General features: G+C 44.0%; 5 protein-coding genes, 1 long non-coding RNA gene and 2 pseudogenes across 11 annotated transcripts; 2 read left to right on the top strand and 6 right to left on the bottom strand.

Moving 5' to 3' along the window:
• Window positions 1-17575: 17575 nt before the first annotated feature.
• On the top strand, window positions 17576-20973 carry LOC120662413. The gene is made up of 5 exons (XM_039941564.1): window positions 17576-17616; window positions 18055-18136; window positions 19574-19741; window positions 20401-20481; window positions 20514-20973. Exons 1-5 carry the CDS (start codon window positions 17576-17578, stop codon window positions 20685-20687), a joined length of 546 nt encoding a protein of 181 aa, XP_039797498.1. The 3' UTR covers window positions 20688-20973.
• Window positions 20974-22156: 1183 nt separating this feature from the next.
• Window positions 22157-29074, bottom strand: LOC120659807 (protein CHROMATIN REMODELING 35-like). Of its 5 annotated transcripts, none has more exons than XR_005669187.1 (7): window positions 28887-29074; window positions 26666-27279; window positions 26228-26530; window positions 25450-25620; window positions 22650-24418; window positions 22512-22572; window positions 22157-22418 (listed from the first exon to the last, which is right to left on the bottom strand). XR_005669187.1 is itself a non-coding variant. In XM_039938047.1 (6 exons), the coding sequence occupies exons 1-6, from the start codon at window positions 28924-28926 to the stop codon at window positions 22569-22571; spliced, it is 2901 nt and encodes a 966-aa protein (XP_039793981.1). In that variant the 5' UTR covers window positions 28927-29074; the 3' UTR covers window positions 22157-22568. The 5 variants fall into 5 exon arrangements, 3 of the variants coding, with proteins under 3 accessions (XP_039793981.1, XP_039793980.1, XP_039793983.1); XR_005669186.1 differs by having other exon boundaries at window positions 22512-22576; XM_039938047.1 differs by having other exon boundaries at window positions 22157-22572.
• A 25512-nt stretch (window positions 29075-54586) lies between these two features.
• LOC120662414 lies at window positions 54587-57525 on the bottom strand (annotated as a pseudogene).
• An 18664-nt stretch (window positions 57526-76189) lies between these two features.
• LOC120662415 lies at window positions 76190-87261 on the top strand (annotated as a pseudogene).
• A 2032-nt stretch (window positions 87262-89293) lies between these two features.
• On the bottom strand, window positions 89294-93884 carry LOC120659808 (ras-related protein RABA2a-like). The gene is made up of 2 exons (XM_039938050.1): window positions 93515-93884; window positions 89294-90097 (listed from the first exon to the last, which is right to left on the bottom strand). The coding sequence occupies exons 1-2, from the start codon at window positions 93695-93697 to the stop codon at window positions 89609-89611; spliced, it is 672 nt and encodes a 223-aa protein (XP_039793984.1). The 5' UTR covers window positions 93698-93884; the 3' UTR covers window positions 89294-89608.
• A 1406-nt stretch (window positions 93885-95290) lies between these two features.
• LOC120659809 (phosphatidylinositol N-acetylglucosaminyltransferase subunit A-like) lies at window positions 95291-100366 on the bottom strand. 2 transcript variants are annotated; one of them, XM_039938051.1, is made up of 9 exons: window positions 99995-100366; window positions 98816-98944; window positions 97989-98561; window positions 97473-97627; window positions 96920-97010; window positions 96703-96819; window positions 96452-96555; window positions 96025-96191; window positions 95291-95951 (listed from the first exon to the last, which is right to left on the bottom strand). In XM_039938051.1, the coding sequence occupies exons 2-8, from the start codon at window positions 98930-98932 to the stop codon at window positions 96116-96118; spliced, it is 1233 nt and encodes a 410-aa protein (XP_039793985.1). In that variant the 5' UTR covers window positions 98933-98944; window positions 99995-100366; the 3' UTR covers window positions 95291-95951; window positions 96025-96115. The 2 variants fall into 2 exon arrangements, with proteins under 2 accessions (XP_039793985.1, XP_039793986.1); XM_039938052.1 differs by having other exon boundaries at window positions 96025-96115; window positions 99995-100365.
• Window positions 100367-101585: 1219 nt separating this feature from the next.
• LOC120659810 (guanosine nucleotide diphosphate dissociation inhibitor 2-like) lies at window positions 101586-107331 on the bottom strand. The gene is made up of 13 exons (XM_039938053.1): window positions 107083-107331; window positions 106755-106817; window positions 106383-106466; window positions 105686-105793; window positions 105418-105590; window positions 104679-104790; window positions 103672-103752; window positions 103525-103587; window positions 102934-103035; window positions 102547-102671; window positions 102218-102428; window positions 102074-102148; window positions 101586-101907 (listed from the first exon to the last, which is right to left on the bottom strand). The coding sequence occupies exons 1-13, from the start codon at window positions 107167-107169 to the stop codon at window positions 101851-101853; spliced, it is 1341 nt and encodes a 446-aa protein (XP_039793987.1). The 5' UTR covers window positions 107170-107331; the 3' UTR covers window positions 101586-101850.
• A 7160-nt stretch (window positions 107332-114491) lies between these two features.
• On the bottom strand, window positions 114492-115968 carry LOC120659811. Its single transcript, XR_005669188.1, has 2 exons — window positions 115322-115968; window positions 114492-115203 (listed from the first exon to the last, which is right to left on the bottom strand). It is a non-coding gene; the product is annotated as an uncharacterized LOC120659811 (long non-coding RNA).
• Window positions 115969-144179: the final 28211 nt, after the last annotated feature.

The raw sequence follows: 144179 nt of genomic DNA on the forward strand, positions 1-144179 counted from the left end.
GAGGCTTCCCGGCCATTAATTCGCCTCGCGCTAGCACCCACGCGTCGCGCCACTCCTCCTCCACCGCCCTCCTTCCTCGCACTGGAGCTCCCTCCCTTCGCCACGCCGCCCAGAACCATCTCGCGGCCGCCACCGCGACGCCGCCGTGGCGAGTCCGCTGCACCACCCCAGAACGTCAACTCGCGCGCGCCCCAGCCTCTGGAGAACCCCTGCACTCTATTCCGCACGCTCTCTCTCCGATTCCCCACTCCGACGCCCTAGAACACCGCCGCCGCTCCGCAGAACGCCGGCGAGCTCACCCTCGCCGTCGAACCCACTCCTCCGCCCTTCCCCGCCCCAAATTAACCCCGTTAGTAACTCCTACTTGGTCCCGCGCGGCTCACCCACCCTTTTCCCCCTCCAATCCTTCACCGGAGCGTCGTCTCCACTGGCGCCGACCGCCGCCGACCGCCGGGTTACGCGGAGCCGCCGCCACAAGCCGCCACGAGCCGCCCCGAAGCCACCTAGAGGTGCTCCTGGACCCCCTCTTGCTTTCCCATCCGATCCCCTCGCCGCCGATGACCCGCTAGCCGGGAAACGTCCGGTCAAACCCCGCCTCCCCTCTCTGACCCGGCCGAGGACCTCGGGTTGGAATTTGAAGAAGCCTAGGGGGCTGTTTGCAAACCCAAGACACATATGAATAGTGCCTTCAGGGACTTGTTGGTTAGGATTTGCTGTAAACTTTGAAATTCAGTATAAATTCATAGGAAATTCATAAAATAGCAAATCTTGATGTTTTGGAATCCTCTTGAAGAGATCTATGCAGTAGAACCATAATATGTTAGGCTTTAGTTGCAAGTTTTTGCTGTAGATTTTGGTTTGTGTTTCTAGTGCATAAATATTAGTTGATTTCATCTTTTTCTTAACTACTGTATAAAGCCATGTCTTGCAGTGAAACTTTTATGTTAGTTTAATCATGTAACACTTGTTTTGCTATAAATATTTCATGATCAGTTCTATGTTGTAGCTATTTAATTGATTTAATCCTTGTTTAGTAGACTTTAATTATGGTAAATAGTTCCTGTTCGTAATAAATCATGAAAATATTTCTACATGTTACTATTGAGTAGCTTAGTTTGTCCAGGAAGTTTGAGCCTCAGTTCGTCACTAGAACAGGAGCTAAAATTGAATCTTTCTAAACTAATGTCTGTTTTGTTTATTTTATCAGAATTAGTTCTTTGTAGATAAAATCATGAACAATTCACAGTAGCTATATCATCCCTGTGTAGACCTACTGTTAAATTTTTAGCTCATGTTTTGTTTTAGTTTGACCAGTATAATTCAAACTTGTTCTAGGTGTTATCTGAATGAATGAATTGTTGTGATTAAATGGCTACATGTCTTGGCATGATTTTTACAGGATAGCTTAATCTGTTCATTTTCTGTTTAGGATAATTTTTGCTAAATTTATTGCTAATTGCAATCTGAGTTGTTTATTTATTAGCAAACCTTGATTTATTTGTTATAGAAAGTCACCCCCACTTGTTTGTGAAGTCAGTATAACTTGCTTGTGCTGTTGATCATGATGCCTTGCGTAGTTAAATTTGTTATTTAACTACTCTATAAACGATTGCCCATGTGTGTTTTTAATGTGGTTCTTGCATTACATATAGATACGACTACTTTGTCGGACGGGGCGTACGAGCTGATTCCGGAATCTGACGGAGGTGATCTCGAAGCTCAAGTAAACACTGCTGAACTAACTGAAGCCCCGGACCAAAGTTTGGAAGAGCCTAGAGCTGAAATAGTTAGCGACTACCGAGAAAGCAAGCCCCGGACATAACCTATATTTCAAATTATTATCATTTACTGTTATTATTTGCTTATGCATTTACAGTTCTTAGGAAATGAATTGAAACCCTAGATGCATGATCCTAGGAACATATGTACTGAACACTAGACTTGAGTTCGACTACTTGTTAAGCTTATAGGACCGGTAAAAGTCGAGTGATTGCCGGTCACTCGCGAGCTTTATAGGAATTGCGTGTTTACTTTCTGTTATCAATATAAGGACGACGGACGGGGTTGTGTTCGATATCATGACCTTATGTGAGACCCCGTCTGTGTTGATGAACTTGCTAAGGTCGCGGTGTGTGGTAGTGCTGGTTAAGTTTTTGAACGTACTAGCCACATGCCGTAAATATGGTACGCGGTAAGCCTAGTAACCGATTGGACCGGGGAGTGGATATACCTGACACTCTCTCTTAGAGATAGGTTTTATTTTATGTTGTGCAACACTACAACTTCTAGGGACAAGGGTGGACCGGGCACGGGTGGACCTTGGAGCCCTGTAGTCGGGGAGAGTGTTCCTATCCACGAGCCAGAAAGAAAGGCAAACGGTTGTTTGGAAACGACCCGACGGTGTTCCAAACGTGTGTGTTAGGTTTTCCTTGCAAGGTTGAATTTCGATTCAGAATCGTCCGCCTCTCACAATGAAATGAGACTGCTTAATCTCTTTGCCACACAGAGTAAGAAGAGCAACAATACTTTAATCAATCTTGATGTTTGCTTAGATTTCTACCATGATTGGATAGTAGTTGCTTACATAGAATGGTTAATCAACTAGAATCTTGAAAGCTAAAACTTGAAAGTAAGGACATACTCTTTATTGCTTTTCAGCAAAAGAAAACCAGAGCCTCACAAAGCCTTGCATAGTCTAGCTAAGGTGGACTACTTATACCCGTTGGCGGTTAAGTCTTGCTGAGTATTAGAATACTCAGCCTTGCTGTTGAAACCCTTTTTCAGGTATGAGTTTTGAGGATCAGATCGCTAGCTTGACCTATCCTTGCTCGTTGCCTCCTGGCTGGTCCGTAGAGTGGGATACGTCTTCGGCCGGCAATGACTATGACGAGTGATACCATGCTTGGGCTAGCCTGGTATCCTTTTTGCGACGTGTTGTAGCCGTCGTGTTTTATCTTCCGTTGTTTAAACTCTGAAGCTTTACACTTATGGCTTGTATAACTATTTTACTTAAGTTGGCTTTGTAATAATAATTTTTAACTGGTTTGTAATCATTACTATGCCTGTGTTGTAAAATTGTGGTTGTAATATCTCTGGACTCGCCTTCGTGCGGGGTATGCTTGTTCGATCCGAGAACCGGTGGTTGTATCGGGACGTTACCCGACCGACCCAGAATTATTCCGTTTGAAGTGCGTTTGAGCTAATGTTGCCTTTATGGTGATGGCCTGCGCACTTGAGCCGGGATAATTTAGGCGGTTCTGCCACAACTGGTATCAGAGCTGCAAGCATACACCGGAGATGTTGGAACCTTAAAAATTGGTTTTCTTATAAAATTGGAAGAACAAAGTATTTCGGAGAACTACGTTGGAATCGTTAAGGATTGTGCATAGAACGTAAAGTCCTAGGGAATTTACGGGAATTACTAGGTGGCTATTTATGTATGGTTTATATTATCTGACTTCCAGCATTTTACATTTTGTTAAACAATACTCACAAGCAACACTTAATTCCTGTAACAACGCACCTACGTTGAGGTAAGAAGGTAAGGATCCTCAGTCAGCTGAGGGAGTCTGACCTTCCCGTCGGTGATGCGAGCCGAACGCTGCCCTCAAGCAGTGGCTTACTTGAGGTGCTTTCAATATACCGACTATTAGTTGACTATATTGGAAGTAAAGTGTGCTCAGTCAGCTGAGGGAGTCTGACCTTCCTGTCGGCGATGCGAACCGAACGCTGCGCTCAAGCAGTGGCCTACTTGAGCTGCTGCCAATATATCGATCTCGGTCGATTATATTGGGAGTAAAGGAACTTGTGAATACGCCACTGAGTAGCGTATGTTAACGTTGGCCATACGGCGGAAATTGTATGGCTGCCGCTTCTATAGTGAGCGGTAATGTTTGGGGACGCTTTCATGAGTGCTGGCATGAAAGGTTCATTGGATATATATATGTTCTGTCAATCTTATGCAGGTACACTAACCACGATTCGATAAGATAAGAACCGTTAGAATGTATCGACTAGCTATATAGGGAGAGCCGTATTTATGTATGCCACCGTGCTAACCACGTAAGCCCAACGATAGTTGGCAATTGTTTATCTTGTGAGGACGGTCAGGACGTGCATGCATATCTGATTGATGTTTGATTGGTTCCTAGTGTTTGAAGTTGTTACATGAGCTTTGTAAGGAATTTCTTGTATGAATCCTCATAGATAAGTTTTAGTGTGCTTAAGCCATGAGTGAGTTAAATTTTGATTTTAGGAGCATGCTTGTTAAAATGCTTAGACTTTCTTGGATGAAAAAGATGGTTTTGAGTCATGCCTTCATTCTAAGCCCCATCTTGTTGTTATAAGGATCTTTTCATTCCTTAGAATCTCAAATGATGAACCAGTACCACTTGGACTACCAGTTTGGAAGATCATAATCCTTCCTACTTGCCAAATCTCTTCATTTGTGCATTTCTAGGCTGTTTGAGGAATACTAAAAATGTTGCAAATTTTGTGACATGGGTGCTCATCAAATTTTAGCCTATTGAATCTGTGAGACTATATTTTTAGTCCAATCACTACTATGATCGCTGTTGATTAGCAGCGTAGCACAAAAACCCTGTCTATTCGATCGCCTAAGATCTATCTAGAAATCTGCCTTTCTATTGTATCTGGGAAAGTTTGTGACCTGATCTATGGTTGATCTATGGTATCTGGGAAACCCTGCCTTTCTACAAAAACCCTAGTTTGTGACCTGATCTATGGTTGATCATGTGGAAAGTTTTAATCAAAAATGTGTTCTCTGGCTGCTACTAAATTTTCCCTAGTTAATGAAAGAATTACGCATTGCAGATGGTGCAAGGGTCACACAATGCTCCTGCAGGGTTGGGAAGTGCTTGTGTTAGCGGACAGCCACTACTGTCCAACCTGGCTGAACTCGTGGCTACTCAGACCAAACTACTCCAGCAACTTGCTCAGAGACAGCAAGAGATTTATCAACTCCTACAGCAGCAACACCAGCTAGGGGGTGGCTATAATGTTCCCCAACCTCTGGTTGCGGAATATCCAGAGCTCAATGAAGGAATAAAGGAGATGAGGGATGTTTACTTAGACTCCCTAACGCCACCATCGCGACCTCCGATGGAACTTAAGGCTCGCCAAGCAAAGCGTCGGACTCTCAAGCATGATCCATGCGACATAGACTTGACTGGGTGGGAAATTACCTGCACGGATTTCATCCCACATGGTGGTTCAGGCAAAATAAAACGTTGCTTCAATTGTGGGAATCCTAACCACTTCGCTCGACACTGCTCCCAGCCTAGACGACCAAAACGGGGTCAAGATTCTATGCAGAACAACAAAAATAAGGGCAAGAGACAGGCTAGTTTACAAGGAAGGGTTGGAGGCACCCCACCTGCCGATCTTCTTGAAGGTGCACCGGGTATGACGGGTATATTCTCTATTCTCAAACCGTCTAGCCCATACTTTGCATTTCAAAAGGGAAATCTCATTACCCTCCTTGCTCGTGTAACTCTCCTTGAAAACTAAAAAGAGTGGCAATCAAGAATACTAGAATAACACACAGGATCATTACTAGCATGGTTGTTGCATAGCCATTACTTAAACATGTGCATCATGGGGCTCAATTACAATTAACATCATATGCATCTGGGAAGGGTTTTGCGTTTATCACCTAACCCTCCGTCTTTCTTTCTAGCCATGCACATTATTTAGGTAGCTATATTTTTACCTTGTCGTGTTGTCTGTCACTGACCAATGGTGCCGCGACGGGATCTAGGGCCTCGTGTGTGCTGCAGCCATATGTTTGTGCCACTAGAAGCGCGCTGGTATCTTGGTACGTGTAAGCAATACCCCGACAATCCATTTTTCGCGACCTGAATATTGTGTTAACTTGGGGTTTTGATTCGGCCAACAAAAACCGTGAGTTTTTGGTATATCCTTCTGGGTCACTAACCAGCATTGCAATCATACATCTCGAGGATGCATCATTCTCATGGTCATCGAGCATATGCATCTCGCATCATATTGTTTAAATTAATCAACAGTTTGAGCAAGAATGTCCTTGAGCAAAAACTCACTTTGTTATCTTTTCAATTAGATTCACCACCAAATTGAGACCTTGATTCTACCAGAACTTAGGTCCTCTCTTCTTTGCAAAATCCTACTGTATGTTAGTACTAGAATAATCCACCGGTCTTTTCCAGCCAACTTTGATAGTGATTGTGATCTCATGTTATATCCACCGACTCTTGCTGCAAAGAATGAAATCCCAGAGCCTTTAGTGTGGAAAAACAATTGATTAGTTCACACAATCGCACAGTAATTCCTCTCGCTCATAAATTCATACCTGTTTCCTGAAATTTCTCTAAGTTCTCAATCCTTATCTACAAAAGATCATATCGTCAACATCAACCTTCTCTGTTGTGACTTAGTCCTGTTGGCTTTGATGGTTAGTCTACTCCTCTTCCCTTGAGAGTTTTTCGTTCGGAATCTCGGGACGAGATTCTTTTTAAGAGGGGTAGGCTGTAACGGCCCAGGTTTTTAAATAGCCAATTTAGGGTAATTAGAACCAAATCATGCATCATGTGCTTGAATTGCTTGAAAAGGATCTTTTTGTAATTATAAAAGGTTATTTGTGTAATTATAATTTTATGCAAGGTCCTTTCTATAGTTATGTTGAATAGGTTGTGTAATTATAGCTTTTGTGGAGGGTGTTTTTGCAAAATTCAGTGCATTTATTGCATGGCAGCAAATTTTGCTTTTAAATCTAAATTTGAAGTGAAATTGCATTGAAAAAGACAAAATTCCTGGAATTCAAAATCCCTCTTATGTTTTAAAAATTAGATCTTGAATCTTTGATCAAATAAATTTTTGCACAACATCAAAGTTGTAGATCTTGAAAAATTGAACAACTTTCATGTTGGGCACTTTTCATTTGAGCCCTATTTTAAAAGTTATCGCTGTTTTACAGTGGGGTCCCTGGAATTTTTGGTGATTACAAAATGACCCTTATCTCCATCTCCCACCTCCCTGCTCTGTTCTCGCCGCCGTCCACCGACAGCGCTGCCGCCGGCGTCATGGAGAGGCTTCCCGGCCATTAATTCGCCTCGCGCTGGCACCCACGCGTCGCGCCGCTCCTCCTCCACCGCCCTCCTTCCTCGCGCTGGAGCTCCCTCCCTTCGCCACACCGCCCAGAACCATCTCGCGGCCGCCACCGCGACGCCGCCGTGGCGAGCCCGCTGCACCACCCCAGAACGTCAACTCGCGCGCGCCCCAGCCTCTGGAGAACCCCTGCACTCTATTCCGCACGCTCTCTCTCCGATTCCCCACTCCGACGCCCTAGAACACCGCCGCCGCTCCGCAGAACGCCGGCGAGCTCACCCTCGCCGTCGAACCCACTCCTCCGCCCTTCCCCGCCCCAAATTAACCCCGTCAGTAGCTCCTACTTGGTCCCGCGCGGCTCACCCACCCTTTTCCCCCTCCAATCCTTCACCGGAGCATCGTCTCCATTGACGCCGACCGCCGCCGACCGCCGGGTTACGCGGAGCCGCCGCCACAAGCCACCACGAGCCGCCCCGAAGCCACCTAGAGGTGCTCCTGGACCCCCTCTTGCTTTCCCACCCGATCCCCTCGCCGCCGATGACCCGCTCGCCGGGAAACGTCCGGTCAAACCCCGCCTCCCCTCTCTGACCCGGCCGAGGACCTCGGGTTGGAATTCGAAGAAGCCTAGGGGGCTGTCTGCAAACCCAAGACACATATGAATAGTGCCTTCAGGGACTTGTTGGTTAGGATTTGCTGTAAACTTTGAAATTCAGTATAAATTCATAGGAAATTCATAAAATAGCAAATCTTGATGTTTTGGAATCCTCTTGAAGAGATCTATGCAGTAGAACCATAATATGTTAGGCTTTAGTTGCAAGTTTTTGCTGTAGATTTTGGTTTGTGTTTCTAGTGCATAAATATTAGTTGATTTCATCTTTTTCTTAACTACTGTATAAAGCCATGTCTTGCAGTGAAACTTTTATGTTAGTTTAATCATGTAACACTTGTTTTGCTATAAATATTTCATGATCAGTTCTATGTTGTAGCTATTTAATTGATTTAATCCTTGTTTAGTAGACTTTAATTATGGTAAATAGTTCCTGTTCGTAATAAATCATGAAAATATTTCTACATGTTATTATTGAGTAGCTTAGTTTGTCCACGAAGCTTGAGCCTCAGTTCGTCAATAGAACAGGAGATAAAATTGAATCTTTCTAAACTAATGTCTGTTTTGTTTATTTTATCAGAATTAATTCTGTGTAGATAAAATCATGAAAAATTCACAGTAGCTATATCATCCCTGTGTAGACCTACTGTTAAATTTTTAGCTCATGTTTTGTTTTAGTTTGACCAGTATAATTCAAACTTGTTCTAGGTGTTATCTGAATGAATGAATTGTTGTGATTAAATGGCTACATGTCTTGGCATGATTTTTACAGGGTAGCTTAATCTGTTCATTTTCTGTTTAGGATAATTTTTGTTAAATTTATTGCTAATTGCAATCTGAGTTGTTTATTTATTAGCAAACCTTGATTTATTTGTTATAGAAAGTCACCCCACTTGTTTGTGAAGTCAGTATAACTTGCTTGTGCTGTTGATCATGATGCCTTGCGTAGTTAAATTTGTTATTTAACTACTCTATAAACGATTGCCCATGTGTGTTTTTAATGTGGTTCTTGCATTACATATAGATACGACTACTTTGTCGGACGGGGCGTACGAGCTGATCCCGGAATCTGACGGAGGTGATCTCGAAGCTCAAGTAAACACTGCTGAACTAACTGAAGCCCCGGACCAAAGTTTGGAAGAGCCTAGAGCTGAAATAGTTAGCGACTACCGAGAAGGCAAGCCCCGGACATAACCTATATTTCAAATTATTATCATTTACTGTTATTATTTGCTTATGCATTTACAGTTCTTAGGAAATGAATTGAAACCCTAGATGCATGATCCTAGGAACATATGTACTGAACACTAGACTTGAGTTCGACTACTTGTTAAGCTTATAGGACCGGTAAAGGTCGAGTGATTGCCGGTCACTCGCGAGCTTTATAGGAATTGCTTGTTTACTTTCTGTTATCAATATAAGGACGACGGACGGGGTTGTGTTCGATATCATGACCTTATGTGAGACCCCGTCTGTGTTGATGAACTTGCTAAGGTCGCGGTGTGTGGTAGTGCTGGTTAAGTTTTTGAACGTACTAGCCACATGCCGTAAATATGGTACGCGGTAAGCCTAGTAACCGATTGGACCGGGGAGTGGATATACCTGACACTCTCTCTTAGAGATAGGTTTTATTTTATGTTGCGCAACACTACGACTTCTAGGGACAAGGGTGGACCGGGCACGGGTGGACCTTGGAGCCCTGTAGTCGGGGAGAGTGTTCCTATCCACGAGCCAGAAAGAAAGGCAAACGGTTGTTTGGAAACGACCCGACGGTGTTCCAAACGTGTGTGTTAGGTTTTCCTTGCAAGGTTGAATTTCGATTCAGAATCGTCCGCCTCTCACAATGAAATGAGACTGCTTAATCTCTTTGCCACACAGAGTAAGAAGAGCAACAATACTTTAATCAATCTTGATGTTTGCTTAGATTTCTACCATGATTGGATAGTAGTTGCTTACATAGAATGGTTAATCAACTAGAATATTGAAAGCTAAAACTTGAAAGTAAGGACATACTCTTTATTGCTTTTTAGCAAAAGAAAACCAGAGCCTCACAAAGCCTTGCATAGTCTAGCTAAGGTGGACTACTTATACCCGTTGGCGGTTAAGTCTTGCTGAGTATTAGAATACTCAGCCTTGCTGTTGAAACCCTTTTTCAGGTATGAGTTTTGAGGATCAGATCGCTAGCTTGACCTATCCTTGCTCGTTGCCTCCTGGCTGGTCCGTAGAGTGGGATACGTCTTCGGCCGGCAATGACTATGACGAGTGATACCATGCTTGGGCTAGCCTGGTATCCTTTTTGCGACGTGTTGTAGCCGTCGTGTTTTATCTTCCGTTGTTTAAACTCTGAAGCTTTACACTTATGGCTTGTATAACTATTTTACTTAAGTTGGCTTTGTAATAATAATTTTTAACTGGTTTGTAATCATTACTATGCCTGTGTTGTAAAATTGTGGTTGTAATATCTCTGGACTCGCCTTCGTGCGGGGTATGCTTGTTCGATCCGAGAACCGGTGGTTGTATCGGGACGTTACCCTACAGACCCAGAATTATTCCGTTTGAAGTGCGTTTGAGCTAATGTTGCCTTTATGGTGATAGCCTGCGCACTTGAGCCGGGATAATTTAGGCGGTTCTGCCACAGATGTCTTCATACTGTACACGGCTTCCCAAGTTGTGCAGTACTGAACGCAACTGGTCACGCTGCCTCAACCATGCCTTTGTCTGCTCAAACTGGGTCATTGGGGATCCGGCACGTACCCTCATCAGGTAAGTCGAGCAGTCCATCTCCATCATGTTGCAAAGGCGAAACTGCATCCATTGAGTAAAGGAACAGTTAGTAACACATGAATTATCTTATGAATATTAATACATATGCAAATATGATCAAGAGACTCACCGCGCCAGCTTGTGCCTCCACGTGGTGCCGGGCATAGCCATCCTGAGACCTCGCCTGGTGTGGCTGCGGGTGAGTGTCAACATAAACCAAACAAGCCCGAGTCCGGGGTAAGTACCACATGAGGTAAGCCCTAAAGGAGCTGTATGTGTGTGGTCCTGTTGGATGGACCAAGTGCTCGTCTGCCTGTTCTCATTGGTCCACCCACGGCTGAATCATGGTGAGCCAATCAGCTGAGCACGGCAAGCCTCTCCTTGACAACCTACAAAAGTGGACGACGAAGAATCGTTAGATTCGACTCGAATGTATGAGCCAAGTTCATTCATAATTACCTGTGGTCCTGACGACTGACACGCTCCAACGCGGTGGGCACGGGAAACTCCTGGCGCTGCCCAAACTGTCTCCTGACTCTCCAGGGGCAATATGCCTCAACCGTGATGTCGTAAACTAGGACGACTATAGTAAGCCACAGGCTCGCATTCGCGGAGCAGTGCGAAGACAAGCCTGCTGGTGCACGGGTAGCCACAGCCTCTGGGCTGTAATGCTCCCAGACAATGTCCTCGGGCGTCAGCATGTCGAGCTCCGAAACAAACTCAGGATATGCGCGTCTAACCTGCGCATGCGCCCAGGACCTCTGCAGTCTGAATAAGTAAAATTAAAACTGCGCTAATGCATCGTGTAATAATGAATAATAAAATTAGATTTGTTGTGAATGTACCTGACGCTAGTTCCAGAGAGCTCCCATAGTGGGTCTGTCGTCGTCCTCGTCGCCGTGCATGGCCTCGTGGTAAGGCTCGTGTCTGACGATGGGCCGACCAATGGCTAGCCTCTCGTACGACCAAAGTTGCAGTAGTAGTGGGCACCCCGCCAGGATAGCGTTCCCATGTGTCTTCGTGCAACCGTCGTAGAGTCCACGGTAAGTGACTGCAAGTACCGCCTCACCCCAGCTGTAGGGCGGTACGTCCTCGTCCCCATCCGCAATCTCCCGTGCATATGAAAGGAGAATCCTATCGACCGAGTTGCCATGAGTGTTGTTGAACATGATGTAACCAAACAACCAAAGCAGGTACGCCTCCAGCGATCTGGTCACACTTTACTCGTCGGCATCCGCATGCAACAGGGTAGGCTGCATAAACAATTAAGATTAATGGTTTCAACTGACAATGCAACATGTGAATTATAACAATTAAACTTAAATATGCAATGAATACGTACTGTAAACTATAGGAACCAGGTCTTCGAAGGACCTGCAGCTCGCGGGTGCGGGTTGATTGGACCTGCTTCTTCCACGCGGTCAACCAGGGCAAAACGGGCCTCCAGGTCATCCTTCCACGAGGCCGCCACCACACGTGGACCTACAGCCTCCCCGACGATAGGGAGGCCGAGGAGGTAGGCCATGTCCTACAGCGTAGGAGTCATCTCCCTACACGGGAGGTGGAACGTGTGTGTCTCCGGCCTCCATCTGTCAACGAGCGCCGTCAGGAGGGATCGGTCGAGCTGAACAAGCCCACCCTCAACAAGACGGCCCAAAGTCAGTAGACCGGACTCACGTAACCTGAAATAAACAAAATTATCGAAATAAAGGAATACCAACGAATACATAAGTGATAAACAATAATATTTCATTACATACCTGTCAACCCAATTGTGGTGTATAGAGATATGCTCCCCAGGTGGACGAGGACGTAGCACCTCTAGGGCTCGGTGCTCAACTGCTGCAAAGAAAGACCTGTGGCTCGAGTCGATAACTGGGTCTAGCAAGGAGTCCATCTCCATACCTACATTCAAAAATATATGAGAACACATTGGTACATATATGTTCCATACAAATTGGACGCACGATATTTATATATTACAGATAGCTTCGATACAAAATGGACGCATGATTGATACATAGGTACGTATATGTTCCATACAAATTGGACGCATGATTGATACATAGGTACATATATGTTCCATACAAACTGGACGCACGATTACTACATATTATAGATAGGTTCGATACAAACTCCACGCATGATTAGTATATAGGTACAAACTGCACACTGGTAGATCATGACACCGAGTGCCTTCCATGAGCAATTCTTGCCGATGGTCGTCTGAACGTAGGAGGTGCTCCATCTCTGGGATTTCCGGAAGGACCGGCGTCAGCAGCATCGTGAAGTGCATTCTGAGGACACTTCTTGTAGTTGTGACCCAATGCTCCACATTGGCTGCAACGCTTTTGTGCCTTACTTGCCTCGGACTCGTCCATACCATTCCGAATACGACGTGTCTGACGGCGGCCTTTGCCTTTCTCAGTGGCTGGATCAGGAATAAACATCTTATTCTCATTATCCTGAATGAAAGGTCCCACTATTCCAATCCCGTATACCTCATGTCCCCAGGTGGATACAGCTGCTTCCTTGCTGAAGTAAGGTGAAACAAATACTCCTGGCTGCAACCCAGACTCTGCACATGCCGCAATGAGATGCGAGCATGTCAAATGCAATAACTTAGGCTTCATGCAGGAGCAGAAGGCTTTGCCATCTACTGTAATCAAACTCTCCTGTACCACCCTATCTCAACGGATACCACGACCAGTTCTATCCTTGCATAGAACCTCAAATCTATGCTCCATTGTACCTGTCGATATGACGTGATGTAGTTTGGCTTTTACTATCTTCTGTTGCATATATTGTGTCACTCTTGTGCAAAACTGAATTTGGGTGTTGCTGATGTTTATGCTTGCAGCCATGTAACGCTCTCTGAAATACTTCATGCACCCATACATGATGAACTCAACAATTCCCACAAGAGGAAAGGCACGACAACGCTGCATAACCATATTGAAATACTCTGCATGGTTTGTTGTCTGAATACCATACCACATTCCGTTAGTATCATAAAGAAATGACCATTTCTCCTTAGGTGCACCTCGAATCCAGTGTGAAAATGTCTTCTCAATTGAATTCCTAGCCTCTGCAGCCTGACTCGTGCTGGTTCCTAATGCCCTTACCTTCACTTACTCTGCAGTCAACTAATCAAGCATCTGCCATAAAACATTGAATTTTCTCTGTTGATTTTGGATGCACAACCTCTTAAACTTGTTCTTAAGATCATTGTTCTTGAAGTGGTCATAGAAGTTTGCACCCATATGCCTAATGCACCAACTGTTGTGGATATCGGGCCATAATGGAGGCGTTGTCGCAGTTCCGCGTTGCAATTTCATTATTGATTGTAGCAGACCTGCATGCCTATCACTAATAAGGCACACATCTGGACGTGCAGCAACAACATGAACATTCACTCGTTCAAGGAACCAATATCAACTATCTAAGTTCTCATTCTCAACAAATGCAAATGCAAGCGGAACTATTTGGTTGTTGCAATCTACCCCGATTGCTGTGAGTATCTGACCTTTATACCTTCCAGTCAGAAATGTGCCATCAATGCAGATCACCGGAAGACAACACTGAAATGCCCTAACACAGGCACCTAGGCAAAAGAAAGCTCGTTGCAGAATGCTTTGCCCCCTAGTCACGGCTGGTACGAGGTATGTGTCATAAAAGCTTCCAGGATTTCTAGCAGCAACCTGGGATAACATACGAGGTAGGTTATCATATGATGCCTCGTATGTGCTGAACCGCATCTCGAACACCTTTTGTTTAGCCCGCCATGCCTTCAAATAACTAATGGTGTACTGATAAGTCTGCTCAATGTGTCGAACAATCATTTTTGGCTCATAATTTAGGTTGTCCATAATCAACCCAATATTTGCTTTGCAACAAAGTCGCATGATATATTGCGATGTGAGGGCTGAACTTCTGACAGCAAATAAGTGTGCTCTGTCACAATGGAACATTTCCAGTTCGACTACCATTTTCTCTTGAATGCATGTACTCGCCATGGACATTCATCATTCACACACTTCACCTCATATTCTTTACTGCCAGACTTCATGACTCTAAATTCTCGCTTCAATGATATTGCACATACTCTCACAGCTTCTTTTACGGCTTCAATGTTTGGATATGTTGCACCTTGCACTACCTCATTCCCTCTGTACTCCCACTCCTGATTTCGTATGTCTTCTACGATATGATTGCCAAAATCATACTCCTTCCACTCTTTTGGCAATGAGTACTGCTCGTCATCAGATGAGCCCTCATATTCTTCCATCTCCATTGCGGCTTGGTCTTCTGCCTTCATCTCGTCCACGATGCTATGTATCATCTCTCCCTCATCAGCAAGGCCCTGTGGTCCGATGTTTTGGTTCTCTATCTCTTCTAACTCATCTTGCTCAACATAGTTGGTCTCTCTTCGAATACTCGGAGTTGCTTGATCTGCACCATGTTGGATTTCATTTTGTGTCTTCTCCCGAGTTTGAACAAGAATGGCCAGAGGCCACCCACGCTCTAGAGCTGCTTGCATGTACTTCTTCCAGTCATCAGTGCTGTGTATCATTATCAACTCCCATAAATCACTTTCTACTTCCCAATTAACAAGAGAATGGACAATCATCACATGTGTCTCCGGATCAACATGGAACCCACGCTGCAGCCACTTATATATGGAACCAAAACTCCTCTCCAGAGGTTTATCTATAGCGCTAGATGTGCACTTAAAGGCAGAAAGGTCTACTACATTTTGCCCATATAAAACATTGTAGTCACAAAAAAATACTTGAAACTGCATCTTGCTCGACATATCTGTATATCACAGAATACTTATCGAGTTATACTCTTTACTTCACTACCTTATTCAATAATCCATAAAAACTAAGTATGGATTTCAACTACAACATTTAAGTATTCATAACTACGTGATGACACTCAAATTCTATACTGCATATGTGAAATTCTATTCTAAATCGTAATTAATTTATAAATACGTCTCTAATAGTACTACAATTATAATAATAAATGCGTAGTCTTAATTTCCTTAACTAATCATAAACGCGTATCCTTGAACTCCTACTTAAATTGGTTCTACTATAGCGCTAATTAAATTTAATTACTCTACAATATCAATGGAAAAATACATAAGTTAAATATAAATACCTGCAGATCACAAGTGCGGAATCCGGCAGGGCTTCGCCGCTTCCCTTGTCCTCACCCCTCTTTTTTTTCTGGATTTTTGGTGGAATTTTTGGGCTCAAATGAGGAGAAAATGGGGGTGGAGGGCTTATATAGAGGGGGGACCCTGTCGCCCGAGGGGGGTGACGCCCCCCCAGCCTCCGCGCCGCATTGACCGAGGACCGGTTTGTAAATTGTTTTTTTTACACAAAAGGCCTATCGCTGCCTGGGCGACAAGGGGCCTGTCGCCCTCTCTATGGGCGACAGGGGCCCATTTTTGAAATTTCTTGGAACAGCCATATATTTTTGAAATTTATTTTTTTTAAATATAAAAATGAAAAAAAGGCGAAGCAAGGATTGAGTGAAACAAGGGGATTCACTCGGAATGGTTCCTTTCCAGAGCTGCCTAAAAAGGCCTTACTCTTTCCCCTTTGATTTGTTGCTCGGTTGGATTCATTCGTCCTGCTGTGGTACAGAAATGGAAAAAAACACTTCCGTTAAATCCGTGTGTACATGTTCCTTTTGGTTTCATAGTGTGCATCTGATTGGTGATTTTGTTTTCTTCTTACTGCGTATTCTAGATGCCACTGATGCTGTGTGAACAAACCAAGCTTATGTCTTCTATAGATGGCTTTCGAAGTAAATATTTTCTTCACGTCTATAGATGTTTTCTGAAAAATCTGAGCAAACTGATGCTGGTAGAGTGGAGTTTTCTCCCGTTGGGAAGAGTGCCATGCACAAGTGAGCGGTTTCAATGGAGTTTGCAACCAACATGAAGGTACAAAAAGAGATGACAAGTTTGAAGCCAAGCAAAAGGTGTAGAATAAATCTGATTTCACGTTCAAGGAGTTCCTGTTTGGTTGCAAGCACCGGAGTAGCCTGGCTCTCTGGAGATTGTTTGGTTACTAGTTGCCTACAAAGTACAAAATCAGCTTGATTAAAGACCACTACCGTTTGCCCTTCTTCCCGCGTTCCACGACAAAAATAGGACGTGTGTCGATCCTCATCGAATTCTGAAAATTTCAAAAACACCCTCCATTTTATTGAGAATCGCAACTAGACCCAGCATGTCCAAAATAAACAGTTACCACGTTCAAATATTTTCCATATAGGTCCTTGTATTAAAATTTAATTCATCATTAAAAAGAGAAGATTCGATATTACTGTCATTTTTACAGAAACCTCCAAAACCCCCCGCACCCAAACCCTACGTGCGTTCTCTCTCCCGCCTCTTCCCTCTCGCCGCCCTCTCGCTCCCAGCTCTCTGACTCTCCGCCGCCGCCTTCCCGCCCCTTCTCCCTCTCCGCCTGCCTTCGCTGCCTCACCCGCTCCCGCGGGATCCAGATCCGGCGCGAGGGTCAGCGGCGCCTCGTTCCTTCGTTCGAATCTGCCCCGGAGTCCACCATGCCGCCCCTCATCGGCCGTCGCCTGCGGCTGCAGCATAATCGGCGCCATCATCCTGAAGCGGGCGGAGCTCAGAGGATAGGCGCGCATGGTGGCGCGGGACAAGGCGGGGGCGCGACCGCGGGCGCGGGCGCTGACTGCCGGTGCGCTGCCGCGGCTGGCCCCTCGCGCCGCCGCCCGCCGCGCAGCAGGAGGGGGTAGGGGAGGGAAGAGGCGGCCTTGAAGAAGGGAGGGACCCTGTGAGTCTGTGACCACGGCCCCAAGCCGGCTCCGGCGAGAAACACCGGCGGCGGAGCGGCCACCAAGCTCCTAAATGCCGCGTACCTGGCGGCCGCATCCGCTCCCTCAAGCTCTCCGACCCCGCGCCCCGTCCCCGTCCGTAGCAACGACGCCGATGCCGCTGCCACCGCCGTCCTGTTCCACCTCCCGACCGAGCCGCAGGAGCAGGCCCGAGAAGCGGTGGAGAAGGGAGCATTCTCCCGTGTGCTCCCCATTGCCAGCATAGACGCTTCCATGGACAATGCCTTCAATGTGTTCGATGAAATGGGCACAAGGTATACATTTTTTCCTTTCAGTTTTGCTTGCTGATTTTGCACGGGGCCCCATTTTGCACAGCCACCATGTATATCAGTTGTGCTTGGCATGTGTAGTTCAAAGTTCAATGTAGATATGCTGGTCCTACACATACACTAGATAAGCTCAGTGCAACTGCAATTTTTCACTGCAACTGATTGTAATTGATGACCACCGACACCGTATCCTTATCCTAGACATACGTTTTTCTTACGAATTGATGTGTTGGTTCTTTACCATTGGTTATAACCAGGCTACATGTGTTGATGCATATTTATTTAGCTACTAAAAAAATCCACACTACAATCAGATTATGTGTACCTTATTGCTAAAATTATTATTTTCTAACCTCGCCTTCTAGGTTTCCAATAGGAAGAGATACAGAAAAATAATGATTGTTTACGATTTTTCCCTGTCAGCTACAGAAAAATTAGAAGAGCAAGGATGGTTGCAAGTTTGCAATATGGTGGCAGTGGGTGCTTCACGGCAACAGGCAACATGGTGAAATTGTTGTGGGCTTTTTGATGAATTTTCTGGTTCAGATAGATAGATAAAGGTGAGATGGTTTTATATCTCATTTCTCATGATATTTAGTCACTAATGCTTTTAGTGAGTCAGTATCATCGAGTTATGTACTTTTAAGTTTGCTTATAAGAGCGGCATTCCATGAATTTAAAGCTGATTTTGGTTGGATCAGACTTTCGAACTTGACTACATGAGATTCATATCTTTTTACATTATGGATAGCTTCAGTGGTGAGATCATGGCAATTGCAGTCAGCTATCCATTATTCCATTTGCATATTTTATTTAATTTTGTAGGTTGAATAAAGTGATAAGGTGCTCCCATATGTAATAGCTTGCATACTGCACTGCTTGATCATTTCTTTCTGCTTGAGTGCCATAATGTGTTTTTTTTTACCTTTTTGCCCAGTGTAACAGACTTTCGGATAAACTCCACACACCACTGGTGGTGTCCCTCTTTGGTTCTTCATTGGAATGCTTGGAGAGAATTTATTGAGGTGCAATAACTTGTCCCCTTGGAACTGCTCACCCCTAAATAATTTCATGCCAATCAGGCAGAACAAATTTGATTGTGCCATCCCTAAGATGAATATTGTGCAGAATATTGTGTCCTTCACTGATAAGAAAAAGGGAGAACCGATACTTCTTTTCTTTACACAGTTATGTTGTTCGATTTTAGAGCAGTGTGCTTGTTTTTTTGTTTGTTTGCACAATCACAAGTTGCTGCTATGGTATTTGGTTGCTCAATCGCAGGTTGCTGCTATGGTAGGGTTTATCATGCATAGCTATTTCATCTTGCTTGCTGTGTAGAACATGGTTAGAGTTGCTTGCTTGTAGCGTGGTTATTTAATTTAGAGCAGTGTGCTTAGGAGTTTTTTTTATGTTTCCACTGGTTACTGGCTTACTGCCATGGTTAGCAACTTAGCATGATTATTGCTATCGTCTTTTGGTCTACCAGCAAGGATGATGTGTCTTGACATGGAAACCTTGTATGTTGTATGCTCACATGTTTTCTTCTGGTTTTGTACTACTCAATGTTATCTTGAGATTTAAATTCTTTTCTCTGAAACTATAAGCTTCTGTTTCTGAAGGTTAACTAATGCATAGACATAATCTGAAATCTGTGCATCAAGGTCTTAGCACATTTCATCAATCATACACTAATGTTATCTTGGGTGGGCATGATGTTTCTGGATGATATCTTGCTGAAATATGTGTATGATTGATGCAATGTGCTAAGATCTTGAATCAAATCTGCAGGCCCCGAAGTGAGGTGGCAAGGCGCCGGTGCCAGCCAAGAAGAAAAAAGTATGTGCTGCGCCCCATCACATTCCTCCTTTCTTCCTTGAGACATGTAAGGTGCCATGGCTTGATTTGACATTGATTTGGTTGTGTTTGGCTGGTGCTGGAGAAGGTTACCGACCTGCTCTTCGAGAAGAGGCTGAAGCAGTTCGGTATTGGTAGTGCCTTTCCACCCAAGAAGGACCTGCACCGGTTTGTCAAGTGGCCCAAGGTCGTGCGCATCCAGCGGCAGTGCCGCATCCTTAGGCAACACCTTGAGGTGCTGCCGCCGCTCAATCAGGTTTTCGGTACCCTCGACTAGAACCTTGGTATACACATCACTACCCCTTTGTTTACCGAGTCTGAACTGGACATAGGAAATTCAATGTCTGAATTCGCTAGAAGTATATCCCCTTCTTGCTTGCTACAGTAGTCGCGAATAGATGTAGGACCAAGTACTATGTCATGTGAACAACTGACTGGTAACGAACTGAGTTGATCTGTGCACTAGCCATTTGAATAATCTTATCCACATGATGGCAATACAGTTGTAGTATTTGTGTAATACTGTTTATTATGCTTCAGTGTCTCGATTTCTTGATTAGCACAGAGTCTTGACTACTTGATGTGCCTGCCATTGGTGTTTGTTTAGGCCTTTGGCACCACTGTACATATATGTACTTTTCCATCTTAGGGATGTGTGGTAGCATGTCTAATCTTGCCTGTGAAAATGATTGAACACCATATTTTGTTCGTATAAGCTACCGAAAAACTACAAAACAGGAATGTGCTTACTGTTTTAGCTGGCCATTGCTGCTATGCATGAACAACATCTGGTCCTGGAATTACATCTTATCAACTTGCTTTTGTTGTTTGATGTTTTCTTTATCTGTTCTGTTTTAGCTATCTTTTTATTTTTCACTGAAAATATGTACTTGATAATATATGTATGTTCTGCAGCACTGTTTGGCCGACGCCAGTGCTTGGGCAGGCACGACAGCCCAGCTCGGACATAGCACGAGCTGCTACGGCCTGGAGCGCTGGGCAGGCAGGGCCATGGAGGCGTGTCACGGTGGGGTCGGTCACGGTGGTGGCGAGAGGGCAGCGCGGCAACAGGCTCCTGGTCGAGCTCGAGCTCAAGCTCAAGCATAGTGACGAGCGCCGGCCAGCACGCCAAATATGCTCATGAACCTGTTACCCATTTCGTCATTCCGATCCCCTATATGGGTGGTGACATGAGCAACTAGCACTAGAAAATTTTGCCAGACCATGAAAACAACTACCTTTTACTTTGCTATCAGGGAAGCAAATAGTAGGCAGTGATCTAAAAACAGAGTACAGATTGTGATGGCATTACTTGTATTCGTCTTCTGCCGCACTATGTCATGAACCCATGGATTGTTCCTGCAATTCAACATGATGTGATATGTAAAACTTGTATTTGAGTAAAGCAGTGGACAAGATGTATTTCTTACCATATGTTGTGATTTTGTGTTGAATTATTATTATATACCATGCATGCCATTTGTTGCATTTCATTACTACTTATATTTATTTGTATATTTTATTATCTCAATTTACTAATATTTGGTTTTTTAAACGGTAGGGCACACATCACGCGGCTAATGTTTTAGTGAGATGTAAAAGAGGACTGATTGGTTGCCTGCACAACTAAGGTTCAATTACCACTTGCATGAGGTGGTTAGGTTACCCAAGGGTTTCTATCAAGGTTTACACCATGCTCCAAAGCAACATGACAATGACAAACATAATGCTAATGAAAACTGCCTAAACTAAAATTATGACATCTTGGGCCTGGCTCTACGATACGGGCCAAGCTGGCCAGATACGTGAACCAAGCATGCCCTAAGAACCGCTAAGCAAACAGGCTTGCTACTTCACCGCAGAACTTGGGTGCAATAATTAATTTCAAATTCAACAATACAAAAAAAACTGCATTAGCATGATTTTCTTATGCACACTTCTAACTTTTTTAAGCACAGCTATTCTAAAAACAATAGGCAATCAAACAAAAGAAATCAAATTTAGAATTTTATTTGAAATAAAATAATCACACATGCAATTCTACATGGCTAGGAATTTAATTTGCGGCATGCCACTATCACTGTCGTACTGGTTTAAGTTTCTTATCAACTTTTTTTAAAAAAAATTCTCAGCATGTTAGGATCATCATATTTTTCCACACTCCATAATACATTATGTTCAAAATTGTTTAGCTCTCGTATCAACACATGGGCAAGAATTAGTTAGGAGAAAAATTAGTTGCTTCAGACCTAAAGAACATACTGTGTAGTGGGGCGCTGCCCATTCTTCCGTACGAAGAAAATGGCACTACTTCAGATCTGGGTTCTTGGCACTCAGACTGATCCCCAGTCGTGTTGGAGAGTGCCCCATCTAGGCCTCTACAATTTCTATAAGCTCGGTGGCTTGGTGCCCATACTCACCTACACTCCGAGATCCACAAGAACACAAGCGAACGGAACATCATGTTCCAAAACAAAAGAAGACGAAAACAAAAGGAGCTTTTCCATATGATGTTCTAAAAGGCAGATATCTTAAACATCTCAAGCACACAGTACCTTTGAGCTTTCCAATGGCCTCTGCTCGCTTCTGCCTGCATTGCATTGGGCACAAAAAGAAGGGCACTGCATATTTCCAACACCCAAGAACAAAACAGCAGCATAACCTCCAATGCTGGAGAACAAAACAAACTGAGCGCACATTCACGAAAGGGTTTATTGAGCTGTTTACTGTTGCACACAGAAACTTTATGAGAAAACGATGACTGTTAATCCTCAGAAACTTGACCTAAGAGTCGCGAGGATCAACCTGATTGCTGTCACAAGTTGGCACATACTACAAAAGAGCCATACCATAAACATAGTTTGAAAATGACTAAACATAAAGCCCTAAGATCAAACTGAGGTCTGTCACCACAATGAAGCCACTGTATCACCCTGCAGATAAACAGTACCCGTCAAAGCATTGGTTTCATGATGTAATGTAAGGCATGATTCTAGAGGAAAATCTGCATGCATAAGATCATGTACCAGCTCAGAAGATCAGCATTGCAATATTTACATGGCATCCAGTGGCCACAAAGCTTCTTACCTACCTACAAAGACAAATTCTGGATGAGACTACTAGCATGCAAAACAATATCGAGACATTGAGAGGCAGGTGTTCACCTTCTATACAGTGCCTTGACATCTTGATGCATTGCTTTAGTATCCAGTAATTCATCCCCACAGTCATCAATATCAACTTGACCAAGTTTGAAGTCTTCTGATGTGCAGTGCTCATTCCATTCGAACCACAGCTTCTGTATAACTTCCTTCTTAAATGCGGACTCATGGTGCTTCTCCTCAGCAGAATCAGCAGCTACAAGCCTGTATACAAACACTTTCTTCTGCTGTCCAGGCCTGAATGCACGTCCGATTGCTTGACGGGTGACAGATGGGTTCAGGTGAACATCTAAAATAACAACTCTCGACGCGCCAACAAGGGAGATACCCTCGCCACATGCCTTGATAGAACCGAAAAGTACTTTTGCATCAGAAGAGTTGTTAAATTGATTGACTAACAATTCTCTATCTTCTTGACTAGTATCACCAGAGATCATGAAAATCTCTTTCCCCACATGCCAGCCCTTCACCTTAACCAGCAGCCTTTCCAAGAATTTCATTGGAAGTATATATTGGCTAAAAGCAAGTACTTTCTCTCCTGCAGAACTAGCAAGTGACAGTATATTCATGAAAAATCTGGCCTTCACCCCATCCTTCACCCCATCTCTCACATCGATGGAATCAATAATAATATCAATTGACTTATCTGTCAAGTTATTAGCCCTATCTTCAGCATTAACTTCTGAAATCTCTGAAAGACAAGGATGAACATACAATGAAGTGTCTACAGCACTTCTTTTGAACTTGTCATATGCTCCCATCTTCTTCTGAATAATCTCTTTCTGAATAGAAGTGAGTTTCAAGAACACGCTGAAGTCAACTAAGCCAGGAAGTTCATCTAAGATGTCACCCTTATAGTAGTGAAGAACATCCTTTGTAAGTTCTCTAAGACCTCTAATGACATGAGCTTTTCTCTTGAAGTTATCATCATTCAACAGTGTTTTTTCAACTGACTCAGTAAATGCACCGTGGTTAATCCCTTTTGAACTTCTACCTGACATCTCTACTTGACTCATCATCCGTCTAACAATGGGACGGGATGATTCCATTTTGAGAAACTTAGGGCGAACAAGATTCAAAATATTAAAAACTTCCTCAACATGATTCTGGAATAGTGTACCTGAAAGGACCACTTTGCGTGGTGTTTCCACTCTACTCAGAGATTCTAGTACATCAGTCTCCCTATTTCTTGGTGTATGACCCTCATCCATTATCAAAAGGTTGGGGACCCTTAGCAGTCTATCCCTACATGCAGCTGCTGCTTTGCTGCCCCCATCATCAGAAACAATTGTGGAGAACTGCTTGTATCCAAGAAACAGTATACTCATATTGTCTTCCCATGATTTGAGGACTTCCAGTTGGTCTACTCTTTTTTCAGCCTTAACAGAGTAGAAATCGTACAACGGTATATCCTGTACCTGCCACTGTTGAATTTCTTTCTTCCATGTACCTAATATCCCTTTGGGTAGCACAACAAGGGGCCTTGCAGATGGATACCTTGCTAGGAAGCTCTGAATGAAACTTATAAGCATAAATGTTTTCCCCGAACCTGGGGCATGAGCAAGAATGCAACCTCCAGGCTTGTCTCCGATCAAATTCTTAACCAAAAAGTTGAATCCTTCCAACTGATGTGGCCTCATTTGCTTAGCATGTCTTGGATGAATAGCAATATCTGAAACTATGAAATCATCAGACAGTTTAATGCTACCACAATCTATCTCATCAGCGTCCTTTGAATGTCCTCCATAGCAACTTGTTCTTCTCCTTGAAGCCTGAAATAAAGAAAACGTTAAGGTCACTTGGTTTCTCCAATACTATTATCTTCTGTGCAGATTTACACATTTGAATCTCACAATTGTAATATAAATTGATTTGAATTTCATTTGAATCTCATGATTATAATATAAACTGATATTAGTTTACTCTAGTTATTTAGGGAAGCAACCAAAAAATCTCAGGCTTTCAGCAAAACGCCATAAGTTCAAGGTTACTCTGCAACTAAACATGTCTTTTGTAGAAATGAAAAAAGCAATTACTGATCTCCGAGTTATATTCCAATGATTTTCTATTGTTTCATAGTAGCTGGAACTGATGTGAAAAAGACTAGACTAGGGAGAGACCCCCAGACCTCAAGGTCTAACCAGTGTAACTCGGGAGAAGTTGGCCTATTAGCAAGAAAAGGTTTTGACATTTTCAAGGAAATTTCAATATGGACATTTGTTTATACTCCATGCCAAATTGTAGGTCATTTTAGCAAATCGAGATATATAGTTTTTGCTAGTATCTAGACATAGCTATATGTAGGTGCATAGCAAAAACTATATATCTAAATTTACCAAAAACGACTAACAATTTGAAACAGAGGCAGTATTTCACAACTTGTTCCATGTGCATACAAGGTGAGGATAATGAAATTATCGAGGCAGAGTATAGAGCTAGTGCATGTCAAGTGGAATAGACAGGTAAGCTAACAGCACAAGTGCTCAAAATTTAAAACTGTAAGGATCATGTAGCTGGACTACTGTCAACGAGTATGGATCTAGTGCATTTGAACTGAAATGAGAAGATAAGCTAACATCACAGGTGTTCAAAACTAGAAACGGTAAGTCTGTATCATAAGTGAAGCAGAACTAATGTAAGAATTAACTACCAGGCCATTTGCTAAACAAGAACACCCCAACATGGAGCCTGCTGACAGGATTTTCCCAAAGTGAAAACTACATGCATGCATAAAAATAACTTTAGTGCCAAATGAACGAGAGCTACAAAGGCCTTCTATATATACGTCAAACAAATTACAAACCTTTTTCCACTGATAATCAATTATTGTTTCAGCTCTTCTCACAATCATTCCACAGACACGGCATACATGGCCCAAATCTTCATGAATCCGAATGTCATGATTGCAGTCGACATCCTCCATCTTTCTATGATCCACTTCTTTCTCATTTGCCGCCTCATCAAATGCATCAATCTGGACCAATAAAAGTAACCAAATCAACAATCACAGATAATACAAACCTATTACCAACTGAACTGAACAGCAAAGTGTGCAAACTTGTCATGATAGATAGGAAGCCTGACAAGGCAAGGGAATGCATTTTTTAACACTTCAGCTAATGAACCCCTATTCATTATTTATCACTTAGCTCCCATATAATAAGATACTCCCTTTTTTTGGGAGTTATTATGTCACAATACAAAGTCACCATTGTAATATAGGTGTAGTTGTCATGGCTGTGCATAAAATTTAATACAGTACAAATTTTTAATAAAGTTATTGTGATCTTGACATGTCTATTGGAGCATTTCATCCCTTATAGGCACAGCTTTTCTCCATCTCTAACAAATTATGTTGGGATCTTTTGCTTTCTTGCAATGTTCATATTGTTGGCTTAACCTTACATTGTGAAATGGGGTATATTTCTTGCAATCAACCAGGCATAATATACTACCATGAAGATGCTTCATAGAAAGCAGCGTTCAACATTCAAATAGATAATAAAACATGTATTCACAAGCAGAAATTTTTTTGAAGGGTGCTGCACTACAAAACCAAATTCTGTGGTTGACACGCATACCTTTGTACTTTCGATGGCCAATGCAAAATCTTTCCAGTATTCCTCAAGACCATCACTTTCATTTTTTGGTTTCTCCTCTTCCTTCATAGGCAGCTCAGGTTCTGACGAAATATCAGTTTGCCCAAAATCCAATGACAAATCAGCAGCTACTGGATCTGTGTCAGATTTTCTTTTCCTTTGTCTAGGGGCAGTGGTAGCATCTTCTCTGCCATGCAAGCTGGGGTCTGATCTCCTCCGCTTTTTCTCTATAGGATGTGAAAGGAACACTTGTGTTTCTGCTCTCTTCTCCGCTATGTTAACAGCCTAGAAAATGAAAAACAAGAACTAAGCGTTGGAATACAAAGTCGTTCATCTGGGCACACATAGTAGAATACGCACAAAAATACAGATTTGTAGAATTGAACATTCACTAATTAACTGGAGTTGATAGGTAAATACCACAAGATCTTGCATACGTTGCTCCTCAGGCCTTTTCTGCAACACAACTCTCTCAAACTGAATAGATGGTTGCCAGCTGGTTTGCAGAGGAAATTGATTCACTAAAGCTGCACTTTGACCATATGGAACAATCTGTGTATTTTTGTCTCCTTCAATATGCATGGTTTCAAATGCTTGGCTCATCCCATTGGATGCCACCCATTTCGTGATATTACTAGCCAATTGAGATGTTGTCAGTTCTTCATTTATCTTTAGTGAAAGCTTATTGTATCCTGAATTGTTTCCATCCTCATCATCTGAATCACCAATTTCTATTATTTCAGTATTTTCTTGTTGTTTCCTTGGCTTCATAGAATAATTGTTCAATTTGCCATCTGCCATTGTGTTGGCTATCACAGAATTTTCAGAGGGACATTCCAGACTAGAAAGGAAGTTGATCAATTGGACCTTGCGCTGACGAATGTTTTCCCATTCCTTGCTAGCACTGCCAAATTCCAAACTGGGGACCCTACTTGCAACAGGAAGTGCATAACCGCTGGAATAGGTTGCAACTCCAGGTGTTAATACACTGGTATTACGCTCAGCAGATTTCTTGTGCCTTCTGTAAAATATGCCTACAAAAAACAAAAGGACTACTATCATGGGAGAGAAAGGCCAAGTAAATTGACTCACAATGCCAGATCATGTATATTTCTAGAAAAAAATCAACACATTTCCCAAAGAGAAGTACATGCATTGTAATAAGTTGCAAAATACAAGCAGATTTTGTTTGCAAAGTTCTAGCAGTATAAATGCATCGAACAGCACAAATATATAAGGAAAAACTTGATATTACTAGTTGTTAACATAATGTTAACCTCATGAAGATATTAATCAGAAGAAAATAGCATGTGTAGGGAAAATTAAGGAATTATTAAAGCAAAAAAGCTTCACTTTTAGAGAAAATGAGACATAACTTTATATGACAGTCTAGATACAGTGGACAACATGAAATCAACCAAGTCAACCTGCTTATGTAGCAAGAGGAGTAATCACAACAAAAGAATGGGTATTTCATGTATATGTTATGTATTTTTACTTTGTCTGCATAATAACATGGAAATGGTGAAAACAGAAGCTGAACAAGCAAGCAATATGTGAGCGATGAGCGCGGTCACGCTACTGCTTACACCGTTGCTACCTTCATTTCACTACCCCACATGAAGTACAAGGCAACCATTCATTCTCTACAGTTTGTGGGTAAAGATCAATGCCATCTATAGCTAACTAAATATTTTGTTTTTAGAGAAGACTGTGGGGGAGATCTCCACAGTACATAAAAATTATATTAACGAGCTAAGAGAGAGCTAACTAAATATTGAGCAGAGAACAACGGGAACATAAATCAAAACTGTTACCATCTCTGCTTCTCCTGTTATCCGTCCTTAGACATTCTAAACCAGTGTTCCAGCAACCAAAACAGAGGTAGGTATCCTCAAAGCAGAACAGAAAAAAACAGCAGCACATAACTTGCTAAGCACAAAGAAAGACGACAGGACAAATAGTTCTCTCTGAAACATGTTCTCAATTCAAAAGCCATTTTCCTACGGGAGCTTATGACTCTGAGCTTCAGTGTCTCACCTTCTGCCTGACCAGCACATGGTAAATTTTATCCTAGCAAATCCAGGAAAAAAAAACACATACAGAGCACTAGAATGAATGGCTAAATAAGACTTTGCACCCATCGAACCATGATAATTCCAGCCTAAAAAAGGCAAGCCATGCCACCGTGATCCCCCTAAAAAGTCCACCGCAACAGAAGCTTGGACCCCTGCCCAGAAAATCACCACGGCGATCACCGAGGCAAAGCCTGAAGCCCCAACCCACACGGAGACCAATGGAAGGCAGTAAACCCAAGCGTTTGCGAATGGCGGCCTCATGCGGGCACAAACGTACACAAACCCCCCGAACACGAAGGAAAACCCCGCCCCCCCCCCCCCCGCCCCCCACCCCCCCCCCCCCCCCTTCTCCCTCGAAGCGAACCCCAACAAAACTCTCAATCCCAAACCGAAACCCTCGTCGAACAGCGCAAAATGCATCACCAAAATCGTGGACGAAGAAACGAAGGGGAAAAGAAACAAAGAGCATTTCCCCCCAACAAGTAGGAATGGTAGCCGCAGGGGATCCGCATCCGCCACACGACCAGACGCGAGACGCAGGGAAGGGGGGAGGGGAGGCTCACCGGAGGACGGGGTCAGCGGGTCGCCGCCGGCGGGGGCCATGGCGGGCGAGGCAGCGCGCGCACCCGCCGGGTTGGGATCCTCTGCAGTCGGCTGCGGTGACCGACGCGTGGGCCCGACGGGCGCCAGGTCCCTTCTGGGTGGGGAGAGCGCGACACGGACACCGGACTCGTGCGGCCGAGTGGGAGTGCGCGTGTGGGAATCTCCGCTTTCGTCTGCACTCTTGGCTCGGGCCCCGGGTCCGCACCGCTGACGTGGCGCACTGTGGGGCCGGGTGCCAGCGACAAGCTCTGCCCGGCGCGGCGGCGCCCGTGCGGCGGGATTGGGGGCGGCAGAGAGTGACCAGGAGCAGGGTTTACAATCCCGCTCGGAAACCGCCGGAAACCGGGTTTTTTTCCCGTTCCGGGAACTGGGCGGGATTGGAAACCGCCAGGATTTCCCGGAAAATTTTGCCCAAATTTAAATTTTTCAAAAAAATTTGTATGAACGGTAACCGCTGCATCCCGAGCGGGAACCGTTGTTTCCCGACCGGTTTCCGTTGATTTTTACCGGGAAATGCCGTCGGCCGAGGGGAAAATTAAAAATTTTGGCAACATTTCTCCGTAATTTTGTAAATAGCATTGCACAAAGTATATATCAAGCATTTATATATCATTGACAGGGAGATAAACATATAAATAGAAGTTCATATACATATAAATGTTGTGTTCGCATGAGTAGTCCATAAATCACAACAATAGTCCATCCAAACTTCATATCCATAGTCCATACAAATCATCAAATACACATCATGTTATTTGTATGAGGGTATATGGTTTTTATGCAACACAATAATTATTTGAAATAATCATTGTGTTGCATAAGAACCATATACCCTCGTACAAATAGCTAGCATACACATATAAATTCATGTGTGTATGACACAGTGCTAGAGGACTATACATTATCTTGCAAAATGTTAGGTGCATAATGATGGGTACATGTATGTGTTAGTAAGTTAGTTGTTGATATTGTAGGAGATGATATGTTAGTGGTAGGATTTATCATATATGTGGTAGTGCTTATCAAAATGTTAGGTGCATAATGATGGTTACATGTATGTGACATGTCTATATATGTGTGTGACATGTATATATGTATCTTATATATGTTTGTGCCATGTCATGTATTCAATTTGCACTGAAATGCTGCCAAAATTTTCATTGTTCGTACTAACTATGCAATGCTATGTCCATTATATACATTAAAACATTATATATGGAGTCATTTCTTACGGCATGTCAATTGTTCAAATGGAGTCATTTCTTTGTAAAATTTGGCTTCACTACACCTGTTTTTTTTTAATTCCCGGTCGCTGTGACCGGTTTCCCGGTCAGAAAACACCAGTTCCCGGTCGGAAAAACCGGTTTCCCGATTTTTGAATTTGAAGTGCCATTTCATCCGATTTCTGGCGGTTTTCACCGGGAACCCGCCGGTTTCCCGTTCCCGGACTCAGGCGGGAAAACGCTTCCCGACGGAAACGTAAACCCTGGCCAGGAGGCGCGTGGTGGTGCTGTGGGTCGAGTGGACAGTGGATAAGGCAGCAGAGACAGGTGTGGGATTGCTTGGGGGTTTTTTATGGGCTGGGCCGAATCTAAGGGCCGAGTTTACGGTTTCAGCGGCAGCTTTGCTGACCTGACCCAAGGAAGGAAATGGGTTAGTTTCTCACGCCATGGGCTGGGTTGGGTTGGGCCATTTCGACTGCCCTGGACCCTGGTCAAACTTGGCCATTCCGACATGGAATGCTATATTGTTTCACTTTGGTTTTTTGCCAAATTTGAAAGGGGTACAGTCCCAACACGTCTAAAAGTGATCGGGTGCTCTAGCCTAAGAGGGGGAGGGGGTGAATTAGGCACTAATAAAAACTTAGACCTATGGCTCCAACTAGTTTGCACAAAACTTAAACTAAAACATGCTATCTAGATGTGCAACTAGGTTGTTCTAGTGTGAAACTCCTATCCCAAAAGAGTTTAGCAACCTATAGCCTTTCCTATCAAGAAACTACTCTATGAAAGTAAAGGCATACAAAATGCTAGTATGAAATGCGGAAGCTTAAAGAGCGGGATAGGAGATAGCAAACTCTTGACGCGGATGTTTATCCCGTGGTTCGGTTAGCCACAAAGGCACACCTACATTCACGTTGTTGTAGCACTCACTAAGAGTATAGCTACTCGGCCACCAAGTCTCTTCCGTGAATACAATCACAGTCACCTTGGCCCCGGGTTCCACTAAGGAGCTTCTCCATAAAGGATGGGGGTCTCCACGTCCCTCGCACAAAGATGTCGTCGCCGCTCCACACCAAGTCGGAGGGTCGATGACGTTGCCGGCGAGCTTCACGCTCCAAGGTGTCGGCGCACCAAGCTTTTGTTTTGGTTCGCTAATGAACCACAGCACAAAGTCTCTAAGCCTTGCAATCTCACTCACTAAGAGCTAATCCTTTACACAACACTCTCAAAGTGTGCTAAGGGCTAAGGATATGATCTTGATGCTTTTGTATGGCTTGGAGATGTTCTTGGGTGTGTGTGGGATGTCCAGCAACTCCAGCAATCTTCAAATGGCCGGGGTGAGGCATATATATAGGCCACCAAGTTTTGTAGCCGTTGCTCCAACGGTCAGCTGAAAATCTACGTATCACCGGAAGAATCGATGCCTCTGGCAGGGGTAGCGTCGGTTCATCCGGTCACACATAACACGAAGTAGCCGTTGAACTTCTGACAACTGACACAGTGGCCACCGGTTGAACCGATGCTTTGTACCGATGCATCACCGGTTCATCCGGTGCTTAAGAATCTTCTCCTGGGCGCTGACGTCATTGCACCGACGCAATGCTCCGATGCACCGTCGGTTGAACCGGTGCTGAAGAATCTTCTCCTGGGCTCTTGACATCGTCTCTGGAACATAGGACGCCCAATACACCGATGCCCCTTTTTGACCCGTCGGTTCATCCGGTGCCCATAAGCTGACTTGGCTTTGATTCCTTCTGCACTAGAAATCCATAGCGTCGGTTCTTCCGACTACCATCGGATGCACCGATGCCCTTGGCGTCGGTTCTTCCGGTGCTACTGACTGAAGAGCTTTCAGGGCGGAACCCCCGTAGGGGCAGCCCTTCGGGCCTTGCTACGCCTATCTTCTCTTTCTCTTTGTCATCACTTGAATCTAAAAGCCTGAGAATGATCATCTTAACAATCATGTTAGTCCAAGTGTCGTGTTGTCGTTCGATCACCAAAATCACTCGAAATGGCACAAATGGTGTCATGTTCGTTACAACATCTTGGTTACTGATTCCAAGAAAAAAAAGAACAAGAAATAGAAAAGGAAAAAAGATCAAGGAATTTTAAGCACACTATCTTACAAATCCATCTTCAATGATAGAAGTCAGAGAGAGAAAAATACTCAGTTGGAGAAAAAATACACAAGATCACGACATTATCCACTTTGATCTAATATTTTATTGAGATTAAATTCATTTTTCGGACAATTGATTGAATACATATTACAACGACATGTGTATTATACTTTAGTAATAAATATTTAGAAAATTCATATTTCAGTTGACTAGGTACAATATGGTTTGTATACACAAAACTGATAAAATTTTGAAGTTTATGTTTAGAAAAATCAAGTTTCTATTTACGAGTTCAATCGAAATAATAATAATAATAGAGAAATTAATATTTTTTGCCCTACTTTGCAGTGCAATTGTGATTATACCCTCGTTTTCCTTAACTTTGTGATATTCCCTTGCTGTTCACAAGTCAACTCGGTTTTGCCCCTTGCGTTGACTAGAGGCAAAATCGAGTTGACTTGTGAACAACAAGGGCAAAATCATAAAGTCAAGAATAATGAGGGTAATCATAATTGCAATGTAAATTAGGGGCAAGAACACAAATGGCCATATAATAATAATAATAATAATAATAATAATAATAATAATAATAATAATACTAGTAGTAGCAGCAGCAGCAGGAGTAGCAGTAGTAGCAGTAGTAGTAGTAAATCCTTTATTTTCTTTACAAAAGCTAAAGCTTTGCATTTGGTACTTTAATAAGTCAGTGACTATATAAAAAACTATGCTTATTTAGAACAAGTTAGTGCATACATGTTTACCAAATTGACACATCTCCCGAATTTCATAAACCTTAATGTAAATTTTGAAAATTAAACAATCTAATGTTATTTAAGTGAAATGCACTTCAAACTATTTTTAATAAGTGATATAAAGTATATAAGTCTTGTATAAGATTCAACAATTTTTGAAATTATATACTATTTTGTAGTGATTAATCGATTTTCTATCATGATTCCCAAAAATAATTTATGCTAGCGGGCTGCTTAAATAATCACCAGCACAAATCAAGTGCCCTTGTGGAAATAAATTTTGGATATGTATTTAAAACAAGTGCCCTTTGTCCGAACGGATAAGGACACTCGCTCTTCATGATTGCTGTTTAGAACAAGTTGCTCTCAACCGCGCCGCCGCATTCGCTACTTCGCATGGCCATATCTTGACACATCTCCCATGGAGTTCCATATCTCAGAGAGAGATTGTAACCGAGAGAAAGAGAGAGAGGGTCATGATAATTTATATGGTGTTGGAATCGCTCATTTGATTTTTCCGTATCATTTATTGAATGTTGTTGTTGCATCAGATGTGTGACTAATTAACTGCCAGGGCAGGCAACTCAGACTAGCACTTTCTGCAGGGCACAATAATGGAGCTGACGTCTCACGTGAACTGAAATTGGATGGACCGATCGGTTGATAGAAGCATATGCTTGACGTGCAGGAAAAAAATGTATTTGAATAGCTATGGGAATTAGTTATATAGTCGTGAAAAGGCTTATAGCCTAGTGGTTACAAGAGCCTCAGTAGTATTTTAGGTAGCCTCAGTAGCTGACTTAATGGCTTTGTGTTTCAGTGGTAGATGACATTCCCGTTGACAGTGAGATGCATGGAGTGACTTCGTCAATTTCGAGGATTTGATGGCCCATCAGTCTTTGAAGATGCTTATAGGAGTAGGGTTTGTGTACGTGTGTTCGTAGGGATGAGTGTCTGAGTTGTACTGTGTAAATCTTTAAAAAAAGAATTAGTTATATAGTCTCAAATAATAAGCAAATACCCATAAAATTCAGCCATGCCTCCCTAAGAAGGCGCATGCCATGAGTCCATAACCATGACTTATTTACACAGCATGCACAACATGTTGACTTGTGATCGTCGTCACTTTATTGTCATATTTGTATTAAGATATTCTCTTATCTACATATTTCAAGAAGTTTAGCTGGAGCTCATCATCAACGAACCATAAGACTTTGTACGTGGAAAATATATATGCGAGAACTCAGCTCTACAAGAGCCTTAACAAGAATAGCTAGGAGTCGGAGAACGTCCAGGACCAGGAGCCAGCATATCATGGCACCATCTCTACGCAAAAAGAAGGAATCAAGCAGCAATTAAATTCTTGATGCTTCTCGAGCCCATACGATGACTTGTGCTGACCATGTTTAGCTGCTCTGTGGTATCTAAAAAAATCTGATTGTAGGTAGGGCCATTCTTCTTGGAGATGCCTGCAGAATACATGCAAAACATGAAATCTGAGGCATTTTGACAATCCCCTTATATATACATGTAGTATGCTTTTTTTTATTTCTCTAGTTTTATATTGTCTACGAAAATATATAAGGTTTGGTTCTTGTTCCACCTGTGAGGTAGGCAACTAGCAAATGTATGTGGTAGCTGAGTACTTGAATCATAGATGGACGCCTTTTTCATTCTTTAAAACATTAGCCTAGAAGGGTGTCATTCGCGGTGAATAACACATCTACAGATTCAGCTAATCAAATGTACTGCCATAGCTACTAATTTAATGTGATAAAATAAATAAAATCCGGAAAATAAAAGAAATAAATGCCTGATTAATCGATCCATGTGTATATGAACAGTAACATTATACTGCTCTACTTTACAGAAAAACTTTCAGAAAGTACCTCTTGTTTAATTAAAATAGACTAAGCAAACTTCAATGAAGAGTCTCACTATAATGAAGTGTTTATTACAGGCTTAATATTGATAGGAGGCGGGCGTGTCGTCCTTGGTCTTTGGCTCAGCTTTGCAACGAACAGTGAATGGTACTTAGTAGGATTGGTATGCTGAATCAATTTTGTTGAGTAGGATTAAACCTAAGCTGAATGCTAAGTAGCTGATCAGCAACTATATTACGGATGGCTTGTACCCATGTACTGTAGTACTAATATTTAATATTGGGGACATTCATCAGTTATGTTCAGTGTTCCAATTATAATAGTTGAACCCACAAGTTGATCGTTCTTCTAACTCTTCTGCAAGCAATAACAACATCTACAGAAAAGCTACCCACAAGTTGATCGTTCGCGGTGGAGATTAACCAAGATACCCAGGCAAACTCATACCTAGTCTAGACAGTAGCTCGGACACTCCACACTTCTCCCGAAGCAGTGGGCACAGCCGTAACATTGGCCCTGGTCGAGTTGGTGGGTTCAGGTCGACAAGTCCTGATGTCTCCCAAGCCCAGCTATTGTCCTTAGCTTGCTGTACACGTACCCCTTGCATGCTGCTGCATATTCATCTCCTACCTCATCCATATGCAAACTATACACTACATTGCATATATAGCATTGAACCTAGTAGGCAGGAAATTAAGAGATTCCAAAGTATGTAAACGAAGCAGTGAATGTACATATTAATGGAGTTGCAGGTGGATTTGTTGGCTTGGGGCATGTTTAGTTCGTGAAATTTTTTAGATTTGGCTAATGTAGTATTTTCGTTTTTATTTGATAATTAGTATCTAATTATAGATTAATTGGATTTAAAAAATTCATCTCATCATTTGCAGTTAAACTGTGCAATTGGTTATTTTTTAAAACTACATTTAATATTCCATGCATGTGTCAAAAATTCGATGTGACGGAGAATCTTGAAATTTTTTGGGAACTAGACATAGCCTCGGTGTGACGCCTTATAATGGTTACATTTATGCTATTTTTTGGTTTGGCAGTTACTAAGGCCTCCTCCAGAGGGCGGCGATGTCGCCTTGGCTGAGGTGGCGGAGAGAGATTGTAAATTTAACAATGCTATCTACTATTCCCTCGCTAGCTCTTGGCACATAAATCGAAGCTTTGTGAGAACAAATCTTCCGCAGCTGTACATACCGAGGAGGGAAGAGAAGAATTTTTTGTTTCTTTATTGTCTCTTACCTCTGCCTCATCCAGCGATGTCGCTGAGATTCACCGTGTTTAGTAAAATTTTACATAAAAGGATGAATACATGCATGAAGTGCTAAACAAAGTTTATTTGCGAAACATTTTCATAAATGGGTGTAACTTTTCGAGACGAATCTAATGAGCCAAGTTCATCATGATTAGCTACAATGATGCTACAGTAATCGTGCCTAATCATCTCTAATCGTACGTTTAAAAGACTCCTTAGCTACAGTAACTACTACAATACCATATTTGTGGAGTTAATTTTATAATTAGATTTTATTTAATACTCCTAATTAGTGATCAAAAGATCGAAAAGTTTTCATGAAAATTTTTACAGGAGCCAACCAAACATAGCTATTGTTGGACAAGGTCTAATGAGCTGGATGAGATAAATGTGACTGTGGTTACACGCGCACCCGCCGGGTTGGCATCCTCTGCAGTCGACTGCAGTCACCGACGAGCGCCGCCGCGTGTTGTGCGGTCGGTGGGATGCGTCGTGTCCGTGACCGCAGTGCGCGTGTGTGGGAATCTCCACTCTCGTCTCCACTCTGCCTCGGGCCTCGGGCCCGCACCGCGGACGTGGCGCACTGTGGGGCCGGTTGCCAGCAACAGGCTCCTGACCTGCCCTGCCCGGCGCGGCGGCGCCCGTGCGGCGGGATTGGGGGCGGCGGAGAGTGGCCAGGAGGCGTGGGCAGTGCGGTGGGTCGAGTGGAAAGTGGATAAGGCAGCAGAGACAGGTGTGGGTAAGCATAGTAAACGGATAGCAGATATCTGAATTATTATATATCTATATCTATTTAAGCATCAATATAGATATTTGTATCCATACTCGAATTTAATGTGGTAGTAAAGTGAATACATCTGAATCCGATTTTCATTGATTTTCTCTATCCGATTCTACATCCGCATTCGACAATATCCGACACTATCCATATCTATTTCATTCAAAAACTATTTTAAAATTGTATTACTTTCTCATCACCCATATTATTAATTTTATATTAAATTTACTTGTAAGTATTCTTATTTTATCTTCAAATTACTTCTATATTTTTTATTTATATATAATAAAAATTATTTATATGTTTATTGCAATATACTTTTTTCTCTAATTTTATTTATATGTATTTATTTATTAACATATTTATTGATAAATAAATTATTTTTAACCAGCTACATTTATTATATTATTATACTTTAGTTTGTACATGTATAATGATTTTATAATCTAAAATTATTAATAAAAAAATAGCTAAACGTTAGCTCATATAAGTCAATATTCGAAAGGATCAGTTGGATCCATGCCACTACAATTTCACGATTTTTGATTTCATGTTGAAATCCATGCCATTGAGTGGCATGATTTTCAACGTGAAACCCAATTTCACGAAGTTGTGGTGGCATGAATCGAATTTTCCCTATTCGAAATAGAATCCTAATCCGAGGCATCCGTTTTGTATTCGTATCCGCATATTCAAATTCGTATTCGTATTCGATTTAAAATGTGATAAAAAGTGCTATCCGAATATGATTCCATGTGAATTCTATCCGTTTCCATCCTTAGGTGTGGAATTGCTTGGGGTTTTTTAGGGGCTGCGCCGAATCTAAGGGCCGAGTTTACGGTTTCAGCGGCAGCTTTGCTGACCTGACCCAAGGAAGGAAATGGGTTAGTTTCTCACGCCATGGGCTGGGTTGGGTGTGGGGCCATTTCGACGGCCCTGGACACTGGTCAAACTGGGCCATTCCGACCTAGAATGCTATATTGTTTTCCTTTGGTTTTGGCCAAATTTGAAAGGGATACAGTAAGTCCCAACACGTCTTGAATCGTCCTGATTCGAAGAACAAGAAATAGAAAAGACAAAAAGATCAAGGAATTATAAGCACACTATCTTACAAATCCATCTTTAAGGAAAGAAATCAGAGAAAAAAATACTCAGATCTGGGAAAAGTAAGAAACTGCGGCAAATAAAAAAAGCAAAAAATACACAAGATCACGACATCCTCCACTTTGATCTAATATTTTATTGAGATTAAATTAATTTTTGGGATAATTGATTGAATACATATTACAACTACATGTGTCCTATACTTTAGTAATAAACTTTTAGAAAATTCATATTTCAGTTGCCTTGGTACAATATGGTTTGTATACACAAAACTGATGAAAATTCAAACTTAATGTTTGGACAAATAAAGTTTCTATTTACGAGTCCAATGGAAATAATAATAGAGAAATTGGTGCTACTTTGCAGTGCAATTGTGATTATACCCTCATTTTCCTTAACTTTGTGATTTTTCCTTGCTATTCACAAGTAAACGCGATTTTGCCCCGATTGAATACGATTTTGCCCTGTTTTGACTGTTGACTAATGGTAAAATTGCGTTGACTAGGGGTCAAAATCACGTTGACTTGTAAATAGCAAGGGCAAAATCACGTTGACTTGTGAATAGCAAGCGCAAAATCACAAAGTTATGGAAAACGACGGTACAATCACAATTGCAATGTAAATTAGGGGCAAGAACACAAATGGCCATATATAATAAAAATAATAATAATAATAATGATAATAATAAATCCTTTATTTCTTTACAAAAGCTAATTTTGCTTGAGGTACTTTAATAAGTCAATAACCATATAAAAAAACTAAGCTTATTTAGAACAAGTTAGTGCATACATGTTTACCAAATTGACACATCTCCCATGGAGTTTCATAAAACTTAATGTAAATTTTAAAATTTACACAATCTAATGTTATTTTAGTGAAATGCACTTCAAACTATTTTTAAGAAGTAATATAAAGTATTTAAGTCTTGTATTAGGAGATTCAATAATTTTTTTATATTATTTGCTATTTTGTAGTTATTAATCGATTTTCTATCATGATTCCCAAAAGAATTTATGCTAGCGGGCTGCTTAAACAACCACCAGCACAAATGATTTGTGCCCCGGGCTAGCATAAATTGAAACAAGTGCCCTTGTCCGAACGGATAAGGACCCTCGCTCTTCAAGATTGCTGTTAAGAACAAGCTGCCCTCAACCACGCCGCCGCATTCACTGCTTCGCATGGCCATATCTTGACACATCTCCCATGGAGCTCCATAGCTTAGAGAGAGATTGTAACAGAGAGAGAAAGAGAGAGTCATGATAATTTATTTGGTGTTGGAGTCGCTCATTTGATTTTTCGGTATCATTTAAAGAAGGCTGTTGTTGCATCAGATGTGTGACTAGTTAACTGCACCAGGGCAGGCAACTCAAACTTGCTAGCACTTTCTGCAGAGCATAATGGAGCTGACGTTACGTGAACTGAAATTGGATGGACCGGTCGGTTGATAGAAGCATATGCTTGACGACGTGCATTAAAAAAAAGATAAAATGTATTTGATTGCTGTGGGAATTAGTTATATATAATCACAAATAATAAGCAAATTTTATATCCATCAAATTCAGCCATGCGTCCCTAAGGCGAAGGTTCCATAAGTCCATGACTTATTTGCACAGCATGCTGACTTGTGATCGTCGTCACTTTATTGTCATATTTGTATCAAGATATTCTCGCATCTACTTATGTCAAGAAGTTTAGCGGGAGCTCATCATCAACGAACCATACACCTTGTACGCATAGCAAATAGATGCAAGAACTCAGCTCTACAAAGACCCTTAACAAGAATAGCTAGGGGTATACGTCATCCTGAAAACAACTCTAGGAGTACGTCCAGGACCAGGAGCCAGCATATCCTGGCACCATCTCTCCAAGCCCTGTAACGTCGCATGCACGCATAGCTACGAATCTAATAGTGTGACTGAAATGTACTTCGCTTGTACAAGAAATCAAGCAGCAATAAAATTCCTGATGCTTCTCAAGCCTATACGATGACTTGCATTGTGCTGCACCCTGACCATGTTCAGCTGCTCTCTGTAGTATCTACAAAAATCTGATTGTAGCTAGGCCATTCTTCTTGGAGACGCCTGCAGAATACATGCAAAACATGAAACCTGAGGCATTTTGACAATCCCTTAACGTGCACTATTTATACAAATGTACTGCCATAGCTGCTAATTTGATAAAATAAATAAAATCCGGAAAATATCCATGTGTATATGAACAGTGGCATTATGTTGCCGTCCTTTACAGAAAAACTTTCAGAAAGTACCTCTTGTTTAAAATAAACGAAGCAAACTTCAATAAAGAGTCTCACAATAAAAATGTGTGTGTGTGTTTATTACAAGCTTAATGTTGATAGGTGGCGGGCGTGTCGTCCTTGGTCTTTGGCTCAGCTTTGCAACGAACAGTGAATGGCAGGAAAGCCTAGTCGAGTTCTTTTGGTTGATTTGTTATGCATTTAGTAGGATTCAAGGTATGCTGAATCAATTTTGTTGAGTAGGATTCAACCTAAGCTGAATGCTAAGTAGCTGATCAGCAACTATATTACGGATGGCTTTGTACCCATGTACTACAGTATACTAATATTTAATATTGGGGACATTCATAAATTATGTTCTGTGTTCCAATTATAATATAGTTGAACCCACAAGCAAGTTTGGGCTGTGTTCACTTCCCCCAAACTCCTCCAAACTTTTCATCACATCGAAATCACATCGAAACATTAAATATAGCAAATGACCCATGCATGGAGTACTAAATGTAGGTAAATAAAAAAACTAATTGCATAGTTTTGATGTACATTGCGAGACGAATCTTTTGAGCCTAGTTAGCCTATAATAGAACAATATTTACCACAAACAAATGAAAAGTGCTACAATATGCTACAGTGTCCGGTGTGACTTTTTCTACCAGATTTTCGCGGATCTAAACACACCCTTGATCGTCTTCTGACTCTTCTGCAAGCAATAACATCTACCGAAAAGCTGCCTGCCTATCACATCGCGGTGGAGATTAACCAAGGCTGTGTTTAGATCCGTAAAATAGTGGTAAAAAAGGTCACATCGGACACTGTGGTACACTGTAGCACTTTTCGTTTGTTTGTGTAATTGTTGTCCTACCATGACCTAACTAGGCTCAAAAAATTCGTCTCGTCGTGTACATCAAAATTATGCAATTAGTTTTTTTATTTATCTACATTTAATGCTCCATGCATGAGGTAAAAGATTTGATGTGATAGGTGAATAGTGAAGTTTGGAGAGAGAAATTTTGGAAGTGGACACAGCCCAAGATACCCAGACAAACACATACCTGGCGTGGATACTAGCTGGGACACTCCACACTTCTCCCGAAGCAGCAGGCACGGCCGTAACATTGGCCCAGGTCGAGTTGTTGGGTTCAGGTCGACAACTCCTGATGTCTCCCAAGCCCAGCTATTGGCCTTAGCTTGCTCTACACATACCCCATGCATGCTGCTGTACACTTATCTCCTACCTCATCCATATGCAAATTATACACTACATTGCATATATAGCATTGAACCTAATAGGGAGGAATTTAAGAGGTTCCAAAGCATGTAAAGAAAGCAGTGAATGTACATATTAATGGAGTTGCAGGTGGATTTGTTGTTGGCTTGGTGTGAGCCTTATAATGGTTACATTTATGCTATTTTTTTGTTTGGCAGTTACTAATGAGCTGGATGAGATCAATGTGACTGTGGTTACCTGCATCTTTAAAAGACTCGTGCCTGTCAGTTTCCTTATTTTATCTGGACCTATTGGGCTTGCGCTCTTGTGTAGCCGTGTGCACTGATCAACATGTCAAGATTAACAAAGGGGTCACGTACGCAGTAGAATAATTGATGTGATGACAATTGGTTGACTAATGTTTGTTTTCAGAATTAAATACAAATTTCATAGTTTGAATAGTTTAATTTGTTGCATTGCTGTGCTGATAGCACACACAACTAATTCGACACCGACACTCTCAACTAATGAAGACTATTTTCCATGTAATTAACTGGGTTTCTTTGCGATCAACAGCAGCCTTGAGTGGTAAGCTCGATCCCATGCCACCTTTAACTGAGCGGTATTTTTGGACCGTTTTCTGGTAAGGTCTATAGCCATTAGGCCTCCTCCAAAGGAGGACGACATCGCCGGCTAAATCAATATCTTAATCACTAAACAGTGCAAGACCGGTCTCGCTAGCGAGTAACACGCCGCTAGCGCGTGATGCGCTTTCCTAGATCCTGAGTGTAGCAGCGCGCTGTCCAAGAAGCACAGGAAATTGTTTTTCTTTTTTAATTGTTTTCAGGTCCTCTCTCCTCCACGGGAGTTGGCGACGTCGCCGGCACCGTTGGACAAGGCCTTACTGGTTTTATATATATATATATATATATATATATATATATATTAAAAGAGGAAAAAAATTTTACAAGTGTTTGAATAAAAAACTAGAAAGACAGATTACAACAAAGCATCTAGCCGTTACTGCTTTTGTCGACCAACCAAACCCGACAATTGTCAGTAAAAAGAAACCATCAGCAACTGCAGCCCCTGTGTGCAGATGAAAGTGGTCGATGGTTTTTAAATGCTCGGCAATTAGTACATATATCTAGCTAACTTCTCCACGGTCCGCGTGCCGCCGGACAGTGGCTCTTCAGCATGTCTCATGGTCTAGATGCAGGAAATGCGATATAAAGTTCTCATTGTGAACATATTCTTCTACTACTATAAAAATAATTTATAGCAACGCCCCGAATTTTTTTAGAGGCGGACCAAAAAAATTTGACTCATTGCTACAAATGGAGCAGAATTACTGTAGCAACAGACTCGGCCCTAAAAATGGTCTATTTTTAGGGGTGAGTGAGGGGTGATTTGTCCCTAAAAATAATTTTTAGGGGTGGGTCGACCCCTCACCCGCCCCTACAAATAATTTTTAAATTTATTTAATTAAAAAATAGCAAAATATATAAAAATTGAAATTTATACCATAAGCCTATTGTGATATATAGAACTAGAAAAAAAATATTAAAAGTATATTTCACATTATATAGTGATTATGATTGTGGAAACCACAAAGTAAGTCTTGAGTTGTATAAGAGAGTAGAGTGAGTGAGTCATATATTATGGTTTCATACTCTTAACCATTATATACCCTGAAATATAGTTTTGATATTTTTGTTAAATTTTACATGTCATAATAGGTTTATGTCAAAAATTTCACATTTTTGATGTGTTTTGCTATTTTAATGAATTAAATTATTTTTCAGAATAAATTGAAAAATTATTTGTAGGGGTGGATGGGGCGTCACCCGCCCGTAAAAATGACTATTAGGTGCCGGTGATGGCGTCACCTACCCCTAAAAATCATCTTCAGGGTTAATATAAAAGAATAGCATACCCTATGGAGTCACAAGTGATTGTGTTGTGGGGTGGCAAGGAAGGAGCGCGCGAGGCTTGTGGGGGTTGCTGGTTGCCTAGAATATTTTTTCTTTTTCATTTTGCTGTTTTCGATTTCTTGAACTTTTTTTCTGGACATGGATTTGTAGGGGCGGACCATGGTATGACCCACCCCCTAAAAATCGATTTCTAGAGGCAAATCATGCCATGACCCGCTTCTAAAAATATCATTTTTTTTAGCAGCCAAAACTAGGGGTGAGTGCAAAGTCCGCCTCTAAAAATAGGTTTTACCAGCCCCTGCATATGGTTTTTGTAGTAGTGTTCATATATAATTGTCTGTCTTTAGTCGACTTATTAACCTTTGCCCGCTATCTACTCCTTTGGTTAATAAGTTGATTGACCAGGAGTAACTCCGGATCAAACCATGTTCACTGGTCCTGACGTCTCCTAAGCCTAGCTATTGGCCTTGCTATGTACACTGCACTGAGGTACCATTTAGAGAATGGGTACCATTGCTAGCTTATCGCTCTAGTAGTAGTAGGAGTGCATTGCTTATATATACAACGTTATCCCAACAGGAGCAAAGGGCTATGGATCCGGATTTTCTACCCAGGGTGGTAGGAGCGCACCTGGGTGGTACTTGAGCCTATCGCGGATGACCTTGGATCTATACACTGCGATTCGCAAAAAGGTTGCCACAAGGCTTGGGGGTACACGAGACGTCAGGCCTCCGAACGCAAGGAATAGGCCTCACTGCTATATATTATATAATGATTAACGCCATAGGATGCAGAGGACCAAAAAAAAGTAGCGTCAGTTGGGAAATTACGAATTTGGTCCGGGAGCTGTCGCAGCGTGGAGCGCACTCATAATCAAATTCAAATCCATATTGTCACGAAGTCGATGACACGTCGTATGCTTATGATTTGTTAAACGAATTTTACCGCAATGTAATAATTAAGACTATGAAATGAGTCTTCTTAACTTGACCACTGTCCAAGCTGTGAAATATAGAATAAACAGAGAAGCGGACATAGAGGCAATCACGAGCCGGTGTGTACGCAACTAAAGGCGTGCCCTTACACAGCAGACAGGTCGTCGTGTACCTCATCGTCGCAGATGATAGACGACGCGGTCTATCCTCTATCCGCTACAGGTGACAGGCTAGATGCTTATTTGAGGATTCTGTAGGCGAGAATCAGAAAATATGGGGGCGCAAAAGCACCAACGTACTGTGTGAATTCATCTATATATCATGTGAATAAAAAATTTCAAAACAGGGAAAATTATTGTGAAATCTATACACTTCTGGAGGTGAGGCCCGTGAAACGGCCGACTGTGTTAAACGAACAAAGATAGAATGCCGTAGAGTATACTGGGCTCTCCTTGCTTGCAATAGAATAGTACTGCTTGTGAAGGTTCGTTCATTAGTACAATATATATGTGAAGATCCGGTGGAAGGAACGACGACCGTGTCTGACCCACTTCTGTTTCACTTCTCCTGATGTCTCCTAATTATAAGCCTGGCTACTGGGTGACCTTGATGTTGAGGGACCGAAGCCGGCTACCAGAGGGGGGTGAATGTGAGCCGATCAAAATTTCTTTCGATATCGATCCGTCGGCCTATATCCCGAAAATCACCCAAGCCCTCAAGCTGAGGTTGGTCTGCAGCCTCCCCCTTACACGATCTCATCTGACGGTTGAGGTTCTTTCTTCGGAACGAAGTCTTCTCCACGATGCCGGCATCTTGATGAAGATCTGGTCCACGGTGACCTTGATGTATACGAATGTTGAATGCATATATATGCAGTGAGCTGTTTTTTGGAGAATGCGTACCACTCTTGCATGTCGCGCTCTAGTTACTACCACATATGTATGTAAGCTACTACTCTACTATGTAGTGCACTGCTCATATAAATATTCACACCTGCGGTGGGCTCTCTGTAACGGACAAGCACTTGGAAATAACAAATGAATGAGACGTAACCTATGGCACTCGGATGGAAATTAATTTTCAGTTCACACGTCCACCTTGATAAAGGCACTTTCAACTAAGACCTTCTCAAGGTTCATAACTACTGCGCATCAGGCATCATGGATGAATATTCACATTTTATCATCATCATAGAACAAATATCTGGGGTATTTTGTGAAGTCATCTCTACATGTTAGTAAACGTTTAATATATAAAATCCACATATTTGGAAACACGAACATTTTTGTTATGAGGCTAACATTAATCAGGGCTGGCATGTTAATAGAAATACTATACCATCTGACGTATCTTCACTATGACATAAATGGCCTTCGCTAGCAATATATCTTTGCTGGTTTGTATTTTATTGTTTGGTTTAAAAATTCATAACCTTTGAATATAGAGTTAGGTGGAGACAAGTTATATTTTGGATGAGACCTACTACGTCTTCATAGTTCATAATAATGTCTTAATTTCAAGTAATCTATACATATAGTCAAATAAACATCCAAAACAATTCGACCGCCTGGCATTGGCAAGGCAGCAACCACAACGAAACGGCCAGTCACTACTACATAAATTATTTTTAGGAGCGGGTAAAACATATTTTTAGGAACGGGTACGGTACCCGCCCCTAGTTTTTGCAGCTAGAAATACTATTTTTAGAGACAGTCAATGCACCCGCCCCTACAAATCCATGTCCAGAAAATAAAGAAATTCAAAAAAAATCAAAAGCAGCAAAATAAAAAAAATTCAGGCAACCAACCACCACAACAAGCCCTCTAGTGTCGAGCTATACTTTTTTGACGAAATATACACACTTTTATCACTTGGGATTCGAACCGTCTACCTCAAGCCTCGCGCATACCTTCCTTGCTGGCACATCACATAGTCACTTATGACTCCATGCTATTCTTTTATATTAACTTTTTGAACAATTAAATGACCTTAAATGAAAATGTTTTCAGCTGCAAAGTTTTAGATCTCGTCATTTTCTACCATTTTGATATAATGTTTGACTTCATCCGAGATCATATGAAATAGTTATGCATTTTTTGTGTTGTACCATTTGTATGTGCGGTTCATGCCATCACCTGCCCCTAAAAATGCATTTTAAGTGCGGGTGATGGCGTCACGCGCCCCTAGAAATGCCACCATTTTTAGGAGCGAGTGATGTCATCATCTACCCCTAAAAATAATGCCTATTTGTAGGGGCGGGTAATGGCGTCACCCACCTTTTATGGGCATGTCGAATGCTACAGTAATTCGCTCCGTTTGTAGCAACAGATTACATTTTGACCTGTTTGGAAAAAAAATTAGGGTGTTGCTACAAATCGCTTTTGTAGTAGTGAGTAGAAGATGACTATGGATGTGGTGGCACAAAGGATGAGATGGCCTCGCATGCACCATGGCCAAGCAGGCTAGCAGGCCTGTGCCGCACGCATAACTAGCCCTCACCCTCAAATCCTCTTGATCAACCCGACCCTATAGTGTTGAAGGAATGGCATCTGTATAATAATCTACTGACCTCCAATGCAACTCCGACCGGTCGATCCATGTCGACTACTCCTGACATCTCCAAAGCCTGGCTAGCTACAGGCCTTGTTATATGCATATTCATTCATTCTATGTGTACACGGGGAGACTGAGTTCGGCCTGTCGGGTGATTGCATTCCCTTGCATTCTGCAGACAAGTTTTACCTTAGGTGTATGAAAATTACAACGCCGTCCGAAGGATGGTGCATGCACAGACTTGTGTAACGAGAGAATGTGGAACTGTGGAAGCTACCATTCAGTGACTTTGGTTTTGCGAATCTATATTGACTCGGTAGTAGCAATGATAATGTCTTACTCTTATACACATCATTTTACCTAGGCAACTGGCCAATGTTCGGTAGCTAATTAATTAATTGTTCTCACAATAAAGTTTGCAAAACTGAGGTTGATTCATAGAGAGGAGAACACAGATGCGACTAGTGCAAACATATAAACAGGCCTACTATATCTCCACTTGTACTATGTCTTGTACTTCACACATTATAGGTCAGCAGTGATATCTTGTGTCAACCCCATATTATTTTCTCTGTTGCTCGTTTTTCAATTAAAATAAGCTACCAATGATACAATCCATTTTAATATTATGGATAAATTTTACCTATTTGTGAAGCGACACTAGCGAGTAGAAAATGACCAAAAAACAAGAACATTTCGGTGGCTAACTTCCTCCAAAATTCTGACATACAAGAGCAGTTCCATATCCCCCTCTCAACTGAGACCTTTCAAGAACTACAAGATTTACAAACCATTATTCAAGGATTACAAGTCCAAGAAAATGAAAATGAAACAGATTGCTGGCAATTTGTCTAGGGCTCCAGCAAATATTCATCAAAGCAGTTCTACAACCTCCCATTGAAGAACATCAGACCTCCATCACCATTTCTTTGGATTTGGAAATCAAGATGCAACAATAGGCTCAGAACTTTCTCATGATGGTTATTGATGATGGACAGACTGAACACTAAGTTGCTCAGGAGAAACTAATATAGAAGGCAATAACTTTAATTGTGTCCTTTGCAAGAAAAACTTGGAAGAGAAAGATTTCCATCTCTTTTTCTCATGCACCTTCAGCTGATGTTGCTGGCAAAAAATAGGCATAGAATGGAGGGAAAACCTACATTTCTTTCAGATGTTGAAGAGAGCCCAATAGGATTTTCAGCATTGGTTCTTCATGATGTTCAAAATATAGCTGCTTGGCACATCTGGAAACAAAGGAACAACCTCATCTTCGAAGGAAGAAGACCAACAATTCGGGCGGGATTGGACATCAAAATTTATAGAAGAGCCAAGACTTCAAGCTCACAAAATCAAGAAAGCCAAAAACAAGAATTTCTTAGTTGGGTAGATAGTGTTCAAATCTAGTTGGTTTTCTTCTAGCTAGCTCTCTGAGCTCCCTAGGTAGCTCGTTTTGCTATCTTTCTCCTCTAGCACTTCGGCGCTCTCTGGACTATGGTTCTTTGTACAGTAACTGTAATTATGAGTCAGACCACTGCTGCAACAGAGTCAGACCAACGGCGTTTCCAACTGATGTTGATTGCCCTTTTTCAAGTAGTGATGTATACATATGTGCAGCGAGCTACTATTTGTAGAATGCATACCCTTGTATGTTGTTCTAGTTACTACAGTACCTCATACATATGTAAGCTACTACGTAGCACACTGCTTATATATATAGATATAAGATACATTTTGATGCTAGTTAATTAATATGACCAAGTGACCAACAAAATATATTAAAAAAATACATTGCCAAGCTCTCTGTAATGAACAAGCAGTTGGAAATTATAAGTGATGAAACTGCCTATGACACTAGGTTGAAAAGATTTAGTGCCTGCAATGAAGGAGATAGTGTGGCTAGTGTGAATTCGTCACTGTAAGGCCCAACATGCAGTGTCCGGCGATGCAAGCGTCGAGTATGTTATGAATGAGTTGCCCTTTTTTCACAAAGTTAGGTTTATCATTGATGAACTATATAATGTTATGTATTGTGATGAAATAGGTTATGCATTATTGTCTAGCGCAAGATAAATTGTTGGAACCGAGGATCGATGGACGATCACAAGAACACGAAACATGGCGACGAACGACGATGGGAGCAGCGACATCAACTCTGGTGATGATAAGCATGCGGCGGCCCTAGAGACGGAGAAAGGGCGCTCCCTGCGACAGTCGATGATCGAGGAGCCGACATCCTGCACATCAGGATGGGTGGTGATGTCGTGGTTTAGGGGTAGTTTGTTAGTAATAAACCATGACATGGTGTATGTGCCTGGTGTGTGTCGCGTGTGTTCGGTCATGGCGTGTGTGTGTCATGCTTGTTTGTGTCTGTAGAGTAGCAGGTGTAGAGTAGCAGGTGCACGAGTTCGTGCTTGCATTTTTGTGTGTCAGGTATGGTGTCATGCGTGTGTCATGCTGGGTCAGTTAGCTAGCTCGTTACACGTGTGTGCGTGCATGTGTACATTTGGTAATATGTAGCTTGTTTTAAGTAAGTTATCTTGATCTTGGCTCCTTTTACAACTACATATTACCAAACTTTTGCCGGCGGTGAAGTGCTGCTACTGACGGCCCTATCATCACAAATTGTTCATTTAGTTTGGTATTATGAATTATTGAATTAGTAATGCATTTATTCAACAATATTTGCCATGCTTCCATGTACTCTTAAGAAGTTTACCCTTGTGGATGTGTACATCATTGTCCAATTTGGGCACTATCGCACATCCTTACTATTAAATTCCTTATGAATACATGCTTAATTTTATTAATTACCAATTTTTTGGATCTTGCTTAATTTTATTAATTACCAATTTTTTGGATCTTGCTTATATATGTAGAAATGAGACACAGCCTATGGCACTCGGTTTGAAATCTTCACTTCACATGTCCACTTTGATAAAGGCATTTTCAACTAAGACCTTCTCTAGGTTCATAACTATTGCGCATCAGGCATGGAGGGATATTCATTTGACCATCATTATATAAGTAATATATCTGGGGCATTTTATGAAGTCATCTTTAGTAAAAGTTTAATATTTAAGACACATATATTCCAAAACATGAACATTTTTGTTGTGGGACTAACATTGATCAGGGCTGGCATGTTAATAGAAATACTAGTAATACCATTACTACCATCTGATGTATCTTCACTATGACATCAACTAATGGACCTTTACTATCAATATATCTTTGCTGGTTCGTATTTTATTGCTTGGTTTAAAATTTTCATAACCTATTCGTATAGAATTAGGTGGAGATTATATTATTTTCGATGAGACCTACTACATCTTCATAGTTCATAATAACTTCTTAATTTCAAGTCATCTATATCTTTGCTCAAATAAACATCCGAAACAGTTCGACCACCTGGCATTGGCGAGATAGCAACCACAACCAAACAGCCAGTAGAAGATGGCCATGGATGTGCTGGTCCAAAGGATGTGTTGGCCTCGCATGTGCCATGGCCAGGCAGACCAGCAGGCCTGTGCCGCACGCATAACTGGCCCTCACCCTCAAATACTCTTGATCAATCCGACTCTTTAGTGTTGAAGGAATGACATCTGTATAATAATCAACTGCCCCCAATGCAATTCCAACTAGTCGATCCAAGTAGACTACTCCTGAGATCTCCAAAGCCTAGCTACAAGCCTTGTTGTATACATATTCATTCATTTGTGTACGGGGAGAATGAGCGGCCTGTCGGGTGATTGCATACCCTTGCACGCACGTTACGCACCAGTTTTACCTTAGTTGGATGCAAATTATACCGTAAAGAAGAGTTACAACGCAGTCCGGAGGATGGTGCGTGCACATACTTGTGTAAGGAGAGAATGTGCAAGCTACCTCGGAATAGTAGAAGAGTATTTTTAACATAAGGTAAAGAAGCAACCATAAAATTCCTGATGGTTCTCAAACCTATTCAATGACTTTGGTTTTGCGCATCTATATCGACTCGGTAGTAGCAGCAATAATGTCTTACTCTTATACACACCATTTTACCTAGGCAACTGGCCAATGTTCGGTAATTGTTCCCACAATAAAGTTTGCAAAACCAAGGTTTGATTCATAGTGAGGAGAACAGTACAGATGCAACTACTGCAATGCATATAAACAGGCCTACTATATCTCCACTTGTACCGTCTTGTACTTCACATTAACACGAATGAATGTAGGTCTGTAGTGATATCATGTATCAACCCCATATTATTTTCTCTGTTGCTCGTTTCTCAATCAAAATAAGCTACAAATGATACAACCCAATTAACATATTTAACATTATGGATATTTTTTTCCTATTTGTGAAAGCAACACTAGCTAGTAGAAAACAACCATCACCACCGGTTCAAAAAAAGCTTTACAACAAGTCAATGCTGATCGATCGCTAGCGCCACCGGCAGTTGTCCCAGACACAAGTCACATGATCGATTTTCCACAAGAAAAATACACTTGTGTGGTTTGTGGTATGAAACATGCAACCTGCTATGACAATAGCATCCCATTTATGCTAGCTGTACGAGACATAGAAATCGGAGTTTTATTCTTTATTATCTTTGTTGGCCGAAACTTAGAAGATTGTTTGGGCATCTAATATATTGTAACTAAAATTTTTGTTAACAACAATGTTTTATATCTTATCAAGAAGCTACAATTTCCAGTTATGCTTGTCTCTATCAGACTTCATATGAAAACAAGGTGCAAATAAAATAGGAAAGTGAAGTCACACTAGTATATAACTATTAGCTATCGCTGCCAGTTCTTTATGGTGGACTACAACCGCCAGTATGCAAACTGATAGTAAATGGGTAAGGATCTTTTCCAAGGCTATACAGTTTTGCAAAAAACAAGAACATTTCGGTGGCTAAGTTCCTCCAAATTCTGACATACAAGAGCAGTTCCATACCCCCTCTCAACTGAGGCCTTTCAAGAACTACAAGATTTACAAACCATTATTCAAGGATTACATGTCCATGAAAATGAAAATGAAACAGATTACTAGCAATATGTCTGGGGCTTCAGCAAATATTCATCAAAGCAGTTATATAACCTCACCATTTCTTTGGATATGGAAATCAAGATGCAAAAATAAGCTCAGAGCTTTTTCATGATGATTATTAATGATGGATAGACTGAACACTAACTTGCTCAGTAGGAGAAAACATTAATATAGAAGGCAATAACTTTAATTGTGTCCTTTGCAATGATAACTTGGAAGAGAAAGCTTTCCATGTCTTTTTCTCATGCCCTTTTCAGCAGATCTTGCTGGCAAAAAATAGGCATAGAATGGAGGGAAAACCTACATTTCTTTCAGATGTTGAAGAGAGCCCAACAGGATTTTCAGCATTGGTTCTTCATGGTGTTCATAATATAGCTGCTTGGCACATCTGGAAATAAAGGAACAACCTCATCTTCGAAGGAAGAAGACTAACAATTCAAGGTTGGGCATCAAAACTTATAGAAGAGCCAAGGCTCCAAGCTCACAGAATCAAGGAAGCCAAAAACAGGAATTTCTTAGTTGGGTAGATAGTGTTCAAATCTAGTTGGTTTTCTCCTAGCTCTCTGAGCTCCCTAGGTAGCTCGTTGTGCTATCTTTCTCCTCTAGCACTTTGGCGCTCTCTGCACTATGGTTCTCTGTACAATTTCTTCTACGTACGGCAGGGGCCGGGACTTCCCCCACTGTATAGCTTTAAAAAACAAAAATGGGCAAGGATGATATATACTTTCCATAGTGAGATATCACTGATACTTCGGGATTAAAATAGTATCTTAAGTTTATTATATTTTACACCTTGCAGTTGCCACGGCATTATATTGTTCAATATTTCTTTATACTTGTGTGATCAAAGTTGGATTTATTTTTGCAGAGATTCAGAACAGTTATTATGTCCAACTATTGAGGATTTGTACCCACTGATTCTTGAACTGGCAATATGACCCTCTGGCTCATGCAGGGGCTGCCTCTTTTCTTAGAAGGGACATGCATATGCAACATTATTGTCCTCACTGACAGAATTGCCGTATAACCTCCCCGTGAATTAGAGGATCCTTGCTTATACGTATAAAGACAAATTAATATTAATTTAATATACTATACTAAAGCTCCAAGAATCGGAGCGTTTCCATGAATCGTGGCCCCACGTGGGACCCACGCACTGTTTATGCGGGTCCCACATACTTATTCAGGCGGGACCCACGTGGGACCCACGCGCTATTCAGGCGGGACCCACGTGGGACCCACGCGCTATTCAGTCGGGACCCACGTGGGACCCACGCGCTATTCAGGCGGGACCCATGTGGGACCCACGTGCTATTCAGACGGGACCCACATGGGGCCCACGGTTCTATTAAGTGAGCTTTTTATCTTAAAAAATTATTTTCCTTCCATTATTTGACAATACAAAATATATTTAACTACTTCCTACATATAAAAATAATAACTAAACTTTGTATACTACATTCACATGTGGTAGTTCTACTACTTTTTGGCTTGGTAGTTCTACTACTTTTTGGCTTTGGGTTTCCCTCCGTAAACTCACAAAATATACTTGAACTGTTCATTCATTTCTAATATTTTTTTCCTACTAAAGTAATCAAACTATACCTACTGACACAAAAAAATGAATTCCTAAGGAAAAATTGTATGTACCTCTATACTAAAATGCTTGAGATTGGCGCGCTCCCAGACTCTAAACTGCTATGCCGTTTTACTATAATTTTTAGATTTAACTCAATACATTAATAAGATGTTTCGAACATAGTAGCGAATAATATCTTTCCATTAATATTTTAGGTCAATGTTTTTTTGTATAGGCGCGCGTAGCGCGCCAACCTGACTAGTTAATTAGAACGGTACACCGGAACTGCTAATGCAAACATTAATAAATCGCATATAGGACATATTTATATAAATAGTTGATTTCCTGCTATTATACAGATGGAAGAGGTCTCAAGTTGTCCTGCTGTTTCCCATGCCTCTTAGATGCTAAGATTACTTAGTCTCCAGTTACGGAATCTCTCATCGTGGCATTTTTAGTTTTGGCAACCTCGAGGATCATCTGGAAGCTTGGAGCTCACATGAACATTTGTACGTTATCCAAACTGTCAGGTTGCTCCAGAATGCAAGACCTTTTGTACATGATCCAAAACTGAGACTTGCACGCTCTATTCCGTTGGAAGAAATGGCCGTAACTGACCCACGTTCTCTGGGGAAGTATCTGTGTTGACTGCTCCTGAGGTCTCCTATGCCTAGCCACTGGGCTACACATGTTCACTGGACTGCCCTTTGGAGAACGCGTGTGTACCCTTGCATATATATCCAAGTGCATGTAATATAAAAAACTAGAAACATACTCTCTCCATTCGAAGTTATAGGTCATTTTGACAAATCTAGATATATAGCTTTTGTTATGCACATAGGTAAGCGCTTAGTGCATGTGAATAAGTCAGGACTAGAAAGATATATATAAGTTTATTTGATGCTATAGTTAATACTAGTACCCATAAAATAAAAATAAATGCATTGCCAAGGAGACATACTGCATGTTAGCTGCTGTGATGGGCTCTCTTGAATCAATAACAAGCACACACCAGGTTCAAAAGTCTCAGTCCACATGTTCATTTTGACGCATTCATCTAAGACCTTCTCACGGTCCATTTTGACAGGGATGCAGACCCTCCTTTTTGGACGGAACTGCTTTATTAACTTCGATCAGGGCAACTTACTAATAATCCCATCATATCGTAGTACCAAATGAAACCAAGGCAAGCTTCCAGCTAGCTATAGCTGTCTCAAGGGGTCGTGGTCGTGCTCCTATCACCGGCGTACATCGGGCTCTCCCTGGCGTAGCCCGGCCGCCGTGGGAACGGCAACCTAGCTTTCCCGGGGCTCAGCATCCGCGTGACCTCCAGCATGTCCGGTCGGCGCTCCGGCTTCTCCTGGAGGCACAGCAGCGCCACCCGGACGCACCTCATCATCTCCCTCTGCTGTGACAGCATTCTCCTCCTCGCTGGGAATGAGAGGCACTTGGGCAGAGCCTTGCTGCAGAAAGAGATGCCGTGCAACGATGGAGGCATGAAGCCCTTGAACCTCTGCACCAGCTTGCCGCCGTACGGTCTCCCTTTGAAGGCCTGGGGAACAAGATAACACACGAGTTGTGTTCAATTTCAGAAAGGTTTTCACTGCATGTCAGCAATCTTAGCAATCTTGTAACTTCTTTCAAGAGTGACATATATATATATATATTAGTTTAATTATTAATTACCCAGGTTAGTAGATCCCGGTAATTAGTTTCCTGAATAGACCGAGTCCATCGTTTCCCACTGATGATTTCAAGTACCATCACCCCGAAGCTATACACATCACTCTTTACTGAGAAGGTACCTTTTGTCATATACTCTGGGGCAATAAATCCACTGGAAGGTAACAAAGATCATGTCAATGTCTTGAAATTGTAAGATTCAGTTGAAAAAGAAAAGAACCTGTATTGTTGCATCTAGATTAATGTTATCACTTTTTGTGGTCCTGAATTGAGATATATTTTTCAAGATGGAAAAAATAAAATTCATGATGAATGGAGACATGATGGGTCGTACACTGAGCCCACAACACATGCCGCAGTATCCTCAATCATGCCTGGAGATAAGACTTTGGCCAAGTCAAAATTAGATATTTTTGGATTCATATCAGAATCCAAGAGAATGTTGCTTGGCTTCAAATATCTATGGATAATGCGCAGCCTAGAGTGATGGTGCAGATAAAACTGCACCCCTGTGCAACCCCTTCGATAATGCGAAAGCGTGAAGGCCAGTCAACTATAAACCCTGCTCTCATGCGTACTGTTTGCTAGAAAAGATGACAATCATCAGTAGTTTAAGAAAGCAAGCAATGAATTACTCCCTCCGTCCTGAAATATAGGTCATTCTAAAGTTTTTAGGACATATTATGGTTATGTAGAAAATACTCTCACACCCCTAATTATTCTGCATTGGAACTTTATTTAGGTCATTAAATATGTGCTTATAGAGTAGCATGCCATTTCCCCATGCACCTTTCCCATATGCACCTTCCATACATGATTGCATGCACGTCTTTCTATAGAAAGACCCAAAAATAATGCACAATTAAGATGTTTGGGTCCACTTTCAATCTAGAATGTCTTATATTTGAGGACAAATTTTGAGTCCTAGAATGCCCTATATTTCAGGACGGAGGGAGTAAGTAGCAAAGAATGAAAGAAAAAACAGTTTACCAATATAAATAAAGAATGTAAGGATGTATTAGTAGTCAGAATAACTTGCCAAAGATGACGTCCTCGAGGCTCCCATTTTGCATGTATTCATATACAAAAACCCTCTCGCTTCTTTCAGCGCAAAATCCCTTGAGTTTCACTATGTTATTGTGCTGAAGCTTGGGGAGAATTTTAACCTCGTTTTTAAATAGCTCATATTGACTCATAATTGGTGGTAGCTGCTGCCCCTCACTAGATATTGAAGGCTTTTTTATGGTGACATCATTGCCATATAATTGACCCTAAAATGTAAAAACATATGCTTGATTACTTACATACATCTCGCTCGTGCTAACTCTACAAGCGAATAAACAAGCGCAAAACAAATTGTTACCTTGTTCAGTTTGGTTTTCAAATGAGAAGTTATTTGTAGCATTCATTAACTGAGAAAAACTTAAATTCTGAATCCTGCAGCAACAAGAGTTGAAGACATCAAAATATTTAGAGGAAGAAGAAGAGGAAGAGCAACAAGAAGGAGGAGGAGGAGGAGGAGGAAGAAGAAGAGAGAGACCTATCATCGTCCTGAGGATCTGAGAGATTTGCAAGAGTCCTTACAACATCCTCTTCCGTCCCCTTAAAATTGCATAACAACATAAAGAAAAATTATATGCAGATCACATATATATAAATATACATATATACTACTAGATACATAGCCCGCCGGAGGTCGGCGCAGGAGCGGCTGCGCTGTCGATAACTTGCACGAGGAGGCGCGTGCTGTCGAGGTGGCTGATGATGGGGAACAGCTGCAGGAAGAAGGCGATCCTGCTCTGCACGTCGCGCAGGCTGCTCGCCCGCGACCCGCCGGCGCAGAGCCCGCGTACGTAGCCGCCGCGCCGGCACGACTCGACGACCGCGCACGCCCGCCGAGCGTCTCGTTTAGCTCCACGAGCGGCGCGCTCGTCTCCGGCTGCCGCATGACGCCCATCGTCCCCGGATGCTCCTCCAGGCTCCGCAGCAGGTCGCCGAGCCGCTCCACCTGCTCCGCCAGCTCCCGGCAGGTCTTCTTGTTCCGCCTGGCCGTCTGCGCCGCGCGCACGATCGCCGTGAACAGCACGAAGCCGTCCACGCCGGCGAGCTGCAGGACGTTCCACATCGCCGGCCAGTGACCGTTAACGCAAAGTATTGTTGTGTGATTGTGTCTTCAGCTAGCAAGGATCGAATAGTGTTTGGTGCATCTTCTCTTTGAAAAATCTTCAGTTTGTCGAGTGAAGTTTCTTGCATCATTCCACAAGCACATCGTGATCAAGTCCGCAGGTAGCGGCGACTGACCGAACTGTGTGGGAGCACACTTCAACTGGTTTAGTTTTTAGATAACTGATGAAGCCAACGTCGAGGATGCTTCAACGAGACAACGACAAACCTTGAACGATAACGGTCAAAGAATGATATACGTACGCAAAGTATACGTACATGGCCAGCAGAGATGGTGTTGGTGGAAACCTCAAAGATAGGAACTAAAGGAGAGGAACAACGCTTAATCATTACAAAAGATAGGAACATTTTAATGTCAAAGAATGCACAACAAATCAATGGGGTTTATCCTTGTCGGGTACCACAATTAGGGACACCCTAATTGGGGTACTAAGATCGCTTTAAAAAACACAAACACCTGTTAAGGCAACTGGGCCCACGAAGGCCCACGGCCTGCTTCCCATCCGGAAGAAAGGAAAGAACTCAAAGAAGCCCAGCGTGCGGCCCATTCACATTTCCCTCGAACCCGCGGAACAATCTCCGCCTCGTTCGAGGGTCCCTCTCGGGTCCGCCGGGCAATCTCCGCCTCGCTCGAGGGTAGCGGACATACCCTCGAGCGGGTAACTCATTCTCTGCCTCGCTCATGGGTCCCTCAATCACGCAACGCACCTCCGCCTCGCTCGAGGGCTCCCCTCGAGACCCTCGACCGCGCAATCGCATTTCCGCCTCGCTCGAGGACAGCGGACCTGCCCTCGAGCGGGTGGCCAGTCTCCGCCTCGCTCGAGGACAGCGGACCTGCCCTCGAGCGGGTGGCCAATCTCCGCCTCGCTCGAGGCCATCTCTCGGCACAAGGGACAAACAACCCCGCCGCCCAACCGCTCGCCGTACAAAGGCATTAAAGGCCAGCTACTCCGCCACGGCTCAAAGGACGGGCGGCGTCAGACTGCCACTCCCGCAGTGGATGTGACCGGCGTCCCGTCCACTGACCCCGGTCACCACTCCGCCATCCCGGACGCTGTAGCAGCGCCTTAGGAACTGCGACACGGGACAAGACAGGCTCGGCACTGCTCCCGCCGACCTCCCGGACTCGCCTCCCACTGAGGAAGGGGTCCGGCGATGTCACGTGTCCTTCTGGAAGGGGCGCTCATCACACACGGTCGGAGTCCCGGACCTCCCCCCTCCTCTCAGAGGTCCGGGACCTCCACGTGTCCCCCGGGCCTTCTGGTATGCACGCCTGCACTCCGACCAGGGGGTCCGGGGCCATCCCGCGCCATTACTACCGCTGGGACTCTGCAGGACGGCCGCCGCCATCTCCACGGGACCAAGGACGGAGCCCAGGATGACGGCGACGTGCGCCGCCTTCCCACAGTACACTTCCTACAGTGTTCGACCACTGTACCCGCGATTCAGGGGAAAACGACGACTTCCATGCCCCACTCATGTACGCCGCCCCTCCTTGTTACTATAAAAGGAGGAGGCGGGCTGATTTATCTGGGGGGACTCTGGTCTGGACTCTAGTCTGTTTGGACTCTCTGGCTTCTCTCCTCAAGAGGATGCACAAAGGCTACTGAGCACTCATCTCCACCGACTCTACTCCTAGCAGAGACTTGGGAGCTCCCCTCCCTCTCTCGCCTCGCTTGTATCCCCTGCAACAAGCACCCCGGGTGCAAGACAATACAGTGCCGTCGCACACCCCCTTTGCTGGACGTACGGCCCCGCGGCCGGAACCAGGATAAAACCGTGCGTTACTGTGATTGCCCCTTGCATCATCATCTGGGACGAGGAAACACGCAGCATTTACTAGTTGGGATCCAGGCCCCCGGGTCGGGACACCGACAGTTGGCGCGCCAGGTAGGGGAGCCGCGTGACATTTTTCTCTCTTTTTTCCCATTTGATCTCCAGGAATGGCGAGCGGATCCAACCCATACCCTGTGGGTGTTTCGGATCCGTTCCCAGCGGGACGCGTGGTCTCGTTCGGGAGTCTCGAGTTCAGGGCAACCGGCAACGGTTACATCATGCAGCTCCTCTCCTCCGAACGCAACCTCATCGCCCCGACTTCGCCAGCCCGGCGCAACAGGCGCTCGGGTCAGCGTTCACGACAAGCACGCGCGGAGCGGCGTCGTGCGGCACGCCACAGCTCCCCCACGTGGGTCGAGGCTGGCGTGTCGCAACTCAGCATCACGGCCAATGGGGCAACCGTTTCATCATCGCGTGCCTCGGCGTCATCTGCGCCAGCGCCATCGCCTGCGGCAGCACTAGTGCCTCCCAGGGGGGACTCGACTTCGGCGTCGCCCTTCCCCTTCGGGATGCGCAACGCTGCCGCCCGCGCCTCGTCAACCGTCACTGACTTCATCGAGCATGAGGATCTGCCGGGTCATCATCTTCGGTCGACCCGCAGCCTCATCGCGTCATCCCCTGATGAATCCTACCCCGAGACGGCGAGCTCGATCGCCGACGACGTCGACTTCTTCATGAACAACTTCACGGCCGAGGAGGCCGAGGACTACTCCGGGGTCCGCGACCCCGACGCCCTCCGCGAGTTCCAGCTGGCGGCGGCCTACAGCCTCACCTGCTCCGAGGATCCTAGCGAGGAGGATTTCGATCCTTCCAGGGAATGCTTCATGGCGGACCTCGCGGACGAGCAAGACGACAATGCTCCAGCCAACGACAAGGACGGCGGGGCGGACGTACGGGCAAAGCAACCGGCGGTCCCGCCTGCAGCCCCTTCCTCATCAAGTTCAGCGGCGCGACAAGCTCAACTGGCGCAGCTCAACGAGCTTCAAGCCAAGCTCGACGAGCAGCGTCGACAAACCCAGGAGCTACGCGCCGCACTCGAGCAGCAGCGTACCGTGCCTGGTGCACATGTCCAGGCTGCGGGACGTGTTGCCCGCGAGCGCATCCTGGCCGACGACAACGTCGACAAATCCCCGGAACTGAAGACGGCGGGCGAGAAGCTCGTCGCTGCGGCTTACCTTCTCCAAGCTATGCCCGAGCCATCGACACCCTCGGGCCGCAACCTGCGCCGCGAGGCACAGGAGCTCATCGAGCAAGCTGCCGTGCAGCAGGCCGAGAGTTCTGCGTCTCGCATGCGCTCGAAGGCCCCGGAGCAGTGTGATGGGACTGCGCACCAGGACCGTGAGGTTTCTCTGCACACACCCCCAGCGGGGAGGGGCAAGGCAGCCGTAGTGCCCGCTGCGAGGGCACCCTCGGTGCGCGAGCGCATCGGGAGAGTTCCCGTAAGGGAGCGAATCCGCGACACTCGCGGACACGCCGGCGACGGCGACGCCCGCAACGTCATCGACGGCAGGAGGTACACCCCTCGACGGGGTGGACGCTTCGACCCCGAGCACGACAGGGGTGAGTCACCGGAGCCCCCGGGGACCCGGGTGTTCAGCCGGGAGATTCGAACCGCGCCTTTTCCCCCGCGCTTCCGACAACCCAACACCCTCGTCAAATACTCGGGCGAGACTGATCCTGCAGTCTGGCTTAACGACTACCGCCTAGCATGCCAGCTAGGCGGCGCGACGGAGGATGCGGCTATCATCCGCAACCTTCCTCTCCATCTTGCTGACGCCACACGAACGTGGCTCGAGCACCTGCCTGCGGGCCAGATCCACGACTGGGCCGACTTGGTCCACATCTTCGTGGGCAATTTCCAGGGCACGTACGTGCACCCTGGGAACTCCTGGGACCTCAAAGGGTGTCGTCAGAAGCTCCGCGAATCCCTGCGTGACTACGTGCGGCGCTTCTCCAAGCAGTGCACCGAGCTCCCCAGCGTCACCCACGTCGAGGTCATTAACGCTTTCCTCGAGGGTACGACGTGCAGGAATCTGGTGCATGAGCTCGCGAGAAGCCGACCCGTTAATACCAACAAGTTGATCGACGCTGCCACCAACTTCGCCGCCGGCGAGGAGGCTGTTGGTGCCATCTTCGACGACAAGTCGAGCAAGCGCAAGGACGATGCACCCGCAAGGACGACAAGCCAAGAATCTTCAACAAGCTGAACAAGTTCGGCCGGAGGTGGCTCACGGAGCTACCCTCGGTCATCTGGAGCCTGAGGACGACCCCGAGCAGAGCCACGGGCTTTTCTCCGTTCTTCCTGGTCTATGGTGCCGAGGCTATCCTCCCCACTGACTTGGAGTACGGATCGCCGAGGCTCAAGGCATATCAAGAGCAACGAAACCAGCGAGCTCGCGAAGACTCGCTGGACCAAGTGGACGAGGCTCGAGACATGGCGCTCCTCCACTCTGCGCGCTACCAGCAGTCCTTGCGAAGGTATCAAGCGCAGAGGGTCCGGCGCCGAGACCTCAACGAAGGGGACTTGGTGCTAAGGCTTCGACAAGACAACAGGGGCCGCCACAAGCTCTCACCTCCATGGGAAGGACCGTACATAATCGCCAAGGTGCTCAAGCCCGGCACATACAAGCTGGCCAACGAAAAAGGCGAAGTCCTCACCAACGCTTGGAATATACAACAACTACGTCGCTTTTATCCTTAGCATTTCAAGCTATTTGTATATTGTTCGTACTCGCATTTTCAATTTCCCGAAATAATAAGGAAGTACGCTTTACTTATTGCTTTTTGGGAACATTCCCGACCCTCGAGGGCTTGGGCGCGCACGAACATCGAGGTACGCTCGGCTTTACCCTCGGCAAAGCCGAGCCTCCCTCGGGGGCTACTACGGGGGGAACCCCCGAACGTCCCCAAAAAGTCGTCAATGTTTTTTCGAAATATTTCCGTCTCGACCCTAAGCTTCTCGTATCCTTGGAAAAAACGGACGCGAGGCGTAAGCAACTACGGTACGGGGCTGGCCGAGTCGTGGGCCCGCCTACGCCTCCGGGATACGGCACCCCCCTCACCACCCTACGCCTACGTTGCTTATGAACGCGAACTTCCTCGCAGATGTTTATCTAAGTCGCATACGAAGAACACGGAAGTAAAGTAAAGAAACACAGGCTCGAACACACGAGGCCTCGACAGGCCACACATTCAAATTATGAAATAAAATTTCATATATTCATAGGATACGATTACAAAGAACGACTGTGATAAACACTAATCTATTTACAATGGGCTTCGAGGCCCAACTTTCCTACAGGCTACCATCCCCCCTGCAGGTCTTCAGGGGCGTCGAATTCAGCGATGGGAGGGATGTCTGCCTCGAGCTTCTCGGCGAGGACGGTGGCGAATTCCTCCGCGGTTGCGTCAGCTTCATCCATGATGACCGACGCGGCGTCCGCATCCGCATCATCGGGAACGACGTACCCCGACGACACCCTCTGGAGATCCATGAGGTAATGCATCGAGGCCACGGCGAGAGCCCGCAGGACACCGAGGCGGAAGGTACTCTTGGTGTGTTCGGCAATCCGGCCGCCTAGCGCGCGCAGGCGGCTGATCACCGAACTGCCCGAGACGGCGCCCTCCCCCTCGAGCTCTTGACACACGCTCACGGCGGTCTGCTCCAGCTCAGCAAACTCCATCTGTGCCGCCGTGAGCGCGGTGTGGACCGCTTCCTTCGCCGCGGTCTCATCCGCCACCTTTTGCCTCAGCTCTGAGCAAAGGAAATCAACATTAGCCACGAAAGAAAGCAAAACGACGGAAAATCGAAGGTACTCACCCGCCATGTTCTTTTGCGCCTCCTCCCTATGGGTACGGGCGGCCTCCTCAAGCGAGGACATGGAGGCATCCTTTTCCTTAAGTGTAGCCCCCATGTTCTGGAGGGCCACCTCCCTCTCTTCGAGGGCCACACCCTGTTCCTGGAGGGTCCCGGCGAGCACAACCACGGCCACCTCTTTGTGGAGGAGCTCGGCTTTCTGCTGCTCAAGAGTGGCGCCGAGGCGTTGCAGCTCGGTGCTCTGCGCTTCAGCCTCCCGAGCTCTTTCCTCGAGCGTCGTCCGAAGGTGCTGCAGCTCGGCAGCTTGCGCCTCGGCCTCCCGGGCCTTTTGCTCCGCTGTCACCCTCTGGGCGTTCCGCTCATCGGTGACCCGCGCCAGTTCCTCCTCCAGCGCCCGCTGACGCGCCCCCAGATCAGCCATTTTTGTATTGGCGTCGATGTTTTTGAGCACCAGCTCGGCGTTGTGTTGCCCGAGCTGGCTCATCTGGGAGTACAGCCGGTTCATCTCGACGCTCTTTTGGCGCGAGATTTCCCTCAGCTGCTGCAAAGGGGGAGGGCGTGGGTGAGGACGCGTAAAAGCTAAAACCGAATCCGAGCAATTTTCGGGGGGAAATATTTACCTGGCTGACCTGGTAATCCGCGTTCTGATGAAGCTGATAAGCGCGGTCGAGGGCCTGCAAGATCTCGCGCACAATGCCCATCTGCTTGTTCCACGCCTCCTCCTCCTCCTCCTGCTCCTTGCGAAGGAACTCTGAGGGGACACCGGCCGGGACGATAACCCCGAGGTGGCTCCCCTCCGACGCCCCCGCTTCGAGCACGCCCGCGCTGGCCGACGCGAACTCGGCAATATGTGCGGCGGCGCTCGCCGCAGCAGCGGGGTCGATATCCATCGAGTCCCCGTACTCCTCGCTGCTGTCTGGCAGCTCCACCACCGCCGTTGCGCCCCCCTGCGCCGTGGGCACGGGCACTATCGCGGCGGTACCCTCGTCTCGGGCCTCGGTGGGCTCCGAGATGGGGGCTCCTTCTACCGCTGGCGCCTCTTGCGCCATTTCTTCTGCGAGACCCTCGCCCTCGGCCCTCGAAGGCTCGAAGACGGGGGTCTCCTCCGCAGTTTGGCCGGCAGGGTGCTCCTGCGCGCCCCCGCCAGTTTCTCCTCCTATGTCCGGCCGGGCGGCGATATCTGCATCGCCCTGACCGGCCTCAACATTAATGACCGCTTGGGCGGCGCCACCGGCACCGCCCTGGCCGGTCTCCTCGGCGTCGGCCGCTTGAGCAGCCGCCTCGGCGCCACGGTGGCCGGCGTCACTCTGACCGGCGTCACCCTCCTTCTCCCGGGCTTGCTGCGCCGCCTGGGCCCCTCGGGCCACTGCCTCCCGTAGCCTAGCGGCCGCCGCCTCGAGATCCAAGGCGGGCGGGGGCTGCAGCGCCGTGTGCGGAGTGCTACGAGCCCCGGTCTTGAGAGCCTTGGCCGGGGCAAGCCGCACTGCGTCCTTGGGAACGGCCCCGGGGCTGGAAATCAAGAGACGCGAGTTGAGCAGGATCGAGAAACCCACCAGATACGCAACAAAAAACGAAATCCAAAATACTTACCCAGATCGAGCACTCATGCTCCGCTTCCTCGTGGCGCTCCTTCGAGCCCGAGCCATCGAGCCGTCCCTCGAAGACTGCCCCGACGGCGCCCCCCTCGTGTCGGCCCGGCAGCTCGAGGCTGCCAGCACGGACGACTCTTCTCCCGCCGCAGCCTCGGTGCCACGGATCCGCACCTGGGGCGCGGGCGTCTCCTCGGCGGCCGCCGACGGGGATGACTCCCACGCCGCAGCCTCGAGGGAGGGGTTCGCCAATGACCCCTCTGCGGCCCTCGGCTCCTCTGGCGCCACGGTCATTCCCTCTTCATCATCCCACAGGTAGAACGGTGGGGGGCTCGCGCCCTCCCCGCCCCCCCTCGGAGCGTGGTCCTCGGCGTCTGAGGCCTCCTCCTCGTTCTCCTCCGAGGACTCAGGTGTGGCGGGCTGCGGCTTCCCCTCCGCCCGAGCGAGCTGGCGCGCCTTGTCATGCGCCGCCTTCCTTTTCCTCTTCCTCTCGGCCTTTGCCTCCGCCGCGTCCTTCCGCCTCTTCATCTTCTCCGCGTGGAGGCGATTGATCAGGCGCTGTTCTGGGACCGGGGGCCTCGAGGTGCCGCATCTCAAACCCTGTACAACACACCCGAGATGGGGTCAGGAAAGGGGAACTACACGATGCACGACGAGTTCGAAGCCTAAACTCACCAGGGAAATATACCCCGGCTCGGGGCGCATCTTGATCCTCCAAAGATCCGCGGGATCTTGGGGAAACTCCGCCACCTCATACTTCGCCCTCCGGGCGGCGTTGGTGTGGGAGAGAAGCTTGCTCGACGTCCTCGAGCCCTCGACCTTGCTCCCGGGGATGAGCCGGTAAATCGGCAGGGCCCTCTCCACAAGAGGGATCACCCTCTGCCGGTGAAAGTTCGCGATGACGTCCGCCGCTGTCAATCCCTTCCTCGCCAAACGCGCCAACGCATCGGTGAGGCCTTCGAGCCTGGCTTGCTGAGCTGGGGGCGACACCCCCCAGTCCCACTTCGCCGGACGCTCCCGAAGAACCTTGTTAGTAAACGCCGGGAGCGCGCCGCTGAAGTTTCGAAGGTAGAACCACCCTCGGCTCCACCCGGAGTTGTTTGTCGTCATCTTGCTTGTGATGTAAAGGTTCCGCCGGTTCGGGCGGACGTGGAGCGTCAAGCCACCGGCGCGCGCGAACCGCCTTGGCTGGTTCCGCGCGTTCTCGACGAAGAGCTCGCCGCGGAACAGGTGGATCCAGAGATCCCAGTGGACGTCGATGCCGAGGTACCCCTCGCAGACGGCGACGAAGACCGCCGCCTGCGAGATGGAGTTGGGGCTGAAATTGTGCAGCTCCACTCCGTAGTACTCGCACAACGCCCTCATAAACTTGCTGGCGGGGACGCCGAAGCCCCGTTCGTGGAGGCGCACGAAGCTCACGACGTAGCCCTGCGGGGGCTTCGGCTCAGACTCGTCCGGGTGCGGGGAAATCCACGCCGGCGCCCCCGTGTCGGAGTTCCGTGGCAGCAGCCGTTCGGCGACCAGCTGCTCCAGCACCGCGACGGTGGCGGAGGACTTCCCCCATGGCAAGGGCTCCTGAATGTCCGACATCTCCGAGAGTCGAGGGGGGATGGAAAAAGGAAGACTCCGAAATGGCTAAGTCTCTCTCTCCCTCTTTCTCCTTTCCCCTTCTCGCTCTTGGCTACGGGTTCGGAAAGCAACGGAGGCGGAGAAGGAGAAGGCGAAGGCGAAGCGGGACGGAGGCAAATGGCCAGGTGAACCCAAAACATCCCTTTCTTCTCCGTATTTATTTACCACGGGGGGCGCACCCACAGCCACGGCCCAAATCTACCACATTCAATACGGTAGATTTTGCTATCACTGACGGGTGGGCCCCACGACCGCGAAGTTTCCCACGCGCACACGCGGCGATAAATGTGGCACGGTAACCGGCGGGCGCGACGCGACTGTTGTGTTATCCCATCCGTCAGCCGCCGCCCACGCCGCTCCGTCTGCCCAAGGCGGACACCTGAAAAGGCGCGCCCACGCTGTGCCGCCCAAATCGGGCCACGTCGCCCGCTACCGGCGGAAGACCCGCGCGCGCGTGGCTCGCGGCTCTGCGACATTTTCAGACCATGACGGAATATTCCTTCATAGGGTCTCTTTACCCTCGAATGAATCGCATTTCGAGGCCTTACTGATTAGGGGGTCAAAGCCTGTCCCTTCAGGGGGTTCGACAGGCGCCCAGATCACCAGAGTCAGGGACTGCAGGGATGTGCCATACAAGCTACCCTCGAACGCGGAGTTCGAGACATCCTACGCAGTGTTCAAGGCCAGTCGAGGGTGCCTAGAAGGGGGATCCCATCGAGGGAGAGCATCGAGCCCTCGAACCCTACCGAATGGGTTCGAGCCCCGCCTAGCGAACCCTCGTGAGCGCTTTATGAGACGTGTCTATGGACCACGAGCCGACCCCTATCGAATGGGGCACGGACGTCCGCTTGAACAACCCGCTAATAGCTCACTGAAGCAGCCATAGCTCGCGGCCCGGGCATGGGTAGCATGGTGCACTTCACCCCTCCTCCCTGCGGAAGGGCGACGAGGGTCGTAATTGAAGTCGAGGGTTTCCCCTGAACGCCTTCACACGGGCCTAGGCTCGGGGGCTCCTCGCACACCACGGTTCAAAACCACACCCTCGAATAAATCAACAACCGTCACTTGAAGCTCCACGCGTAAACCGAACCCACCGCTATTAGCGTGCGCCCCCCTAACGGCTAAAGCTGAACGACAGATCGCCGTACCAGCACTAAGAGTGCCGAGGCCGGCTGAAAAAGTGCCGATGCCGGCTGAAAAAGACGCTGGACGGCCATCCCAGTAGAGCTACCCAGCGGGACAACGTTTATAGCCCTTGGACGAGCACAAACTCTCCTCCAAGGCCTCGGGGGCTACACCCGCGGGTGCGCTGACGCGCCCCCGCGAAGGTGACTTCACACATATTCGAGGGTCGTGACTCTCTATACACCCATATACCCTCGGTAATCCTCCCCGCAGAGGAGGAAGGGGACTTTATTGCTCAAATGCAAGTAAAGATTACAAAGGGTCACCGGCGCGAAGCCATCGAAAGATACAAACACATTGCCACCTACGTGGCAATTTTCCCTGTCTTGGGGAGGAGCGAGCGACGAAGAAGGCACCAAGCCCCTAGCTGACGCAGCGGCGAGGCTGCTAGGGATGCGAGAAGCGGCCCCCAGACCTCACAGGTCCAGCGGGACGCTCTCCTCGCAAGCCTTCTTCTAGCGTCCCCTCCACCGAAGACCAAGCGGGGGGTCAAGCTGGCGGACAGCGCCCTCCGCACCGTCTCCCCGAGAGCAACCTTGTCGCCGGGGGGGACGATGAGAAAAACAGCCGCCGGACCTGGCGCCAGCGCCCCGGTCAGGCGTCTCCATCCCCCTTCAGGCTAGGGGACATCGCAGGAGCAGGACCCCACGGGCCCAATGCTCTTCTGCTGAAACCACTAAAGCTGAGGGATGGAGCGCACGCCCACTCCGGTCTTCCCCAACCGCTCGCAAGCATTCCTCTAGCGCCAAAAGCCTAAAAAAGCCAGGCCACCCCATCTGGGGGCCGGTCACAAAAAGGCAAAAGAAACATTACAAGAGTTGGGCAACGCTGGAAGAAAGAGCTGGGAGGATGGAGAAGAAAGGGAACCTCACGATCCCTATTTATAGCTGCGCCGGGCACAAAGCTTCAAGCTTGGCGAAGAGCGGAGGCTTGTGTTACCCGTGACGGCGTGGCAATCCAGCAATAAAGGATGCCCTCGGTCACCGCACCGAGACACGACCGAACGAAATAAAGTGGAGCTCAGCCCTTGGACGCTAAGCGGTGCAGCGTCGGCTCTGGCCGGCTGCCCTCGAATAGCGCGCCGCAAGGCGACCAGGAACGCGGGGGCCAAGGCTCTGCGAGCGGGACAGCGTGATGAAAGCGCCAGCTGCCAAGCAGCGGGCGCCGCCGTCGCCCTGGCCCCCCCTCAGCACGCGGACACGTTTCGTCCTTCAAACAAACAAACAAAAGGGCACGCGCCTCGAGCACTCTGCCCGCAGGCGCGCTACCCCTTCTGACGAGTTGTCACATCCGCCGGGCCGGCGCCCAGGCGCGCCTGGCGGGGGCACGGCAGTCTCCGATCACGTCAAGGGAGAAGAGCTGAAATACCCTTTGGTCGAATCCCTTGACTCGACCAAAGCCTCGGGGGCTACTGTCGGGTACCACAATTAGGGACACCCTAATTGGGGTACTAAGATCGCTTTAAAAAACACAAACACCTGTTAAGGCAACTGGGCCCACGAAGGCCCACGGCCTGCTTCCCATCCGGAAGAAAGGAAAGGACTCAAAGAAGCCCAGCGTGCGGCCCATTCACATTTCCCTCGAACCCGCGGAACAATCTCCGCCTCGTTCGAGGGTCCCTCTCGGGTCCGCCGGGCAATCTCCGCCTCGCTCGAGGGTAGCGGATATACCCTCGAGCGGGTAACTCATTCTCCGCCTCGCTCGAGGGTAGCGGATATACCCTCGAGCGGGTAACTCATTCTCTGCCTCGCTCAAGGGTCCCTCAATCACGCAACGCACCTCCGCCTCGCTCGAGGGTAGCGGATCTACCCTCGAGCGGTGTCTCATCTCCGCCTCGCTTGAGGGCTCCCCTCGGGACCCTCGACCGCGCAATCGCATTTCCGCCTCGCTCGAGGACAGCGGACCTGCCCTCGAGCGGGTGGCCAGTCTCCGCCTCGCTCGAGGACAGCGGACCTGCCCTCGAGCGGGTGGCCAATCTCCGCCTCGCTCGAGGCCATCTCTCGGCACAAGGGACAAACAACCCCGCCGCCCAACCGCTCACCGTACAAAGGCATTAAAGGCCAGCTACTCCGCCACGGCTCAAAGGACGGGCGGCGTCAGACTGCCACTCCCGCAGTGGATGTGACCGGCGTCCCGTCCACTGACCCCGGTCACCACTCCGCCATCCCGGACGCTGTAGCAGCGCCTTGGGAACTGCGACACGGGACAAGACAGGCTCGGCACTGCTCCCACCGACCTCCCGGACTCGCCTCCCACTGAGGAAGGGGTCCGGCGATGTCACGTGTCCTTCTGGAAGGGGCGCTCATCACACACGGTCGGAGTCCCGGACCTCCCCCCTCCTCTCAGAGGTCCGGGACCTCCACGTGTCCCCCGGGCCTTCTGGTATGCACGCCTGCACTCCGACCAGGGGGTCCGGGGCCATCCCGCGCCATTACTACCGCTGGGACTCTGCAGGACGGCCGCCGCCATCTCCACGGGACCAAGGACGGAGCCCAGGATGACGGCAACATGCGCCGCCTTCCCACAGTACACTTCCTACAGTGTTCGACCACTGTACCCGCGATTCAGGGGAAAACGACGACTTACATGCCCCACTCATGTACACCGCCCCTCCTTGTTACTATAAAAGGAGGAGGCGGGCTGATTTATCTGGGGGGACTCTGGTCTGGACTCTAGTCTGTTTGGACTCTCTGGCTTCTCTCCTCAAGAGTACGCACAAAGGCTACTGAGCACTCATCTCCACCGACTCCACTCCTAGCAGAGACTTGGGAGCTCCCCTCCCTCTCTCGCCTCGCTTGTATCCCCTACAACATGCACCCCGGGTGCAAGACAATACAGTGCCCTCGCACACCCCCTTTGCTGGACGTACGGCCCCGCGGCCGGAACCAGGATAAAACCGTGCGTTACTGTGATTGCCCCTTGCATCATCATCTGGGACGAGGAAACACGCAGCATTTACTAGTTGGGATCCAGGCCCCCGGGTCGGGACACCGACAATCCTGACAAAGAATTTGCAAAGCATCGGTTGGATTAATTTCAAAGTAAACCTGACAGAATGATTGAAAATCGTTTTCCTTATGAACGAAGAACACTGCATTTGTTAGTGCATAACTCCCTCCGTTTCTAATCATAATGCATTCCAACTTTTTTGGAGGGTCAAACTATTTTTATATTTGACCAAAATTATAGAAAAGAATACAAAGATGATTCATATATAGCACTAAATAGATATACAGTGAAAGCATATTTAATGAAGAATCTAATGATACTTATTTGGTGTTATAAATATTAGTACTCTATTTGTAAGGATCACCGGGGTGTCCGACCCTAGAGGGGAAGGGGGTGAATAGGGTCGCTAATCGCTTTTCTATCCTAGGGCTCAATCTAATTGCATAAGATAAACCTAACACGTCCTACACATGCTAGTTATGACTAAGGTTTATCTATGCTACCCTCTACTTACCCCAAAAGACTTGCAACCTATAGCCAATCCTAATCAAACTAACTAGGAAAGTAAAGGTAAGCAAGAAAGAGTAAATGCGGAAACGTAATGCGGTAAGTAAAGCGGTAAGGGAGAGGATATGCAAACTCCCGTGAAGACACCAAGACACACGATTTAACGTGGTTCGGTTAGGACACCAAAGTCCCTCCCTACGTCCACGGCCACTTGCTCACAAAGAACAAGTGGGATGCCGAGTCTCTTCGCTTGATCACCGTCTTGCCACGCCTCCAAGGCTCCCGACAAGCAAAGGCTAAGTGACGCCAAGTCACAAAGACGAGGTCACCGCCACCGTCTATCTCGAAGCGTCACCACGGCACCGTCTTCACTATCTTGGAGCTTTAACACCAAGTAGGGGCCTCCTTCCCCGCACAAAGTGTCGTTGCCACTCCACACCAAGTCGGAGGGTCACACGACGAGTACACAAGTTGCTTGCCGCAGCAAGACTTTCTCTCAAGCTAGTTCTCTCAAGAACTAAGCCTAAACAAGCACTAAGCACTCTCACAAGTGTGCTTAAGCCTATATGATGTACAATGAAGCTCTATAGTGGTTGGAGATGATCTTTAGCTCTTGTATACTTCCTTGAACTCCAGCACTCTCAAATGACCCGGCCTTGGGGGTATATATAGGCAGCCCAAGCAAATGTAGCCGTTGGAGAAAAGCTGCCAGAAAACTGCGTAACGCCGGTTAAACCGACGTACCCCAAAAGCCATCATCGGTTTAACCGGTGTATGTAAACTGCTACTTGAAAAACTAGCCGTTAGCAATTAACCGGTGTATCGCCGGTTTAACCGATGCAATCAACCGGTGTATGTAAAATTAGCGTCGGTTTAACCGGTGATTGTAACTTCTTCACGTTCCTCCAAAAACCACCTCTCTGGACAACTGAACCGATGCAATTGACCGATGCATCGTCGGTTCAACCGGTGTATGTATTTTCATTGGTCTTCGTTTGGCAATGCACCGACGTATGCATTTTCTTCAACGTCGGTTAATCCGGTGAGTGTATCTTCAGTTTCCAGCTTCTGGACAATTACACCGGCGTCCAAGTGTTGTGTGTGTCATCAATCGCCAAAATATTATATTGAAATATGGCATGAGAGGCCATTTTCGCTACACTATTGTATAAACTCGGTCAAACTTAAAATGTTTTGACTCTCCAAAAAAATTGAAATGACTTACAATTTGGAACCGAGGGAGTATGTGGTCTGCATTTGCTACTTCGTTGTAAGTTACATGTCCGCTAATAGAAAAAAGGAAATAGTAATATTGATCGTTGATTAAATGGAAATGACTTCCATCACCCAAGAATGATAAACAATTACATATAACAATGATAATGGTATCAGATCCACCAGTTTGGACCGAACAATGAAGAAAAGTGGTTCACGGTAGGATTCCTCTTTAAGATAAGTAATATTTCTACACTAGAATGTAACTAGAACTAATGATAAACAAAAGAGCTCTGATGTAGCCAATACGATCTGATTAGGAAGATAACATTGTTATCACTATTTTGCATGATGATTGTAGTTTTGGAGTCAACTGTGATGTAACATGGAGTTGGGGAACAGTTGACTGGCTGACTGCACATGATTAGATGGCCTAGCTAGAGAAGAGGACTCGAATCTAAGCTACAGAAACATTTAGCAGCACGCTCGTGCATATAAAACCTTTTCAATAAAAGATGCCATTCTATGAAAAAAGGTGCAATTTGCTCCTATGAATTCTCGAATGTTAATGGCCCAATAATACTTCTCATTATTAAGCCAATGGTCATATAGAGCAACAATACTATAATTTTTGTAGCAATTTAATTAAATTCTATGTTTTCCGCAAGTTATATGTTTAAATTCTATTTTTGTATAAGGACATAAACACATACAGTTAAGGTGGCTCTGGAAGCGTTGCTCTGCACCACAATGTCGCCAATTGCGGTCCAAACTTGATAGTGTGACATTAAAAGGGAACCAGCTCCTACCGGAATGTCTACACTTATCGAGCGTAAACCCCATCCCGCCCTGGTGGTTAAAAATGATAGGAATGCTCAAAATAAAAACCGCCAGGGTTTAAAATCCCGATGCCAAACTTAATCTAAAACCATATCTCATATGTCTGATTATTATTAGGTTCCTCTTTAATTAGTATTGACATGTTATTAGTATTGGGAGTTAAGAATTATAGAGATGATTTTATAGATACATAATTATTTAGGTGCCTATAAATAAAGACGCTTTGTATGAAAAAAAAAATATTTTGCAGTTATAAGAATTTAAATGCATGACCTACTATGAAATAATATAATGCCAAACTTAAGCTCATTTTGCAGTTATATATTAGAGCATGCTTTCTCATTCGTTACTGAAAGCTCATAATTCCCGCGGGACTCTTGGAACAGGAAAATGATGAAACATCCTATCACGGTTGAGTTTACAACACGTTGGAGTTGTGGTAGTGCTGCAGCTATATATTTGGTGCGGTAGACATTGGGATGACTGTAGGAAGACGAATTGTTTAATCATGTTGGGCAGACTATCTCACTGGAAACAACTGAGCCTTTGTTTGGTTGCTTTCAAAATTTCAAAACTTTACAAGATTCTCTATCACATCGAATCTTTGAACATATGTATATAGTATTAAATGTAGCTAAATAAAATAACTAATTATACAGTTTGTCTGTAATTTGTGAGACGAATCTTTTAAGCATAATTAATCTATGATCGGATAATAATTACCAAATACAAACAAAAGTGCTACAATACTTTGCACCTTAAAATTTACGCAACTAAACAAGGCCTGAGGTCACTGGACAGTAGACACTAGGCCGGAGCACCCTGCTTCCTTGCTCGTGAAGCAAGCAACACCCTGATTACTTATAATATGAATCATCAAGAGTTTCTCATCATTGCTTTCTGGTTACTTGCTTCCTTGAGTAACAGATGACCGTACCTAGCTAGTGGGCTCCTCGCTGGCAGCAATCATATTGGTGTTTTTGCAGTGATTATTGGACTGGGCACTGCAAATGGTAACAGTCATGTTTATAATGCTGTTGCCCATACCTTCCATGTTTTTTTTTGCGAAAGGGAGAAGTATTGTATTAAAGAGCAGCACAGTACATCCTCCCAATTACAAACAAGACCCCATAGAAAGTAAAAATTAGAAGCAAGTCCCTAGGCGTCCTGTTCTTCTTCCTCGTCGACCTCGCTCCGCCCAATGAAGAAGAAAAGGCGCCGACACCAAGAACTCCCACTGCTCCACCGGTAGGCCTCAAACCTTGATAAAGCCGCAAGAGCCACCGCCCTGGAGCTGCAGCCAAGACGGATCTGATCCGCTGAACGAGAATCGGCAACCCAACCGTCGGAGGAGGAGTAAAGTCTCCCAAACCAGCGAACAATCCGTCGCCGGCGACAGCAACACCGACCCGGAATAAGAAGCTCCTGGAGGAGCACCGCAGATCCCTCCCTTCGCAAAAGAGAGGACCATAACCCATCTCACAGACGGACCTAGGTAAGAACCCTCACCTGAGAACTCCCGGAGAAGCAAAATCCACCCTGCCGAGCCGCCCGCTGCAGCGATCAGCAAGAGGAACAGCAGCTGCAGAAGATCCGGCACCGCCTCCCCCAGCAAAATGAAGATCTTCCACTTATTCGCTGACGAAAGGTCGTGGAACCACCAACCCTCGCCAGATCTTGAAGCTCCGCCGGCGAACCCACCGGCGAGCAAACCCTAGGCGTAGCTATAGACAAGACTACCACTACCCTATGTACACCCGCACGTCGATTCCCGGCTCCCCATCCTCTCCGACGCCGGACTGGACGCCGGAGAGGGGAGGAGCCGGCGAAATCGCCGCCGGGAGCTCTGTTCGCCTCCTGGTCGCCCTTTCGCCTTGGCTCAACTGTAGCAAGGGATAGGGACGAAGAGGAGCCTTCTTCGTTTGCCCATACCTTCCATGTTTGGGATGAGATCGAACAGGTGGCCGACACAGACACAGTTATATATGTTTATATATATATATATACACACACACACACACGTAAATAGACACTAAAAAAACATGTTACTATAACACTTCTTTTAAAAAATTAAAGACACCTCTCATCTTATCATCTGGGATACCTTTTTTTTTGTACGCTAAGGAACTAGGTCCTCCGTAATTATGCAGTTTTGCTGTGTGTTCATCCATAAGCAAAGCTGCAAAGCACAAAGCTCAAATATAGCACTAGCATTATATTATTCGAAGGTGGTACAAGCAAATAAGTTTGACACCTGTTGAAGAAAAATTAGATTAATTAGTGATCAATATTGTAATCATTTATTTAATTAAGTAATTAGTGGGTAAATACAAAGGGGAACCAGCACCCCGAAGGGGTGCCTCGAAAGGGCCACTTCCATGCCTGTTGGCAGAGTATATATATATGTAAAATCTCTCCCCATCAATACAATAGTTCACTCTCATTTTCTTTCATTCACAACAACACCATTGGAAGGTATGGAAGTACAACATATTGCATTCAAAGGAGCCTGGAATCTAAAAGAATATTCTCTTCAAAGTTAGAGCCCTGTATTTTTGTGATCTTGCCTCCGTGCATTTGACAGGTGGTTGATCCACAAAGGGATAGACAGAAAGTGAACAGAAAATTTGAGGAACAACCATGCATGAACATATGCAATAAGATGCCACACTCATGTAGTCATGTGAATGCCAATAATGGGATCAATGTATTGTGAAGCCTGCCAAAAACAAAAGTAAAACAAGCCATACAGGCAAAAAAAAGGGCATGTACAAGCCATGCATCATCTTCCCATGAATGGTGGGTTGAACTGCCAAGCTCTGTCAGATAAGAAACGTTGTAATGCATCACGTGCCAAAAAAATGAATTACTTATTGGCTTGCTAAAGTGCTAGACTACTGCTTCCTAGAAGTACACCAGGAAGGCAACTCTTCACCCTTTTAAAGATCCCAAGCTCACAATTGCACTTGTACTCCATTTGGTAGAATTGGGAAGAGTCCTCTACAACTCATCATTTCTTCGTCGATCGGGAGGCATCGATCTCTGAACAAAGAAAGGTTTGCTCTTCTTCGATTTTCTCAATTGTAGATGTGTGTTTTCTATCTATAATAATGTATACAGTAATACACAATTTGCATCTAGTATATATATCTCCTGATGAAGCATCATATCAGTAAATAAGCTGTAATTCTTCGGAGCAGGCAAGATGGCGTTGTGGGAGTTCCTGGGGAAGGTTTCTAACATATCCGGACCACTTGGAGTGGACATGTTCAAGTTGATCGGCATGATCATGAAGGGTGCGGAGACGGTGCACCGGAACCATCAGGAGTGCAAGAAGCTCTCCAAGTCAGCGTCAGACATTGAAAACCTGCTGCACGAATTGGCAAACTTGAAGGTCATAGAGCACCCAAAGATGAGGAAGCCAATAGAGGGGTGTTGATAGCCAAATTTGGCAGCTTAGAGGCCGACTGGTCTGACCGGTCGGGCCGACCGGTCAAACCGGTCCACCCAGTTTTAGTCCGAGTAGGAGTTGTTTTATTTGTGGAAACTTTGTGTAATCCGACTTGGAGAAGGGGTACGACTTTCCCGGCCTATAAATATAAAGGCTAAGGCCGATTGAGGTATTCCCAATCGAATCAATACAAAATACATCTACTTTTTGTTCCTCTCAAACCCTAGCTTTTCCAAACCCTAATTCTGTTCTTCTTGCGTCTCGACGGCGTTTGAAGGTGTTCTGAGTGGCCTGCCGATCTCAGAGCAACCCTAGCTGCGCAAGCTCTGACGGGGTCCCTCCCGAGCTTGTGTTTCTAGGCTCGATGCGGTTCTCTGCACCCGACCGGTCAGATCGGTCGGCACAACCGGTCAGACCGGTTCGCACAGAGCACTACTAGTGTTGATCGTTTTGACGATCGTTCGCGCGTTCTAGCGCATTCAAGTGTGTTGGCGCGATTCTGTGTCAACATTCTTTTGGCGACTCCGCTGAGGAAAGATTAATCTGGTTTCAAAACCGATTTAATCTAGTCATTGAAGAAGATGGGCACCTCAGAGATCGACAAGGAGAACATCATCACGGCTACGATGGAGGAGCTCATCGAGGAGGAGCGTAAGGCCTACCTTCTTGTGGAGGAACACGTCAAGGCTCAATTCCTGAAGAGCTTCAAGAAGGATCGTGGTGGCCTCGTCAAGAGGGTGGAGGAGTTCGTACTGCTGTCTCTCAAGCTTAACAAAGATAAGGTTGAAGAGATACCCAATGTAAGCCTCTCTCCCTCTGATATGTTTAATAAGATGTCATCCATGATGGATCAAAAGATTGTTGCTGCACAAGTCGCTGCGGGTGACGTTTTAATTAAGTTGAGTAGTGATATTGATGCGCTTAAAGGTAAACAACCTATGTCAGATCCTAACTCATCAGATCCGAGTTCGGCTACCCCTGAATTCACATCTGAACTACTCTATGGTATGCTGCCGAACTCGTTCCCAGGGCAAACCCCGCCACCGTCGACTGTGTGCACTGCACCTGCCGGACCGGTCAGACCGGTTACTAGACCGGTCAGACCGGTTACTCAGTACCGTCACCGCTGCCTCTTAAGACAATTCCAGGTTTGGCCGTCCCTAGCCGAACTAATGAGTTGTCACTGTATACACCACCTCGTACCACTACTGTAGCAGGAGGGTCACAAGGATCTGGGCGTAACCAAGGACCGATCCCAAATGCTTAACAGACGATGACACATAGAAAACCGAATGCACATCATTGATTTTCCAAGTTTTATACCAGCCAACACTATCAAGCCAATCTCCTTAAGTTCAAAGAAGTTCTGACTAATGCTATTAAGAGTAAGCTTGGGGTGGATATGGGTACTACGTGTTTGTATCAAAAGCTTTATCCCACCGAGTTTGATTTTGTTCCTTTTCCTGCTGGTTGGCGTATTCCTGAGTTCACTAAATTTATTGGTGATGATTCTCGTACAACTTGGGAACACGTTAGTCAATATGTCTTGCAGTTGGGAGAAGCCGGTTTCAATGATGCTTTGCGTGTGTGTTTATTTTCTTTATCTTTGACTGGAACGACATTCTCTTGATTTTCCTCGGTTGCTCCTAATTCTATTCGCAAATGGGCTCAGTTGGATCATAAGTTTCATGATCACTTCTTTAGTGGGGAAATCGAAGAGAAATTGTTGGACTTAACATTGATTAAGCAAGGCCGTGATGAGCCTGTGCTTCGGATTATTTTAAAAGGTTTAAAGAAATTAAAAATCAGTGTTTTAGTTTAATGATTTCTAAAAAAGATTTGGTGGATTTGGTGTTTAATGGTTTACGTTCTTATTTGAAAGAAAAACTTGAGGGCTTTGAATATCATACGGTGAATTTCTTGCAAGTCAAAGTCATGGGTTTAGAGTTTAAGCTTAAAAACGCCAAGGACACTTTTAAGCCTCATCGGTCCAATACTCATATTCTTGATCATGATTCCGATAGCTCGGACGATGAGAGTAAAGAGGTGTATGCCGCTGAGTTTGTTTGGCCATCAATGGCCAAACCCGGTTCAGTTCTGTCTCTCAAGCCGATTCAAAAGAATCGGCAAGAGGAGCTAAAATTTACATTTGATGTTTCTAAGTGCGATTGGATTTTTGATGAATTACTTAAGAATGGTAACATCCTATTGTCACATGCTATTCCATCTCCCGATGAGCTTAAATGACATGCATACTGTAAGTGGTATAATTCTACATCTCATGCTACTAATGATTGTAATGTTTTCCATCGACAGCTACAATCGGCCATTAATGAAGGACGATTTGTACTTTCTGAGATGCAAATTGATAAGGCTCCTTTCCCTGTTCATACGCTGGAATTGAACAATCCAAAGGTGCTCATTTGGCTGGAACAAGCTGAAGGGGCTAAGGGGGAGAATGTTGTCATTGGTGATCCAAGACCGATGAATACAGGTGATAAAATCCTTGCCCGGGAAGTTATCAAGGAGAAGACTGATGATGGCAAGGATACTCTGAAGATCATCATCAGAAACCCAAAGGCTCGGGGGCAATGGAGCTTTCCAACAGAAAATCGGTCTGCTGCTCAGACGCAACCGGTCAGACCGGTATCTCCGACCGGTCAGACCGGTGCCTCTGGCCGGTAAGACGGTCTGGTGACTGTCCCCAGACTTTCAAGCCAAAGCGTACGGAAGTGGGTACTTGGAAGACCAATGAGGTGAAGTTGCAAGGAAGAGCTGCTAATCAGAAGCCCACCTTCAACCAGTTGTTGAACAAGTACACAAAGGCCGTTCAAAGGGATCGGCCGCTAAAAAAGAGACCACGATCACTGTCGCGCCAAGGTCGTCCAGTATCCCCAAGGAGGGAGTCCAGCAGGCGCAGAGGTAATGTTGTCACATTGTATTCCCCCCAGATGTATGCCACCATGCCATGGGTACCACCGGCATCAAATGCAACAAATCCGGCGTGGGAGCATGAAGGGATATGGATGCAGTGTTTCCCGATGCCATATCCTCCACATTATCAAGGTGAAAGTTCCAGAGTACCCGTGCATGACCGATTGGGACCATGCCAATCTGGTCCAGTGCAGCATGCTGCACCGGTCAGACTGGTCGCCACCGACCGGTCAGACCGGTCTCATCAGAGGCCGGGCCAAACTCCTGTTCCAAGGTTTGAGTATCGCGTCAAGGAGAAGGAGGAACAGAAGCTTGTTGTTGATCCAGAGAAGCCTAAAACCGATGCTATTCAAATCAGTGAAATCAAGGTACCCATAAAGGATACGGGTAAAAAACCGATGGACATAGAGAAGTCAGTTGATGTTTCTTCACGAAAGCCAGTCATGGCTAATGATCATGAGGCCGGTAGCAGCAAGAGCGCAGCAGACAAGTATCATCAGCTTAGGTGGTGCCCATCAGGCTTGACTCACACACAGAAAAGGAAGCTGCAGCGCCTTCGCAACAAAGAAAAGAGGGAGCAGGAAGAAGAGAAGCTGAGGGATGAGGACTTCAACAGATACAGGCCCATGTTACCTCAAGGGAAAGTTTGGAAGATCAAGGCAGATGATCAGTCAGATAGACCAGTCGAACTGCTGCAGTCGACCGGTCAGACCGGTCAGATGGACTGGTCAGACCGCTCTGACCAACTGGTCAGACCGGTCGAACCCAGTGCGGAGCCAACAGCCGAATCGGCGCCGCCCATTTTGGTTCCTTTTGTTGATGAAGCCCCAGCAGTTCCTCCAACAGCAGAGGATGAAGAATTGGTGGATTACGAGGCATTTCCGGAGCATACCAACTTGGAGGTCAATGTGGTGCACTTGTCTTCGGATTATTTTGTGGTTCCCGAGGAAGACATGGCTCATCTTCAGTTTGGGCCCCGTGAAGCTGTGTTTCAGAAGCCAAGTGAGAAGGACAACCATCTAAAGGCTCTTTACATGAGGGGACACATTAACGGGAAGCCAGTGACTCGCATGCTAGTGGACGGTGGGCCTATTGTAAATCTTATGCCCTACTCATTATACAAGAAGTTTGGAGGCCAAGATGAAGACTTGATCAGGACGAACATGACGGTCAGTGGCGTTGGTGGGAACGAGCCCATTTGTGCCAAAGGAGTTGCTTCCATGGAGCTCACCATTGGGAGCAAGACGCTTGCTACAGCTTTCTTCGTCTCGGAGGTGCAAGGTAACTACAATTTGATTCTTGGGAGAGATTAGATTCATGCAAATCAGTGCGTTCCTTCTACCTTGCATCAGTTTCTTGTTCAGTGGATCGGCGATGAAGTTGAGGTAGTCCATGGAGACACTTTATCTTTTGTTGCTTTGGCCGATTCCGATTCTATTAGTGCACACGACAACGTCAAGTGTTTATCGGGCGTGGATCTGTCCGATTATGATTTGATCAGTTGCACTAAGGATGGTTTTGTTTCTGCTGTACTAAAGCCGATGGATAATTGGCTAAATTATTTAATGTAAATAAGATGAGTACAACAGAAGCTCCAGAAGTGACCGGTCAGACCGCTTGTGCCGACCGGTCAGACCAGTCTAGTCCCGTTCGGCGCACAGAGCCGACCGGTCAGACCGGACCCCCCGACCGGTCAGACCGGTCCAACACAGAGTGGCTGCAGCAAAGGCTAGATCAGTATCGGGCGCGTACGAACGATATGTGTGAAGCCATTGAAGATTCTAGTGATCTAGATAAGCTGGGTCAGGGGTTTACATCGGCCGATCCTTTAGAAAAAGTAGACATTGGTGATGGAACTATTCCTAGGCCGACTTTTGTAAACAAAAATTTATCGGTTTAATATAAAGCCGATTTAATTAATTTATTAAAATAATATGTTGATTGCTTTGCTTGGAAGTATCATGAAATGACTGGTTTGAGTCGGGATCTTGTTGAGCATCATTTACCGATTAATGCCGGGGTTTAGACCTTATAAGCAACCGGTTAGGCGTTTCAATCACATTATTTATGACCGAATCAAAGCTGAAATTAATCATTTACTTGATGCTGGATTTGTTCGGTCTTGTCGTTATGCTGATTGGATCTCTAATATTGTGCCCGTTGAGAAAAAGGATTCGGGGAAAATTAGAGTGTGCATTAATTTTAGAGATCTTAATAAAGCTACTCCCAATGATAAATATCATATGCCCATAGCCGATATGTTGATTAATGAGGCTTTCGGACATTGTGTCATTAGTTTTCTTGATGGTAATGCCGGTTACAATCAAATATTTATGGCCGAAGAAGATATATCTAAAACGACCTTTAGATGTCCGGGGTTTATCAGCTTGTTTGAGTGGGTTGTTATGATTTTTGGTTTCAAAACTGCGGGTGCTACTTATCATAAAGCTATGAACTTAATCTTCTGTGATTTGCTTGGTGTCATCTTGGAAGTGTACATTGATGATATTATCATTAAATCGGCTGGTTTGGATCATCATTTAGCTGATTTGAGACTTGCTCTTGAAAGGATGCGCCGGTATGGTTTGAAGATGAATCCACTCAAATGTGCTTTTGGTGTATCGGCTGGAAAGTTTCTTGGCTTCATTATTCATGAGAAGGGAATAGAGATTGGTTCTAAGAGAATTGAAGCAATGAAGAAGGTTGAGCCCCTACGTGCAAGAAGAATTTACAGAAGTTCTTGGGCAAGGTAAATTTCTTGAGAAGGTTTATATCTAACTTGTCCGAGAAGATTGATGTTTTTACTCCTATTCTTCGGTTAAAAGATAAAACCGAATTTACTTGGGGGGGCAAAATAGCAAGAAGTGTTTGAAAATATCTAGATTTATTTGTCTTCACCACCCGTGCTCAAGGCGCCTAGGAGAGGAGTGTCTTTCAGACTTTATGTGGCTGCTGAAGACAAGGTTATTGGGGCTGTTTTGACTCAAGAAATCGAAGGGAGGGAGTACATCATTACATACTTAAGCCGACGACTTATTAATGCGGAGACAAGATATACATTTATTGAGAAGTTATGTTTGTCTCTTTATTATGCTTGTACCAAATTGAGGCATTACCTACTATCTAGTACTTGCATAGTAGTATGTCAAACTGATGTGATCAAACATATGTTACAGAAGCCAATTTTGAGTGGTCGAATCGGCAAGTGGGCTTATGCTTTGGTTGAATATGATTTGGCTTGTGAACCGTTAAAATCTATGAGAGGCCAAATTGTAGCGGATTTTATTGTTGAGCATCGGATTAATGACAAGCATGATCTAGAAGTCGGCTATATTACTTGCACACCATGGAAGTTATACTTTGATGGATCGATTTGTGATGACGGTCAAGGCATTGGTGTTGTTCTTATTTCTCCGAATGGTGCCGTTTTTTAATTTTCAAACCGATTGGAAGAAGAATGCACAAATAACCAAGTTGAGTATGAAGCGCTTCTATTTGGCTTGGAATTCTTGCAATCCATGGGCGTGAAGCATGTTGAAGCCTTTGGAGATTCTCTTCTAGTGGTGCAGCAAGTATCCAAGGTATGCCAATGCTATAATGGTTCTCTAAATGAGTATCTTGATAAATGCCTTGATGTTATTTCTTCCTTCGATGAATTTATTATTAAACATATTCCGAGAGAAGAGAATGGAAAAGCAAACACTCTGGCTCAGCAAGCATCTGGCTATAATGTTACGAAAAAATATTTTAACATTCGCAAGCCGATGCAAACAAAAGCCGAGTTTCTGGTTCTGGACCAACCGGTCCGATGGGTCTGCGAAACCGGTCTGACCGCTCGCACCGGTCTAACCGGTCCAGGGACCGGTCTAACCGACAGTGCTGCTGTCAGTTCTGATTCGGCCAAGAAAGATGATTCAATTGTTTCGGCCGAAACCCAGGATTGGAGGGTCCCTCTTATATCATATTTGAGAGATCCTGGTCGTGGTGCGGAGAGAAATATTCGGCATTTGGCTTTCAAGTATGTTTTAATTGACGATGAATTGTATCGTCGAACTACCGAAGATTTGCTTCTCAAGTGTTTAGATTCAGATCAGGCCCAAGTTGCTATGGGTGAGGTTCATGAAGATATTTGTGGTACTCATCAATCGGCTCCTAAGATGAAGTGATTACTTAGAAGAGCCGGTTTCTATTGGCTCACCATGTTGTCCAATTGTTTCAAGTACTATAAATGGTGTGAAGAATGTCAGCGGTTTGGTGATTTGCAATTGGTGCCTGCTGCGTTGATGCATTCTATTATTAAACCATGGCCGTTTCGAGGTTGGGGGTTCGATTTTATTGGACAAATTAATCATCCATCTTCAAAGAGGCATCGCTTCGTGTTGGTTGCTACGGATTATTTCACTAAATAGACCGAAGCGGTTCCTTTGAAGAATATGACACATAAGGAGGTAATTGAGTTTATTACTGAGCATATTATTCATAGATTCGGCATTCCACAAATTTTGACAACAGATCAAGGTTCTTCATTCATATTAAAAGAGGTGTGTGCCTTTGCCGAATCTTACAAGATTAAGTTGCTCAATTCATTTCCATACTATGCTCAGGCCAATAGATAGGCCGAGTCTAGTAATAAGATTTTGATCAAGCTTGTCAAGAAGAAGATAGAAGAAAATCCTAGGAGGTGGCATGAAGTGTTATCCGAAGCATTGTGGGCTCATTGTATATTTATACATGTGCTACTAAGGTTACTCCTTTTGAGCTTGTATATGGTCAAGAGGCCGTTTTACCTGTTGAGGTAAATCTAGACGCTTATAGACTAGCAAAACAAAATAACCTCTCCGCTGTTGATTACCATGATTTGATGATGGATAATATTGATGAGGTGACCGACAAGTGTTTGAAGGCTTTGAAGGAAATTGAGAAAGACAAGCTTCGGGTAGCCAGAGCTTACAACAAGAAGGTAAAGGTTAAATCTTTTCAGGTTGGAGATCTGGTTTGGAAGACAATTTTGCCTCTTGGGATGAAAAGCAACAAGTTTGGCAAGTGGTCGCCAAGTTGGGAGGGTCCACACAAGATTATCAAGATTATCTCTGGTAACTCATACATGATGGAGACGGTGCAAGGTGAGCATCTACCTAGAGCTATTAATGGGAGATATTTGAAGAAATTTTATCCTAGCGTGTGGCAAAGTGTATGAAGACGAAGACGGCTGGTATTAGATATCGCCCTTAGTTTTATTTTTAGACTTGTATGCTCTATGTAAAACATGTAAATCAGATTAGTTCTTACTTTTTGGCTTGTGAAACTCGCCAAAAAGCAGGAGGGCATATGTTGACAGTCAAATTTGGCAGCTCAGAGGCCGACTGGTCTGACAGGTCGACCAGTCCGCCCAGTTTTAGTCCGAGTAGGAGTTGTTTTATTTGTAGAAACTTTATATAATCCGACTTGGAGAAGGGGTACGACTTCCCCAGCCTATAAATATAAAGGCTAAGGCCGATTGAGGTATTCCCAATCGAATCAATACAAAATACATCTATTTTTTGTTCCTCTCAAACCCTAGCTTTTCCAAACCCTAATTCTGTTCTTCTTGCGTCTCGACAGCGTTTGAAGGCGTTCTGAGTGGCCTGCCGATCTCAGAGCAACCCTAGCTGCGCAAGCTCCGACGGGGTCCCTCCCGAGCTCGCGATTCTAGGCTCGACGCGGTTCTCTGCACCCGACCGGTCAGATTGGTCGGCGCAACCGGCCAGACCGGTTCGCCCAGAGCATTGCTGGTGTTGATCGTTTTGACGATCGTTCGCGTGTTCTAGTGCATTTAAGTGTGTTGGCGCGATTCTGTGTCAACAAGGGGCTCAGGGCACTCTTCTGCAAGCGCACATGCTCATCAAGTCCCGTCAGCGTAGGAGCTACTCGCACCACTTCTGCACGGGTGGCAACCTTGCAGCCCAGTTACAGTAGGTGCAGAAAGAAATGGATTCCAACATCCAGTATCTCTCGGCATTCTTAAATGCAATCGTCTACAGAGAAATCACTACAGTCTCAGGTGCCGTGGATGAAATAAGAAATGCTGTGAAGCAGGTACAAAATCTAAAACCATCATCACCAATTACTATGACCTTGTCTGGAAGGTGCCAGATTTTCACTGTTAATTGTCATGGTTATTAGAGTAATGAAAGTGAAATACCGTATCTGTATGTGTTGCAACTTGCAAACAAACCCCAACTTATGGGTGCATTACTCCTCATTCTTGGTAGTGATTTATTTTTTGTTACCCTATGTTTTACTTTTTTAGGTTGGTGGACGAGTATTATTCCCACACCATGGCGAGATAGCTTCTAGTCCTAACATTAAGGGTCTCCCAAAAAGAGGTACCAAGTTATTACAGACCAAAGTGCTGCATGCATGTAAATTTGCTGCTAAACTAGAACAACTTTCTGTGCTAAAAGATTAGCACTAACTCGATCTATTCTCTTGGTCAATAGGTCTTACAGAGTTTACACTCTCCCAGCTGGCGGATGCTACAAGTTACTTCTCACTTGAAAGTAAAATTGGCTTCGGTTCCACTAGCACTGTTTACAAGGCACGTAGAACTTTCCACATGCTATGGTTTTGGTCTCAAAAGGATACATATCATTGGTCATCTTTTGCGAAAAAAAATATTTTCTTCATATAGTTGCATAATTATATTGCTTGCACACTTTGTTTTTGATTTTCAGGGTGTACTACATGATGGAGTCGAGATTGCTGTCAAAAGAGCATCATATGATGGGAAGATTCCATGCAGTTACTTTGAAAATGAAATAAAAATAATACCAAGGCTTCAGCACACAAATATAGTTACGCTTCTTGGATACTGCACTCAAAAGTCAGAGAGGATCTTGGTCCTTGAATACATGCCGAACAGAAGCTTGGAGTCCTTCATATACGGTTTGTTCTTGTTAGATTCATCACTGAATTTTGAGATCATATTGTATATGGTTCACATTTTCTTATTTACATATTCTGAACTTAATAGGCGAGAGAGCGACCGAGTCGCCACTGGACTGGACTAAACGCTGTGAAATAGTCCAAGGGATAGCTCAGGGAGCTCTGTATCTGCACAAGCTATGCAGGCCACGCATAGTTCATGGAGATTTGAAACCAGGCAATATACTGCTGGATTCAGACCTGACCCCTAAGATCTGTGACTTTGGAATTTCCACAACACTTCACCCGGTAAAGATGTAGACTGCACAAGCATTGTGGCAGGTTCACGGTGAGACTGCGTTTAACAATGGGTGACTTCTTTTTTCACTTCGCTGTGATGTCTTCTTGGTACTGATTCGGTAATTATTCTATCATCATCATCATCTTTCAGAGGGTTTATCGCCCCGGAATACAAAAGCGGAGGCTGCCTGTCCGTTAAGTCCGATGTCTACAGCTTTGGTGTTACCATGCTTCATATCATTAGCGGAAAGAAAGGCCCTCCACCTCCATTAGCACTGTCTGATGAGTCTCGTAATTACGGGCCTCTAAATAAGTGGGTATGTATATAGGTGAACCTTTAATTTTTCAATGCTAAATCGCTCCTACACATGCATGGTTAACTCGTCTGTCTGATGAGATTTATGGACAAGTTCAAGAGCTGTGTGCTGCAGCATCCTAAGTTGTCGGTATCACTAATGGGCATTAGCTTTGTTCAGGCTTGGGACTTGTGGGCAGCAGGAAGGCTGATGGAGTTCATGGATCCGTCACTGCATCGTGAGCCTCGGAAGGCCGAGATAATGAGATGGGTTCAGATAGGACTTCTGTGTGTTCAAGAGCATCCTGAAGACCGGCCAAGCAAGTGGGATGTTCTGATGCTGGGCAGTGAGAATGCCATCCTTCGAGAACCTGGCCTGCCAGCTTACTACTGAAACAGATAGCATTTCATATGCTATTAGCTGTCGTCTCCCAAGCCTATCTTCTGGCATTGCTGTGTACGCGTGTGATACTGCGATCTCAGATAAAAAGCTTGTGGGTACACAAGTCCTATTTGATTGCTTTCAAATGAAATTGATCTTAGATGCAAGTTGCAAGTATGCTTGACCTAGATTTGCAAGTATTCAAATGTGAATAAATGAAGCTACTTGCCTGCTTGCTTGTAGTATTTTGTGTACACATACTAGCTACGAAGCCATATTAGTTCCCTGAATGCATGTGTCCTGGTCAACTATACTATGCTAAACACGAAGCAATTACAAGTTACATCTCTTTCTCTCAAGATACATATTTTCTATTGCTGGGTCACTGAGCTAATATCCTATTTATGTCTTTCTTTCATCATGAAGCTATCTTGCTTTTATCATCTTAAGCTATTATATATTGTGGTAAATTCAGTCCTGTTATAAGTTTTCTGGCTGTTTCTTTTGAGGAACATACCAGTGGCTGATTGAGATAGTACAGTAACTTTTTATATCAAATTATTTAATATACAGTTTGTATCGAAGCAGAAGAAGGACAGACAAAATTAATATACAATAAAATTTCATTTGCAGCATAAGAAGCGCACCAACAACCACTGCTACTACTGTCTGGTTTATATGCTGTGAACTTGATTTTTCCAGGATACAACCAAAATAGTTAACCCGTTCAACTGCAAAATATATAAATACTATCCTGCTACTAGATAAGAGCTACGAGTCATAGACATTATAAGATATATGCTATATTTCCCAATGGTGCCTCTTATTACTTTTTTTCTCAAGTGATTGATAGTTTTCTAATAAAATTTGCCTCTTTTTCAACAGATTTATCACATCATCAATTATATAATTCACAAAGAACTCATTCGGCACAATTATGATAGCTAGTTTTCCGGATAAACTAAAAACTGTTGGCTACTTGTAAGAAAACTGTTAAAAAACGTTAGAAATCTTGTAGTAAGACGTACGTAGTAAGGCTACCCAAGTAAGCGTCCCAACTAAGCTAATCTCATGTTGGTAGAGAATGTAATAGGGTAGAGTAGCACATGAAGTTGTTAGGCAGGTCTCTAGTACGAGGAGGTTTGGGGTGCGGCATCATGAAACTCTAACCTGCGTGCAAGAGCTGGTTAAGCAGCACTGTAATTACAACCTTTGATGAATGAGAAGCTACCCTTCACTCAAAAAAAAAAACTCTACTAATCTCGTCAACATTTACATGTTAAATAAAGACTTAAGTAATATATATTTTAACAGGCTTTTCAAGTCAGGCCATGCATGCCTGACAAAAAACATGGCAACACTACATTTTACACGTGTACAGGCTTCAGAGATGGTTACAGCATATGGTGATACCTTATTGTATTTATTTCTGAATCGAGTCTGGTCAGTGACATTATATCCACATATCAATTACTCTATAAAATGTCCTATTTCTCTGAGAATTCTGGATAGATTCAATTTAATAGGCAAAACCAAGACAAAACTGAAGGTCCAATCGAGAGACAAAACTAAATTATTCCAGCATTCCACATTTCACGCTAGGTGAAAGCAATAGAATGTAGGCTTGGGAGCCATCAGGAATTAAGTTCCTTCAGATAGTCGACGCCAGCTTGCGTCCCAACGTAGAAGTATGGCAACTTGTACTTCGGTTTCACATAGAAGTATGCGAACGGTTCGTCAAATGCTGTAAAAGACAGGTTGATCTTCCAACAATAATGTTCATAACCTTCTTTTCTGTTGGCAAGAACTTTAGCGCCCCTTGACTGCTCAAAATTCATATTTGAAAGCATGAACGCTTACAGCTTTCTGATTTTTTTTCCTTTTCAACTTACAAAAGATTTCGAATGCAAAGTCCCGTTCCAACTTCCAATCGAGTATATGAAGCCTTAGCAAAACTCAGAAACTCAGATTTTGATAAAACTAGGCTATTCCATCCATATACAGTTTGAATATCAGGAGAAGAAAAATGACGGACAGGTGTATATGCAGTGAAGTTGATTTTTATTTAACGCAATAAAAGTTACAACTGCAAATTATATAAATACTACCCTGCTAGGTAAGAGCAAGGAGCTCTACTGCAGTGATAGAGTTCTCTACTCATCCAGACAGCCAGCAATACGCCTTTCCTCCCACAGCAGCTTTTTATGTAGCATGACTATATTGGTCAAGTAGTTAGTGTCCCAAGTCTTCCGTTCTTAAAATCTACAGTTACTGTTCGCGCAAAGGGTAATATATTTCAACAAGTGTAAGAATCAAAACAAGACCTCAATTGTTATTTAGAAGATCCTGATGAGCACATCTAAGAAGAGCAGCACCGTGACGTAAGGGTGCTAGAATTTGTGGCTGACACTTGAATGGATTGTCCCTCTTTGATATTACCAGACCCTGATACGGACTGCTCAGATGATAGGGGCTTCTTGCTGATTACTCTGTAGATCTCAGCTAGCACAGTCTGAAAAGCCTTCTCCACATTTGTTGCATCAAGTGCAGAGGTCTCTATGAAAAACAACCCTTCGCTCTCTGCAAAGCTTGCAGCATCCTCAACTGCAACAGAGCGGAGGTGCCTAAGGTCGATCTTGTTGCCAATGAGCATGACAACGATGTTTGAGTCAGCATGGTCCCGGAGCTCCTTCAGCCACCGCTTCACATTCTCAAATGTCATTACTTTAGTGACATCATAGACTAGCAATGCCCCTACAGCTCCACGATAGTAAGCACTTGTAATTGCTCGATATCTCTCCTGCCCAGCAGTGTCCCATATTTGAGCTTTTATAGTCTTATTCTCCACCTGGATCAGAGAAATCAATAATTGAACCTTCTCTAGCAGTGGAAAAGGAAGTATGTGTATTAATAAAGGGCGAAGTTTATTCATAAGGTAAATGCAACATATATTTCTGTATCACATAATATAGTCGCATAATGATCAATTTATCTGAAAGATAAAAGTAACCAGAAACTTTCTTCCAATAATTTGTTTATTAATGCTACTTGGCTTCCATGGCTGGGATAAATCCTGGCCCAATTCACATGAATGGGCGAGATATTTTGGCCCAGTTCACATGGAAGAACCAAAAATTTAGTTACTAGTTCCTGGCCCATCCATGTGGAACAGGCTGGGGTTTGGTCCAGCCAAACAGTCCATAAATGTTATATTACGTCCCAGATTGTCTTCCCATTCATAGCTGAAGATACTAATTCCATGAATAAGTGTAAGCAGTTGCATTCATGTTACATACTTAAGCAGAGTGCACAAAATTTACTAAAGTGTGGGCTTATATTAACAGCATAGCTGAGCAGAAGTAATTCCATCATGTGTGGGCTTTTATAGCGTTTCATAGCTGGAAAAGTTTCCTAGCACACTAATATATAGTAAACGTATTTATCCATATTTCATTGATCTAATTACTAAATCCATTTAAACATACAACGAGAACTTTATTACTCATCATTTTGGTCTTCCTTGGCTATAACAATTCACATTCACAAACATAAAAAAGAAGATACCACTTGAGTTCTGGGATTGAGGAACCAGAAATTTACCTAGGATGCACAACCAAGATTACCATACGAAGCAGAGCATTACAATATCCAGCATTACAATATCCTAACTAGTATGAAATGAAGGAAAAAACGAATCCAATCACCAAGCCATACATGATAAACAATGGTCAATATAGATATTCATGGTTCATGTGTGATCTCTCCACTAGTCTAACATACATGTTTTTACAAGTTGATTTTTTTTGTGAATATATGCTAAGGAAAAGTTATGTCAGAAGGCTAAGGATGTTCTTTGTGAATGATCCCAAACCCCCAATAGAAGGGTTCGATCACGATGGGCATGAGTGGGAGCTCAGACCAGAAGTAAATGTCGGTCAGTGATCAATTCATTTATTTTATCATTCATTTTGCTTTTTCAACTACCATGGCTTGAAGGAAACAGCTTCCAGTAACCTCTTTACAACCTTGCTATATGTGTGCCTGGTCTGTTCAACCAGCATACAACCATCACATATATAGTCATAAGCTGCAGAAGTGAGGAGAGGCAGCAGCATCACTGGTGGCATACGTGAAGTATTTTCCACCTCTTTAATATCACTGCGAATTTGAGATATCTCAAAAGTTTTAAACTTGTCTTGAGTGCCAGTTGTGAGGCTTGAGCTAGGATAACTACAAATCAAGTTATGATGTCATCCCAGATTTTGGCTTGATGAACTGCTGTGTTCAATAATCTTTCTGCTAACATCTTTCTTCAATTAGTAGCATTGGATGGACCTCCCAGTTCTTGGGTACATCCATTTTTTATATATACTGTACCCATGTATTAGACTGGCTCCAATAGCACGAAACCATAATGTAACTATGAGGCTTTTGTCAATTTTCTGAAGCAGGACATACCATTCTTCTTTTACTTATCTAAGGGGCATCAGATTTGCTAGTCGTTGAGCTCTTAGTTAAATGATTTATCATGCTCATGAGTTATGCTGACTTGAACTAGGTTAGGTACTGAGGGCACACGGGAAGAATTGCAGTTTAAATAAGAAAGCTTGTCAATGATAATAGAATACCTTCAAGATCAGATGGGTAACCAGGCTCCAGGCATATCATGTGAATCAATAAAAGATGGATACTTACCATTTTTAATTGCAGCACAAGTAACTTTAAACTGGGAACATGGTAGAAAACTTTGAACAGACATGTTCTGGTGTTCCTGAAATATCCATATAGACCTAGCCAGATTGGATGACAAATAACGTAAAACCAAGAGCTAGTAGACTCCAAAAAGATTAAGGTTTGACTGGACAGTTAAACTGGCACCACTCCACATTAACTGTCATCAAAACCATAGTCACAGGATTCGGGGTCGATGCCTCGTCCCACGACCCGGGAACGCCGTTCCGATTCGAGGGTCGGGATCGAAGAGGATCAGTGTCCCATTCAAGGTTGGATCGCGTCCTGGTTTGAAAGGGGTCGCAGCCCCATTGTTTGCAGATTTAATTGGGATAAGGAGGTTAAGGACAGTGGATTGGTGTGGTTTTTGTTAGAAAATGAGCTGAATACGTGTAGCATGATCTAAATGTACTCTTTTATACGTTTCTTATATGCTTGGGCAGATTAATTTCTTCATTAGTAGCACATATATAGTTTTTGTTTTTATAAAGACACATGGACCCGAAGATATCGACCCCGATGAATCAGGGTCGCGTTCCACATAATAATTTATCGTTCCATAGAGGTATACCCCCTTCGTACCATAATTTTATAAAGTGACAACCCTCGACCCTCGACCCCGTTCCTCGACCCGGTTGACCCAGGAACTTTGTGACTATGATCAAAACCAAATCAAACAATAATAGTTTGCCAAGACCAAATGTACAAGTTAACAAGACTCTGTAATATGCAACCTGTAAATTGTTGCACAAATGGCAAAAAATGTACTTTAGCTCTTTGAATCAACAAGCATCATAGTACTGCTTTATGTCAAGATACAATAATGCTCTTGGGGGTTACAGAAATATTGGAATGGTTGTGTATTCAAATATTCAATGAACATGTTCCTAAGTGCAAAATAACTCACGTGAAGGACACTTTTAGGACACTGCCTCGTTCAAGAGCAAGCAATGTGGCAACTTACACTGGCCAACAAAATTACCAGCAGATGCTAATCTACTTATTTTGCACCGCCTCGCATATCTGTATTGCTCTGGACCATTCATTTAGCAAACTGAAATGGAAACAAAACAAAATTCCACATGCTACCGCCCAACTCATTAGCGGTAGGGGGAAAAAACTGGCATCCAATTAAAATTGCGGACTAATTTGTGGCCACCAGCACATCCCTCACGCACACGGCACACCCATTGTAGAAAAGTTCAGAAAGCACCACCATTTGATGCAGGGAACCGAACCAACTGTAGATGCAAAACGCGACTTCTCCTAGCGGTTTCTGAAGCCAAGGCACCCAATCCAGCACCATCCGGCACCATCAGCAAATTCTAAATTCCAACGAGGTTAATTTCCAGGGAGTTGCAAGCCAAGAACCGCCCAAACAGGGCATCCAAGCAAGGAACCGAATCTACCTCCGCAAAGTCAAAAAAAAATACTGACAAAGAACTCATGATTATATACTAGAGGTTGCTCAAGCAAGAAACCGGAACAGAAAGACAGGGGAGGGGAGATGGGTAAAATAGCAGAATCGGCGGACCTGGAGGGTGCGGGTGGCGAACTCGACTCCGATGGTGGACTTGGAGTCGAGGGCGAAGCTGTTCTTGGTGAAGCGAGAGAGCAGGTTGGACTTCCCCACGCCGGAGTCGCCGATGAGCACCACCTTGAAGAGGTAGTCGTACTCGTCGCCGCCCTGCTCCCACGACGCCGGCCGCCGAGCCATGCCCTTCTCCACTCCTCCTCCTTGCCTCTCTCGCCGGCCGCCGCCGCCGCCTTTCTGCGCGCTCCTGACTCGTTTGGAGGAATCCTCGCGCCGCGCGCCTCGCTGTCGCTTTGGGAGGCGTGCCGACGGGGGCACAGAACGAGGACTCTTGTCTGTTCTGTTCGTTTCTTTGGAAAGGAAAAAGGAGCGAGCAGCGGATTTTCAGAACTTCTCGGCAGTTTCGAAGAACAGCATTTTGTTAATTTATTTTATTTTTTATAATCGAGAAACTAGTATTATTCTTTAAAGAAAAACGATATTATGCAACTGGGGTCTGGGTGTAAATCCGTGGAGAAACACTTTTGAAGCGTGGACAAGCTGCTTGCTATCAGATTTTGCTATCAAATTAGACTAGCAGATTACTAATCCACTCTTCTCAATAAAAAAACTATTTTTTTAGTAATAAAAGGTGCTCGAGTATATTACTAATTTCATCCCAATACTACAATATTTTTCGTAATTGCCAAAACATAATACTCCCTCCATTCAGTTATGCTAGATTTATTTTCAAAATTGAAAAATTCAATTTTGATCGATGTATTTAGTCTCCACCTTGGAGTTTTAACGAAGCAATCCGTTCGGCTTCCTATTTGCAGTAACTCTAGCCGCTGTGCGCACCTTGGAATTAATAATGGCTAGAAACGAAGAGTCTCGCCAAAATGGAATTGCATATACAAGGAGAGGATTGTTAACGTAGTTAATGAATTGTTAAGCATAATGTCCTTAGTCACTGTGCCATGTGAAAATATAGCTATCATAAATGAATGGAGGGAGTACCTCCCTCTTACTCAAATACTCCGTATAAGAAAATTCCTCCCTCTACCCTATCCTGAGCAATTTGTTAGACTAACAAAATTGTAAAAAAAACATTATTAACAATGGAGAGAGAATATATATAGACTACGAAAAATAAGTAATCTACTGAAGATGTTACTGAGTTCCAACTATTCCAGCCAGTAAACTTTTGAATCGACTGTTTGATACTAATGTTCTACAAAATGGGCCATTGTTTTGAACGAAGCAACAAAAATTCTCGAAGAGAGGAGTATCTCCAGAATGAGCTGGGCTGCGTAGGCATCCTGTTTATGCCCACACTTGAGGTGGTTGTTGCATGCAGCAGCTTTCTCAGAGCCTTGGGCTGGGATCAAATGCCTGGACCTCTCGTTTGCACGAAGCGTGCCGACCACTCACCCCAAAAAGGGAAGAAGGGAACATATCCGGCCTCACCTTACGCTGTACAGACGGACCCGTATAAAGAGAACAGGCAACGCGTGTAAAGAGAACTGACATCACCACGAACATATCCGGCCTCACCTTACGCCGTACAAAAACATCACGGCAGCATAAAACTGACAGTAATTTCACATAATATCTGCAGAGACGCGATTAGTGTTCTGCTTACAACATAAAACTTTTTGATACCATAGGGATTCTGTAGTCACTTGAATACTGGAATGCAATACGGTCAAAATTCTGCGATACAAAACGGTCAAAATTTTGCATTCCAAACAGGGCCAAGATGGGGCGCTAGCCGTTTGATGATACTCGTCAGACTCAGTCATACAGCTCGTGTTCATGCATTGCTGAGAAGAAACCAAACATACATAGCAATACCCCAAAACCAAAGGTGCCCTGCACCGTTACACGCATCATAAACTGTCCAGTATTATTACAGCATGGCGATCCAGGCTTAGCCCATTACAATAATTCCGCGATGCTTTTGGGGCGCACTCAGAACCAGTAGCTGTCAAAACTGAGAGATGGAAAAAAAAACTGATGGCAAATGAGTACCCCTTGTTTCAGTGAGCACTTTGCGCATTGATCACGGCTCAGCAAGAGATAAGAACAAGGATCATCCACTAACTTCTAAAGAAAGGATGGAGCCGGCAATGACAGAGACTCAGACCAAAGCTTTAACCAACATGACAAGAAACTGCCCAAACAGGGGCAGTCGACTCTCTTTCTGTCTTTCAGTTACCACTACAGGAGCTGGAAACTTCCCAAAGACATTTCTGAGTTAGGACCTAAATCATAAAGGCATACCCTGTACATGGACCAGAAACCCACAATGAATGCTGACACGGAGAAGACTCCATGATAGTCACTCTAACCGTCTGTAAAACTAGCAAAAATCAGCTTCACATGAATCATCTCTTGAATCCAACTGAGCATGTAGTGGACCTATATCTGGGACTTCTTCAATACCTTCAGCAGGCTGAGGGAAGAAGTCTTATTAGATTCCACTAAATCTCAAAAAAAAAGGAAGAAAAGCATAGATATGCAAATACCTGGAGGAATTCTAGAAGGCGCCATAGTAGGTAATTGATGATCATAACTATTCAAAACAGTTTCCCAGCCCAAGATCCACAGGTAAGATATCTACACCATCACAGAGGCACAAATCAATGAATTTATTCCATCTGGGTGTGCAAAACCTGAAGTGTCACTGCAAAAACTGGAGCAATATAATCCACAATTTGAGTAAGACTTAGCTACCCATAGTGAAACTGGAGCAATATCGTCTGCAATTTGATTAAGATTTAGCTACACATAGTATAAGTACATTCAACACAAGAACAGCAGATAATGACAACAAAAGAATCGCTGTAGTCAATAATGAAATGGAAATACCTGCCATATATTGTTTCACGTAAAAATTCTATTGAAGAAACAGTGTGAGTTCTTAACATTTAGTTTCTTATATTATATACTCACCGGGGAAGGCGGTCTAGCAAATTTGTTGTTGATGACTGCATTGCACGATCATAAACAATCTCTGTTCTTTTGGCCACATCATCCCAGCTATAAAGTTTTTTCATCTATGATGCAAATTAAAAGCAACTGATCAAGACCAAAGAACTTGCGTAACAATCTCCACTAAAAAGAAGCTAATGCAAAATAAACCCAAGAGACATGGTCTAATCCTGAAATCAAACAAGGTGTGGAGAGTTGAGATTCACACTCACCCGAAGATGCATAACTTGGGGATCTATGCCAGGTAGCATGTCAATAGCTTTCTTGACAGCTCTTACCATATCTTCTGGAGCTGGTTCTGCAAGTACTATCATGTCATCAGGAAGAACCTGAAAAAAGAAAGAAAGAATGGTTTGCAGGAAGCTGAAAAACCATCTAACAAATGTTCAGATTTTCATTAAAAGAGAAACTGATAATCAAGTGCAGGACCTCTGGGACACCTCCAACTCTAGTGCTTACTGTCAACAGTCCACAGCTTGCTGCTTCCAGAATGGCAATGCAAAATGCCTCTGTAAGTGAACTAAAAATAAGAACAGGCTATGTTTCAGCGTTACTGTTGTTATCCATAAAATGGTCACACCTTTGCACCTGTGACATGAGAAATTAACTTGTCTACTATCTAGTTTCTCTGTAGCATTACGTTTCAATTGACAAGAAGGTAGGATATGCAAAAAAAGAAGGAAGAAACAACTGTACTTTAGTTAACCTCTGATCCATCTAAAATATATCTAGAACTTTGAAAGAAAACTTTTTACAATGTCCATGAGAAGTTACAGTACATTAAATCCTATTCCAAAGTTGTGTTTATGGAGAACGTATTCATATGAGCACTTTTAATAACCTGATAGAAGAATTTAAAAATCTATTGCAAGTGCAGAAAAGGTATCCCAAATTCAAAATAGAGATACCTGTCCATCAAGAAAGATTATAAACAAGATTCTAAATATGAATTAGGATATGATGAAAACGTTAGGAAAATTACCTGTTTAAAAATATATGACCAGATATCAGAACCGACCGCACCTGAGCATGAGGCACAGCTCCTAACATCTCAACTCTATCCTGAAGGGAGAACTTCTCCCTCATCTCTTCGAGTCGCACACGTTTAGGACCATCACCCCCAATAATAAAGCGCACCTGACAAGTCCATAGATATATTAATTGACAACAAAAAAACAACCTTAGTAAATCTAAAACAGTATATACAATAAAAAAATGGTGCAAGATGACTAGATGAAAACAGCAAACACTAATCTCCAGTATAGCTGTACTGCCATACACTTTGGTTAATATGTGCAACAATCAAATATTTAGTGATTAGGACTCTGCATAACAAAGGATTCTCCGTAAGTCCGTACATACACAATTAAACATGTGGAACACTCAAAATATTTAATGATTAGCACTCTACATAAAAAGTCTGCTCCCTTATTCGTACATACAAAATTAAATGGTTATATCAATTTAAGAGTGATGTACTGATGTAGCTCATACTCACCTTTGGAAATAGACGACACACTTCTGGAATGACTTCCACAAGAAGGTCTGCACCTTTTCGATACACTAGTCTACTGATCACAACAATAACTATTTCATCACAACTTAAGCACTCGGGTGAGGGAGTAAACATTGCTGTATCAACGGCATTAGGAACCATGAAAACCTTCTCCGGAGATATCCCAGACCTCAAGACAGTATTCTCTTTGCTTGTATGAGAGACACATATTGCCTGATCAATATCTGCAAGAGTAAACTGCAGCACCTTATTCATGTGAATGCTTCCAGCATCAGCAAAACCATAAAGTGAGTGATCTGTGAAGACAACTTTGTACCCCATTGTTCTAGCATGCATCAACGCTTCATGACACAGGGTTGAAAAGGCCTGATGTCCATGCACGACAGAAATCTTCTCTCGAATTATAATGGTCCTTACAATTGGCAATGTCAAAAATAATGTAGGTAGTGTATTCTGCATGAGGAATGGCCTCCATGGTACATAATAAACCTTTAAACCATTTGTGACATATCGTACTCCAGAACGGTTTCCATATGCATGCGTCATGACAACAACCTAGGCAATCACAGATGAAAATTCATTCAGTAACTTGCTTAAAACAGTTCTGACAACCTATATATATTCAGTAAAATCTGCTAAGCATGTCCATGTGATCCATTTTTGCAGCAACAGAACATACATGTAGCACAATAAAATCTAGTATTATGCATAAAAAAACTGATAAAAATGGCAGATTCAAGAGCATATGTAACATCCTAAAGAATGGTTAAGCAAACAGAGAACAATAGAGTTTGTGAGGAAAATAGGACCTTATGGCCAAGCTTAAGAAGACATTGTGAAAGGTAGTAGATATGGCTTTCCACTCCACCAAAGTTTGGGAAGAAAAAATCAGAGACCATCAAAATCCTATGCTTTGTTCCTTCCATTGCGTTGGAAAACTGAAACCAAAACAATTTGTGACAGCATGATGTAAGATAATTACATTAAAAAAGATGTCATGAACATGGCACTGAATAAAGCAAGGTAATCCACCATTAATCAAACCTATATGTCAGTATGATATGCTAATAATTTGCAATGTCAACAATTATCTAAAAGCTAGGCATGTTTGTTCCAGTACAATATAGTAGTCATAACCTCACAATGAGGAATTGATGATTCAGTCATCAAAAAGCAAATCGGTGTTGCTAGTGAGGTTAACAACAATTTACATTCACCCAAATTATCACTATCCTCTACTTCTATCAGTGTTCTGCAAGTAACATGTTTAGTTTCAGTCCTGACCTGAAACAAACAGCTAACTATTTTTAGTTAACTCACATTGATGTTATTACAGTTATTTCCTGAAAAGAGATCTCAGAGTCTGTTCATCTGTGATTGTTGGAGATGCCACTACTCCAAAAGAAAGGTTCTAACTGGCTTCCTTATCAAACACTCCATCTTTGATGAGAACTCAAGCCAGCCTGTTTGACAACTTGACATTTAATTGCACTGGCTGGCAGACCAGAGTCAACCATGGAGTACGAAATGCCTGCAAGTCTTTCTGTTGTCTTTATTGTTAGTTTCTTCTATGTACTTCAACATATCTTTTGTGGCTATTTGCTTTGTATGCTCAAACTGTTGCGAGATTAGGACATTCTCTATTGCTTTTAGTACTTTCATGACCTAATATAGCGTAAATAGTGAACATTTAACACCAGGAATCAAGTAACCACGCCCTAAACCACCAATTCGCAAAATGGGAAAGAAATACAGTTATTTGGAAACATTACTTATCATAGGAGAAATTTGCAATTTACGACAGCCGAATTTCTGGTACTACTAGGAGCATTAACATAGCCATCTTCTTATTTCCCTGATACTACACTACTACTAGTCCATTACAGCATTCCCAAACTGGAACAAGATAAATTTGTGCCTATACTAGTACCCACAGATCGCATATATATCGGCATCGCATATTCGAATTTCATAAATTAGGGGAGTACCTCCAGATCGGGGTGAGGACGGCACTCCACTCCGGCCGTGGTCCTCGCCGCAGGGGCGCCGGGCCTCGGAATCGCAGGTGCGGAGATGCCCAAAAGCCGTGTCGCGGGCGAGCTGGGCACGTGCGCCCTGACCTGCGGGATCCGGGACACAGGGGTGGGGCCTCAACGGCGCTTGGTCTGGACTGCAGGGAGGAAGGGCGAGGCCAGGAGCCTGAAGCGGCGATGAGATCGGGGGCACGGGCGTGCCTGGAGACGGAACTAGGGTGAAATGGAGGTCTCCGGCGACCGCTTCGGCGGAGCTCACCGTCGGCGAGCGGGCGGGCGGCGCCTTTGAATAGTTGGAAGAATCACCGCATCGGCCACGGCCAGGCACAAGCGCGGGCCCCACCGCGGGTGTGGCAATTGCTCGTAATTACTGCAGCCACACAATGGGGCAAAACGAAAGTCATCTCAACCTGCGTGTCAAGCACTACCTGTCATACCGAATTTTCGAACACGTGCATGAATCATTAAATGTAGTTGAAAAAAATAACTAATTACATGATTCAACTGATTAGGATGAGACAAATCTTTTAAGCTTAATTAATTCATGATTAGATATTAATTATCAAATAACAACGAAATGTGCTACAGTATCCAAATCCAAACTTTTTCACCAACTAAACACCCCCTCAGTATGACGGATTTTTGTGTTTTAAATTCTTTTTCCTCTGCTAATGAGTACCGAATATCCTTTAGAAAAAGTAACGTTTGAAATGAATTCTAGAAGTTTCTTTGTCACTTTAAAATCATTTAGCTGATCTTGTAATTTAAATTTCAGATTAAAACCGTTCTTATTATTAGGATTATGGATATTTCTTTGAATATTAAATAAACATATTTATTTTTCCCCTCAAATCAAAATTTGAGTATTTAAAAAACCCAGTTGATCATAGCACATTCTCTCTTTATTTGGACCTACATTTCGAATGTCGACCATGGCATATCCCTGCTTTCGTCTCATTTCGATAGAACAAATCCCTCGTTTCTTATAAACAAGACATCTAGCCCCACATTCTACACGCTAAACAGCGAGAACCTCACCTTTATCAAAAGGCGCAATTCGAGCAAATTAAGCAAACTTAAATACTTGTATGGTCCATTGCAAATGAAAAAGTGATCAAATTATCCCTATTAAGCCCCTGGCTCAAATTATTTCATACTTGTCTCAGTCTGCCAATCTAACGGATGAGATTGAGACACACCATAGGGGTGGGCAGCTGCCTTTGTTGCGAAAAACAATTTGTTTTGCCCTCATTTCTTAATAAAAAAACGGAAGGAGAGATTTTAGCTACCACTAGTCCACTACCCATTAGAAGACCTGACTACCATCGGTTCTGCAATCACCAAAGAAACCATAGTCCAGGAATAACCAAGTTGTCTAGGCATAGACCTTTCGATACAACTTTTGTACGCAAAAGACCAAATAATTTAAATGATTGTAAACATTTATTAACTTTGACATTTCCAAACCCTTAGCACCTAAAGAAAGAAATAGGTATGGGAAAAACTAGAAAATTTGCGACATGACTGTATGCAAACATTGGATCCATACGTGGACATAGTAATGAATATTTTAACCTGCAGTATCACCTGGACAACATAAATGACAATATCTTAAATAGCTTAACATGGTACACTGCCTTATCAATATCAAAAGAAATTAACCTTGGAATATACAGCATACAATCTTCTCAGAAAAAAACAACTAACATAACTGAAAAATAAAGGGTCCTGTGTCTAATTAATAAGAATTGCAAAACCAAAGCTTAATTGAATATTTTGCTACATTGCACCAGATAACAGTCTAACAAGCATCACATATCATCTTCAGAAGCACTTGCAGCGCTTAGATCCACGCTAAGATCAACCATCTGAAAAAAGAAAGTTGCTTGAGGATCAGGACAAGGAATTAAAGGAATATGATCGGTAGCATAACACAATTCTGGAAATAAATGTGTTAAAACTATACCATTTCATTATTTTTCTAAAGACATCTAGTCCTTATTTCACTGAACAAAGGAAAGCAGAGGAAGGTACCTTTCCAGTTATCTTTGTATAAAGGGAAAGCACATCCATAACAGTGGATTCAAAGTGTGTTGTGGCATCATAACTCTGAAAAGGCAGATTGAAAACAAGTTAAGGAGATGTAACAACATGTTTCTTATTGCTGCAAATACTTACTGTTGAGATGTAACAATTGTCTGATGATGAGTCATTAGTAGGTTCATATCTGTCATATGTGTCAAAAAATAACTCATCCACTGGCCCAAGAAGATCGATCCCAGGCTTCAGTTCTGTCTGTAGATTATCAGTCTCTGCTTGAGCGGACACGAATGCAATGAACTTCCCCTTTGATGCGACGTTATGAGAGTAGGAGCAACAGAAAACATACCTGGCATACATACAAGGACATTGTTTTATCAGAAACAAAATGAAAGGTGAAAGAAATATGTCAAGGTGAAACAACCAATTAGTGGATTCAAGTTGGAGGCAACATAAGAAATACTTGCATGTCTGATTTACGGCCAAGCTGCTTCTGTGGTAGTATAATCTGAACTGAGTGCGATTCAGCAGTATTTGGAATGGGATGACTCATGATAGCAATTGCCCGAAAAACTTTTCCAACTTTTTTGACCTGGTAAAAAAGTATAAAATGATCAATTATTTACAACATTTCCTCAGTAATTCGGTGTCTCTAACAACTGTTAAGTTTTACTAGGGTTATATAGTGTTCCCTCATATATCATACACAAATGATATATAACCAGAACGTACTAAGTCAATGTACTGTAATCTATTTTGTGTCACCATTGATAATTAGCATCTTTGTTTCAGAAAATTAAAAAAGGGTAACCTACAATGAATAGAAATAGACAACAGGAAGTTTTGTTATTTACCTTGTCAGGTAGGTAGGATGGATCACAGACAACCTTTTTGCATTTGGCAGTCTCTCCTTCTGATGTAACACCACAGACTTTACCTTCAGAGTCAAATTCGACCTGAATTATTAATATATATTACATTATTAGTCACATATCTACCAGCTATCTATAAAAGTAGCAAGTAATTGCATATACAAATGGTGTGATGTGAAAAGCCATATGTAGCCTGCTTGAAGTTATACGAAATCATGTACCGAGATTTCTACTCTGCCCTGAACCTATTGTTTATCACAAGCACCAGTGCAGAAGCATTTCTGTACTGGACAAGAATTTTCTTCATAATAATACTTATGAAACATCAATATTGCCACTTTTATCTTGGCTGGTGCTTCTCCAGAAATAGTTTGCTGATTCCAAACGATTCCATCTACTCAAAAAATTAAAGAACATGTAGCATGAACCCAATACTCTTCAGATTCGTTCTTATGAACTTAAAACTCCTCTGACTTACATGAAAGCTTTCCCTCTTCTTTGACAGTCATTACAGTGCAACATTCACTATAGAACAGTGAGGGAAGTGCTAATGGTTATACCACACATTCATACCTTGCACTCTGGTTTATTCAGCATATAGGTGCCCCCATAGACAGCACTCAGTCGAGCAAAACCCTGTACGAAATAAATGGAAAAAAAAAATCACGTAATCATGAGACAAAAATGCTATAATCAGATGAACAATGTATGAGTAGTGACCTGTGGAAGCTCTCCTAAGCCATACAAGGGATAAATATATGGTGATCCTCCTTGAAAACGAGCCACTGATTCTGCATAAAGCTGCAATATTTTAAACAAGTGTAAGAGAAGAAGCAAAAAGTGAGAAGCAATGAGACAAACTACCACCACATATCGACAACTACAACATTAACTAAAAGGTTATAGAGCCTTATAGTCCTGTAAAGATGGCGAGGCTAACGATGATACCAACGGTAACAACCAAAGAAGAGTATTAAAACTTTATTTGAAAAGGTAATATAGTTGTTATAATAATTAAAAGGGGTCAAGGCTAGGCCATGGTTCCAGAACATGGATTGCAGGCCTTCACCTATAGTAAAAGAGGATAATTTTTCAGGTGAATTTTATTGTTTCAAGTTGCTATTTACTGCCAAATGGCTTTCGCGAATCCCTGACTCTCCTTGCAATAATAATGCAAATAATATGGTGTTAAAAAATAACTATGATCTAGTTTCCATCTTTACAGCCTCATGTACTCAATTCTCTAATAAAACTTTTAGCTAACCTGAGCTTAGGGTTCAGCATAACGTTTTTTGCGGCATTTGTGTTCTTGCCCCTACTTTACTGTGCAATTGTGATTTTACCCTCATTTTTCTTAACTCAGTGATTTTACCCTTACTGTCCACAAGTCAACGCAATTTTGCCCCTAGTCAACGGTCAAAACAGGGTCAAAATTGCATTGAAACGGGGCGAAATCACGTGGAATTGTGGATAGCAAGGACAAAATCAAAAAGTTAAGGAAAATGAGGGTATAATCACAATTGCACTGCAAAGTAGGGGCAAGAATACTAATTCTCATGTTTTCATATCAGTCTATAATTGGTCAACAAGAACATTGAAACAAAAGGCTCATAAATGCCCTAAGCTAAATTTTCCAAAATTATAAATCTTCAACCGGAGAAACTAGAATTCTGTATTTGAATATACGGTGTCAAAGGGATATTTTTATCTTTGGGAATAAGACTTGCCTTCATCCGCTTTACAGTGTCAAGTGCAGGTTCTGAAAGGTAGCTATCATCTCTATGAAGAGCCACAGCATGACCGATGAAGTCTATCGTGTTATCATCCAAACCGTATTTTCTGGAAACAAATTAGAACGAGGAATCTCAATAGGCTGAATCTTTTCTGAAGATAGATTAGAATTACATGCTGCAATGTAATCGTTTATTCTAAAGCCTCTTTGCATACGACCGTCAGATAATGCAATTTGTGACAAGGAAAACACTGTAGATCAGCTGAAAGAAATAGCCTTTTTTCGATATCAATGAAGCAGAGTACTAATTATTCATGTTCACTGACGGACATTGATTTTCTGAATCCAAATGGGTACTGTCAATCTGGTCTGCCCACATTAGTTCCTAAAATAGATCATCATGTTGTGGCTGGCTTCAGTAATTGCAGTTAATGAAACAAACAAAACTATATGATGTCCTGAAGCATGTACAATGATTATCCAGAATGGTGTCAGCAATGATATCAGAACTTGTAAAGCATATATTATATTATTTGCAAAAATATCAAGGTTTCACCTAACTATTTCCTGGTTCTGAAGAAGTGGTATTGTAGACACTAAATGAAATATCTGGAGGTACAATGTAGAACAAACATGTGTGGAACTCAAAATAGAAATTGTCTAAGCAAATACTGAATTGCACTGTATAGTAACTAAAAAGTATTCTAAGGTAAATAAGTAAAATGGGTACCCACGAGATAAGTTGTTTAGTAGTTAGTTTTGTAAGGTCATAACCCTTATGAGTGCTTGGGTCATTTTCCTTATAATCTTGGACATAAAGGAAGAATTTCCCTGCTCGTCGCTTCTCAAACAATCCCATAAGTGGAGACTTGAGAGCTTCCATATCAGTAGAAGGAACCTTGTGAATCTGGAGCACAACATAATTGATAAACTTGCGTCATAAATGGTGAAAATATTTATAAGATGGAGTGAGTGCACTTTCATGAGGAAGTGGGATTCAACCTTTCCCTTGTTGAAGACATAGCTTCCATCCACAGCTTTGAAGGACAAGTACTTGGTGACACCAGTGTGAATGAGTACCCGAACCAGAGCACCATTTGCCATCATAAACTAGCCAGAATGGAATTATTATATGTCAGAATGTGGTCTTATATAGAGTAAACTTGTAAACTATTCAAGTATCTATTTTGTATTCATTAAAGTACCCCCTTTGTTATATTACTCAGACAGTGAAAAGGCAATGTTCGACCTTCAATGATATCAAACATCAGGTGATGGCCATAAAAAACAAGTCCATCATAAACTAATCAGAATGCCATTACAGTGTGTGATAATATGGCTTTATAGAGAAATCCTGTGAAGCCCTCATGTTTTTATATTTCATTAATAAGCCTAGGCACTGTTTGGAATTACATGATATAAATAAATAAAATTTTGCTCTTAATTCTTGTATGGCATGTTTCAGCGACAAATGACAAGCAGCGACCATGTTAAACCATATTAAAAGACGTCCATGTTTAGAATGCTTTTTTGTGTGCATTAGAATTACAAATTCATGGCGGGAGTACCAACATCAACATTCAATTTCCACAAGCCCTATGTATCTCTCATCCCAGTAATGTCATGAATATCTCAGTCCAGTCTACTATAAACAAAGCGATATAAGGAAATAAATATAGCAAATTGGACAAGATCAGACCTTAGGAACCATGTCGACATTGTAGTCTCTGCTAGCTCCTATCTCCGCAGGGGGTGTTTCATCACCCTTGAACCTTTTCCAGAGCTGCAGACGGCAATTTTATTTAAATTACAATGTAGTTTCAGTCAGCCCCATTGGAATATTTCATCAATAAACATGCATATGTAGTTTATCATCAATAGACAAGATGGGCAAATTAAAGTAATCCATATGGTTTATCGTCAGGATTTTGCTGTGCATGCGGGTGACTCGATCTCATGGATGACTGACTGATCGCCATCGTTTCACAAACTCGATAATTATTGTGGGGGCGGGGGTACTCCAAAATATGTATCATGGACAGAGATCGAGCAGAGCACATGTTGTTCATACCTGATTGAGGTTGAGCGATGTGGAATCTCCACCGTAGTAGTCATTCCTGTCCATGTGCAGCACCTGATGGCACGCAGAATCGCAGATTCAGGGTGAATCGATAGAGAGTAAATTGGCGACCCAGAAAGGTCCGATCCAGAGAATTATCTGCGTCCCAGTAAAGTGCGCCCCCGATTCATTCAAAGCAACGGGAAATGAACAGAGAACAAGGTCGCCGCCCGTCCCTGGATCGGTGTCGCGATGGGGATCTAGGTCGGACGATCCGGTCGCGCGATGGATCTCCGGAGGATGGGAGGAGAGGACGCCGGCGCCGGCCGTACGTACGTACCTTGAGGCGGTCGACGGAGAGGAGGCCGCTGAGGATGCACTCCTTGAGCCCCGTCCCCAGCACGACGACGTCGTACTCGACGTCCATGGCGGCGATCGGCGGCGTCGATCGGATCGTCCGGTGGGCGGAGAGCGATCGGTGGAGAGAGAGGGGGAGCAGCCCGGAGAGATCGAGGAAAATGTGGATCTCCAACGGCTCGAGTGGCGGTTATTGGGGGCGGAGTGGGAGGAAAGGAGACGAGGCAGTTGTTCGCGCTTCTTCCTTGACTCGGTCACACCCGGGTGGGCGCTCCTATCTACCTTCCGGCCCACACAGAACAGAGCAGCCCATGAATTCGTGCACGCAAAGCCCAACCAGCAGCAGCAGGAGGGGGGGCGTTTAGTTCAAAAAAAAAAATACCCGTCACATCGAATTTTTGGACACATGCATGGATCATTAAAAATAGTTGAAAAGAATAGCTAATTACATAGTCTAACTGATTCATACGAGATGAATTTAGTGACGCCAATTAATTCATGATTAGACATTAATTTTCAAATAACAACGAAATGTGCTACAATACCCAAACCCAACCTCTTTCACCAACTATAAAAGAAGTAGTGGAAACTTGTGGCCCAAAATCAGTGGCATGGCAATGGGTAGTACAGCCGTGAAGAGGAGTTTCTACTATTTCTTTTCCAGATTTTAGTCGTTTCGTTTCTTTCTTCCCTTGGGTATAAATAGTGATGGAAAACTCCCGTTGGAAGTGGCCTGCTATGTTTTGATGGCAGCACCATCTTGATTGCTCATAACTACTGTTCATGTGACCCCACCATCAAGTAGTAGGGAGCAACGTAAAGCGGAGAAGAGAGCATGGGGTGTGCCAGCGAAGAAGAAAATACCAAAATATTCTCGCATAGGAATGGAAGGCAAAGGGATATATGTTATCGCGTTGCTCTACCCCCTTGTGAGTCGTTCCAGGATATCTGGTGTGGCTGAAGATGGAACGAGTGATGCAGTCCCCATCAGACCAAGTTGATTTTGAGGAAAGAGCACCGATCTCCACTTCCAATCTGGTTCTTGCCCCCGTCGCAGCGATCTAAGCCAACGCTGTTGCATGTCATTAATTACAAGCAGGATCGCTGTATGACATGGCAACGGTGGCTTGATCGGCCGATCGTTTTGCATATTGTTTTCTCAACTCTCAGCTCCGTTTATTATTGCATCTCCGAAGGGGGAGAGAGAGGAGGAGTGATATGTATGCAAGCATGCAGAAAAGACAAAATAATGATATCACTCACATTTAAACAAGTTTAAAAAATTCCATAAATCCCATAGAGAATATCCAAATAAAATTTCGAGTGCATTGTGTCGGTTGTGAATATTACAGGTTTTTCAGCCCCACATCCTTATGCATTAAACAACAACCAGTAATAATAATCTGTATATATACGATGCGGCCCCCTATTCAGAGAGTAGCCTGCCTTGGTTCCTCGTAAGTCCATTCACTTGGCCACCAACATGGATGAGAAAGAGCAGGTGAGACAAAAGGAAATAAGTTATGCATGGCATCGTGTCATAATGATTCTTCATTCTAGAACTTCGTAGATGGCTAGGAGAGAATCATTCCACAAAGACATAATCAACTGAGCATCTCTGGAATAGATAGATGGAGCACATGTACAACAGTCACCTTGGGGCAGAACAAAATATGTCTTCAGCCCGGAGAGCTAGATTTTTTTTACTTGCTTCATTAACGAGCTGGCTCGAGCTGTTGACGAGTCGAGCCGAGCAACTATTTCTACTCATTACTCATTTTGTTAATGAACTGAGCCGAGCTAGCTCTTTAGGCTAACGATGAGCCAGATCGAGCTGACCTGGCTCAGGGTACGACCCTACTTACGGTTACACCAAGTACTTTCACCACGCACATCTAAATTTTTAGCCATTTTTTATCCATGCACGAACAAGTCCAGTGTGTATATCTGGATTGCACTCACCATCATGTTGTCGCACGCCAAAGAACAACAAATAACCCCTTAGTTTGATTTTGTAAAAATGGCAATGGACACTACGGGACTGTGCCTATTTGCCGTGTGACAAGGGCACACGGCAAATGCCGGTTTACACTCGGCACAGTGTTTGCCGAGTGTAACACACGGCAAACATCTCACGGCAAACGTGGCATTTCCGTAGTGGGAGGAGGCAGAAAGGGCAAAAAAGGGCAAAGGGTAGTAGAGGGGAATAGGAATCACGTGTGGTCGGAGGGTCAAAGCAAATCACTTACACTATCATGTAACAAAATGAGTACTACTAATGTCTAGTCGGTTCCAGAATATCAAATTGCCGGGGGGGGGGGGGGGGGGGGGGGGAGCGGGTCGCGGACAGCCACAAACCCATGGAGCTGGCCGCAAACTAATTTTTGCGGGGTCGAGGCTGCTCGCAAATTTAACTGGTAAATAGTTTGCGAACTTCATGGACGGAAACTGAAAGTGATCGGGTGCTCTAGCCTAAGAGGGGGAGGGGGTGAATTAGGCGCTAATAAAAACTTAGACCTATGGCTCCAACTAGTTTGCACAAAACTTAAACTAAAACATGCTATCAATATGTGCAACTAGGTTGTTCTAGTGTATAACCCCTATCCCAAAAGAGTTTAGCAACCTATAGCCTTTCCTATCAAGAAACTATTCTATGAAAGTAAAGGCATACAAATTACTAGAATGAAATGCGGAAGCTTAAAGAGCGGGATAGGAGATAGCAAACTCTTGACGCGGGTGTTTATCCCGTGGTTCGGTTAGCCACAAAGGCACACCTACATCCACGTTGTTGTAGCACTCACTAAGAGTATTGCTACTCGGCCACCAAGTCTCTTCCGTGAACACAATCACGGTCACCTTGGCCCCGGGTTCCACTAAGGAGCTTCTCCACAAAGGATGGGGGTCTCCACGTCCCCCGCACAAAGGTGTCGTCGCCGCTCCACACCAAGTCGGAGGGTCGATGACGTTGCCGGCGAGCTCCACGCTCCAAGGTGCCGGCGCACCAAGCTCTTGTTTTGGTTCACTAATGAACCACAGCACAAAGGCTCTAAGCCTTGCAAACTCACTCACTAAGAGCTAATCCTTTACACAACACTCTCAAAGTGTGCTAAGGGCTAAGGATATGATCTTGATGCTTTTGTATGGCTTGGAGATGTTCTTGGGTGTGTGTGGGATGTCCAGCAACTCCAGCAATCTTCAAATGGCCGGGGTGAGGCGTATATATAGGCCACCAAGTCTTGTAGCCGTTGCTCCAACGGTTAGCTGAAAATCTGCGTACCACCGGAAGAACCGATGCCTCTTGGCAGGGTAGCGTCGGTTCATCCGGTCACTCATAACACGAAGTAGCCGTTGGACTCCTGATGGCTGACGCAGAGACCACCGGTTGAACCGATGCTTTGCACCGATGCCTCACCGGTTCAACCGGTGCTGAAGGAATCTTCTCCTGGACGCTGACGTCATTACACCGGTGGTATGCACCGATGCACCATCGGTTGAACCGGTGCTGAAGACACTTCTCCTGGGCACTTGACATCGTCTCTGGTACAAAGGACGGCCAATGCACCGATGCCCCATTTTGACCCGTCGGTTCAACCGGTGCCTGTAGGCTGACTTGGCTTCGATTTCCTCCTGCACCAAACATCGTAGCGTCGGTTCTTCCGACAAGCGTCGGATGCACCGGTGCCCCTGGCGTCGGTTCTTCCGGTGCTCCTGATCCGAAGAGCTTTCAGGGCGCTGCCCTGAGACCCGCGAGGGGCGGCTCCCCCTCGACCCCCGTCCGCTAACCGGGTAGCGGAACCCCCGTAGGGGCAGTCCATCGGGCCTTGCTACGCCTATCTTCTCTTTCTCTTTGTCATCACTTGAACCTAAAAGCCTGAGAATGATTATCTTAACAATCATATTAGTCCAAGTGTTGTGTTGTCATTCGATCACCAAAATCACTCGAAATGGCATCAATGGTGCCATGTTCGTTACAGAAACATTAGTCCCGCAGCTAGCTTGCCGAGTTTGAGAGCACATCCCTTCTGCAAGGGCTGCAGATCCTGCGCCCATGCCCAATCCATTAACCTTCAGTTCGGCGCCACGACTGAACTGCTCGATGAATGCACCGTACTGCTCCGTGCCGGAGCTGGACCTGATGATGGACTACGGGAATCTCCGGCCACTCCGCGCAGCTCCGCCGCTGCTCTTCCCTGTCTCCGTCATGGGCCCCACTTCTCCTGCCTACCTCCCCACCCCGATCCATCGTCCGTCGCCGACCTTCGTGCGCCGCACGCCCAGCCATGCTCGCCCCGCCTCCATGCTCTCCGCGATCATGCACGCCTCATCCCACCTCCGCGCGGAGCTCAGCTGGCGCCGCTCCTCCTTCATGTGCCTTCCCTTGGCGTGGAGCTCGGCCACTGCTCCTCCCTCCTCCACCCGCCCTCGGCCTGGAGCTCGGCCACCACCGCTCATCCCTCCACGTGGAGCTCAGCAGGCGATGCTCCTCCCTGCTCCACGCACTGAGCTCGGTCCGTGCGGCTCGTCCCATCTCCGCGCCGAGCTCGGTCGTGTGCCAGCCGCCGTTGCCCACCCCAGCCTAGCTCAGCCGATTCGCCGGAGCTCGGCCGGGAGTGGCTCGATTGCGGTGGGGCGGGGATGTCAATGATGGTGGCGGCGGTGACCTCTAGGTCCTCGTGAGATCTGTCACGGGTTCTTGAGGGTTCGTTCTTTTGTCCACGGGTTTTAGCCGGCAGTGCATTGTCGGGCATCAAAGTTTTGCAGCAGGACCACATAAGCCACGAATGACAATTTTGCGGGGCGGGTTTGCGGGCTCACAGAAAAACCCACCCTGCCTGCAACCTGACTAGAATATGTAAAACAGAATGCACGGTTGAAGACTTCTAGTATTTATGTGCCATCACAGAACTCAGCCTTGTTTGTTGGCAAACATTATAGACTGGTTCAGTATAACATCCTAAATAATATTCACCAACTCACAATAACTAGTATACAACATGTCCCTTGTGAGTGTACAATTATATATCTGATGGTAGCACCATTTCATCATCTTACTTTCCCCATATTATTACATACTCCCTCCGTTCCAAATTATAAGTCATTCCAAGAATCTTGGAGAGTCAAAATTTTTCAAGTTTGACAAAATTTATACAATAAAATAATAACATTTACGATACCAATTAAGTATCATTAGATTTTTTGTTAGTTATATTTTTATAGTATACCTATTTGATGTCATAAATCTTTGTGTTTCTCTCCATAATTTTGGTCAAACTTTGAAATGGTTTGACTTTCTAAGATTCTTAGAATGACTTATAATTTGAGACGGAGGGAGTATATATCATCACTTTGCCACCACCAGAAGAAAGAAAGAGCTAGCTATAGCATAACATGAAGGAGAAAGAGCAAGTATTCTCATATATAGTGGAATGGAAGGCAAAAGGAAATAGCTATAGACTATCACAGGGCTGAGCAGGGGAGGATCTTAGGTCCTCGAAGCAATAAGCAATTGGTCGGAAGTCAAGCATCATATTGGACTGCGCCTGCAGTAGGCAGCGCTAGATCAGTAGCCGCCAGTCTTGACTCTTGTGGGTCATGGAGTGCCTTCATATGTTCAATCTAGCGTCTCAGCTTGGATCCTCTCTTCATTTGTTTTTAAAGAAAAATCAAAAGTGCATGACAAGTAAAAAGGCAATTCAGAGTTTCAGACACCAATAAATGTACGTAGCGGCATAGCAAAACTGGTTGCTCCTAACAGCTCTCTTGACTCCTCAACTCCTTGTTAGAGCACGGCTTGAACCAAACGGGGCTTTTAACAACTTTGGTTACCTCTGAATTAATTTATGTCCACTTGTGCTCCATGCATGGTTTGGGATCCTCCACCCCATACTTTCGTATCTCTTATTATCAGTGCCTAATCTTTGTTTTACAATATCATTGTAAATATGGTGGACACTTGGAAGTGGAATGAATGGAATGGATTCTTCTCTTAGAATGTATATTTGCTCAGTCGAAGCACGGATAATTATTTTCATGGAAATCGGCAAAAACCTAGAGCCGCCCCTCCAAAGAACATAGGCTTTTTAGTAACACGTCTGCATCATCACAAGTCGTTATAGTCTTATGAACGGTCGCTTCTCTAAATTATCTCATTCCACGGGCAAAAGTTGCGAGTACTAAAATGTAACAATTTCACATGTAATAGAGGTTTTTAAAATCTACTGTATAGAACATTTGCTATTTTCCTAAAAATATATACTTAAAATTTAGTAGCATGTACGAAAATGATTAAATGTAGCTTAATATTATCTTGTCCCATACAAACAGCAAACGACAGTCCCTTTAGTTTTGACAAATAGTTTTGAACCAATTACTTGAGTTTATTATAGTCTTGCTCTGCAGTGGCGGATCTAGCAGTGGGGCGGGCGGGGCTCAAGCCCCCTACCACCGTGATTTCTATGGAGCCCCTCCTACAAATTTGAGGAGGAAGAAGAAGGAAAGGAGGGGCGAGAGGAGGAAGAAGAGGAAGCAGCCCCTCTTGCTAGTCATTCCTGCGTTCGCCACTGTTTCTCTGGGTTAATATTGACTGATTTTTCACCATCGTTTTTAGTTTAGCCAACGGTTGCATATAAAAACTGTCTGCAATAAGCATATTTGCTATGGATTTTCATAACCATTTACAACATATCGGTGATATTGACTTGTTTACAACAGCTAGCGACATGTATAGAACATGACCTTATATATATGTTTGATGGTAGTACCATCTTTCCCCTTCATAAGGCTATCCCACCATGGTAAGAGAGAGCAGCATCCGGGTGAGATGCACCAGCGAACAAGAAAATAGCATAAAATTCTCGTATAGGAATGGAAGGCAAAAGGATATATGGTATTGCATTTCTGCCGTTGGCCCTGGCACGGGCACGTAAGAGGACAAGCCGACGTCCTTTGCCGACACGCTCATGCAGCAGGCCATGATGGCACCATGTGGTTGAGATGCGGTGCTCAAGGGGCATGAAGAAAAACAGGAGAGACCAAGCTGACATGTGGGTCTTGCATGACAGGCGGTCCATGTCAGTCAGCATCCCGCGCTGGCGGTTTAACTTAAGTAATGGAGATTTGGACCTCGCAAAAATTGATTAGCCAGGACTCGGATATTCATTTTAAAAGTTTTGAAACCTTGGTGGAACCCGAGAGAATCTCATTTATTTGGACGGACCATGTTATACTGAACCAATAATCTCGGTTGTAGAATACGTAAAAGTGAAATGTTATAATATCGTTTATTATGTTATATGCAAATCTCATCTCATTAGTAGAATATGAAAAAGGGAATGCATGGTTGAAGACCGCGTACTGGTATTTATGTGCCACCACAGAACTCAACTAGGTCAGTTGCAAACATTATAGATTGGTTAACCAGTATAACATCCTATATATTATTCACCAACCCACAATAACTAGTATACAACACGGCTCTGTGTACAATTATATATATTTGATGATAGCTTCCCCATATTATATATTCACTTTGCCACCACCAGAAGAACGAGCTAGCCAGCTTAACATGAAGGGGAAAGAGCAGGTCAGGTGCTGCAGTTCAGAAGAAATTAGCAAATATATTCTCATAGTGGAATGGAAGGCAAAAGGAAATAGGCTATCACAGTCATATCCAGTTGCCTCATTCTAGCACTTATTAATTATTAGGTGCTCACGGCAGGGGAGGATCTTGGGTCCTCAAAGCAACTAGGTTGTTTGGGCGCGCTTCGCCGCGCCAGTACATATTGTGTTGCAACTGGCAACAAAATTTTCAGATGGAGATATATGAGCAAGTTTTGATATTTTAGTGTCAAATGAGCAAACCTAATCTTTCCTAATGTCAAATAGGTAATTTTCGCAATATTTTATCTGGACCATCCATAATGAAAAAGCAAAGAGACTTAGCAAAAATAGAAAGTGAGCGAATGACACATGAATACATAATGTGAGGCATAAGCTAGACATAGCAAAAACTGTAAGTGAGCACAAACTTTTCGCACCTCCTTTTTTTCTTTTCTTTTCTTTTCTATGCAACCTGATCCAACAGTTGCTTGAACGCCGATGGAAGCTATAATTCAAGAGCAAGAAAATAAGTTTCACAAAAAAATGTTGTAAGAAAATAAGGTTTCAATCTAATAGAATATCGCGAATAGGGTTGAACACAATGTATGCAAGTGCAAACTAACCTTTAGACACTGAACATACATGGCTAATTGTGTTTATATATCTCTCGAGGTTTGATGAAGCTCCTGAGCTGCCGCCTGTTGACAACGGCAAGCACTTTGGCCGCAGAACATGGCTAAGCCCCAAGGGGCGGGACCTCATGGAGTTCTAAAGCCTGATGAGCTTCCAGCAAGCCTCGTGGCATCGGCCGCACTGCATCTTGCGTTGAATTGTTACCAGCGGCGTCAGCAAGCGTGCAATTTGTTCGTGAGGTAAGGACGACAGACTGAACCACGTGCGAGACGCTATTTTCCACTGTATGAGATGGACGCACAACAGCCATGTAGTACATGTGAGCAACTCACGGACGATAAAGGCTTTTTTTTATTTGCGCTCGCGTACGGTAACCCGATGGCATGAGAGCCCTCGATTTCCCAGCTGCACACCGCCTATTGACAGTGGCAGGTGTTGCACTCCCATTTGCACACAGTAATGCAATGGTATAAGCTCTCATTTTGTTCGGGTACTGGGTTTGGGGACGTGAATCGATAGTTGGATAAGCTTGGCCCTGTTTGGTTTATCCACACTACTCACGCTTTAAAAAGAATCTTGCGTGTATGAAGTACTAAACAAAATTTATTTGCAAAAATTTTTCACGGATGGGTATAACTTTTCACGACGAATATAATGACGGTAATTAATTGATGATTGACTACAGTAATGCAACAGTAACCAACCTCTAATCATGCGGTTAAATACCTCATTAGATTCGTCTCGCGAAGTAGCTCCGGAATTGTGAAGTTAGTTTTGTAAACTGCTTTTATTTAATACCCCTAATTATTGGTCAAAGTTTGTGCTAATACACAAACCAAACCGGACCCTTGTGTGGGCCGTGGAGGCTTTGACGGGTGGCAGTGGCACGAGAAGTCTGGCATGGAAGGGCCGGCCAAAATTTTAACCGGAGAATGATTAGCGGAGCTGCTAGCGCCCGGACATCCGATCCCGGGCACTAGTGTCGGACGGTACCACCAGAGTAAAAAAAATACCGTTGCAACATTTATTGATGTTACATGCAACATGATCTATTGCAACACGAGAACTCAATATATGAAACATTAAAACTCAACTATTGCAACATCGAAATATCTCATAAAATCAATCGTGCGGCATTATAAAAATGTATTCGTCTGCAACAACCAGCACATCTATAGTACTCGCAACATCCAAAAATCTCTACTGCAACAACATGAAGTACCTATTGCAACATCTCAAAATCTCTGTTGCAACCTCCCGCAGCTGTCCGCCATGGCCACCGCCCGGAGCTCCTTCGGCTGCTGGCGCGGCTCACCCCTGGCAGAGGGGAGCAGTGACCGGGGCAGGGGAGCAGCCCCCCTCCCCACCCAGTCACCCACCATCACCACCACGTGCGCCCCGCTCGCCGCTCGGAGCTGCCCGCCATGGTTGCTACCGGAGCTCTTCCAGTGACCGGTGCGGGGGAAGGCGCGGGGTAGCAGGGTTTACCTTTTCGTTTTTTTACCGAATCCCGCCAACTGCCGGAAACGAAATTTCGGCCGAAATTTCGCCAAATTTCGCTAATTCCGAACGGAAAGAGAATTCAAATTCAAAAAACGAAGACCGAAATTTTGGTGATTTCGACCGAAATTCGGTGATTTTCCACCGGAAAATGGTGTCAGTTATGATTTTCCTATTGTTTCGGAGGTCAAATGAAAAACTTTTGAATACCAACTTTGTTCAGTTTTTCGAGATCTACAACTTTTGTTTCAGGAACTTTTTCATTTGAGCAATGGTTTGAAAGTTATTTAATTATTTCAAAAACCACCAATTTAAAATCTTGTCATTTCATGTGACAACTTCTATTTTCTCTCTTAGGCCTCAACTAGACTTTTATTATTCTTGTTATTGCGGATATGCCTATAAAATTTCAGAGACATTGGTTGATCCAATTGAAAGTTGTTTTAAATCCAGGACAAACATGATTTGAATTGGTTATCAATTCATGTGACAGTGTTTGAATTTTTTTTGGATTCAATTTGTATAGAGAATTGTTAAAGCATTCTGAAAGGTGTGCTTTCCTACTTCGTTAACTCTCATGCCAACTCAAATTCTACCTCATTAGACTACAAATAACCTTGTTTTTCAACTAAAATATAATTTTAGCCTAGCAAATGATCTTAGATTTGAGTGTGTTCTAGTCATATTTGCTCAAAAGAACACCTAGTTTTTTATCATATTTTTTCCGAATTTTTTATAAATATTTTTGAATTTTTAAATTTCAAAACGAAAAATGACGAAAAGTACCGAAATTTCACTTCCCGGCTACTAGCAGAAACGAAATTTTCACCGAAATTTCGCCGAAATTTCGGCGAAAAGGTAAACCCTGCGGGGTAGTGGCGGCCGGCGCGGCTCACCCTTACTGCAGGGAGCGGCGGCCGGCGTTGTGTGTCCCTGGCATTCAAGCGCATATGAGAGAGGAGAGAGATTAGTGTTGACGAGAACAAGTAGGAACGAGTGGATGAGAAACGGTGGAGGGTGTGGTGTGGACCCCGCGCCCGATATTTCCTCCATCGTCCGGACGTTCGGATCCAGCATTACCGAAAGACTAGATAAGAAGCGGTGAACAGTAGATCAATGCTCCTGTTGGCCTCCTTTTCCTTCGGGAGTAAGAAGGTACATATACGGTAATTGGCAGGAGCTAGCCAATACGGTAATTGGCGCTCCGGAGTAGCACGGAGCAAAATAGTCATTTCAGGGCGGAGTTGAAGGGACAGGGTCTTTTAACAACTTGGCTTGCTACCTCTCAATTATGTGCCCAACTCCACCCCGTACTTTCATCCTCTCAGTGCCTAATATGTGTTTTACAATATCAATTGTATCTATGATGGACACTTGGAAGTGGAGTGAATGCTCAGTTGAGGCATCAAAAATTATTTTCGTGGAAATGGGCAAAAGCCCTCCCCCCCCCTCCCCCACCCGGCCCCTTCTCTCTCCCAAGAATGTAGGGTTTGAAAAACACCTCTGCATCATCACAATTTGGTATAGTCTTAATCTTATTACACCCAGAAAAGTTGCAAGTACTAAAATGTAAAATCAAGAGTTTTTTAATATACTATATAGACCATTTGCTATTTCCCTAAAAATATATTCTTAAAGTTTAGTAGCATGTACTCCCTCCGTTCCAAATTATCGGTCGTTTGACCTTTTTGACACCAAGTTTGATCACTCATTTTATTCAAAAAATTTATGCAAATATAGTCAAATATAAGTTATTCTTGAAGAACTTGTATTGATAAAACAAGCCACAACAAAAAAAAAGTGATATTTTGCACAAATATTCGAATATGACAAGTGGTCAAACTTGAGATCGAGAAAGTTAAATGATCTATAATTTGGAACGGAGAGAGTAGTAATTAACAAGACTAAATGTAGTGATGGCGGGAAAATGGACGGCCGGAACGGCCCGTCTCTACGTCAGCAGAGACAAGTTTAATTTTAATTAATTTAAATAGAACAACATAAATAAATTCAGGTATTGCGAGTCCATACTTCCATAATTCTTATATTTGCATAAAAATTATGTTAATTACATCTCCATGGAGAACACCCCTGATTAAGAATTCCAACATGAATACATGAAAGAGAGATTATATTATATGGCAACCTATTACATGACTACAAAAGAAAAATCTTCAATCTTCTCGCTGTAGTGATGAACGCTTGCCGGATGACGACTTAATGATATAGTGACCATTTATGCATAGAGCATGACCAATAATTTGCACATGTTTAGATGTATTAGCAATTCCAGTTTAATGCTAACACACTCATGATTTATTTTTTTATTTACTACTAGCACTATAGCATGTATGCGTGTAGTGTACTTTGGAGAAGGATGTTTTATTTATATATCCATATTTGTTTTGATCATGGCATGGCATGCATATAATCTAATCATTTCTTTATTTGTTTTACTAGCAGGATTACTCCAATCATGCACGGAGCCTATTTCATCTCTAGCATTTCAGATGTTTATTGGTTTATACATGACCAAAAATGAGCATATCAATTGAGCGATAATGCAACATGCTCCTAGATGGTGTTCTTTTTTTCTAATATTTAATTTCATAGCCAACACTACTGTACGAGTGCATGGCGTGATTCATTTGAAACATGTACCCATGTTCCTATTAGTTACATGCACGGATATCTTTTATTAGCATTTTCGCTTATATTGAATGGAAATTACTGTCACCGGATATATATGAACCCTGGTGGAAATAATTAATTTGATGACGCTTTACAGTGTTTAGGACCGAGCCTAAGATATAATTTATTCATACGTTTTCTCTAGCAAGGTTCATGTGCAAGAGATCCAAAATATGAATGCGGCTGATATATGACTTATGCAATGTCCGTTACACACAACCTCAATTTGTATCCATTGTAGGGACCGAGCCAACATTTATGATTTGTATCCACTAACTAGACCAAATTGAGGGGCATAACGATATGAATAATGCAAATGCAATGAGAATAAGTTTAATTTATCTAGGCTTGTATCCAACATGGAGGATCAAACCTTGATGGTAAAATCATTATGCATAGCCTCAATTTGTATCCATCGTAGGGACCGAGCCAACGTTTATTGGCTTGTATCCGCTAACTAGACCAAACCGCAGAGCTTATGCATAGTATGATGGTGAGTGCATTGATGCTGAATTTAATACATGAGCCTCAGTTTGTCGGTGTTTACCGCCAAGCCTGCTCAGGGATACCCTTAGCAGTAAGGTTTGTAGGTAGGGATTGACTGCTCTGGAACTCGATGGTGCAAGGAGCACAAAGATTTAGACAAGTTCGGGCCGCGAGTTGCGTAATACCCTACGTCATGTGTAGTGGTTTATATTGCCTTATAAGGAATCTCTGCCCGCCCTTATATAATGCATGAGCCCTAGTAGGAACCAAACCAACATTTATGGCTTGTATCCGCTAGCTAGACCAAACCGCAATACTCATGCGAAATATGATAGCGAACATTTTGATGATGAATTTAATGCATGAGCCCCAGTTTGTATCGAAGTAGGGACCAAACCAATATTTATGGCTTGTATCCGCTAACTAGACCAAACCGCAATACTCATGCAAAATATAATAGCAAGAATCATATCATGAAGATGAGATAGAGGGAGATCCGGAGAGACGCCGATGGAGTGTCTCACCTTCCCGCAGCGAAGTTTGGTGCAGCAGTGGTTTCTTATGTTGATGACGAGCGAAGCGATCTGTCGGCAAGGAGCGCAGCAACCTTCCGGCCTTGCCTATCCCTGATCGATGCTTGTTGATGAAGCTTGGTTGTGGACTACAGAAGCTCTTCACGCCGGCAGCTAGACGATGTTTCAGATGGCGATTGCTGAATCAGCGGAAGTGCGCCGGTGCCTTATTGGCAGCCTGACGGTACTTACCAGGCAGCCTATCGGTGGTTTGGATGGTGAATGGCGATCAGCGGAAGTATGCTGGTGCTTTTGGGCAGCCTGGCTATACTCCTCGGTGATCGAATTGTGTGGGCGTATGGATGCTTTGGACGATGGATGGCCGGGGGTTTTTCCGTTGTCTGTGATCCTGTATTTATAGAGCTGGGAGGGACCGATTGGGGGAGCGGCGAGCGGCAGGCGCGCCAGGGCCGCGGACGTGCGCGCGCAACCAGGGACGTGCGTGGGTGTGTCTCGTGCAGAGACTGGGCCAGAAATCATTTTGCCTTTTCTTTTCCCCGAAAGTGCCACTCACTAGAGGCTGATTTGTGGACCAATCAGATGATTAGTTAACGTACTCCAACATCCATTCTCGTAAGCAACATCTTATCAATCATCGACGGGCCCGGCTGCATGCAACGAGTCCACACGCGTCTAACTAACCGGCCGTGTATCTTTTTTTAGGGGCGATGGTTATGGTGCATGTACTGAGCCATGGGCCCAAAAGCTAATAAACTTTGACTAATTAATTTAGTTGGATTTGTTTACCACAGATGATATCCACACGGAGGCAGATGTGCTTGTCCATTTTGATCGGCCCAAGGCACCAAGCTAGGCCATGCTTATATATAATTCTTATTTATTATTTATTAATGAACTTGGCCACTATCATGTGCTGGTGTACGTCAAGTACATTTTTTCCTTAGCTTCACTTGGTTGTACTCAGCCAATTAGCTAGGCCCACATATACATGAGGCGTGAGCTTATTCAATTTCTCTTGTCCGTTTGTTTTATTTTCGATCTATCAACAAGTTGTTGTATATATCTGTTTTAATTTCTCTCATCAATTAATTATTTCATGAGTGAGATAATTCTTTGGTCGCGTGCATATATCGGCATGGATACAACGATTTGTCGATCGGCCGTGTGCTGTCCGTTAGCCATTTTCCCATAAAGCGGTGCATATTTTTTATTCTTTCAAGGCTAACAATTTCATAGCCAATATTGTTAGAATGGGAAGAAAATGAGAACTGATTAATTGTATTGATTGATGGTTTAGACCACTTCTTATATATATACAAGAGGGAAAGGGTGCCTACTCTCGAAGGGACATGCACCTTCGTGAATGGCCCCTTCGGGATGGCCCCTTCGTGAGTTGGCCCTTTCGAGCAAGGTAACCGCCTAATGACTAAACTAATTAACTATTATAGAAATTGATCACTAATACTAATTTCTTCATAACACTCCCCCTTGATCAATTTTCTTCTTCTTTGTAATCAATTTGATCTTCTTGTGGTCTTGTGATCAATCAAATAACTCCTTGAAAACCCTATGGGAAAAATCAGGAGATGTGATATATATATAACTCCCCTAAAAACCCTTTCAGAAAAAATATTAGGAGAATCTTTAGAAAATCCTGTGGGAAAAACCAAAGTAATTCGGGTATACTAGGCAAAACTCCTTCAAACCCAGTGGGAAAATAAGAAGAAACACCATAATATACAATAACCAATGTCAGTAGACCCTTGAGATAACCCAAAGTCTTAGTCTAATAACACATTGACCCTATGATCAATATGCTTCAAATATCATCCTCTAAAAACCTCGGTGGGGAAAACTAGATGATATAGCATATAAATTTATGTTGACATTGCCTCATCAAAAATTTTATATGAGAAACCTCAATAAGAAAAACTCACATAAAGAAAAGAGTACAATGTATCGTATGTTCCAATATCATCCACCAAAAACCTCTATGGGAAAAATGGATGATAGGATATAATCTTGTGTTGATATTACCTCATTAAAAAATTTATATGAGAAACTCAAAAGGAAAAAAACTCATACAAAGAAAAGAGTGTAATATGATGTTTTCAACAAGTTACTAATCAGAGAGACGAGAGACTCTCCCCCTGAAATTTGCAAACTTTTCATACCAATGCACTCAACACATATGAAATGTGCAATATGGTATACTTTGTGAAAATCTCAACAAGATTATCACAATACTTTGTTTGCAAATATTCATATGTCCATATGACCTATGGAACAGAACCATCTTAGTGCAAAATATTGCATTAAGTATAACTTGTCTCCATCTAAACAACACAAGCTGCATTACCTTCATAGATAATGACATTTGATTCAATAGAATCAATACCACATAACTTCAGTATGTGACATATCATTCTGTCAAGCTATACACATTCATGTGTAGTCTTATACAATACAATATCAGAATGATTAATGGAATTGACCATTAAATGTCTACGTACTTAAAGATTATTATATATTGGTCTTTCCATATTCGTGTAAAGCTTATTTTAATGATCTGGAATATTGGGGATCTTATAGATAACCAGAATCATGATATCCACATAATCGGATCACGCATTATACCAAATTCGTATGTGCCATTTTAAGATATCAAAGATATTCTTAACTTCAATATACCAATCTTAGGTAGAATAGCGCAGCTATTAGATAGCAAATTATTGCAAAGACAATATCCGGCCGGAAACTTTTGCAATATATATATTAGCGCATAAATAGCACAGGGATAATGGACCACATGTCCTATTATCTTAATTCAATTACTATGGCATAAAACAATCTCCCCTCATATGTTTCTCTATCATGAGGTAGAACCACCATAGGTTCCCTTTCATATTAAATGATTCAATATGATGTGGATATAGATAGCTTTACTATAAAAACCTGGGAGAAGATACTTGGATTCTAAACACAAAATAAAATTTTGGTTTAGACCGTTATCTTCCATCTCTAAACTCCGTCTTTAGATTATAACGTGTTCTTGACAAGTGTTCATTACCAATGATGTCAAGATTATTGACCATCATATAATACTAGAAAATCCAATTAAGGATTCTGAAATGAACACCACGTGTAATCAATCTTGTATCCTTCAATATAAGGAATACATACAAAGTTGATTGTACCAAAATCAACTTAACCGCTTTAAGCCATATATTGACTTAAGCAATACATGGTATATGTTGCGATTTTATATATAAGTATTGGATATGTAAACTCCTTCCCGGAAGTTTCACAATATATCATATCAAGTGATCATATGTGATCACTACATCTATCAATTATCAACTGTAAATATAGATGTTTTTGTACTGCCAGTCAAAAGATAGTATCGGAAATTTATAACTTACTATGGAGAATAACCTGCATTGAAAATCAATGCTCCGGGCTTTGTGTAAACCCCTTGTGCTACTAGTCTTGCTTTAATCTCACCACCTCATTGTTCTCAATCCATTCTAGGATGAAAACACTTTTGTACCCATAGTAAAGGTACATCTAGGTGTTGGCTTTACTACCAAAAACACCTCTCTTCTGGTGAGCAAGACTATCTCTGTATGTATAACTTTACTTAACAAGTTCCTGTAAGAGTCACAAAGCACTCTGCCATGGTCTTATTAACTGGGTAACTTGGGATAATATATAAAATTTATTCAGAGAAATTTGTATCGATACATGTAGTCTTTATATGAAATAATTCTCCGGTTAAGAAAACTTAAAAATGAACCCTGAATGACTCATCGTGACTTCCATAAATGAGAGTCAGGACTTTCTGATATCCCAGCATCAGTATTTTGGTGCACCTCTAAGCTGGATTGTTGATTATAAATATCCACAGGACATAAAATGTCCTCTAGGTTTCTTTCAACCAAAGGTTGAGTTGCATTTACTACTTTAGAAAAAAAGTCTTCTATTGCTAGCATGAATAATCCTGCTTTATGGCCATACTTCTCTCCCTTTTATTTGCAAATGGGAGTTGAGTGGTTTTACTTAGTACCACTACTCTTTCTGGCACATACTTGCATCAGATTAATGATTAGTAAATGCATGTGGCAGTTTATTTGCAATACTATACAAATCAATAATTCTTTGAACTCAAAGTTCAATTCATTTAGTACGTGATCCTGAGCTTGAAATGCTTTATGCATTCAATTGTTTTCCGGGCATTATATATGGTACTTCTAATCTCCCCCTAATGTCTGGAAAAGCTCATTTATACTATAAATCAGCATACAAGTTGTAAATAGATCCTCTCTAAGTGATCTGTACTGAACAATCGACGGAGATTTGAAATCTCAGATTGATCCCCAATTTCTGTGTGAACCCATCAATGTATGCTGCGGTGGTGAGAGTGGTACGTATACAACGTAACCAATCTTATGCAAATAGGAAATCTTCATGGATCTCCAGGTACTAAATGCATATAGGGGATATGCAGTTAATTATAAGTCAGGAGTGTGTAAATCTACCTGACTGCAACACGAAGTTGGTAATAGTATTTTACTAATAATGATCCTGCTATGACTTAATGTCATACATCTAGATTCCAATTTATCCTTTTAGATATGTAACTAAACTTATGTTATACCAAGCAATCGTCATTGAAGGTACAAAGGTTTAGTAGTGTTCAGAATAATGCTCATAACAAAAGGCATTATCTACCAAATGCATGGCTGAGTGTGTAAACTTTACACACTCTATATCATCTCATAGATGTATCTATACAACCATGAAATGCCTGAACTGTCCATACAATCTTTGTATCAGACCCATACATATTCTTTTGAATATGATCAAGAATCTAATAAAGTCAACCTGATTTTAAGATAAGAGGATCTTATAATCCATATCCCTGTGGTACTTACAGTATCCACACTTTGGGGAAATCAGGACCAAAAGAATTGCCAATAATTTTTCACGCATCCCTATGGATGGCCAGTTGATCATTCCAAATCTTGAATGGATCAATAATGTGAAAAATTCTTATACGCAACATGTTGCACGGGAATGGTTGTATGCATAATACAACAAAGATGAGTCCTATCTCATTTCTTATATGCAATATCCAATGTTGTCTTATTGTGTTTTCCTAAAAACACATGTGGATATCTCTATACTTTAGCAAAATATGAGTAGAATTAGGACATAATTAAATGTCATTAATTGTTTACTCATATCCTTAGGAAGAATGATAGTGCAGAAGAGTCGACCAAACTATCATTGCATCGCATCAGTGATAGCCAAAATTATTGCCTCTTCTTGTCATAAGAACCAGGAATATTTTGCTTCCGTAATTATAAAGTTTGTGGTACAAATTATCCACTAGGCACATATCATTCCAAATTGGAGTGATTCCCATACAATCTATATATGACAAGAATTCAATGAAAATTTTGTCTAATATATAGAAAAATCCATAAGTATTGTCGAGTATCAAATTCATCAATACGATACTCACAGTAGTTATGCATTGACAACAAATGTTATGACATATTTTGATGGACTAAATAATATCAATGGACCATGAGATTATTCTCAAATCTCAAAACAAGTCATTCGAATTATGTTCGATGATCTTGTTGTCCATGAATTTATGTTCTCTTATGATAGAAATGGGAGTCTTTGTTATGTGATCTTAGAAGATCCGGCAAAAACAATCAACTTCCTAGAGAGCTTAAAATTTAAGATTGAAAACCTTTCAAATCTTATGTCCTAGCTCCTGTTTTATTCCTTATTGATGTTTAATATAGATAAATTGTTCCTTCCATAAGATATTCTTATCGATAATCTTTATGGATGTAGTGCCTTAACAATAGTAAGGCACATTTTCTGTTATCTATAATAAACAACCCCAATTAAGGGTCATTAAACTCTTTTATTAGTTTAGGGGATAAAACCAATATTAATGTCCATTGTCTATGTGAGATATTGATGCCATCAAGAGCGAGTTCAATAGACTCCTCTGAAGTCAATATCCGAAACATGTGACAAACCATTGATTTAATGAATTTACACCTAAGGTAAACTCAAATCACTATGGTGATGTTATAATATCAAATGCAATATTTTATAATTGTATATCTTATCATAGTTTTGGATCATTGTAGGTAACCATATAAATGTGTATACCATACAACGAATCGTCATAGATTTTGTTGATACACAAGACAAATAATCCCTATGTCAGAAACATAGAGTAGATCTTTATAGTAGGCAATGTAAATTGCTGCCTAAGCATGGTCTCTGGGCAGAATAATTCACAAGAAATTAAACGCAGTCTTTGCTTAGGACTCTACTACCTTGTGTAATAATAAAACAATATGATGTCAAAGAAAAATCCAAAACATTTATTTTGATTAAAAACACGTCGTAGGTAATCATCAAGTTTCAGAGAAACAAGATGTAGACCTCTTGATAACAAGTGATTAGATCACTGCTATGGCACGGTCTCAAGGCAGGATAATTCAGAAGAAATTAAACGCAGCCTATGCCATAGTCTCCATTACCTTGTGTTAATTAATCAAAATAATCAAGATATGAATATTGCAAATTTTTAATCCATCAAAGATTAATAATCTTTAATGATGTTCATATCTTAGTTAAATTGCAACTAAGTCAATAGAAAATTTAACTTGTATGTGGTGCAAAAATGTGGTTTGGAGGCACCGACATACTCAATTCTATTATATAATTACAAATGTAACCTAGTGATGGTGTAAAAATAGGGGTTTTAGGTGCACTTACTCCAAAAATATAATAGAACTAAAATGGCATTGTAATATAATATAATCAAACCACAAAATATATTACAATGACTATATCCAAGCGACAACAAAGCATGAAGTGCTATAGTTGGGTAGTGGCATAATTTATGCAAAATCACGCTGGATCAAAGCAAAAACCACTTCCTGTGTTAGCCCTCCTAGCAAAATTGGTCCGATTGCCATTTTGCCTTTTTCGGATTTAGGCTCACATGAGCCTAAATTTATCCAACCTTAATTAACTATCAATTAATTAAGAGACTTCGATTTTGTTGCAACTATAAATATTTGCCAATCAAAATCGACAAACTATGTATATTAGACATGAATAATTTTCTGGTCTTAAAAATAAACTATGTATAGGAGTAAAAACTCTACCATACTAACAATGTTAGAGTGACTAAATCAGAAAATCATAGACACAGAAAAAATGTCTAAATATTAACATAGTAAATTAACTGCAATATAATATTATGATGCAATTTCTAAAGACTCATAGGTGTCAAAAACTATCTATTTACTCTAGGTAAATAATTTGCATCATAAGACATTAAACACAAGGTCTAAAACAAGCATTTATTCAATTATAAATGCAAATTATTGCAGTATTGCATCTAGTCTAGGGACTAAAACAGGATAATCTAGGGTGTCAAATGTAAATATATAGCATTTAATATATTAAAATATGTAAAAATATTAAAATTCGGGAGCCCTATTGTGAAATTGTAGAGGAGAGAGAGGGGGAATGGGCTTGGCTTGGCATGTGCGGCCTGGTAGCGGCCAGTTCAGGCTGCGTCTTTTTTGTTTTTATATTTTTTAAAATTATTTTTTACAGAAACATATTTTCGGTTTCATAATTTACAGTTTTGTACCCTTACCGCCCGGCTGCGGGGCGGCAGGGGGCCTGCCGCCCCGCAGCCGGGCGGTAGGGACTTGAATATAAATAAAATTTATTTTTAATCACATTTTGGCCCCTGGGGGAGCCTGCCGCCCCCCTGCCGTGCGACAGAGTACTTGCCGCCAAGTGGCGGGGCGGTAGGCCAGGCAAAAATTTATTTTCTTTTTAGTTTCCAAAACAGTGAACTTCTAAATTCAGTTAAAAATTACAGAGAAATCAAAAAAATACAAACTAAATTTTTTTAGGTTTATTAAATTAAGATATACAGATAAAAAATACTCATGCATGTGAAATATCAATTTTACCCCTGCTAAAATTTTAGGTTGTGTTTAATCTAATTTATTTTGTATCTGTTGTTCTGTTTGTCTAAAAATCCTGAAAATTTTGTGGTAGCCTACTATTTTCATGTGTATTCCACTGGAAAATTTTCAGGTGCATATCCTAGGTGCATGTTTGTGGATCTATTATTCCACTGCTAAATGATGAAAATCCAACAATAATAGATCCACAAACATGCACCTAGGCTATGCACCTAAAAATTTTCAAGTGGAATACACATATAAAAATTAGGCTACCACAAAATTTTCAGGATTTTTAGACAAACAAAACAATAGATAGAAAATAAACTATATTAAACACAACCTAAAATTTTAGCAGGGGCAAAATTGACATTTCACATGGATAAGTATTTTTTCTCTGTAGATCTTGATTTAAGAAACCTAACAAAATTTAGTTTGCATTTTTTTGATTTTTCTATAATTTTTAATTGAATTTAGAAGTTTACTATTCTGGAAACTAAAAAGAAAATAAATTTTTGGTTGGCCTACCGCCCCGCCACTTGGCGGCAGGTACCCTGCCGCCCGGCGGGGGGGGGGGGGGCGGCAGGCTCCCCTAGGGGCCAAAATGTGATTAAAAATAAATTTTATTTACATTTAGGTCTCTACCGCCCGGAAGGAGGGTGGCAGGGGGCCTGCCGCCCCGCAGCCGGGCGGTTGGGGTACAAAACTGTAAATTATGAAACCAAAAATATATTTATGTAAAAAATGATTTTAAAAAATATAAAAATAAAAAAACGCCGTTCAGGCTCGGCCTGCCCGGCGGCCTGCTGCCGGCCCATTGGCTCGGCTCGGCCCGAGTAGAAACAAAGAGAGTGGGGGGCGGTTAGGGTTGGGGTCCAACCCCTACCCCACGAACCGTCGCCGCTTGCCCCAGGGGGCGCCGCCTCCATCCCTTGAAGCCGCCGCCCCTTCCTTGGCCTTGGGGCCTGCCGCTGCCCCTTGGTGCCACCGCCGCCGGCATGCGTCCTCCATCCGAGCCATGGAGTGTCGCTGCCACTGCCTGGACGCGCTGCCGTCGCGGCCTCCAGCCCTTGCGCCGCCGCCATGCCATGGTGCTACCGCAGCCGGCGTGCGCCGCCGCGCCCCTGTTGGGCGCCGCCGTCACGCACCAGTGCCTGTGCGCCGGAGGGCGCCGAGCACCGCTGGAGGGGCGCTGCGCCAAGCGCCGCCGCTGGCTGGGCCGTGTGCGAAGGGAAGCCATCTGCCGATGGCGGCTGAGTGGGCGGCGCGCAACCGTTCCTAGTGAGTATGAGGCAATTCGTGTGTACGATGGTGTTGTTCCCCCATTTTTTTTTGTGATTCTCTGTGTGAAATTGATTATCACTGGTAATTTAAATTTGCTCGTACCGTGGCTATTGAAAAAAGATTGACTGCATCTTTTGTGAATCTTTCTCCTTCGTGCATCTGTTATGCTTGCGAAGGATCGATGCAAGGCGACGTTGAAATGGATGCGCCGTCACAGTACTTCGATTTCTTCTTCCTTTGGGCGAATTCATGAATCCGCCATGAATTTGCTTTTTCCATGGTAGTGCAGAGGCATCGTGCCTCTGTCGCCTCCGATTTCTTTGTTCTGCCTGTCTCGGTAGAGTTCTCGTCGAGTTTCATTGGAGGCGAACTCGGTGAGTTGTATCTGTCTTCTCAGCGGGTTTGCTTCGGGGAACTCGGCGAGTTCTGCAATCGAGTCAGTGGAGAGTCTAGCGTGCGTGATAACGTGTTAGAATGGGAAGAAAATGGGAACTGATTAATTGTATTGATTGATGGTTTAGATCACTTCTTATATATATGTATAAGAGGGAAAGAGTGTCTATATTCTCGAAGGGACGTGCCCCTTCGTGAATGGCCCCTTCGTGAGTTGGCCTTTTCGAGAAAGGTAACCGCCTTAATAACTAAATTAATTAATTATGAGTAAAATGCACTGGGGTCCTTAAACTAGTTGGTCTGTTCTGTTTAGGTCCATGAACTTCGAAAATGTATTTATAGGTCCACAATCTATTCAAGTGTGTCATCTAGGTCCAATTCAGCCACGCCATACCCTAGAAGCTGATGTGGCAGGTTGACTGTGCGGTGATGTGGATCCTTACATGTGGGGCCCCTATGTCGGCCTCCTCCCTTCTTCTTCCTCCCCCGGCCTACGGCGGGACGGCGGTCATGGCGCGCGGGTGTGCGGCGGGATGACCACGGCGGCGAGGCGGAGCTCCGCGCGTGCGCGGGCTGGCGCTAGCCCCTGCCCCCGGCGGCGGAGCTCGCGGTGCCCGCTCCTGCCCCCAGGCGATTTGGCTCCTCGAGCGAGCGGCTTGCGCGAATGGCGTTCGCAGAGGGCGGCGGGGATCCGGTGGTGCCACCTCTTGCCTTGGCCGGCGCCCCTCCTCGCAGCTCGGCGGCCTGCGACGGGCGCACCCCCTCGCTGCTCTCACGGCGGGCTGGAGCAGAGGGAGGCCCGCCGCCGCCTCCTTGACACCGCCGTCTTCCGCACCTCCTCCGCGCCGCCGGTGCCAGCGCGTGGGCCAGCACGAGGTGGGGAGGGGCGGCGCGGCTCACTACTCTGCGTGAGCAGGGAGGACGCTCGCCCGCCGCGCGTGCCCGGCCCTGCTCGCCACGGAGCAGGGGCCGCGGCGGCGCCCTGCTCTGCCCCCCCCATGAGCTCGAGAGGGAGGGAGGAGGGAGGGAAAGGGAGAGGGAGGGAGGAGGGAGGGAAAGGGAGAGGGAGGGAGGAGGGGCCGCCGTTGCCATGGCCGCGCCATGACCCGCCATGGCCGGCGGCCAGAGAGACGGGACGAGCTCGGTCCGCGCTGCCGGGGGCGGGGCAACGCCGCGCCGCGCGCGGATCCGGCCGGCGGCAGGGCGCCTCCGTGGTGAGGGAGGAGGAGGAGGACCGGGGCGGCGCGGCGAGGGAGGAGGGGAGAGGCCGCGACAGCGTGGAGCTGAGGCCGGAGGAGGAAGGGAGGAGGGGCGCACCCATGGCCGGCGCGGGGAGGGAGCAGGGGCGCCCATGGCCGAGGCGCAGGGAGGGAGCCGAGCAGCGGGGCTGCAGCGGCCCGGCGGCGCGGGAGCAAAGGAGATAAAAGGATGGGGGAGGCGGCCCCGTTGGATCGGACGTGGCTGTCCACGTAGGCAGTCAATGGTGGTCAGAGATATTTTGGACCTAGATGACACACTTGAATAGATTGTGGACCTATAAATACATTTTCGAAGTTCATGGACCTAAACAGAACAGGTCAACTAGTTTAAGGACCCCCAGTGCATTTTACTCTAAATTTAAAGTTAAACAGAGACTAACAGGATGCCATCAAAAAATAGTGTCAAACTTCTGTTTATATAGGAGTAGAAGGTGTCAGGAAACTAGCTGCCAGATACAATTCTTGAGCATGTATATTCTTTTTATTCTATTCTAGGTTAATGGACTTTGTTGCCATTGATTCTATTCTATTGTATTCGCTTGTCGTACATGGCTGATGCGCCTTGTCACCCACGAGCTCCTCAAGAACGTGCATTCAAACTTGATGAACACAGGATGAACACGGGAGTTTGGTGCTGCTCAGAACGGCTGCTTTTTCTTATGTATTGCTCATCATTTAAACAGAGTTGACCCAGAGCACCTCAACATGAACTCGCATGCATCAAATACTCGCACTGCAGTGAGGTTCAATTGTTATTTCTATATTAATTCGAATGCTCCAAGGTGAATATAATAATTTTTAGTTATATATCTATACTATAAAAAACCAAAACAATTGAAATTAGCATGTACCTAGACAAAACACTCTGTACCCCTCACAGCGACCCTATCTGTCAGAGCGGTGGACCTTGATTTGGAGGTGCAGACCGATGGTTTTTTATCGCTAGAAAATGGTTCCGCCGATCCGCCTGGTTTTTCCACACCGCGCTCAATTCTACCCGCCCCACGCACCCACCATCGTTTGAATGGCAAGTTCCGTTGATCACCATCATTTGAATGGCAAGTTCCATTGATCGCGGGGTTCCCTGGATGCCCGAGATGCCATCATCTTGCGAGCTGTCGCCGTCCTCTGGCTCCTCCTCACCTAACCTGCCTGAACGCCCGCGCGGGACTGCGGGATGCCGCCGGTGCCGTAGCTGCGCAACCCGCCGTCCTCTACCTCCACCACTCGTGGCCGTAGCGGGGTTCATCATCATCGTCGCCAGACTGCTGCAGGCCTGTACCGGACTCCAGAGCGTCCCTGCCCGAGTTCTCAGCACCATCTCGTCCCTATTGTCTCAAGCCGTCTTCGGCCGGCATTCGTCGATTCCTTCCACGGGCGCGACCACAACCCCTTCCCGCACCTCCGCCGTGCATCCCCGGGCACCGCCGCCCTCTTCCCCGGTCGGAATCGATCGATTTCCGGCCGGTCGGAGGAGTCTCGCTGCCGATCCCGACCCCCCGCACATCGAATGCCTCCTTCCGGTTCCCCTCCGCCCAAATCGACCACCCGGTGAGCTCCCTCGCACCACCCTCGACCTCCCCAGCCCCTTCCCCAGCTGTTTTGCTCGCTGCGCCGCCAGGAACGCGGCCTCGCCACCGTGCCGGCCCGCCTGCCACACCGCCGCACGCCGCGGGCCTCCTGCGCGTGGCCCCGTGCTGCGTCTCTGTGAGCCGCGGCCACGCCTGCCCGTGCTGGCTGCTGCGCTCCCTCGCCTGCCGCGGGTTGGCCTCGCCGCCGGCCGAGCCGCTGACCAGGGCGCCGGCCCCTTTGTGGTGCATGGTTGAGAGAGGAGAGAAGAAGGGGGTATGGGAAAAGTTCCAAGGACCCGTGTGCAAAGAGACTTTAGATCTAAGGGTCTATCTGTAAAATGACCTTAGTTTCCTTTATTTTTTTCTGTTTAAATAGCCGCAAACTTCGAAAATGAATAAAAAATAGTAGAAAAATGAGAAAAATGCCAAACTTGTTTTGTTAGGATCCTGATGACTGGTAATTTTAATCAAAAATAAGTTTGTGCATGTCGCTGCTGTATACTTTTGTCTATGAATTAGCTTAGCCGGTTTAATGCCTAATAAATCTTAGGAGGCTCCAAAAATTGTGAAAACAATTTTATTGGCTTAAATTTGTCATGTATATTTCAAATCTAAAATTTGTATAGGTAGAATATAAAGTTTTCATGCTGTTTTAGATTTATTGGTTGTATATAGATATCCACATGAAATCTCATAAAAAATCGTGTGCTGATGCATCTTCTTAATAATAATAGTTTGCAGTCTCATCGGGGTCTATCGTCATTATTCTATTAAAAATACTTGTGGCAACTAAAATTTAGTTTGTTTTTTCGCAACATCGATCTTCTAATATGTGCGTGTTACACGTGCACCCTACTAGTCTGTATACAAATTCAAAGCATCTATCATAGAATGCACTGGGCCTAGGTGTTGTAATCATCCTCCTCTGCTTCGTAACTCCAACGTCATGATGGAGTGCAAACCTTCCATCTACACCATTTTTTTCGACATAAACCTTCTCGACCCAGCTGCTAGTGCGCACATCATTTCTTCAGTCCGTCCACTATTGATTATCGTCATTACCAGCATGGATTCCATCACTGCCAAGGGAGTTTGTGATCTTTGTATCCTCCATGCCTCCGAAGCCACCATGAACCATGTAATAGGTGATCAATCTCCATAGTAATTTTTTGGCGGCATGGCTTTTCCTCCTGCCGGCTACTTCCTTTTTGGCGGCTTATCTATTCTACAATATGCTGATGACACCATTCTTTTATTAGAACATAACCTGCAATTTCTTTGTGCTTTCGAACAGTTATTAGGGTTGAAAATAAACTTTCACAAGAGTGAAATTTTTTGCTTTGGTGAAGCAGAAGACTACAAAAATTAGAATATGGATCCGTTTGGATGCAATCCAGGTGCTTTCCCAATTCGATATTTGAGTATCCCGATTCACTATTGGCGGTTGTCAAATAAGGATTGGTTGAAAGTGATAGAGCGGTTTGAAAAATGTCCCAATAGCTGGAAAGCCAAAAATCTTTCCACTGGAGGTCATTTAACTCTCATCAATTTCGTTCTTAGCAGCTTGCTATGTATATGATGTCCTTCTTTGAGATCCCAAAAGGGGTCCGTAAAAACATGGATTACTTTCGATCACGATTTTTTTTGGCAAAGTGATGAACACAAAAGGAAATATCGCCTAGCAAAATTGGATATCCTATGGCAACCAAAAGAACAAGGGGGACTAGGGATACAAGACTTAGAACTTAAAAACATTGCCTTGCTCAATAAATGGTTGTACCAACTGATGGTACGTGGCAGTAGATTCTACGCAACAAATATATAGGGACTAATCACCTGGCGCAAGTTCAGTGGAGGAGCGGAGACTCTCATTTCTGGGCATGTAATGAAAGTCAAGAGGGAGTTCCTTAGATTTGGAACATTCCACATAAAAAATGGGTCACAAAGTGAGATTTTGGGAGGATACCTGGCTTGGCAATAGACCTCTACGACATCAATACCCTCAACTTTATAACATTGTTAGGAAAAAATAGGACACAGTGGGTGAGTTACTTAGTACACTGAATCCCAGTCTAACCTAGTGTAGAGGTCTAATAGGCAGCAAGTTAGTGATGTGGAACAATCTGGCTTCACGTCTTGTAATGGTTGCTCTTACTCACAAGGACGATGAATTTAGGTGGAATCCAGACTTGACGAGTGTTTTTTCGGTGAAATCACATTATCAGGGTCTAATCAATCATAATGTTCCAAATGTAAATAAAGGACTTTGGCAGCTGAAAATCCCACTGAAAATTAATATATGTGACACCGGGCCCATTTGTTTCGGCCCAGTAGCGGCCCATGAGCGTGGTGTGCATGTGTTTAGTACCACATAGCTAGTTGAGCAAGGGTGGTGTCAACTTATAAGCCTTTGTCCTCCAGCCATAGCACCTTCGGGTTAACCCTTTTTGCTTGCCCTTTTGCGGTCAGATGTTGGAACAAACTGCACATTGTTTGGGATCTCTCTTTGGAAATTCACACCAGGATTATACTCACGAAGAACTTGTCACCCCACAGTTTTTTCATGAAGATTTTTCTTGTCGCAGCCTGGGAAATCTGGAAGTTACGTAATGCTACTATTTTAGAAGGTGCCAAGCCAAGCTTTCATCTTTGGACCGTGAGGTTTAGAGAGCAGATGCAGCTACAACTCCATCGTTTCAAGCATGATACAGCAATTCTAGTTAGAAATTGGCTAGCTTCTTTTTAAGTAGTCTTTGTATAGGCTGCTTTCCCCCCACTTTCTTTCCCCCTTTGTAAGTATCACTTTGGACTCTTGTACTAACACCTAACCTTTTATTTAATTGAAGTACTGTGGAGAACTCCTCCATAGTTTTCCTTCAAAAAAAAGGATGAAAGTGTAAGCAGGGTGCTATGTATGCGCGTGCCCACCCCTTGGAAGGGCTGGGCGGTGCGCCTTTGGAGGACAGGGTGTTACAAGTGGTATCAGAGCTGACCCTTGCAGTTGCGCGTACGTGTCAGTATGTGGGCAAATGGTGCATGGCATGTTTGGGTTCGGATGGGACACAAGGCATGGCATATGGCGCCGGTACTGGACGTATGGACATGTGCCAAGAGGGGGCAGTCCTGGACATTTGCCCGTGTGGGTGAGTTGGACCGACGAGGACGTCGGGTTCTTTGATGGGGGGGACACCTGGCCCATTTGTTTTGACCCAGTAGTGGCCCATGAGCGTGGTGTGCGCGTGTTTAGTACCACATTGCTAGTTGAGCAATGGTGGTGTCAACTTATAATCATTTGTCGCCCAGCCATAGAACCTTCGGATTAACCCTTTTACATGAAGGGAGGACGAAAATGTAAGCAGGGTGCTATGTGTACGTGTGCCCACCCCTCTAAAGGGCTGGGCGATGCAACTTTGAAGGACTGAGTGTTTCAACATATTTCTTTGGTACCTTAAACGTGTTGTAATTCTCACAAAGGAAAGTCTTGCGAAATGAAACTGGCAAGGTAATGAACAGTGTTGTCTATATCATGAAAATGAAATGATACAACATTTGTTTTTTGATAGTCAGTTTACACAGATGGCTTGGGCTACGGTGTATGCAACATGGGGCCTCTCCAAACCTCGCAATATTTCAAATATGTTTGGAAGCTAGCTCAAAAGAATACCAAAACACTACAAATCTCTAGTCCTTGTAGGAACTGCAACCTTGTGTTGGTCTGTTTGGCTGTGCAGAAATACTATCATTTTGTAGAACAAATATTCTTCTTTTTTGTAAGTAATATACTCGACTACACACTGGCTCTCCGTATATGGGCTATCTTTTAACAGCCTACTTCCCAGGAGGTGCTTATTGCGGCTTCTCGATTCTTGGAGCGGGTGGCCAAGGATTTTTTTACCCGGGCACATGGATGGCAGTCTAGTCTTTAGAATTGGCAGTCAATAGTATGTACGTTTGTATTTCTGATTTTTTAGGCTGAGTGTCGTTTGTCATAGGTCATGAAAATTTCAAGTCGTTGTATCACCTTGATGTAACTTCTTGCAATCAATAAAGTTACCCTTTTCAAAAAACCAACTTCGTTTTTGGCCTTTTATCATGCATGGTGTGGCTCGCCTTGTTGTTTAACAAAGGAGGCCTTCTATGCAGCATTGTGAAATGTATTTTGAAATGGAGGCACCATTTAGTTAGAAGGGACAATGTCAGAACCGGGACAGCGGGATTGCTCACAGGCATAGAATGTTTTAGAGTAAGGGATAGCTCATGGATGTACCTTACCTCTCTTGTAACTACCCAAATAGGTGTAGTACTAGCTGCAGTACAAGGAAACTACCTAATCGTGTTGTAGAAGTACTCCAACTGTACTCGGCTATGACTTTCCATGTAACCCTGTCCCCCCGGATATATAAGGGCGGGCAGGGACTGTCGGTGTTTACCGCCAAGCCTGCTCAGGGATACCCTTAGCAGTAGGGTTTGTAGGTAAGGGTCAACGGCTCTGGAACTCGATGCTGCAAGGAACACAAAGATTTAGATAGGTTCGAGCTGCAAGTTGTGTAATACCCTATGTCCTGTGTGGTGGTCTGTATTGCCTTAGGTGTATATGTCTTTGGAGGGGGTCCCTGTCCGCCCTTATATATCCGGAGGGACAGGGTTACATGGAAAGTCCTAGCCGAGTACAGTTGGAGTCCTACTACAATACAATCGGGTAGTTTTCTTTGTACTGCAGCTAGTCCTATGCCTATTCGGGTAGTTACAAGGGAGATAAGGTACATCCATGAGCTATCCCTTACTCTAGAATATTCTATGTCTGTAAGCAGTCCCGTTGCCCGGGTCTGACAAGCCCCCGAGATCTTCGTAGCCGAGTCCTTCAGGCGTCGAGTACTTGGCTGGGCGTCTTCGAGTACTTTAAGTAGACAAAACATCCACTTGGTTGCTTCTGGTTCTTCCTTCAGATACGTCGAGTAGTCCTTCAAGTACTTCTGTTTGCTTCGAGGCTGTGAGGTGCTCAAGCCCCGAAATCTTGATCATATATGATGTGCGAAGTACTCGCGCTCCATATGGAGTAGCGACTGAGCCTTAGGTTGAATCGTAGAATCAGGCTGAGGGTCACTTTAGTCTTTTTCTTCTTCTTTATTTTTCAAAAAATTTGAAAAATAAATCTCTGATACATATATTCCGCAGCCCCTGAGTCTTGAATTTAAATTCCTCCATTTAGATTTAAGAATCAATGTAAACTCGTGGCAAAAACTGAAAACTTCCCTGAGAAGGAAAGAATCCGTTGGCATTCCAAATATTCACAAAATTGTCCCTCAAGACCGTATAAAGCCAGTTGAAAACTTCCAAGGGTTTTACCCCTTGAACTCCTGGCCGCCGTCAAACTCAGATTCACATTTGCCTCTTCTCAGTCAAAATCCAAAAGCCCCTCTCGTAGCCCCCGAGCTAACGTGACTGTGAGATGGCTCCCAAGAAGAATAAGTCCAAGATTGAAGAGGAAGCGATCACCAATATGTCCACATGTTGGCATAAAAGCAGGATGTCTGAATCACTGGTTCGGGAGTTGGAGAGTATGGGTCTCCTCCAAGAGTAGGGCGTAAGCCAGTGGCGCGCTGGTGAAGGAGAAGATTACCCCATGGAAGGTACCCTTGAGGCCATTATGTTTCGCAATTTTGTAGAATGTGGTCTCACTCTTCCCGTGTCAGAATTTTTCTATAGACTTCTTCAGTTTTGGGGAATTCAATTACACCATCTCACTCCCCAATCCATCTTGCATCTTTTAATTTTCACTCATTTCTGTGAGGCATTCCTTAGAATTCTACCCCATTTCCACCTTTTCCAACATTTCTTCTTTCTTGTTCCAATCCCTAATGCCACCAATCCCGTCGTCGTTGAGGCGAGTACTTGGCTTATGATCTGGCGGGTAAAGGAGCCAAATGGAAGAAATTCTGGTCCCATGTTAGGAACTTTGAATCCCCACTTCCAGAAAGGACTACTGGTGCCCCCAAGTCCAGGAGAGCTGGTCGAGTAGAGGACCTGGTGGCAAGCAAGTTGAAGCCATTCTTCGTGCAATAGCCATTGTTAAGAAGAAGGGAGTCACTGGAGATCATGTGGTCTTCTCATTTATGAGTCGCCGGACGCAGCCTCTCCAGCTGCGAAAGCATCCTGCCTTTAGATATGAAGGTACGCAGGATCCCACTAGGATGTCCTCAGAACTAATGGCTCAGTCTGAAGTAATAAAGAGATGCTGCAAAGTACTCGATAACTTCGACAAGTCTTTGACGCTTCCAACACTCTTCTCGGCACAAAATCCTCCTGAGAATGCCTAGGTACGTGCTTTGGATACAATGTCGAGTACTTGTAGTTATCCATTTTTGATCTTCTGACTAAGTATTGGCTTCTTCCTGCAGAAAAATTATAAATCCTGGTATTGTATGCCTCCGACTTTTGTAAATGCTGATTCTGAGGACAGCAAGAAACGGAAGGTGGCTCCCGGATCAATGTTGCAGAGGAAAGTTCCTTTTCTCGATGCCGGCCAGTAAGTATATAAAATTTTGTTGATTGTATCACATTTGCCTCAGCTCTCTTATTATGAATCTTGCTTGGCTAGGATCCAACATCTTTCGGCACCTGAGAAAGATCAAGTCCAAGACTTCCGCAATTGGGTGTCGAGTGGTTCGGAAGGAACTAGTCGATCAGCCCCTGATTCTCCTGTAATTGGGTTGATCGAGACCCCGGCTGCCAGTTTGCCGAGTGCAGACACAGCTGAGAAACCAAGCGAACCAAGCCATGAAACATCTGATACTCATGCGGCTGCTGAAGGAGCCTCCAAAGCTGGTGGATCTGGGAGTAGTGGAGTGGAAGGGTTAAAAGGTCCTTCCGTTCGACTGGTACCATTCCAGTCTATGCCTCAGTCAGCCCAGGAAGAGTTAGGAAAGGAACTATTTGATGATCCACTGTTGTCTCTAGACAACATGAAGAAACTTGCAGATTGTATGCAGTGAAGCTTTAAAATTACCAAGGTGAGTCTTCTGCCACTATTTGTCTTTGTCGAGTAGTTGTTGATGTCTGACCAGATTCGCCTTGTATGTCTCAGGATGTAGCCAATCGATCTTTCTTGAAGTCTCATGCTTTATATAAGACTGTAGACAATTAGAAGTTCTTAGATAAGCAAAAGGCCATGATTGCCAAATGACTGGATGGAGCCCTTGCTGCTCGGAACAAACTTTATGAAGCAAGTCAGCAGCATCATCTAGAGGTTTGTGACATGAAGCACCAGATTAAGAACCTTGAGGAAGAAAGATCAAAGCTTTAAGAGGAAAATTTCAGGCTTCAGAAGCAATTGCAGACTGCCCAAGCCTGTAAGCACTCGATCTTTTGTCTTGATTTTGCTTTGTCATATCAATTTCTGAGATATCTTCCCATCATGTTCTCCGGAAGACCATACTCGACTAATAGCAGCTCCTCAAGCTCTTGTGGATGTGGTTGGTACTGAAGAAGAGTCGTCAAGTAGCAAGTCCTTGGTGGAGCATTTGGAAGAAGCTCCCCAGAAAATTTTTGATGTTATGATGGCTACTTCCAAGAATTATCTAACATATATGATAGGAGTTGTCAAGTCATACTTGCCTCAGTTTAATTTAGCTCCGATAGCTGAAGGAATAGCTCCCAGTTGCTCTGATGAGAAATTCCGAGAGTATTGTAAGGAATCAGAAGTGATTGCGGAGGAAATTCTGAAGAACATGGCAGAGTAGACTGCTTGTAACAACTCTTGTAATCTTCATTGGATTCTTGTCATTGTCCATAATTCGTATCCTGTTGGTGTGTCTTCAGAAGCATGATCTGATACCGTAGGATAAATATGAACTAATCGAGTAGAATACTTGAATGAAGTAATCCTTAAAGTTAATCATTTAGGGTGAGTCCCGTCAGACTACCCGATTTGAGAAACTTGTACAGGTAGCCATAAACTACTCGAGTAAGCGAGTAGTGTGTCCTTACCAAGGACTGGAGTAATCCGTAAGACAAAACTGTTATGTACGAATCCCGTCGGGTTGCCCAAGACATAAATGTCATAGGGATATCCAAAACTTACTCGAGCAAGACGAGTAAGGTGTCCTTTAACCAATGACTGGAGTAATCCTTAAGGCAAAACTGTTAGGTACGAACCCCATCGGGTTGTCCAAGATGTAAATGCCAGAAAGATATCCGAAGCTTACTCGAGCTAGGCGAGTAAGGTTTCTTACTTGTAGACTTGAGTAACCACTAAGATTGACCTATTAGGGCGAACCCCGTTCGATTGCCCAAGATGGACAAAATGTAGTAGTATCCATAACGTACTCGAGCAAGCGAGTGGTTTTGCATTTACAGCAATGCTGGAGTTCCTCATAGTTGATCTGTTAGGATGAACTCCGTCGAGTTACCCAAGATGGACAACTAGTAAAGGTATCCATTCACCTTCTCGAGCTAGGTGAGTAGGTTGTGCCCTTTAAGGGAAAGGATGCGGCTTGCGTAGTTGTTCTGATGGAAAACTGTGTAAGCTTATCCTGAACTGGTGATGCCATCAAATTGCCTTTAATGTAGTCGATATGCCAATCAGGATCCTTACTTTATTAAGGAAATCAACTTACACCACTAAGCTGCTTGGATCAAGGATAAAACTTGCGCAAGTGCTCGATGTCCCAGGAATTCGATACCTCATTGCCATCTGCATCAGTGATTCTGTATGAACCTGGTCTTGTAACCTTAGTTACGATGAAGAGACCTTCCCATCTAGAATTTAACTTGTGCAGTCCTGTCTCATCCTGAATCTGGCGAAGTACTAGATCTCCAATATTGAAGGATCTTTGCTGGACGTTGCGATCATGATAGCGTCTGACTCCTTGAAGATATCTAGCCGAGTAAGTTAAGGCGTTGACTCTGGCCTCTTCGACTGAATCTAACTCCAGTTGTCGAGCTTCATATGCTTCTCCTTCTTGATAGGCTTCTACTCTTGGGGATCTCCACATGATATCAGCGGGTAGCATAGCCTCTGACCCATAAGTAAGGAAGAAAGGAGATTGTCTAGTTGCTTTGCTAGGCTGGGTTCGCAGTCCCCAGACTACATGAGGTAGTTCTTGAATCCATTTGCCACCTTTCTTGGTGTTGGCATCATAGTATTTTCTTCAAGCCATCGAGTACTAAACCATTGATGCGCTTAACTTGTCCATTTGCCCGAGGATGAGCTACTGAAGCATATTTGACCTCAATGTAGGAGTTGTCACAGAAATCCCAAAAATATTGTGACATGAAGTTGGAGCCAAGATCTGTAATAATGGTGTGAGGAAAACCAAACTGATGGATAATGTCGGAGATGAAGTCCACAGCTCTATCTAATGAGATCTTGACAATGGGCTTGTACTCGATCCACTTGGTGAACTTGTCGACTGCTACCAGCACATGATTGAATCCTCCTGGGACGACGATTAATGGTCCGATCATGTCCAAACTCCAACAGGCGAATGGTCATGATGGAGGGATTGTTATCAAGTTATGTGCTAGGACGTGAGTCTTCTTGCCGAAGAATTGGCATCCAGGACACCGTCTGACCAGGTCTTCTATGTCCGAGACATCTGTTGGCCAGAAAAATCCTGACCTATACGCCTTGCCGACTAGTGTCCTTGATGCAGCATGATTGCCACAAACTCCTTTGTGTATTTCTTGAAGGATGTCTTTGCCTTCTTCAAGGGTAACACACTTCATGAGGATGCCTGAAGCAGAGCGCTTGTATAGGTTGTCGCCGACGAGGACCAAACCCTTGCTGCGCCTGGTGATGCGGGCAGCTTCAGTGCTTTTAGGATCAACATGTGGTGGAAGCTTGAACTCCTTGATGAAGTCAATAAACTAAGTCTGCCAATCTTCTTCAATCATCAGCACTTCTCTAACTGTGGCCGGGGCCTCTGTGTCAGTGGCTTGTTGGCTTTGTTCCTTGACTGATGGGTGGCGAAGTTCATGAACAAAAACTCCTGGTGGAACAGCTGCTCGAGTGGACCCAAGTTTGGAGAGGACATCAGCTCCCACGTTGTTGTTGCGATCGACGTGGTGGATTTCCAATCCTGAGAACTTGTTTTCGAGCTTTTTGATTTCTGCAACGTATGCGTCCATTGTATTCTTGTTGACGTCCCATTCTTTATTGACTTGTTGAACGACGAGTAGAGAATCACCGTAGACAAGTAGTCGCTTGATGCCGAGAGATACTGCTAGTCGGAGGCCGTGTAGCAATGCCTCGTATTCAGCTTCATTGTAGGAGACCTTGAACAAGATTTGGAACACATACTTCAACTGTTCTCCCTTGGGGGAGATGAACAAAACTCCTGTGCCGCCTCCATCGATCTTGAGTGAGCCATCGAAGTACATCACCCAATGCTCTGGAATGTTCTGGGGTGCTGGAATTTGATTTTCTCGCCATTCAGCTAAGAAGTCGACTAGTGCCTGTGACTTGATTGTTGTTCTTGTCTTGAAGTTGATTTCCAAAGCTCCCAGTTCAACTGCCCACTTTGAGATTCGTCCAGTGGCATCCCGATTGTGGAGTATATCCCCTAATGGGAAGTCTGTTATGACTGAGATCTCGTATTCGTCGAAGTAATGCCGGAGCTTCCTGGAGGTGATTAGAATTCCATACAGAAGTTTCTGAATTGATGGATATCTAACATTTGATTCAGAGAGTACTTCGCTGATGAAGTAGACTGGTCTCTGAACACCGTAAGCGTGGCCTTCCTCTGGGCGTTCGACTACTATCGCCGTACTGACTGCATGGGTAGTCGCAGCGATGTAGAGGAGTAATTCCTCACCGGGTAGTGGAGCTGTTAGATTCGGCGGTGACTGGAGATGATGCTTGAAATTCTCGAGTGCTTCCGAGGCTTCTGTAGTCCACTCGAATTTATCTTTTCACTTTAGGAGTTTGAAGAAGGGTAATCCCCGTTCGCCAAGCCTGGACAAGAATCGATTCAAGGCTGATATGGAGCCTGTAAGCTTCCGGACGTCATTGATGGTAGCTAGAGTGTCCATGGCCATGATGGCATTGATCTTCCCTGGATTAACCTCAATTCCTCAGTTACTGACGATGAATCCGAGTAGTTTT

Source organism: Panicum virgatum, chromosome 2N (genome assembly GCF_016808335.1).
Source record: "Panicum virgatum strain AP13 chromosome 2N, P.virgatum_v5, whole genome shotgun sequence".
NCBI lineage: Eukaryota > Viridiplantae > Streptophyta > Magnoliopsida > Poales > Poaceae > Panicum > Panicum virgatum.

Excerpts from the sequence above, each read along its gene's own strand:
- LOC120662413 (XM_039941564.1), top strand. The coding sequence starts at position 17,576 with ATGGACAATGCCTTCAATGTGTTCGATGAAATGGGCACAAG. Across the intron at positions 17,617-18,054 it reads TTCGATGAAATGGGCACAAG|CTACAGAAAAATTAGAAGAG; the intron begins GTATACATTTTT and ends TTTCCCTGTCAG. Across the intron at positions 18,137-19,573 it reads TCACGGCAACAGGCAACATG|GTTACCGACCTGCTCTTCGA; the intron begins GTGAAATTGTTG and ends GTGCTGGAGAAG.
- LOC120659807 (XM_039938047.1), bottom strand. The coding sequence starts at position 28,926 with ATGGCCCCCGCCGGCGGCGACCCGCTGACCCCGTCCTCCG. Across the intron at positions 27,280-28,886 it reads CCCGCTGACCCCGTCCTCCG|GCATATTTTACAGAAGGCAC; the intron begins GTGAGCCTCCCC and ends TGTTTTTTGTAG. Across the intron at positions 26,531-26,665 it reads AACGTATGCAAGATCTTGTG|GCTGTTAACATAGCGGAGAA; the intron begins GTATTTACCTAT and ends TTCATTTTCTAG.
- LOC120659808 (XM_039938050.1), bottom strand. The coding sequence starts at position 93,697 with ATGGCTCGGCGGCCGGCGTCGTGGGAGCAGGGCGGCGACGAGTACGAC. Across the intron at positions 90,098-93,514 it reads TCGCCACCCGCACCCTCCAG|GTGGAGAATAAGACTATAAA; the intron begins GTCCGCCGATTC and ends TCTCTGATCCAG.
- LOC120659809 (XM_039938051.1), bottom strand. The coding sequence starts at position 98,932 with ATGGAAGGAACAAAGCATAGGATTTTGATGGTCTCTGATTTTTTCTTC. Across the intron at positions 96,556-96,702 it reads CCCAAGTTATGCATCTTCGG|ATGAAAAAACTTTATAGCTG; the intron begins GTGAGTGTGAAT and ends TTTGCATCATAG. Across the intron at positions 96,192-96,451 it reads TTGCTAGACCGCCTTCCCCG|TTTTTGCAGTGACACTTCAG; the intron begins GTGAGTATATAA and ends ATATTGCTCCAG.
- LOC120659810 (XM_039938053.1), bottom strand. The coding sequence starts at position 107,169 with ATGGACGTCGAGTACGACGTCGTCGTGCTGGGGACGGGGCTCAAGGAG. Across the intron at positions 102,429-102,546 it reads CTTGGCCGTAAATCAGACAT|GTATGTTTTCTGTTGCTCCT; the intron begins GCAAGTATTTCT and ends TATGTATGCCAG. Across the intron at positions 101,908-102,073 it reads ATACAAAGATAACTGGAAAG|ATGGTTGATCTTAGCGTGGA; the intron begins GTACCTTCCTCT and ends TTCTTTTTTCAG.